General features: G+C 42.9%; 3 protein-coding genes across 3 annotated transcripts; 1 reads left to right on the top strand and 2 right to left on the bottom strand.

The window, feature by feature from the left end:
• Positions 1-46,990: 46,990 nt before the first annotated feature.
• On the bottom strand, positions 46,991-74,855 carry LOC134572188 (uncharacterized). Its single transcript, XM_063430995.1, has 3 exons — positions 73,935-74,855; positions 69,996-70,087; positions 46,991-47,702 (listed from the first exon to the last, which is right to left on the bottom strand). Exons 1-3 carry the CDS (start codon positions 74,632-74,634, stop codon positions 47,604-47,606), a joined length of 891 nt encoding a protein of 296 aa, XP_063287065.1. The 5' UTR covers positions 74,635-74,855; the 3' UTR covers positions 46,991-47,603.
• A 4,620-nt stretch (positions 74,856-79,475) lies between these two features.
• On the top strand, positions 79,476-82,055 carry LOC134572975 (calphotin-like). Its single transcript, XM_063432317.1, has 3 exons — positions 79,476-79,486; positions 79,627-81,970; positions 82,041-82,055. Exons 1-3 carry the CDS (start codon positions 79,476-79,478, stop codon positions 82,053-82,055), a joined length of 2,370 nt encoding a protein of 789 aa, XP_063288387.1.
• Positions 82,056-82,091: 36 nt separating this feature from the next.
• LOC134572974 (spore coat protein SP96-like) lies at positions 82,092-137,061 on the bottom strand. Its single transcript, XM_063432316.1, has 3 exons — positions 136,947-137,061; positions 82,168-83,360; positions 82,092-82,109 (listed from the first exon to the last, which is right to left on the bottom strand). The coding sequence occupies exons 2-3, from the start codon at positions 83,134-83,136 to the stop codon at positions 82,092-82,094; spliced, it is 987 nt and encodes a 328-aa protein (XP_063288386.1). The 5' UTR covers positions 83,137-83,360; positions 136,947-137,061.
• Positions 137,062-144,179: the final 7,118 nt, after the last annotated feature.

Raw genomic sequence — 144,179 nt, 5'->3', positions numbered from 1 at the left:
TGTGGAAGCAACCTGCCGTATATCATTGGCGAGATATATATATCATTGGCTTGGCACCAGACTCGCTGGGCCCAACAAACCCTCATGGCTGGGATCCCGCGGCCACACATGACTTTGTACCCAGAGACAAAGCCCTAACATCTCGAGCTGAGGCCACGACCTGACTCCACAGAGGACCAGACCCGGAGGAGCCAGGCGGACCCCTAACGACACCCGGACTCCCAAGCACCACTGCCCTACTTCCCTATGCTTGGCACAGGTCGACAAGGAACCCTCATGCCGGGACCACAGAGGTTTAAACCTAAAGCCTCTGATATCAGAGACGCTACCCAGGACCACACTGTAGCCTCCTGAAATGGGACTTACTAATAACATGGAACCCTAACGTGAGACTCAAGGCCTGATCGCTTATCTTTGCTTATGGTTTTTTATACACGTTTTTTCTTCTTTATGCCCAGTTTAGTACTCTAGTAACAACCTTCCAATAACTGTTTTAGGCATCACTACATGCTTCAGACAAGCTCATAGTGTCTGTCACCAGCCTGCCTAATAACATAATAGTTTATCTCGCCTGTACTATATCCAAGCCACAAAGGCATATACTACATCTAAGCGCACATGTAGCCGCACATGCCTGAGCACCACACATAGACCACCTACCCATGCACATAATCAAGCAGGATATGCATCAATCAACCCAAGCCTAAGCTAAATCAATAACAACGCACGCAGTTGCCTCAAATTTATACTGATCTTAATCTAACATTTCGTTACGCATTACTACACTATATCACCCTAATATGTCTTTACTACACAACTTCACAAAACAAAAACAAAATGAGGCATCACTATTCAGGAAATGTAAATATTCCAAGTTGACTATGTTTTAACCCTCTACTGTAAAACGCTATTGCATTTCCTCCTCTTTATTCTGTACCCCATCTCAGATGTCTCAATAGAAGAAAGAATTTTACAAAAAAAAAAAATATATATATATAAAATAATGTTAATAGTTTAGCTTAGAACTACTAAGTTCTCAGTGATTACTTTTCTAGCAACCTATTTCATTACCCCTACTTATACCATTTGAGTCACTTTACCCCCCTCCCTTAGCTCATTGAGCATTGAGCAGGGTCTTCAACCCCTCTGTTTCTGTGCGTCCTTTTGTCTGGTTACAATTACACGTCTGTTAGTCCACCCATTGTACAGCACTCAGGAATTTGCTGGCACTATATAAATAATAAAGTAATAATTATAATAAAAAAATAGGAATTAATTTGAAAGTCTTATGCAAAAATATTAAAGTGGGTCCTTAGTGCAGCTGCCTGGAATATCTTTATAAAGGATGTGGTAAAACTATTCTAACAACAGAATTAAACATGCATGGGAATCTGTGTGTGAATGGAAGATATGAATTGCAAAATGTTCTTCTTAACCTGTCTACAGCAATAAAGACAATTGTGTGTGTTTCTTTCTTCATGCTGTGCTCTCTTTTTTCTCTCTTTCTCTCTCAATCGCTCTGTCTCTACCGTCTCTTTCAACGCTTGCAGCCAATTTGTGTCCATGAAAGGCTCATGCTGATTCACATCTCACTGTCACACACTCATATAACTCACATTAATCAAGGCAGGTATTGGCTATTATCCCAGGTTGCATTATTGGATTATACTGCCACTCCCAGGGCTCACGGTATGTATCCTTGATTAGCGCCATAAATGCAATTAGACAATCTGAAAACCAAATGACAAGGCGTATCAAGCTGACAGCTGCGTGACTCATTTGCAAATAGCAATTTTCAGTAGAGTTTTCAGACTTTCTGTAAAATTTGCAATTTAGAGATACATTTCTACTTATAAAGTAAATAATCATAGAATATCTTCATGGTAACAACATGATGAATCAGAGTCTTCAAATTAAATAATTTGTGGTGTTTTGTATTTAAATTTACCGTCTGCCCCTTTATAAATTAATTGAATGAGGGGGCCGGAAGGCTATGTTATTTGATTATGTAGTTTTTTGACAACATTGAGAGGCTCCACCATTGGATGGAAGTGATCTTTCTGTAGGGTTTACCAAAAGGAACCAAAAGACAAGTAAAAATGGCGCTAAAATTAATGTGTACAGTACAATATAAAAATGAAGCAGCACTATATATCGTGAAAAAGCTCCTCTCACATAAAATGCAAAAAACCAAAAATAAAGTGCGCTGTGCCTTTAAGACCAATATTAGTGAGTAATTCACACAAATATTAAATAACAATAATGACTTTTCAAAGGTTATTTAAAGTGCACTGTGCTTAAACACTATAAATCAAATTAAGTGATATGGATATCACATACATATGTGATATCTTAAAAGTGCATTAGTGTCAAAACACATAAGTGCTAATTGAAAAATAAACTCACTTTTAAAAGTTTTGTAGTTGCTTCTGTTGACAATTCAGTGATATACTCAAAGAAAACAGAAAAAAACTCATAGGGCAATATGCATAAAATTTAAAATACTGAAATTATAAATCAAAACACTCACAAGAGTAGAGCAATTTAGTCTGCTCTGAACTGTATAGGCATCTCGGTATATAGAGGCTTGAGGCTGTGATGGTAGTTAAAATCCTTTATTAGACACTCCAATCATTAAAAGTAGTTGTCTGGCTGTATGTCCTTCTCCTCACCGGTGTGATATAGTCCCAAACAATTCCGTCGGTCCTTTTCAGGCTCTCAGGGCTGCTATCTCTCACACTTGTTCCGGGAGGCGGGGCTTACGACCGTTGGACGTAATGACGTCAGAGCGTGATGACGCGTTTCGCCGACGTGCTCGGCTTCATCAGATCCGCCCACTAATCCATCACAGTCTCTTTTTAAAGCTTTTACACAGGGCGTGTTTACCCAAAACAGTCCGAAGATGCTGTCCTTTGATTGGTTACCCTAACCAACTCATTAGCTCTCTAATAATCAAACTTTTTCGTACATACTCAGGGAATTATTCACTAAATGTCTGAAAAATTATTTTACACATATATACCTTATGAATTATAAAAACAATATATATATATATACTCTTATGCTATACTATCTATTTCCACAGTACCTACTTAAATAGAGGAGGAAAGGAATAAAATTAATCCATTATATAATACCATATTCTGAATCACATTTAAAGTGCTAGATTACATGTCTTAAAGTGAAATATACAGCATGCAACATGCAAAAAGTGCAATATTCTCAATACTTAAACTATTATGTATATATATATATTTACCAAAAGGATACTCCAAAAATGAATTGGGAAAGCCCAATTATCATCATCCTCAATCATGGAAGGAATTCAAAGCGACCTGTATTTTAAATAACAGCAGTTCTGTACATTTAGGAAAACGCATTTAAATAGAAAATTAAGGCAGACATCTGTCTGTAAATAAAAATAAGTACAGGATAAGTAAAAAAACAAGGGGAAATTTACATTACAACTAAAGGGATACAAAGGCATCAAGACTGTGGCGGGACCGCTGCATAACCGTGAATTGCCCTTTCATATTTCTGGATGTACTCTCCTGGAATGTGTGTTTCCTCTTTGTGATTTTTCCCCTTTTTGTAATTTTTACACTAAACAATGCTAACTACTTTCAAACGGGGGCGCTCCAGTGCACATTGAGAATGTGTGGTTAGAATATTCATACCTCGCTAACGAAGTGTGAAAACTGCAGACCACAAGGGAAACAAGCAGCGCTTGCTTCCCCTGGCTGGCTGCTGGTTCGTATCACCGAACGCCCACCAGGGGATTGTCCTACCTGCTCCCAATGGAGCTATAATCACTCCCTACCCCTTGGCTCGTAGTTGTCCAGGAGAGCGCTCTCTCAGGTGGATACCATTGTGGGATTCAGGCCGCACATGATAACCGGGACCACCACTGATAGGCAGTGCGGCTGAACGGGCACAAGGTCCAGGGACTCCGAGACACCAGAGCCACTTTACCTCTGGTGCGACCCCAGCTTGTCCCTGAGGAAGAAAAGATGGGGGTACTGTTGCTGTTCAAGGGGCCGGAGGGAACGTCCACTATATACCCATTGCCCATGTCCATCTGGATTGCGGCAATGGAGAGAGTAGAAGTCTCATTGATCGACTACCCGCCAAGGTACTTATCGGCAACGACCTGGAACACATTGCCTCTGCCTTTGTCTCCGCTCATACCCTGTAAGAAGTCTACCAGGTGATGACCCGGCAGCAAGCCTGCACCATCCAAGTCGTCTCAAACTCTGATGCTCAGGAAGGCACACGTGCCTGTTTCCACCCCCAAGGTCCCATAGAAGGCCCCGTAAGCGCCAAATAAGTCCACCCCCTTTGGGTGCCATTCCTGTCCTTACAACAGGGCTGCCCATACCCACTACCTAACCCCAGAGTCCTGGGATCCTTCCCCTAATCGGTGCCCATACCTTGGGATACAATGAGTTTGAGAAGGCGGTAGACTCCGACCCGACCCAACAAGGTTACAGGGACAAAGCAAACACAAGGGCAGTAGGGAATGAGGGGGAGTGGTACACCTGGGAAGGAGGGTGGTTATACCACATAGCAGTGAGGAAGGAACCAGTTACAGCCCCTACTACCACCAAGCAGCTGGTGGCGCCCAAGAAGTATCGTCTGAGCTGCTGAGGCTAGCTCACGATATCCCCTTGGCCTGGCATTTGGGCAGGAGCCGGACAGCATCTCAGCTCACCTAAAGCTTCTTCTGGCCAGGCATCTCTCAGCACCTGAGGCAGTACTGCCAGACCAGAGATGTCTCGCAGAGAGTGGGGATGCGGGGGGATTGGCACAAGGCACCCGTCCATCACCTACCTGTTATCGAAGATCCATTTGGCAGAGTAGCTGTCAACATCATAGGCCCCCTAGCCAAGCCTAGTCCCTATGGGAAGAAGTACATTCTGACCATTGTGGACTACGCAACTTGGCACCCCGAGGCAGTCACCTGAGCAATATTTGGCAGAGACTGTGGCTCAAGCACTGATGCGAGTGTTCTCCCAGATGGGTTTTCCCCAATGGCCTGCGTGGGCGCTTCAATGGTACGTTGAAGAAAATGCTCCGTACCTTTGCTGAAACTAACAAGAATTGGGAGAAATTCCTGCACCATCTCCTGTTCGCTTATCGGGAGGTGCCGCAGGAATCGACTGGGTTCTCCTGATTTAAACTAATGTTTGGGCAGAGAGTGAGGGGAACCCTAGACCTTGTGCGAGAGCACTGAGAGGGAACTTGGGATCCCATATGTGCTGGAGTTTCAGGACCGACTGGAGGAACCCACCCGTCTAGTGCAAGGGAACCCTCCAGGTGGCCCAGAGGCACCAGTGCACATAGTATGATCGGGGAGCCAGTAGCCATTGCTTTCAGGTCAGACAAAAGGGGTTGGTACTGAAGCAAGTAGAACATAGTTACATTACATAGTTATATAGCTGAAAAGAGACTTGCGTCCATCAAGTTCAGCCTTCCTCACATATGTTTTTGCTGTTGATCCAAAAGAAGGCAAAAAAACCTAGTCTGAAGCGCTTCCAATTTTGCAACAAACTAGGAAACAATTCCTTCTTGACCCCAAAATAGCAGTCAGATGTCTCCACTAATTAGAAGTGATATCCCTGTATGTTATGTTTTTGCAAGTATTTATCTAATTGCAGTTTAAACAGCTGTATGGACTCTGACAAAACCACCTCATCAGGCAGAGAATTCCATATCCTTATTGCTCTTACTGTAAAAACAATTTCCTTTGCCTTAGATGAAATCTCCTTTCTTCCAGCCTAAATGTGTGACCTTGTGTCCTACGTATAGCCCTGTTTATGAATAGATTTCCAGATTAAGGTTTGTAGTGGCCCTGAATATATTTGTATAATGTTATCATATCCCTCTCAGGCACCGTTTTTCCAAAATAAGCAGATTTACATTTTTTAACCTTTCTTCGTAACTACAGTAAAATGCTCCATTCCTTTTATCAATTTTGTAGCTCGTCTCTGCACTTTTTTCTAGTGCCATGGTATCTTTCTTTAGAACAGGTGCCCAAAATTGCACAGCATATTTAACCAGCAATTTATAGAAAGGTAAAATTATATTTTCTTCCTGAGAATTTATGCCCCTATTAATACAGAACAAAACCTTAATGGCCTTAGCAACTGCAGATTGACATTGCATTTAGCTGCCTAATTTGTTGTCTATAACAATTCCCAAATCCTTCTTGTGTGTGGTTATCCCTAGTTCACTACCATTTAGGGTGTAAATTGCTTGTGCAGTTGTTATGGTACTTTTTAGCAGTAAACCAAAATGTTTAAATGTCTATCTGTTCCTGTCCAAATCAATAAAATAAATTGCGTATATACGCTGAAGTAATTAAGTCTGACACACAAGGTTCAGGTTAAAATAACTTCGAGAAAATTTATTGGCAAGTGATTAAAAAGCGGACGCGCAGGTCCTTTTAAGAGACATTTTACGTCATCATTGATTATTAGAATATCAGCAAATAAACATCATTAATTGGATTAATTGTTAAGTGTCGGGATTAATGTCCACCTATCAATATTATTAATTGGCTCAAAACTAAGTGGTTAGTCCCGTGTCCACCCACCAAGAGGTGGGATTGTTCTGGACACGGGTGGGGGACAAGGGGTCTTGAGCGTCATTTTACACGGTCGGTGATCTCAGGCTTCGTGGCCAGGTGCAAGGTCTCTTATGAATAGAACATTTCATTACTACTGTGTTCTCATGGCCTTCAAACTATACTATGTTGCAAATCTAAGGAAAAGTCAGCAATTCCTGTGTTAATCATGTCTTTATAGAAAATACAGTCTTTGTTCTATTGTATTAGATGTGCTGGGAAATTCTGTCATGTAAGGTAGTTTTGAAATGAACAAGTTAGGTTATGAGGACAAAATGGAGGATTGAAGAAGTCAGGTTAGGAGGACAAAATGGAGGATTGTCACGGTATAAAGTTAAAATGGAGTTAGTGCAATAATTGAATACAAGTACAATAAGGTTTTTTAAATAATCCCACATCAGTCCCCCCTATGAAATGTTAGATTCTAAGAGATAAAACTTTATTAAGTTAGTACCAGGAAGACGTGTTAACCCAAAGGCACAGAAACCCCGTGGCCGCTAGCTAGGTGTTAATGCAAAGTGCAAGACTGTCCCTAGATCTGACCCTAATAGGCTAACTCATCCGTCAGTATGGCTCTCGAACACTTCACACCCACGGGTATCCCATGGCAGCTAACCCACCACTTCTCCACACGGGGCCTTTACCATTCACTGACAGATGCTGTCCCTGAGCTAGTCCCTTCCTAGAATTCCTGCACTTTATCAACAAAAGGGATTGTTTGCAGCGGCAGACAGGGTGAGTTGATGTCTTGGAAATCTTGGTCATCAACTTCGAGATGGGTGAAAGTGGGTGCCGCTTGGTCAACAGTCTTCATGAGGGATTTTCTCAGACATGGGAGGATACAACAAAAGAGAAGAGCAAAGATAAAAAGAAAAATTAGTATAGCCATACCAATATGCATTAAAGCCTTTTGCCATCCTGTCATCCAACCAAACCATCTTTCCCAGGGATCTTGTATCCCAGAATTCCTTTTCAACTCTATAGACAGGTCATTTAATTTCTCTATGGCTAATGTAACTTTACCATTAGGGCCTGTGTTTTCTGGGATATAGGTACAACATGTCAAGGTGTCGGGCAAAATTTTACAAACCCCTCCTTTTTCGGCTAAGATCATATCTAGGGCCATTCTATTCTGAAAAGCCATTTGGGATGTGGCCTGCAATTGTTCGGCCAATCCCTGGAGGGCGTCTCTGGTATAATTAACAAAACGCTGTTGATTATAATAAATGTAATTTATCCAATTTAAATTCTTGTTTGTGGTAACTATGGCAAAAAGTGATTCAAATCCTGCAGCAACTTCATCTCTTGCTTTAAATTCATTGGGCACCCCCCTAGGCACTCCAATAGCATCAATATAAACATGAGGATCAAAACTTCCTTTCACTGGGGCGTCACGCTTAACCTTAGTGTGCCTGGACTCATGGGTGACGAGGTGTGTGTCAGAGATGATATGTATAGGCATAATAGCTTTAGCCAAAGTACACTCCCCCCACCACTCCTTGTCCATTCTGGATCTCAGCTGTAAATCCCCACACAACCAGTAGATATCCCCTAATGACCTGGTGTGAAACTGCAACAAGTCCATAGAGACACTCCTGTAGGTAGCACAATACCCCTTAGAGAAGTTACCCAAGAATTTACCAATTCCATCATAATTAGCATAACAAGTGTAATTACCTTTATACACGGTAATACCATCTGGGGGTTTGACATCCTTGGTTAGGAGAGGATACTCCTTTGTCCATGCAATACATACGGACCTGTTAAAATCATAGTGATAGGCAAAAAGGCTTAAAACACATTCCTCTATATCTACTGGCAGGATTAGAGGTACAGTACCCAGGTGAGGCCGGGCACCACCACACACATAGCATGCAGTCTTATTATGCTTATTAGCATTATATTTCATCCATTCTAACCATAAATTTACATCATTAAAACCTGTTTCAGCGGCCATGGTATCTTCAAAGGTGGGGTTAGCAATGGCCATCATGTCTTGAAAGGTCTGGATTTGAGGTTTTAATGGGTTAGGGACCATATGGGTGGCCCCTTGCCACTCAGAAGAGTTGCACATATCTTTTAAGAAGAAATGCCCTAATTTACGGTAGGAACCCTTTTTCCAATACATTCCCATCACATACTGGTCTGCATCCGTTGGGCTTGGATGCTCAATGTTAAGGATTAATTTCATTGGTGTACCTCCCCCAGGCTTTCTCAAAGTCATTCTCTGGAGAAGGGATCTACCTTGATCATCTACTTTAGATAAGGCACTTTTTGGTTTGTAACCCCAGGCAGGCCCGGCATTCCATCCCGCCGCCCCCCAATGATTACAATTGTGCCCCCATTGCTTGTCAACTACACAAACATATGGGTCTTTTGAATGAGGGATATCTCTGTAAATACTCTGGATTTGTGATGTGGGGAACGGACATTCTACAATGTCACAATAGTCAAAGGTGTAGGTAGCCACATGGGTGCATGATGAATTGTACCAGAAGGTATACCCACTAATATCTTTGGTGATGGCTACTTGTTGGGCCTTTATAAGGCTGATTAAGGAGAAGGTGTACCAGAGGTACATGCTTGTGCGGTATCAGCTTCCTCGGGGGCTGGAGATTTCTTGCAGTGGGAAGCGTGGATCCAATTTGGCCTGCCGGCCAGTTTGACGGAGGTTGCGGTAATCAGGAGAACTTGGAATGGACCGTCAAATCTTGGTTCCAGGGTATTTTTCCGCACAAACTTCTTGACCAGAACCCAATCTCCGGGAAGCAGGTTATGGGTACCTGTGTCCAAATCGGGATCTGGAATTGAAGAGAAAACTTGGGCATGTATTTTGTTCAAGGCACTTGCAAGTTCAGTTACATAATCTACTAAAACATCTGATTGGAGCTGTAACTGCTGCGGATAATAACAACCTAGTCTGGGTGCTGTCCCAAATAGAATTTCATATGGGGACAGTGAATGCTTCCCTCTAGGTGTGTGCCTAACACTAAATAAAGCTATTGACAGGCTTTCTGGCCAGGGCATCTTTGTTTCTTGTGACATTTTTAACATTCTGGCTTTTAGAGTGCCATTCATGCGCTCTACTTTACCACTACTTTGTGGGTGGTAAGGGGTGTGGAAGGCTAGGGTCACCCCTAGAGCAGTCCAAATTTCTTTAGTCACTGTTGCTGTGAAGGCTGGGCCTTGATCACTTTCAATGACTTCTGGGAGTCCAAACCTACATACTATCTCTGTAAGTAGGCGTCTTGCGGTTGTTTTTGCAGTGATATTGGCCACTGGGTAGGCCTCTGGCCATCCTGAGAACATGTCCACTATGACTAGTGCATATTCATGGGGCCCACTCTTGGGCATTTGGATGTGGTCAATTTGAATTCGCTGGAAGGGGTACATGGGCTTTGCCAGGTGTTTTGCAGGCACCTTGATTGGTCTTCCTGGATTGCATTTTGCACAAATGACACAGGCCTTACAGAAGCTGCTGATCAATGTTGTGATTCCGGGTGCTTCATAATACTTCTGTATGAGGGCGGCCATCAATTCCTTTGACAGGTGTGCAGGCCCATGTGCCCATTGGACAACTGCTGGATATAAATTTTTTGGAAGACAAAATTTGAAGTTGTTGTAATATACTCCGTCCTTTTGGACGGCTCCTTTCTTTTTCCATTTCTGGATTTCTTCAGGAGTGACTGCAGCTTGCTGTTCTCGCAAAATTCGCAAATCAGTAGGAAGAGTTTGCAGAGCAAAAATAGGGACTTCTTCTTCTTCTTCTTGTCCGGACACTTCTTCATCCACTTCCTGCAGATCCCTGGCTGCTAGCTTAGCAGCCTGATCAGCCAAATGGTTGCCCTTTGCTTCATCTGTATCCAATTTCCCATGGGCCTTTACCTTCAAAACGGCCACTTCTTTAGGGAGTAGGAGGGCATCCATTAGCTCCTTGATTGCAGTACTATGCTTGACTGGTGTACCGGCGGTGGTGAGAAATCCTCTTGTCTTCCAAATTAGGCCGAAGTCATGTGCCACGCCCAGAGCATATCTTGAATCTGTATAGATGTTGGCACGTTTTCCTTCGGAAATTTTGCATGCTGAAGTCAGAGCCTGTAATTCAGCTTCTTGCGCAGACATTGCTGGCGGTAAGGATGATGATTTGATAACTTCATCTGTTGTGGTTACGGCATATCCTGTATGATATCTTCCTTCTTCATCAGCATATCTTGAGCCGTCCACAAACAGGGTAAAATCTGGATCTAGTAATGGATTCTCATGCACAGTTGGTAGGTGCACTGTCTCCATTTTCATCTGTTCAAAACAGTCATGAGGTGTCTCGGGGTCATAATCATTCACTATGACCAGATCTTGAAATTCTTTTTCTAGGAAGTGGCGTGGCCATGCTTCCAGAAGGTCAGTTGTTGGGTATTTGACAATACCATTTTCCTGTAGCTGTTCTTCATCCATGGTGGCCCATAACTTTGCCATGGGCCCAAGATCATTCCATGACCTTGTCTTTAATTTGGTAACAGGAATATGTGGGATAGCAGTATCCCAATGGCGGTAGAGGTAGTTAAGTTGTTGAGGTAGTTGGACCAAGACCATGCTATTGCCTTCAGAGTCACAATAGAAATCTTGAGCAGTGAGCTTCACATCAGTCCAGTGGTAAAGCTCATCTTCATAGCAAGGTTCGGGAGTAATGTTTGGTTTGTACCACATGGTACAGAAGGCGTAATCTGGGCCTTCACAGAGAGGCTTCTCATCTTCATAAAATGTCAAATGTGGGTGCATGACTTTCTTGATACATCCACAGAGCAGGTAAATGTAGGTTTCATCCGTGATAAATCCATAATAGATACCCCCCTCAGGGAGTGGAAGAAGAGTGGATGGGTTAAGAACTTGACATCTTTGGATGGAAATGTTGTCAGGTAGAAGAAGATGGCACTGGAGGCGTAGGTGTCTGGCTGGAGACACGTGCTTGAGCTGGACTTGGTTGATGATGGCAGAAATGTCATGAGGGGCCAAAACAACCAGAGGGTGGCCAAGGACCAGGTCTGAGGTTCTTTCTATGAGATCTCTTGCAGCAAAAACAGCCCTGAGACAGGAAGGAGTCCCTCTGGCCACAATGTCCAGTTGACATGAGAAATATCCAATAGGCCTCTGGCGGCCTCTTAAGACATTGGTTTGGGTGAGAACTCCTGTTGCGTGGCCTTGTCTTTCAGAGACAAATAACTTGAAAGGTTTTGAGTAGTCAGGTAGGCCCAAGGCAGGAGCAGAAGCAATGGCACGTTTGAGAGCATTGAAATTGTCCAGAGCTTCATTAGTCAAACAGAAAGGGTCAGACTTAAGTGTGTCATAGAGAGGTTGCATGAGCAGGGAGGCTTCTGGGATCCATGCTCTGCAGTAGGAAATGAGGCCTAGGAAGGCATGGAGAGATTTTGAAGTCCTTGGAGTTGGGATATCCAGTACAGCTCTCACCCGGTCCCGGGTAAGATGTCTGGTACCTTGAGATAGGCAATGACCAAGGAAAATTACTGAGGGTTGGCAGAACTGTAGCTTGATGAGCGAAGCTTTGCATCCTTGTTCTGCCAAATAACAAAGCAGACTAATTGAGCACTTTTCAGTAGTGGGTATGTCATCTCCACAGAGCAGCAAATCATCCACATACTGGAGCAGAACAACTTCTGGGTGCTCAGCTTGCCATGGGTCAAGGATGGTGGCCATGGCCTTTGCAAATTGACTTGGTGAATTTTGTGCCCCTTGGGGCATGACAGTCCAGGTATACTGTTGCATCTCATGAGTGAAAGCAAACAGGTATTGGCAGGATGGGTCCAGTGGGACACTGAAAAAAGCATTTGCTAGGTCAATGACTGTGAAAAATTTTGCAGATGGTGGGACTCCAGAGAGCAGAGTATGGGGATTTGGTACAAGAGGGGTGTCCAGGACGGTAGCTTCATTGACAGCACGGAGATCCTGAACCATCCTGTACTTCTCTGGCTCACCTTTTGGAGTTTTCTTTTTCACAGGGAATAATGGGGTGTTGCATTCAGATTTACATTTCACCAGGGCACCCTTCTCCAAAAGTGCCTTGATGTGGGTAGAAATGGCGGCAGCCTGTGCTGGTTTTAATGGATATTGTGGTTTTCTTGGTAATTTAGCTCCTGGAATAAGCTTTACCACCACAGGGGGAACATTTAGGTGACCTATGTCCTCTGGGCCTGAGGACCATAACTTGGCGGGCACCTGAGTTTTTAATGCCTCTGGGAAATTGGACCTTAATTCTGCTGCCTTCTCACGGGGCTCTTCCAAATGCAGCATCAGAGGCAAGGAGCACAAGGCTGAGGTGTCTGATTCAGATAGGGGTGTAGTCATTTCTATTTGCCCATCTGGGGTGAAGGTGATGGATGCTTGCAGGCGGGAGAGAACATCAGCACCTAATAGGTTAATTGGGCAAGTGGAGGATACCACAAAACGAGCAAGCAGGCTAGAGCCAACTCGTAGTGGAGTTGTTAAAGGGCTGTGTCTTGGCTGGCCATCCACTCCAACACAAGAGACATCAATATTAGACAGGAAAGATGGATCTGGCAGGTCTTGTTCTCTTAGAACACTACGGGCTGCACCTGTGTCAACAAGAAATGTGGTTGGTTGGCCCTCAATGGGTAAAGTCACTGTAGCAAGTGGCCCTCCCTTATCCCCTGTAGACACTACCATAACAGGGGTTAATGACACAGGCTTGCCAATTTCCTAATCATCCGGTTCCTCAATTATCGGAACCTGTTTGGTGGCTTTGGGAGCCGGGGCAGGTTTGGAGGGCTTTCTGGGCTCCCTTGGCTCCTTTTTTGGTTCTGGACAGTCACTTCTAAAGTGCCCCTTGGCTCCACAATTAAAACAATGTCCCCCCTCCTCCGGTCTAGTACCTCTTGGGACTGGGGTGGAGCGGGATACCATGAGAGGAGCTGAAGTGGGTCTTCTTGGGGTCTGAGCGGATTCCAAACCTCTAGCAACTAAAAGTAGGGTATCCAGGGGAACAACCTTATATTCAGGGCGTGCAGCAATGATTCCCTTGCGTATAGAGTCTTTAACACCTTGGACAAACGCACCTGACAGCATTTGTGAATGAATCTTGTCAGTAAGATCAAACCCCAAATCTGTAAACATTTGATACAGTCTTGCATGAAACCTTTCCACTGATTCTCCTTTATCTTGAATAACATCAGTAAGGCCAGCAGCCTGATCTGCTAGTTTGTCCTTAGCCCATTCTCTTAATTGGGTGCAAAAAGTTACTCCTGAGGGGTAATCAACATCACTGCTGAGCAGATCTGTACTGAGGTGTCGGGCCATGCTTGGCCAATATGCATCCCCTGCTTTAATAGCACAAATGCTCAGTAGATCACGCCATGCGGCGGAATAAGTCTTTTGAATTTGAACTATCCCTCGATAGAAGGGCATAGGCTGCTTTTCTGGGTCAGGGAGTGATTTCATTAAAGCACTAGCTTGAGTGGGATTGAAAGCAAGATATTTAGGAGGGGCCCGTTCTCCCCGACCCTTGTGGCCAAAGGGGTCATCGATAGAACGATGAGTTGGGGCTCCCGCAGCAAGCTCCGATGAGACATGGGACACCCTGTCCTCCTCGTCATCATCGAATTCTATGATATTGGCTCTTTTACGCGGTGCAGGGCCCGCGTGAGGTGAAAGGATCGGTGGTTGGGAATGAGCCCCAGATGCAGGGGTGGCTAGCGAGTCATAACCTGGGGACAGGTAGTCACCGGGGATTACCGGCATCAGGGCTGAACTGGGGGCCGCCATATTGGAGGCGGGGAAAGGAGTTGCTTCAGGATTAAGGGAAGAAGCGGCGACCATATTTGATATGGGCACTTCCGGGGCAGACTGGGCCGGACTGGGCATGACCGGAACCTGGGGAGTGGCTTGGGGAAAGGGAGGGTAACCGGGGTAGGGCAGGGCCATGGGATATGGGAAGGGGTAGGGCCAGGCAGGGGAGGGCAAAAGAGTAGGGTGGGCAGGTACGGTTAAGGAGGTAGGATATTGGACTGGGGCGGAGCTGGTTATGGGAGGAGACAGGACGGGATTAGTAGGGATGGATGCAGAAAGAGGAGTCGTAGCATGGGAGGGAGGGGTAGTTAGTTGGGCGGGTGCTGATGGAAGGGGATTAACCATAGAGAGGGATTGCAGGGAGGAGGTGGCAGATGAGATGTTAGGATTAGGCATGGAAGGGAGCGTGGGGATGGCTGAGGATGATGGGACCGTTAGAGAAGGGGAAGGGGTAAAGAAAGATCCATCAGAATTCAGGACCGGGCAGACAGGGGAGGTGATGGGATGGGATTCGGGAGGATTGGGAGCGGGGAACATAGTCAGCTGGCCATCACCTATTGCTGACTGAACCTTGGGGATAGACATCCCCTGGGCGCCATTTTGGGGCGCTGGCTGAGGGAAAACCCCAGCAACACAATTTTTATGATACACAAACAATTTCACACCTTTGTGATTTATCTCTTCTTCAACCCAACCTTCTAACTGAATAGCCTTCGCTACTCTGTACCATGCTTCGGCAGTCTTTAATAAACCATTATCTGTAAGCTTGCCTTTCATTTCTGCTAGTAACTTGCGCCAACTTTCTGGTTGCAATCTCCCACATGTCGGTACAGCAATTTGACATACTTTTGCAATCTTTTCAACACCTTTAACCATCTCTTCACCCTCTCTGTTCTCTACTAAATCACATGCTAACCAGCCCTTGCTGGGCTTATCTAAATCCTGTCCCATAGTCCCTTTACCCCTATACCAGCGTCCTAGATATAGAGAGAGGGAAGGAAAATTGAACAGGAACGTCTACAATGCTCGACTGCCACCCGAGAATCGTGGGACTTTCTCAGGTGCGTCTTCCCAAAACGTAGACTAGTCACTGAATCCGCCTACCCGGGGTGGTAGACACGGATTGGAGCGAGGTGAGAAGTGTGTGACCAATCACTTCTCTTTTAAGAGGAATGGGAGTGGATAGTATAATAATATAGAAAGTGTAGAAAAGATGAAAGGCAAGGAAAAATCCTTAGAGACAGACACAGGAGTACATGAGACTCCTCATTAAACAAACAAGACAACAATACAGTTGAAATACAGTGCATGCATCACAGTTCAAATGAAATCAACAGTAATTCCTTTCCTTTACTCGTGTGCTTACTCCAAAGTCACCTCCCTCAACCCCGTAGTGTCTCCGCTCGGAGAATGACTTGCATAAGTCTCACTACCAGCGGCCACGGAAAACAACTGACACCGGTCCGAGTTCCGTCAGCCTCCCTCTGCACAGCAGTCCACAAGAATGTGGCCACCTCTATCCTCACTCCCGTAGTGCCCCTATAAAACCCACTTATAAGTCTCACTACCACGTGATGCGGAAAACAAGCAATGCCTACTTGAATCCCCCCAGGAAACAGAGTCCCCTGCCACAAGACTAAGTCCCCTACCACAAATAAACAGAAAACTGGAATTCCACCAGCCCCAGCGCTCAGGGCTGTGGTTACCAAAAGAAAACTGGAATCCCCCCCCAGCCGAAGCTGAGGTTTACCAAAACTGGAATCCCCCCAGCCTCGGTACTCGGGACAGTGGTTACCAAACTTGGAATTCCACTAGCCCCAGTACTCGAAACTGTGGGTTACCACGTGCACAATGAGGCTAGCTGGGCTCTCAGAGTGTCACCAGAAGGATCACAGGAAATTATGAGTCTACACAAAATCCACAGTTCCAACAATCCCCTTTTTCCTTACAGCCACAGCCACGAGGCTCCTAAAAGAGGTAAACAGGCAAAGAAGACCCCCAGGAACGCATCCACAGGTCAACCCCCCTTTTTCCCTACAACCACAGCACCGTGGTTCCTAAAAGGAGTAAAACAGGTAACAGAAGACCCCCAGGAACGCATCCACAGGTCCACCCCCCCCTTTATCCCAAAAGGGGTAAAATACAAACAGATAAACAGACAAACCGAAGACCCAGGCAAGTCCCCTCAGGTCCACCCCCCTTTATCCCAAAAAGGGGAAAACAAGCAAGACAGAACCCCAGGCAAATCGCCTGCAGGTCCACCCCCCCTTTATCTCAAAATGGGGAAACAGGCAAACAATTCAAACACAATTCAAACACACCCAGGCAACAGATAGACTAAAATGCAGGTAAACAAATGAGTAACGAGACACCGGGCAAGATATTACCTGTCTTTGATGTCCTCCCGGGAAGCAGTCACAGACACGTGGACGGGTCAATCAAAGGGGCCGGAACATACCGGTGGCTCTGCAGAAGTCTCTACCGTGTACCTGGAGGTGATCAGTCTCCTTTCCTTCCCCCTGGATTCCTCCGTCCACCCTTGTCTTCCTTAGGACGGCTCACCGGCCGGACATAGCCCGATGCCCCACGTTGGGCGCCAAGTTGTTATGGTACTTTTTAGCAGTAAACCAAAATGTTTAAATGTCTATCTGTTCCTGTCCAAATCAATAAAATAAATTGCGTATATACGCTGAAGTAATTAAGTCTGACACACAAGGTTCAGGTTAAAATAACTTCGAGAAAATTTATTGGCAAGTGATTAAAAAGCGGACGCGCAGGTCCTTTTAAGAGACATTTTACGTCATCATTGATTATTAGAATATCAGCAAATAAACATCATTAATTGGATTAATTGTTAAGTGTCGGGATTAATGTCCACCTATCAATATTATTAATTGGCTCAAAACTAAGTGGTTAGTCCCGTGTCCACCCACCAAGAGGTGGGATTGTTCTGGACACGGGTGGGGGACAAGGGGTCTTGAGCGTCATTTTACACGGTCGGTGATCTCAGGCTTCGTGGCCAGGTGCAAGGTCTCTTATGAATAGAACATTTCATTACTACTGTGTTCTCATGGCCTTCAAACTATACTATGTTGCAAATCTAAGGAAAAGTCAGCAATTCCTGTGTTAATCATGTCTTTATAGAAAATACAGTCTTTGTTCTATTGTATTAGATGTGCTGGGAAATTCTGTCATGTAAGGTAGTTTTGAAATGAACAAGTTAGGTTATGAGGACAAAATGGAGGATTGAAGAAGTCAGGTTAGGAGGACAAAATGGAGGATTGTCACGGTATAAAGTTAAAATGGAGTTAGTGCAATAATTGAATACAAGTACAATAAGGTTTTTTAAATAATCCCACATCACATTCTTAACCCGTAGTGCATAACCTTGCATTTCTCTACGTTAAATTGCATCTGCCATTTTAGTGCCCAGTCCCCCAATCTATCCAAATCCCTCTGCAGCAAAGCAATATCCTGCTCACATTGTATTACTTTACAAGGTTTTGTGTCATCTACAAACACTGATACATGGCTTTCAATGCCTATTTCAAGATCATTTATTAATATGTTAAATAGAAGTGGTCCCAAAACAGAACCCTGAGGGACACCACTTACCACTTTTGTCCAGCCTGAAAATTTACCATTAATGACAACTCGTTGTACTCTATCTTTAAGCCAATGTTCTACCCAAGAACAAGAATATTCATCTAGACCAATTTCTTTTAGTGTGAAGACTAACCTATTGTGATTAACCGTATCAAATGCCTTGGCAAAATCCAAGTAGATCACATCCACTGCAACACCCTGATCTATACTTCTACTTACTTCTTCATAGAATGCAATTAGGTTAGTTTGACATGATCTATGTTTCATAAAACCATGCTGATTATTGCTAATAACAAAGTTCTTCCCAATGAATTCCTGTATAGCATTCCTTAATAGCCCTTCAAATATGTTCCCAGTCACAGAAGTTAAGCTCACAGGTCTATAATTTCCAGGCAAGGATTTTGAACCCTTTTTAAATATAGGAACAACATCTGCCATCCTCCAATCCTCCGGTACAATAACTGAAACAAAAGAATCTTGAAAAATTAAATACAGAGGTTTACTTATTTCCCCACTTAGCTCCTTAAGTACTCGAGGGTGAATACCGTCAGGCCCCAGAGCTTTATTTACATAAATTTCTTTAATAGCTGTAGCACCTTGTCTCGAGTTATCCAATCACAAGTTATCTGCAAGTTTTTTGCAGCAATCATTTGCATATCCTTTGCCATAGGATTCTCATTAATATATACTGATGAAAGATATTTATTTAAAATGTCTGCTTTTTCCTGGTCTTCATTAGCTAACAAACCCATATCTGTACCTACACTTTCATTTTTTGTTTTTTTAGAATTAATGTACTTGAAAAAAAATTGGGATTGGTTTTGCATTCTTTGGCTATCAATTTCTCATTTTCTAGTTTAGCCACTTTAATTGCCTTTTTGCAAGCATTATTGGCTTCCTTATATCTTATATAAGATGCCTCTGATTTGTCCGATTTAAATGCTTTAAATGCCCTTTTCTTATTTTGAATCTCTTGTTTTACTTCTCTACTAAGCCACATTGGTTTTAATTTATTTGTTTTATATTTATTACCCAATGGTACATACTGAGAAATGTACCTTTATAATGTTTGTTTGAATAGCTTCCATTTATCCTCAGTGTTTTTATCACTAAGGAGTTTATGCCAGTCGATATGTTGTTCCCTAATCTTATTGAACTTGGCTTTTTTTTACATTTTACGTTTTAGTATACCCCACATGCGTTTTGTGTTTTTTGCGTTTAAAAAAATAAAAATAATTACTATATTGTGATCACTATTTCCCAAATGCTCCCGTACTTGAATGTTGGTTAAAAGATCAACATTATTTGTTATAACGAGATCCAGACAAGCATCCTTTCTAGTTGGTGCTTGTACCAGTTGTGACATAAAGGTGTCATTTAACATGACAGTCTACAGGCTGCCTGGCAGGGCCCATACTGGGTAGTGGAACGGAAAGAGGACACTACCTATGCGATTGGTCCATGCTCAGGTCCGACTTTACATGTGAACATGCTCAAGCCCTACCATGAGCGGACAGAGGATGTCGCTGCCATTTGCACGCCAGCCTCAGAAGATTATGGCAATCTTCCCCTGCCTGTCCTCCTGGAGGATGGGACACAGGCAGGGTCCATAGAAGAGGTTCAGTAAAGGGACAGACAAACCGAAAGGCAAAGCAGATGTTGTTCACCAAGCGAATGACATTCTCCAATCTACCATGGTATACCCCCCTGGCCACCCATAGAGTGGAGACCTCCGACCAACAGCTTCTATGGCAGACTCCATACCGGGTACCAGAGGCTGTGCGGGGGAGCATGCTACAGGAGATCCAATAAATGCTCCAGCTAGGAGTCATCAAACCGTCCATGAGTCCTTGGGCCTCCCCCGTAGTCCTAATCCTGAAGAAAGACTAGGAAGCAGCGATTGGCGGAGGCACGCAGTCGGGTGCAAGGCAGTCCCCCACATTACTCTCCTGAAATGTGTGTTTCCCCTTTGTGATTTTTTTCCCCTTTGTGTAAAGGGCAAAAATTGTTATGGGACTCTAAGGTTCATTTTAAGAAAGTCTAAAATTTCAGCAATTTGAAATGAATAAAACATACATTAAAAAGTTTTTTGTGGAGGAGCTAAGCACTGAAAGAGAACGGACGTGTATGCACATCGCTCCGGGCCACAACGCTCCAAAGCCAGATCACCCAGCGGAATTTAACCCCCAAAAGAAGCAAAACATAGCCCTGACCATCATGGGGAGAAAACTTAAAAAGCAGAAGCCTGACAAACCCAGGCCGGGAATGAATATCGGGGACATGCTTCGCCAAGCGCATGGAGCGCTAAGGCCCAATATGGTGGCCGACATTACAGATTGCTCAGACTACTCAGATGACTTCTCACTGAATCTGAACAACACTACACCGCCAGCCCTGGTGAACCCACAACCAGTCCCACGGAGCGCTGATTCGGCCCCGGTGACAGAGGCAGCCCTGCGGGTGATGCTCACTGACCTGACGAAAACGATCCAGGCGGATGTGGCCTTGCTCCGGGCGGACCTCACAGGCCTCGTGGGCAGGCTGGGGGCTGTGGAAGCCTCGTCTGATATGCACTCCCAGAAGATCGCGGCCCTCGAACAAGAGGTCCAGGCCCTCAAACAGCATCAGGCCAACACAGACCTGCGCTTCACAGATCTTGAAGACAGGAGAAGGAGCAAAAACCTCAAGATACGAGGAATACCCGAGGACATACCAGAGGCCGAAATCCCGCATTTCCTGCGGAGACTAACGGCATCCCTACTCACGTCACGACAGGCCAAAAACATAGCCTTCACCGGAGTGTTCCGCATACCCATGCCACGGAAGGCACCGACCGCAGCACCCAGGGACCTGGTGGTCCAATTTCAAACCATTAAAGAGAAAACAACAGTCCAGGCCGCTGTACGAGGGACTCCCATTTACAAATTTGAGAACCTGGACATATCTTTCTTTGCCGATGTCTCTGGCAACACACTAAAATGGCGAAAATCCCTGCAGCCTTTTACCACCCTCCTACGGGACCATAATATCCGGTACCGGTGGCGCCCTTCGCAGACCCTGCTGATCCTCCACGGGGACAACCCCAGGGCCGGACTGGGAACTAAAAGCAGCCCTGGAAAAAAATTCTAGACCAGCCCAATAATGCGTCGCGCCAGCATAGTGTGCTGATATAGAGGGTGAAAAAATAACCTAAAATTGAAAACTATTACTCCAGCGAAAGAACGCATATAGGGCTTTACGGATTACGTCTCCCCATAGGAAAGCATTGAAAAATCATTTCAATGCTTTCCTATGGGGTTTTGAGCGACGCTGGAGGTCCTCACACAGCGTGAGGACGTCCAGCGACGCTCTAGCACAGTAGACAGCCACTAGAGGTGGAGTTAATCCTGCATGGTAATTATTGCAGTTTATGAAAAACTGCAATAATTACACTTGCAGGGTTAAGAGTAGTGGGAGTTGGCACCCAGACCACTCCAATGAGCAGAAGTGGTCTGGGTGCCTGGAGTGTCCCTTTAAGTTATCTTGCTCATTTTGAAGTCCTATGGGTATGCTCTTCACTTTGAATATGTTATTGTGCATGAGTATGCAACTAGCAACAAGACTGGGCCAATACGTGCTCATTACAAATATGTATATATTAATGACATTTATGTGTGTATTATGCATATATAAATGTATATTAATATATTATAGGCATAATTATATATGTTGCTAATACACACATCAATATACATGCATATATAAATATATATATATATATGTGTGTGTGTATTACTGTCAGGATCACATCAATTACGTCTATTACGTTTACCTCGTTTAGTGTATCGTCTCCAATTGTCTCCTTTTTGTCTCTTACAGCGACCCTTGTGTTTCTTTTACTTCATCCCAGTCCCTGTGTGTTTCTTTTTACCCTTCTCCAGCCTCTGTATGTCTCTTTCCCCCAGCCCCTTTGTCTCTTTCTCCCTTTCCAAATCTCATCTGTGTGTCTCTTTCTAACTCCAGACTCTGTGTGCCTTTTTCTCTTCTCCCAACCACTCTGTGTCCCTTTTTCCCCCAGCCCAGTGTTTCCTCCCACAAATCTTGTGTTACTTTGTTCCCCTTCCCTTCTGTATGTCTTTGTTCCCCCAATAAAAACCTTCTGTGTCTCTTTCTCCCCTCTCCTCCATGTGTCTGTCTTCCCCCTCTCCTCCTTGTGTCTCTCTTCCTCATCTCCACCCGTGTCTCTCTCTCTTACCCCTCTGTCTCTTTGCCCCTTCCCCTGTCTCTATTACCCCTCTGTCTCTTTGTCCCTCCATCCCCTGTGTCTCTCTATTACCCCTCTGTCTCTTTTTACCCCCTTCCCTGGTGTCTCTCTATTACTCCTCTGTCTCTGTGTCCCCCCATCTCATGTGTCTCTCTATTACCCCTCTCTTCCCCCCCCCATATCCTGTGTCTCTCTATTACCCCTCTCTTTGTCCCCCATTCCCCTGTGTCTCTCCATTACCCCTCTCTTTGTCCCCCTTCCCCTGTCTCTCCATTACCCCTCTCTTTGTCCCCCTTCCCCTGTCTCTCCATTACCCCTCTCTTTGTCCCCCTTCCCCTGTCTCTCCATTACCCCTCTCTTTGTCCCCCTTCCCCTGTCTCTCCATTACCCCTCTCTTTGTCCCCCTTCCCCTGTCTCTCCATTACCCCTCTCTTTGTCCCCCTTCCCCTGTCTCTCCATTACCCCTCTCTTTGTCTCCATTACCCCTCTCTTTGTCCCCCTTCCCCTGTCTCTCCATTACCCCTCTCTTTGTCTCCATTACCCCTCTCTTTGTCCCCCTTCCCCTGTCTCTCCATTACCCCTCTCTGTGTCCCCCTTTCCCTGAGTTTTTACTTCTCTGTTTGTGTCCCTGCTGTCTGCCCCTTGTCACAGGAGGACTGAGGGAGGGGGCGGAGCTAACTACCAAGCTCCCTCGCAGTTCCCATAATTCCCAGCACAGCCACATCATAGAGTAATCACTACTCTATGATGTGTAGATGCTGGGAATTATGGGAACCGCGAGGGAGCTTGGTAGTTAGCTCCGCCCCCTCCCTCAGTCCTCCTGTGCTGACAGCTATGATGCTGTCAGTATCAGTGAGTGTGCTGCTGGATCGCTTAGGCGGCCGCCCGGCACACTCACTGATACTGACAGCAGCATAGCTGTCAGCACAGGAGATGGGGCCGCCGGCCGCAAGGTGAGTAATCACCTCAGAGTGTGCCGCCGGACCGGCCACCCGGCGGCACTGACATGCGGCCGGCGGCCGCGATATTCTTAAAAAGGGCTGCAGGGCTCCCTCTCTATAGGGAGTAAGAGCTCTGCAGCCCCCAGGTGCCGCGGCCCACCGGGAAATTTCCCGGTATCCCGGTGGGCCAGTCCGGCCCTGGACAACCCGCACTGCGTCCACACTCTACAGGAGGCTGCTGCACTACTGGGGACCCTGGGCCTCCAACAGACCACCCTGCAGCCACAAACACCTTACCCAGCTAAATCTGCCACACACGCGTGGAACCCTGCAACGGCCACCTCTTTCGTCCCTCGGAAGACCATAATAGGCACGCAAGCAGCTGGCGCAACCTGAGGCCTTTGCCCATGTATCGGGACTCACACCTCAAGACTCCATGTAACAACATGGACCGGGACTGTGTATAGTTTAATTGATTTAGTTTAATTGTTTTATTCCACTGAATATAAATAGCTTAATTTTTATTTTCTCATTTAACAATTTTTCTCTTACGTTAGTTTCCACTAATATTACCCCTATGGCCCGCACATCTCACTACCCCAGGAGAGGGGATGTCCGTAAGGGGACATGACACTAACCACACCACTCACTAGCGGACCAAATCACAGGGTGACATCTACCACTTCCCCCTCTTCTTCTTCCCCCCCCCCCCAGCTCGGGGATACAGAGCACCCCACTCAGCATGCTTGGATAGACAAGTCCTCTAGACACCTCTAACACCTCATACACTCGACTTACCCTTACAGAGTTAAAATGTCAATGTTATATATACTAGTTAAAATCATTGTATATTCTTGTATACCGCAAAAAAAAAAAAATGGGCAAAATATTTGTATTTCCTTTACGCATTTTGAATTGTACGACTGTATACTGCCACTAAAGCAACTGTTTGAACATGTGTCCGCAAAAATAAAGAATTTAAAAAAAAAAAAAAAAAAAAAGTTTTTTGTGAACATTGTTGATTTTGAAATCAAATCGAAATTTCCTAGTTACTTACTAAGTCCAATTTGTCTATTTTTGCTCTAAATGTTCTGTTTAGAACTCTACTAGTATGTGTATGTATATTCAACATTATAGCAGAACAACAGTGACACCTAGTGTACACTGTGCATCTATATACACTATGAAAATCATACATTGATTGTAGTTTGGACTGAAGATTTTGTTTTTACAGGTCTTAACAGAGTGTAATCTCAATGAAGTGAAGGACACAGCACTCTGATGGTCCTCCCTGTGCAAGCAGGCCGAGTTCAGCCAAACCTCACTTGGAGAATACATGATGGTCCAGACAAAGTAAGTTTATTGGAGCAGAAATAAGTTGTTGTTTCTGCTTTTGTTTCTGCCTTTGTTACCACTGTAGTTGCTGATGTTGCTGCAGTTGTTAATCCCATAGTTTGCTCTGATGTTACCCCCGTTGTTGCTGCATTTGATTCCCCTGTAGAACTCTCTGAGTTTATCATTGATTTTGCAACAGTTGTGATGGCTTATTTCTGCTCCAATAATCCTGCTTAGCAGTCAGTTTCCTTCACACGTGTGCGTTTCAGGGCCTGCCAGGGCACAGTGTCACACCAGTGCAACTCATATCTGGTGTAACAGTAGCGTACATTTTTAAAAAAAAACTGTAATAGATTGAATAGCAGTTAGTTGTCTGCAAGCATGTGTGTCAGGCCTACAGCGTCTACTCTGCCAACTTCTGCCAGTGCACAGTGCCACTCATATCTGTTGTCACAGTAGCTTGCACGCATAATACCACTAATTGAAAAAAAAAATGACAGGCAGAGGCAAGCCACCCCGCAGGGGCCGTCGTGGTCGTGGTGCTGTGATTCCCTTTGGCCCTAGAATAATGCCCAATGTTCAGAGGCCACTTACCCTGAACTCGAAAAGTTCTGAGGACATAGTTGACTGGCTAACACAGGACACCCAATCTTCTACAGCTTCCGCTCGGAACCTTGACGCACCATCCTCCTCCAGCTTAGCTTCGGGCACCTCTCAAGTTACCACTCGCCCGCCTGCCGCCACCACCAACACTAGCACCACAGCCGCTTCACTTGATCTGTCAGAGGAGTTATTTACACATCAGTTGGAAGAAATGAGTGATTCGCAACCATTATTGCCAGAGGATGTAGATAACAGGGATATGTCTCAGTCAGGCAGCATTACACACATGGACATACAGTGTGATGATGATGATGTTGTACCCGCTGCTGCTTCCTTTGCTGAGATGTCAGATACAAGTGAAGCGGTTGATAATGACGATGCGTCCGTGGATGTCACGTGGGTGCCCACTAGAAGAGAAGAAGAACAGGGGGAAAGTTCAGATGGGGAGACAGAGAGGAGGAGGAGACGAGTTGGAAGCAGGGAGAGATCGTCACAAGGAGCTAGTGGCACAGTCAGACAGCATGCATCGGCACCCGGGGTCAGCCAGTGTCAGGATCGGGACAGGGATCCAACACGCAGAGTACAAAGAGTGGAAAGGTACGTATACCGGGCCTTAGAATGGCCGGACTAACGTACCGAGAGTAATAGAGAATAGTCAGAGACAAGCCGAGGTCGAGGGAACGAGAAGACAGATAAGCGAGAGACAAGCCGGGTCAAGGGATAACAGAGATAAGCAGGGTAGTACAACAAGCCGAGTCAAAACCAATAGAGCAAACTAGAATACCAGAGCACTGAGTGACTAGACAAGCTAGAACCACGACAGGGCAATGAGCTGAAGTGAGAAGTAAGCTTAAATACCCTGGCTCCGGATGGTAGACACGCCTCTGACAAGTACCGATTGGATATCGGACACTTGAGTGGCAGGTCGCTCGTGATAGCGTCATGACGTCACGTATTGAGCGTCCCGCTAGAAAAGGACGTGGATTCCTCGCGGTCGGTGTTTAAGTGACTGGATGAACCGCGAGGAACGAAGGAAACAGCTCGTTTGGACGGATAAACTACTAAGTCTCTACCTCTTTTAGAGGTAGAGACCTCAGGTACCCTGACAGTACCCCCCCTCTCAGATACGCCCACCGGGCGGAAGGAACCGGGACGAGATGGGAAGCGGAGGTGAAATGCTCTGCGAAGGCGAGAAGCATGAACGTCCTCCTGAGGTACCCAACTTCTCTCCTCAGGACCATATCCCCTCCAGTTGACCAGATATTGCAATTTTCCCCTTGAAATTCTGGAATCAATGATGGAGCTGACCTCGTACTCCTCCCGACCCTCCACCTGAACAGGACGGGGTGAGGAAACCTTAGAGGAGAATTTGTTGCAAATAAGAGGTTTCAACAAGGAGACATGAAAAGAGTTAGGAATGCGTAAGGCAGGTGGCAGAGCAAGGCGATACGCAACCGGGTTGATACGAGTGAGAACCCTGTAAGGACCTATGTAGCGAGGAGCAAATTTCATAGATGGAACTTTTAGGCGAATATTCTTAGTACTCAGCCACACCCTATCCCCAGGAAGAAAAACAGGAGCCGCTCTTCTATGCTTGTCAGCGTGTTTCTTGAACAACGAGGAATTATGTAACAGAATTTGCCGAGTCTGATCCCATAATCTCTTCAGGTTGGCGACATGATCATCAACCGACGGTATCCCCTGAGAAGAGGAAACCGAAGGAAAAATTGAAGGATGAAAGCCATAGTTCATGAAGAAAGGGCTAGAGCGAGTTGAATCACAAACAAGGTTATTGTGTGCGAACTCCGCCCAAGGAATCAAACCGACCCAATCGTCCTGGTGTTCGGAAACAAAGCAACGTAGATACTGCTCGATCTTTTGATTGGTACGTTCAGCAGCTCCGTTAGACTGAGGGTGATAGGCAGAGGAGAAGTTCAATTTGATACCCATTTGAGAACAAAAGGATCTCCAGAAACGTGAGACAAATTGAGAACCTCTATCAGAAACAATCTCCGAAGGGATCCCATGTAGGCGAAAAACTTCTCTCGCAAAAATCTCTGCCAATTCAGGAGAAGTCGGAAGTTTAGGTAATGGCACGAAATGGGCCATCTTAGTAAATCTATCCACCACCGTGAGAATAACAGTCTGTCTCTTGGAAGCAGGCAAATCTACGATAAAGTCTATGGACAAACAGGACCAAGGTTTCTCAGGAATGTCCAAGGGGTGTAACAGGCCACAAGGAGATGTATGAGGTTGTTTAGTCTTGGCACAAGTCTCACAGGCTGCGACGAACTCCTCAATATCTCTTCGTAGTGAAGGCCACCAGAAATCCTTGGATATCAGAGAGTATGTCTTGCGAATACCAGGATGGCCAGCTACTTTACTTTCGTGAAAACATTGTAAGAGCTCCAGTTGGAGTTCAGGAGGGACAAAGTTTCTTCCCTCAGGAGTGTTACCGGGTGCCAGATGTTGTGACTTCAAGATCTGGTCAAGTAGCGGAGAGTGGATTTTGAGACTGGTATTAGCAATAATATTGCATTTGGGTACAATGGAGGACAAAAGTGGTTCAACTGAAGCAGAAGGCTCATATTGGCGAGATAGTGCATCGGCTTTAGAATTTTTTGACCCAGGTCTGTAAGTCAGAACGTAATTGAAATGGGTAAGAAATAACGACCAACGAGCCTGCCTGGAGGACAAACGCTTGGCCTCTCCGATATAAGACAAATTTTTGTGGTCCGTTAGAATGGTAACAGGATGTAATGTACCTTCTAATAAATGTCTCCACTCTTTCAACGCCTTGATAACCGCTAGTAATTCTCTGTCACCAATGTCATATCTGCTCTCTGTACCAGACAATTTTTTAGAGAAAAATCCACATGGATGTAATGGTTTATCAACACCCAACCTTTGAGATAGGACAGCACCTAAACCAGTCTCTGATGCGTCTACCTCAAGTAGAAAAGGCAGGGAAGTGTCGGGGTGAACTAAAATTGGAGCGGAAGCGAAAAGCTCCTTGAGAGTTTTGAACGCAAGAAGAGCTTCAGTAGTCCAATTCTTAGTATCAGCCCCCTGTTTGGTCATATTGGTGATAGGTGCGATAATTGAAGAATAACCCTTAATAAAGCGCCTATAATAATTAGAAAAACCAATAAATCTCTGTACGGCTTTAAGACCTTTGGGTAAAGGCCACTCTAGAATGGACTGGAGCTTATCCGGATCCATCTTAAATCCCTCCCCAGAGATCACATAGCCGAGAAAGGTTACCTGGGTTTGATCAAAGCTACATTTCTCCAACTTGCAGTACAAGCCATGCTGGAGAAGCTTGTGCAAAACCCTCCTGACTTGCTTGTGATGAGTCTCAATCTCACTAGAATGTATGAGTATATCATCTAGGTATACAATGACGCAATCTTGCTGAAATTCCCTAAGAACCTCATTTATCAGATCCTGGAATACAGCTGGTGCATTGCATAACCCAAAAGGCATAACTGTATATTCATAGTGGCCATATCGAGTATTGAATGCCGTCATCCACTCATGTCCCTGCTGGATTCTCACCAAGTTATATGCCCCTCTGAGATCTAACTTGGTGAAAATTGTAGAGCCCTTCAAACGATCGAAGAGTTCAGTGATCAAGGGAATCGGGTAGGCATTTTTAATGGTTATCTTATTTAGGCCTCGATAATCAATACAAGGTCTTAAAGAACCATCCTTCTTTTTAACAAAAAAAAATCCAGCCCCGGCAGGAGAGGAGGACCTCCTAATGAATCCCTTGTCTAAATTTTCGTGAATATACTCCTCTAGAACTGAGTTCTCTTTCGTAGATAACGGGTATACATGACCTCTGGGCGGCATGGTACCAGGGAGTAGGTTAATTTTGCAATCAAAGGACCTGTGTGGGGGTAAGGTATCGGCCTTCTTTTTGTCAAATACTGCCTTTAAATCTAGATACTGAGACGGGATTTGTGTCTCTGTAGGATTGTCAGAGTTAGCCGAGGTGTTGGTTAAGCAGAGAGGTGAGACCTTCCGCAAGCATTTCTCTTGACAATTCTGTCCCCATGAAACTATCTCCCCTGACTCCCAATTAATAATAGGGTTATGTCTCCTCAACCAGGAGTACCCCAGGACTATGGGAATAGACGGAGAAGAAATGAGCAGTAAGGATATGTCCTCTCTATGTAGGATGCCAGCAGTTAAGTTAATCGGTATGGTCTCACGGAAAATAACAGGCTCAAGTAACGGTCTACCATCGATGGCCTCAACAGCCAGTGGTGTCTCTTTTAACTGGGATGGAATAGCATGCTTGGCAGCAAAACCCTGATCTATAAAGCTCTCAGCAGCTCCAGAATCGATTAGTGCCATAGTCTTAACTACTCCCTTTTCCCACTTTAAAGAAACGGGTAACAGAAGCCTGAACTCTTTGTAGTTGTGAATAGAGGACAAAGTAGAAACACCCAAGGCCTGTCCTCTAGAGAAACTTAGGTGCGAGCGTTTCCCGAACGATTAGGACAATTTAGGCGTAAATGACCTCTGACTCCACAATACATACATAAACCCTCCCTTCTTCTGTACTGTCTCTCCCTCTCTGTGAGATGAGTACTGCCTATCTGCATAGGTTCAGAAATACGTAAGTCCTCGAACTCAGAATTTTGAAAAGTAGGCGCTAGTTTAAAGGAGGGTCTACGGGTCCTATCTCGAGTGTTCTGCCTCTCTCTTAGGCGTTCATCAATACGAGATATAAAAGAAATTAAATCCTCCAAATTCTCAGGGAGTTCTCTAGTAGCGACCTCGTCAAGAATTACATCTGATAACCCATTCAGAAACACATCTATATAAGCCTGTTCGTTCCACTTAACTTCTGCCGCCAAGGACCTGAACTCTAGTGCATAATCCACAAGTGTTCGATCGTCCTGTCTAAGGCGCAACAGTAATCTAGCTGCATTGACCTTTCTACCAGGAGGGTCAAAAGTTCTTCTAAACGCAGCTACAAAGGCATTATAATTATAGACTAGTGGATTATCATTCTCCCACAAAGGATTGGCCCATCTCAGAGCTTTCTCAATGAGTAAAGTAATAACAAATCCAACCTTCGCTCTATCTGTAGGATAAGAGCGGGGTTGTAATTCGAAATGGATGCTAATCTGGTTCAGAAAGCCACGACACTTCTCCGGTGCCCCGCCATAACGTACTGGTGGGGTAATACGGGAAGAAGCACCTACAGTGGCTACCTCTAGACCTGAGACTGCAGGAGAAATAGAAGGAGTACGTGTCTCCTCAGGTGGGTTACTAGCACGAGACAAAAGTGCCTGTAGTGCTAGAGCCATCTGATCCATCCTATGCTCCATGGCGTCAAACCTGGGATCAGAAGAACCAAGCTGACTGTTTGTACCTGCAGGATCCATTGGCCCTGTCGTAATGTCAGGATCGGGACAGGGATCCAACACGCAGAGTACAAAGAGTGGAAAGGTACGTATACCGGGCCTTAGAATGGCCGGACTAACGTACCGAGAGTAATAGAGAATAGTCAGAGACAAGCCGAGGTCGAGGGAACGAGAAGACAGATAAGCGAGAGACAAGCCGGGTCAAGGGATAACAGAGATAAGCAGGGTAGTACAACAAGCCGAGTCAAAACCAATAGAGCAAACTAGAATACCAGAGCACTGAGTGACTAGACAAGCTAGAACCACGACAGGGCAATGAGCTGAAGTGAGAAGTAAGCTTAAATACCCTGGCTCCGGATGGTAGACACGCCTCTGACAAGTACCGATTGGATATCGGACACTTGAGTGGCAGGTCGCTCGTGATAGCGTCATGACGTCACGTATTGAGCGTCCCGCTAGAAAAGGACGTGGATTCCTCGCGGTCGGTGTTTAAGTGACTGGATGAACCGCGAGGAACGAAGGAAACAGCTCGTTTGGACGGATAAACTACTAAGTCTCTACCTCTTTTAGAGGTAGAGACCTCAGGTACCCTGACAGCCAGACAGCAGGCCAATCAACGCATTCTGTTGCCACCACCAGAATGCCATCATTGCAGAGCTCAGCAGTGTGGCATTTTTTTTGTGTGTCTGCCTCTGACAACAGCGAGCCATTTGCAATCTGTGCCAAAAGAAACTGAGTCGTGGGAAGTCCAACACCCACCTAGGTACAACTGCTTTGCGAAGGCACATGATCGCACATCACAAACACCTATGGGATCAACACATGAGTACAAGCAGCACACAAACTCAAAGCCGCCATCCTCCTTCTGGTCCAGCATCTTCAGCCACGTCAACCACTGCTGTCCTCCTTGCCCCCTCTCAACCATCCGCCACTCCGTCTCTCACCTTGTGCAGTTCCTGCTCATCTGCCCACAGTCAGGTGTCTGTCAAGGACATGTTTGAGCGTAAGAAGCCAATGTCACAAAGTCACCCCATTGCCCGGCATCTGACAGCTGGCTTGTCTGAACTCTTAGCCCGCCAACTTTTACCATACAAGCTGGTGGAGTCTGAGGCGTTCCAAAAATGTGTAGCTATTGGGACATTGCAGTGGAAGGTACCCGGACAAAATTTCGTTGCACAAAAGTCAATCTCCAACCTGTACTCGATTGTGCAAAAGGAAGTAATGGCATTCCTGGCACACAGTGTTGGGGCAAGGGTCCATACCTGGTCTGCAAAGCATGGTCAGGGCAGGTATATCACCTACACTGCGCATTGGGTAAACCTGCTGACGGCTGCCAAGCATGGAATGCGTGGCTCTGCAGAGGAGTTGGTGACACCGCCACGACTTACCGGCTGGCCTGCTGCCACCTCCTCTACTCCTCCTACTCCATCCTCTTCCATAACCTCCTCGGCTGAGTCCTCTTCTGCTGCTGCGTCTTGCTCCACATCAACGGCACTCCCCCAGCTCCCAGGTACTATTCCACATCCCGGATACGGCAGTGTCACACTGTTGTAGAATTATTAACCCCTTATAACCTATATCCATTATTAGGCCCCTTATAAACTATATAATCCTTACTGGGCCCCTTTTAATACTATATTCTCATATTCAGCTCTCATGCCTCGTAGTTTAAACTTTACAAGATTCCTTTGTTCGTAGAAACAGCATGTCAGCAGAAAATGCTAGAATCTTCTGATTCAAAGAACACACTGTAGCAGATAGTATTGATAGAGTGTATAATTGCCAAAGAGGCCTTGAGAATACTGAGGATACTAACCTTGAAAGACTAAAGGTACCAGCTACTCTTTATGGATAGCTGCCAAAATGCCCCCTCCCATCGAGAGAACTCCTCGTGCTAGCAAGATGGCGCTGAAATCTGGAGGAGAACTTTATGACGTCAGTTATGATGTAAGACGTAACACCCAACAGGGAGGGCATTTAACTAACCACTTCTTCTCTTAGCCAATCGACAATGTTTATTTGCTTATATCTTGATGTTTACAATGATGTAATTCTACCTTTAAAAAGGGCTTGCAAGCCTGCTTTGTTCAGATGCTAATAAATTTCCTGAAGTGCTTTTAACCTGAACTCCGTGTGTCAGTGTGAATTTACTTCTGCGTATACGCAATTTAAACATCTCTAATTTGGACAGGAACAGATAGTCATTCAAACTTCTTTGTTTGCTTAAAAGATTCCCTTATCAGCTGGCGCATCCAATGTGGAGCTTTGGGTTATGCCCTGCTAGGATAGCCGTCCGAGAAAGACGTGGAGCGGATGAATCCTGGGGGACGGAAGGAGATTGATCACCTCTGATTACACGGTTGAGTCTGCAGCTCCTATCCGGTATGTTCCGGCCCCTGTGATTGACCTGCCCCAGAGTCTGTGACTGGCTACCTAGAGGTCATCAAAGTCAGGTAATATCTTGCCCAGAGACCCCACACCTTACTTGTTGATATTTACTTTTACCTGCACATACTGACTATCTGTTGCCTGGGTGTGCTCTTATTGATTTGTCCTTATCTTAGTGCCCGGGTAGTTTTATTTGTTTATTTGCCTGTTTACCCCTTTTAGGTACCACGTGGCTGTGGTAGTAAGGAAAAAGGGGGGGTGGATCTGTGGAAGTTTTCCTGGGGATCTTCTGTTTGCCTGTTTACTCCTTTTAGGAACCACGTGGCTGTGGTTGTAAGGAAAAAGGGGGGGGGGGGGAATCTGTGGAGGGGTGTAGACTCACTGCCTCCTGGGGGTTTCCCATAAGTGTCACTTTGACTGCTAGCCTCATTGGACATCACTTTACTCTGCTTTGTGTGCAGAGAGGTGGAACACTGCAGCCTCGAGCGCTGACGCTGGGTGTTCCAGTTTAACTTTTGTGGCAGGTGGATTCAGGCTGGTATTGCTGTCTCCATTACCACGTGGTAGTGATACTTGCGGGAGGGTCTGCAGGTGTACTACGGGATTGAGTTAGGTGGCTTTTGCCACACGTGTAAGGAAAGGGATTTTTGTTAACCCTGTTTGAACTGTTGACTTATTTGAACTGTGATGCATGCACTGTATTTTACTTGAAATGTCTTAAATTGTCTGTCACACAGATTCCTGTGTTTACTTTTGTCTTACTCTCTGTACTATTTACACTTTCCCCTCCTGTCTCTCTCTCTCTGTCTCTCTCTCTATATATATATATATCTGGGACGCATTATATAGAGGATATGGGACAGAAATTAGGAAAGCCCAGTAAGGGATGATTCGCGTGTGATGTGGTAGAGGATAGAGAAGGGGAAGAGATGGTTAAGAAAGTTGATAAGATTGCTAAAGTATGTGGAATTGCCGTACCTGTGTGCGGAAGATTGCAGCCAGAAAGCTAGGCGTAAGTTATTGACAGAAAAGAAAGGGAAGCTTTTAGATCATGATTTAGTCCGTACAGCAGAAGCCTGGTTATATTATAATTGTCCTTCTGTCTTGTTACTATAACGTAACTGTCCTTCCAGCACTGACATGGTTAAAGAGATTCGTGCTTACAGTCTCTCTCTCTCTCTCCCCCGCCCCTCACTCCTTGCCTTCTGTGAGACGCGAGGGGGGAGAGAGGGGGGGAGGCATGATTTGTTTCTTCAGTGAGAGTTATTCAGAAACTACTGATAAGACTTAGCAATGGAATTTTTGCTAGAAAATATTCTAATTGTGTATTTTGTTATTTTAATAGAAGTTGTGCCATTTATATGACGCCAACAGATTCCGTAGCGCTTTATATATATATATATATATATATTTTGTGTTTTGTGATAAGGCAGTGAGGATCGTGTGGGAGACTAACTCACAAGAATACATTCCACCTTTCTGAGGCTGTACTTCCTTTCGCGGTGCAAAGTATTTTCTCCAAGACTGGTGTATAAGATAGGGAGTCGGGGATGTAGCTCAGTTTTGATTGCGAAGGTTAGGAAAGTGAATCTGATGCAGGAATAGAGAATTATTTGGACGAGTTAAAAATGTAAAGGCAAGTGTGATTTGTTGCAATACTATGCAATGTGGATAGAGGGAATATGCAAAGTTGTTAAGTTAGATTGTGAAGAGGAAAAGTGATTAATGGCTGTAGGTAAATTGTTTGAATTCCGTGAGTCTATTTTTCATCAAGCTATCTTAAAGTACATGTTTCTAGAGAGTCCGTTCATAGTTTAGTATTTCATTTTTGCAGAACAGAATGTTGCTTCTCTGATTTATTTTATTAGCTATGATATAGTGTAAAGTTGAAACACCCTAAAAGAAAGTACGTCAGCCTAGCACAAAAGGAGGTTGGCACAGCCAATCCCGTGACCTCCACCTAATTACCATAATCTACAGTCACGTACGCTCCCAAACTGACGTCACTTCTGCCCTATTCATCCATCTCCCCTGTGCCTCCCGTAGTCACGCAGCCAGCCCCTCTTACACCTGCCCACACTATGCCCACATCCAACATGGCCGCCATTTCCTCACTGAACACAAAACAGTAAGCTTGCAGATTTAGCAGCAGGCCTTAACGACATTATTCAGGAGAAAGGTGAAACTGTAGAAAGATTTCATGCTAGACTTTTCCAAGTGTTCACTGACCTAGGGTTTGAGCTCAGTAATAAAATACACGCTCAGATGCTTTCCGGTGCCTTTGTCCAAGGCATCAAGGACTCTATACGTAAGGGTATTATTGCTGCCTGCCCAGAGTATAGAGTGGTTCCCCTTGATAATCTGCTCCTAGTTGCCAGAGGCTTAGAAGCCGCACAGGTTCCAAGGAGACCCCATCCCACTTCCCTTATGGTATCACGTCCACCCACCCCCAAAGGTACTAAGCCTGCAGATGGGATCTGCTTCAACTGTGGAGAAAAAGGCCATTTTAGGAGTGACTGTCCTGCACCCCTTAAGCCCCAAAGATCAAACAGGCCTAAATCTGTCATAAAGGCCCCAGCACCTCCTTCACCTGATTCAGCCCAGGAAAACTAGGATATTGGCAAGCCTGTATCATTAACCCCTGTTATGGCAGTATCTGCAGGGGAACAAGGGGGGGGGGGGGGCATTAGCCACTGTTACTTTACCCATTGAAGGCCACCCCACCACATTCCTTGTTGATACAGGTGCAGCCCGAAGTGTTCTGCAGTGTTCTGCGAGAACAAGACCTGCCTGATTCCTCATTTCTGTCCAATATTGATGTCTCCTGTGTGGGAGTGGATGGTCTTCCAAGACAAAGCCCATTAACTACTCCTTTGCGGGTTGGCAGCTGCCCTAGTCTGCTTGCCCGTTTTGTGGTGTCATCCACATGTCCCATTAACCTGTTAGGTGCTGATGTACTTTCCCGCCTACAGGCATCAATCACTTTCACACCTGATGGCCAAGTGGAATTATCTTCAGCCCTCTCTGACTCAGATACCTCAGCCTTGTGTTCCTTACCCCTGATGCTTCATCTAGAGACTCCACAGGGCTATGCAGAAGGCATGAGAGACAATTTCCCGAATCTCTAATGAACAGTGTCCCCAAGACTTTGTGGTCCTCAGGACCAGAGGACATAAGCCATCTTAAAGTCCCACCAGTGATGGTCAAGCTTATCCCAGGGGCAAAGCTACCAAGAAAGTCCCAATACCCATTGAAACCCGCCCAAGCAGCAGCCATTACCAAGCAAGTCCAAGCACTGCTGGAGAAAGGGGCTCTTGTTAAATGTGAATCTCCATGTAATACTCCTTTATTTCCTGTGAAAAAGAAGACACCCAAGAGTGTACCGGAGAAATACCGAATGGTCCAGGACCTCAGAGCAGTAAATGAGGCAACAGTCCTGGACACCCCAATTGTGCCAAATCCGCACACACTCCTCTCTGGCGTTCCACCTTCTGCCAAATACTTCAAAGTGATTGACCTAGCCAATGCATTCTTCAGTGTTCCGCTGGAACAAAGCTGTCAATACCTGTTTGCCTTCACACATGAGAAACAACAATATACATGGACTGTTATGCCCCAAGGGGCACAGAATTCCCCAAGCCAGTTTGCAAAAGCAATGAGTATCATCCTTGACCCCTGGCAGTCTGACCATCCAGAGGTTGTCCTACTCCAATATGTAGATGACTTGCTCCTTTGTGGAGATGATGTTCCCACAATAGAAAAATGTTCTCTGGATCTCCTCTGTTATCTTGCAGATCAAGGATGTAAAGGGTCTCTCATCAAACTTCAATTCTGCCAGCCTACTGTGATCTTCCTAGGCCACTGCCTGTCACATGGCACCAGACACCTCACACGTGACCGTGTCAGGGCAGTGTTGGCCATTCCACCTCCAAAGAGCACAAAATCCCTACATGCTTTTCTAGGCCTCATCTCATACTGCAGAGCCTGGATCCCTGGGGCCTCTCTGCTCATGCAACCCTTGTATGACGCTCTCAAATCAGACCCCTTCTGCCTGTCACCAGAGGCACTTGACAACTTCTACACTCTTCAGCGAGCAATTGCCTCTGCCACTGCTCTTGGCCTACCAAATTATGACAAGCCTTTCAAATTGTTTGTGTCTGGAAGACAAGGCAATGCTACAGGCGTCCTCACTCAACCACATGGTCCTGGCGGACGTCAGAGGCCTATTGGATTCTTCTCCTGTCAACTGGATATCGTAGCCAGAGGCACCCCTTCCTGCCTTCGTGCTGTCTTCGCAGCTCAATAACTTATTGACTATACTGGGGACCTAGTTCTTGGTCACCCTCTTACTGTTTTGGCCCCTCATGACATTTCTGCAATAATCAACCAAGTCCAAATCAAACATGTCACAGCTGCCAGACACCTTCGACTCCAGTATCGTCTTCTACTGCCTGACACCGTCACCCTCCAAAGATGCCAGGTTCTAAACCCGTCCACTCTTCTGCCTCTCCCTGAGGGGGGTACCTATTATGGATTCATCATGGATGAAGGATATGTCCTACTCCTTACACACACCCTGGCGAAACTGCTACCCAACTTGCCTCCCTGTGACGGGCCTGAATATGCTTTTTGCACCATGTGGTACAAGCCAACCATCAACCCTGAACCTCGCTATGAGGATGAACTTTTCCAGTTGGTTGAGATAACACTCACCTTACAGGACTTCTACTATGATACTGAAGGTAACAGCATGACCTTAGTCCAACTGCCACATGAACTTAAACATCTGTACCATCATTGGGACACAGCCATTCCACATGTCCCTGTAACCAAGTCAAAGACTAAGTCATGGGGTGATCTTGGGCCCATGGCAAAATTATGGGCCACCATGGATGATTCACAACACCAAGAAATAGGTGTTGCCAAAGTATGCATCAACTGAACGTGAACCTGTAAGAGCATGGCCACGTTACTTTCTGGAAGAAGAATTTGAAGACCTGGTCATACAGCATGACTATGACCCAGAAACCCCCCATGACTGCTTTGAACAGATGAAAGTGGAAACCACACATCTACCAACTGTGCATGAGGATCCACTAACAGACCCTGACATCACCCTGTTTGTGGACGATATGCTCCAGATATGCTAACGAAGAAGGAAAATATCATCCAGGATATGCCGTCACCACAACAGATGAAATTATTGAGTCATCATCACTACCATCAACAAAGTCTGCATAAGAAGCTGAATTACAAGCATGCAAGATTTCTGAAGGAAAGCCCGCCAATATCTACACAGACTCAAGATATGCACTGGGCGTGGCTCATGACTTCGGAGTGATTTGGAAAACAAGAGGATTTCTTACTACTGCCGGTACACCAGTCAAGCACAGTTTTGCGATCAAGGAGCTGATGGATGCCCTCCTACTTCCAGAAGAAGTGGCTGTTTTGAAGATAAAAGCACTTGGGAAGTTGGACTCAGATGAAGCAAAGGGCAACCATCTAGCTGATCAAGCTGCAAAGCAAGCTGCAAGAGGACCACAGGAAGTGGAAAGAAGAGTGTCCGGAAATGAAGAAATTCCAAGAAAAGAAGAAACTCCAAGAAAAGAAGAAATTCCAAGAAAAGAAGAAATTCCAAGAAAAGAAGAAACTCCAAGAAAAGAAGAAATTCCAAGAAAAGAAGAAACTCCAATATTCACTCTGCAGACTCTTCCAACCGACCTAAAGATCTTACGAGAACAACAGGCTACAGTAGCCCCTGAGGAAATACAGAAATGGAAGAAGAAAGGAGCAGTCCTAAAAGATGGAGTGTATTACAACAACCTCAGATTCTGTCTCCATAAAAGTTTGTACCCAACAGTTGTTCAATGGGCACATGGCCCTGCATACTTATCAAAAGATCTGATGAATGCTCTTGTACAAAAGTACTACAAAGCTCCTGGAATTACCACGCTAATCAATAACTACTGCAAAGCGTGTGTCATCTGTGCTAAATGTAATCCTGGGAAAACAGCTAAAGTCCCCTCGAAGCACCTGGCTAAGCCCATGTATCCATTCCAAAGAATCCAGATAGATCATATCTAGATGCCAAAGAGCGGCAATTATGAATATGCACTAGTAATAGTGGACATGTTCTCAGGCTGGCCAGAAGCCTACCCAGTGATTAACATTACCACCAAAACAACAGCACGACGTCTACTTACAGAAATTGTGTGTAGATTCGGATTGCCGGAAGTCATTGAAAGTGACCAAGGTCCGGCCTTCACAGCATCAGTTGCCAAAGAAATTTGGACTGCTCTAGGAGTGACTCTTGCTTTTCACACCCCTTACCACCCACAGAGTAGAGATCCTGATTCTGACACAGGCAACCACAGTCTGCTCCCTGGTGATTGGGTCCTAGTCAAGAAATTTGTGCGAAAACACACTCTGGAACCAAGATTTGAGGGACCATTCCAAGTTCGAAAGCTAAGTATTTAATCCCGTCGTCCCTGATCCACAAACTGTTGGATTAGGGACTTGGAAAGGTGGGTCAGGGTGGTGGTACCAGTTCCACCTAAATGAGGGCTTGGACCCCAAAATTTATATGAAAACTGTAGAGAGATTGTGTAGATTGGATAGCTCCCCCTTTAAAAAAGAAAGAAGGGGGGACGCTCCCAATCAACCTGGTATTGGAAAAGAACTCAATTTTATAGACTTGTACCTTGGATATGTCCTAAAAAGGTATCGCTAAGAAAAAGCATATGGATATTGGAAACACTAGACAGACATGTATCCTAACATGAGCAGTGAGACACTGTAACTTTATTTAATGAACTGTGGAGAGGATACAATGTGTCCGTGTCCAATAAATGCTTGATATCAGAACAGATCCTAAGTGGATATATCTCAATACCCCAATACCAATAAAGGCAAATTATGCCGAAATAAAAATGGATAGTGGTAGAGTAGTCCACAATTCGAAGGAAAAGAAAATATGATACCTTTAAATCTTATATGGAAGTTGGACTGATGTAACAGTTACAGCAGTGTAGTACAATATGAGGGGGGACACAAAGTGTCCGTTTGAGCTATAGCTTTAGAGTTGCCCCGAAGGGTAGGTTAAATGCTAAGGAGTAATAGGGTGAAGTGGTAAATGAAATGGAGGGAGTTCCAAATTCCCTGGTAGTCCACTATCCTAAACTCCTGTAAGCTCCCCCCAACACCTTCGTGGGTGTTCTATTCTTAGTAGAAAGCTATGCTCTGTCCCCTTCTACCGCTGTTACATCCCTTGAAATTTTAAATCTTAATTAGAAGTTGCACAGATGTAACAGCTACAGCTGTGTAGTACAATATGAGGGGGGACACAAAATGTCCGTTTGAACAATAGCTTTTGAATTGCCCAGAGGAGTGGGTTATATGCTAAGGAGTAGTAGGATAAAGTGGTAAATGAAAACAGGGGGTTCAAAATTCCCTGGTAATCCACTATTCTAAACTCCTGTAAGCTCCCCCCAACACCTTCGTGGGTGTTCTATTCTCAGTAGAAAGCTATGCTCTGTCCCTTTCAACTACTGTTACAAGATTAGTCCAGCTTCTAAAGAGAAATAATAGCCATTCTGTTAACGAAAACAAGAAAAGAAAAAATAATAATAAATAAGTGAGTATCAATAATGGATTCCCTCGTGCATCGTGATGTGCTCAGTGGGTGAGGGAAATCCAAGTGGAAACAACCCGACGCGCGTTTCGGAGTACAAGACTCCTTCGTCAGGGGCTAAAAAGCCATTCCAAGTTCTCCTGATCACCGCTACCTCTGTCAAGCTGGCTGGTAGGCCACATTGGATTCACGCCTCTCACTGCAAAAAGACACCTGCTCCAGAAGAAGCTGATTCCGCACAACCATGTACTTCTGGTACCTAATCCCCTTGATTGGCCTTCTTAAAGCCCTGCAGGTGGCCATAACTAAAGATGCTAGTGGGTACACCTTCTGGTATAATTCATCATGTACCCGTGTGGCCACCTTTACCTTTGATTACTGTGATATTGTAGATTGCCCATTCCCTAAATCACAGATTCAAGCCATTTATAAAGACATACCGCAAGCAAAAGACCCCTACATTTGTGTAGTTGATAACCAATGGGGGCATAATTGTGATCATTGGGGGGCGGCGGAATGGAATACCGGGCCTGCCTGGGGTTACAAACCAAAAAAGTGCTTTATCAAAAGTAGATGATCATGGTAGATCCCTCCTCCAAAGAATGACTTTAAGAAAGCCTGGAGGAAGTACACCTATGAAATTAGTATTAAATATTGAACATCCTGGCCCAGAGGATGCTGGCCAATATGTAATGGGAATGTACTGGAGAAGGGGTTCCTACAATAAACTAGGACATTTCTACCTCAATGATATGTGTCACTCTCCAGAGTGGCAAGGGGCTGTACATATGGTCCCAAATCCGCTGAAACCACACATCCAGTCCTTTAGAGACATGATGGCCATTGCTAACCCTACTTTTGAAGATACCATGGCCGCTGAAACTGGATTTAATGACATTAATTTGTGGTTAGAGTGGATGAGATATAATGCCAATAAGCATAATCGAACTGCATGTTATGTATGTGGTGGTGCCCGACCTCACCTTGGCACCGTTCCCCTAATCCTCCCTTTAGAAATAGAAGAGTGTTTCTTGAGTCTTTTCGCCTACCGCTATGATTTTAACAGGTCCCTCTGCGAAGCATGGACAGCAGAGTACCCTATCCTAGTAGGAGGTGTTAAACCCCCAGATGGAATTACAACCTATAAAGGTAATTACACTTGCTACACCATGTATGATGGGATCGGTAAATTTATGGGTAACTTTTCCAAAGGTTATTGTGCCACTTACAGAACTGTTCCTGTGCACCTGCTACAACACCATACTAGGTCACTAGGAGATATTTACTGGTTGTGTGGGGATTTACAATTAAGGTCTAGACTGGAGTCTGAGTGGTGGGGAGAGTGTACCTTGGTCAAAGTCATCATGCCCATCCACATTATTTCTGATAATCATCCTGACACTCATAGTCCGGCACACACATCAGCCAGAGCCAAACGGGAAACCCCAGTAAAAGGCAGTTTTGACCCACATGTTTACATAGATGCCATTGGGGTACCTAGGGGGGAAAACCCCAGTAAAAGGCAGTTTTGACCCACATGTTTACATAGATGCCATTGGGGTACCTAGGGGGGTACCTAATGAATTTAAAGCTAGAGATGAAGTTGCAGTGGGGTTTGAATCACTGTTCACTATAGTCACTGCCAATAAGAACCTTAACTGGATAAATTATATCTATTACAACCAACAGCGCTTTGTTAATTATACCAGGGATGCCCTCCAGGGTTTAGCCGAACAATTACAAGCCACATCCCAAATGACCTTCCAGAACAGACTGGCCTTAGACATGATTTTGGCTGAGAAGGGGGGTGTATGTAAAATACTACCCGACACCATGACTTGTTGCACTTACATTCCAGAAAACACAGGCCCTAATGGTAAGGTCACTTTGGCCATAGAAAAATTAAATAAACTCTCAGAAGAGTTAAAAAATAATTCTGGGGTGACAGATCCCTGGGAAAAATGGTTTGGTTGGATGACTGGTTGGCAAAAAGCTTTAGTTCATATTGGTATGGCTCTACTAATTTTTCTTTTTGTTCTCGCTCTTCTCGTTTGTTGTGTCCTCCCATGCCTCAGAAAATTCCTACAGAAGACTGTAGACCAAACGACACCAACCTTTACTCATCTGGAAATTGGTGATCAAGATCTCACATCGCCCTACATTCCACTACAAACTCTTCCCTATGACGATGAAGTGCAGAAATTCTAGGGAGGGACCAGCTTAGGGACAGCATCCGTCTGTATAGGTTAAGTCTACAGTGTGGAGAAGTGGTGGGCTAGCCACCGTGGGCCACCCATGGGAGTGAAGCGTTCAAGTGCCATACTGATGGATGAGTTAGCCTACTAGGGTCAGATTAGGGACAGAATTGAACTTTGCACTAACACCAAAGTAGCGGACATGGGGTTTTATGTGTCTTTGGGCTAACAAATTTTCTGATACTAACAAATAAAGCTTATCCTTTTTAGCAATTAACACTCTATAGGGGGGACTGTTTTAGAATTATTAACCCCTTATAACCTATATCCATTATTAGGCCCCTTATAAACTATATAATCCTTACTGGGCCCCTTTTAATACTATATTCTCATATTCAGCTCTCATGCCTCGTAGTTTAAACTTTACAAGATTCCTTTGTTCGTAGAAACAGCATGTCAGCAGAAAATGCTAGAATCTTCTGATTCAAAGAACACACTGTAGCAGATAGTATTGATAGAGTGTATAATTGCCAAAGAGGCCTTGAGAATACTGAGGATACTAACCTTGAAAGACTAAAGGTACCAGCTACTCTTTATGGATAGCTGCCAAAATGCCCCCTCCCATCGAGAGAACTCCTTGTGCTAGCAAGATGGCGCTGAAATCTGGAGGAGAACTTTATGACGTCAGTTATGATGTAAGACGTAACACCCAACAGGGAGGGCATTTAACTAACCACTTCTTCTCTTAGCCAATCGACAATGTTTATTTGCTTATATCTTGATTTTTACAATGATGTAATTCTACCTTTAAAAAGGGCTTGCAAGCCTGCTTTGTTCAGATGCTAATAAATTTCCTGAAGTGCTTTTAACCTGAACTCCGTGTGTCAGTGTGAATTTACTTCTGCGTATACGCAATTTAAACATCTCTAATTTGGACAGGAACAGATAGTCATTCAAACTTCTTTGTTTGCTTAAAAGATTCCCTTATCAACGCCATCTTGGGGTTGACTTGCCTGAAAGCAGAGAGTCACACCGGACCAGCACTCCTGTCCGCCCTGAACGCACAGGTGGATCAGTGGCTGACTTCACACCAACTGGAGATCGGCAAAGTGGTTTGTGACAACGGAACAGATTTGTTGGCGGCATTGAATTTGGGCAGAAACAGCCTTATCAGCATCGCTTGCTGGACCTGCGGCAATGCTGGAAGAGGATTGTGAGGAAGAGGAGTCAGAGGAGGAATGTGGCTTTGAGGAGGAGGAGGAAGACCAACCACAACAGGCATCCCAGGGTGCTCGTTGTCACCTATCTGGTGGTGTTGTACGTGGCTGGGGGGAAGAACATACCTTCAGAGAGATCACTGAGGACGAGGAACGGGATATGAGTAGCTCGGCATCCAACCTTGTGCAAATGGGGTCTTTCATGCTGTCGTGCCTGTTGAGGGATCCTCGTATAAAAAGGCTGAAGGAGAACGACCTGTACTGGGTGTCCACACTACTAGACCACCGGTATAAGCAGAAAGTGCCTGAAATGTTACCGCAATGTTACGGCAAGTCGGAAAGGATGCAGCAGTTCCAAAATCAATTAAAAAGTATGCTTTACACAGCGTATAAGGGTGATGTCACAGCACAACGGGAATCTAACAGGGGAGGAGGTGAAAGTAATCCTCCTCCTCCCACGACCACGCCGGCAAGGACGCTTTACAGACGTGTTGTTGATGGAGGACATGCAGAGCTTTTTAAGTCCTACGCATCGCCACAGCCCTTCGTGGTCCACCCTCAGAGAACGACTCGACCGACAGGTAGCAGACTACCTTGCCTTAACTGCAGATATCGTCACTCTGAGGAGCGATGAACCCCTTGACTACGGGGTGTGCAGGCTTGACCTGTGGCCTGAGCTATTCCAATTTGCGATAGAACGTCTTGCCTGCCCCGCTTCAAGTGTCCTGTCAGAAAGGACCTTCAGCGCAGCAGTAGGTATTGTCACTGAGAAGAGAAGTCGGCTAGGTCAAAAAAGTCTAGATTACCTCATCTTTATTAAGATGAATGAGGGATGGATCCTGAAGGGACTGACAGTGGGCGATACATTCGACTAAAAAAGGCCTGATGAGGGGGACGTAACAGGGATTAAACTGATAAGAATAGTACTACTTAACACACCACTCCTATCTGGTGGCACATTAGATTGCACGCGTAGTGCCCCAAATTTGAAGTAGGAGGACCGACCAAGCATCTTTTTCCATCTCCCGCTTCCTAAAATCGATGCCATATACACGTCCCCTGATAGGGTATGTAACAGGGATTAAACTGATAGGAATAGTACTACTTAACACACCTTATAATAATGCAGAGAGAGGCAATGCAGAGAGAGGAGTCTGAAGAAGAGGAGTCAGAGGAGGAAGGTGGCTTTGAGGAGGTGGAAGACCAAACACAGCAGGCGTCCCAGGGGGCTTGTTGTCACCTTTCGGGGACCCTTGGTGTTGTACGTGGCTGGGTGGAGGAAGAGACCTTCAATGACATCAGTGAGGACAAGGAACGGGACATGGCTAGCTTGGTATCCAACCTTGTGCAAATTTGGATACCAAATGGACTGTTTGTGGTTGTTTGCGGTGCGTTAAACGGGGAGTTTGGTCTGTCACTGTGAAGCGGGCGTAACCCTTACACTACCTGATCGATACAACATCATACCTGATGTTTTAAAGCACGTTATTCCAAACAATTTAGGAATGTTAGGTGATTTACACCCTTTATGGATTAAAACCAGACTCTGCATCAGCTATGTAATTTTCCATTGGAGTTTTGCCATGAATCCCCCTCCGGCATGCCACAGTCCAGGTGTTAGTCCCATTGAAACAACTTTTACATCACTATTGTGGCCAGAAAGAGTCCCTGTGGGTTTTAAAATGTGCCTGCCTATTGAAGTCTATGGCGGTTCGCCCAGTTTGCCCGTTCGCGAACATTTTCGGAAATTTGCGTTCGCCATTCGCGAACGGAAATTTTTATGTTCGCGACATCTCTAGTAAGGGGTAGATTGGTGGGGTAGTATAAATAGGTTGCCATCTTACAGGATAGCAGCTATCTTAATTACCAGTTTGTAACAGCTTGGTAATTGCTGGTTGTGGAGCTCGTTATACCTGATTTCCAAGTGCTGTTTGCGGCCAGGATATCAAAGCTGTCCTCTCTGCCCTCAGGGCTGAGGCCTTACAAGATGGGGACTGTACCTGCACCTGGTGGGGGTAGCCTAGGCTTTTCAGGGGCCTGGGATTCCTCAATGGGGTGTCTGAGGGGACTCTTGGATAACTGGGAGCGTAGTTCTGTGGCCCCATCCTTGGATGCACAGGTTAGGGCTGGGTGGGACCCTACTTCGGTTACTTCATCTGGGGCACTGGGGGTGCCCATCCCAGGGCGGTATGTCATTCTTTCTCGGGGGTAGGGTAGGGGGGCGCGGTGGGACACTCTGCTGCGTCGGCCTTGCCCAGATGCACTGGGTGCTGCTGGCAATACAATGAAAGTCAGTGTTAGTGGGGGAGTAGTTGCAAGTTTACGCACGAATGCTCCGGGTTTGGGTGTGCTTACTCAGCCTCCCACCTCCCGCCCTGTCCCTCAGGAAGATTCAGTTGTGACACCTGCAGTAGCTCTACAGTAATCTGCAATTTGCGTGCCGGATTATTCCTGTAGGAAGGGTGTTTAATCTCCCCCATCATTACGTGCGTATTACTCGCCCATTGCGCGATGATCTGGTGGTTTGGCTTTCCTGGAGCTTTTTCCTATTGTGGTTGTGGTGGATATTTGGGGTGATCTCCTCAAGGATTGCTGGGTGGTCTTCCACTGTGACAGAATGGGGGTTGTGCAAGCCATCAACAATTTGTCTGCTTCCTCTCTATCGGTGGTTTGACTTCTACGACGCGTGGTGCTGTGCTGTTTGCTTCTGAATGTGTGTTGTAGGGCTATACATGTGCCTGAGGTTGCTAACCTCAGGTACAGTTATGGATAACGGACGTGCCCACTGAGCCAAAAAATGGCTAGTGTTTAGCATTACATCATGGAAGGCCCAAGAAAAGTCCTTGTACATGTTGGAACGAGGGGGGAGGGGTCAGCTGCCCTAAGTTATGTTTGGTTGGCAAGGTGGTACTCAGTGACATATCTATTTACTGAGTAATCATGTATATAGTGTTTATGTTAAAGTTGACGTTTTAATATTTATATATTTATAATACAGCTGTGGCCTATTTACTCCAAAGCAAGTTTGTTGTGTTTCATTTCAGGAATAAATGGTTGGGTATCAATGGTAAAGGTTTATGCCCATACACAGTTACCCTTTACCTACACACAAGTTAATGTACAGGTTAAGAACTGTGGAAAACCGCTGCACTTTATAAATAAAAACTAATAGTAATATTGATGGTGATAAGCTGTCACTTTGATTCACAGAGAGTCCCTTTAAATGTGTTTGAGTATAATTAACTTTGAATAATCTGAATAAAATATGTCAAGAAACAAAAATGTGGATCTACATAAAAACCAAGGGCACTGTATGTAGCATGGCTATGAGTTAGGCTAAAAAACAAAGAAAAAACAGACACACAAACATATACTCAAAAATACCAATTTAAATTATTACATCTATGTATTTACATATTTAACATCAGCTAAAATTAATTATACATATTTATACATGATGTGGTTATCCTCCTCTGTCTCATCAGAACATTAGATTTTAGAAAATGTAGCAAATTGTAGTAGACAATCCGGGCAGGGAGAGAGTGGTGGCCAACGTAAAACCCAACAGTTGTTGAACTGGTCCCTTGGTTAAACCTCCAGCCATATTGGAAGAAATGTGATAGTTTAACTTATAGGTTGTGTGATCCCTTCATGCTGAGATGACACACTGTGAATTCTGTACAATGGCAAGTCGGAGGATCGCCTCCTCTTTTTCGCTAGCATCTGTAATGGAACAAAGTGAACATAATCATTGGACGTGCAATCGTTAGCAAGAGCATTTATAGAGATGGATGTCATTAAAGCACCAGGTACACTGCTGGCTGAGATAATGGGAGTTATATTCCACATAATCTTGTAGAAAGATTCCCCTTAAGGACAGCGGGCATGCTATGCCATCCTTGGGGACCTGGCTCTAAACGCCGGTGGGTGGCATAGCACATCCTGCCATCCTATTCACTTACCTGTCATCCCAGGGAGTCCCAGTGCTGCCGATCTGGCCCTCCTGGGAAATGTGATTGCGAGGTCCTTGAGAGGACCTCATGATCACATGGACGGAGTAGCCGTCCATAGCAGTGCCAGCAGGGCGAGTGCCTGGAATGACAGGTAGTCCCCCTGCTTCCTTAAATAAATTAAAATCATGTTGAAACACAGTTTAAAATGAAATAATATATACATAGATATAAGTGTATATATATATATATATATATATATATATATATATATATATATATACGGGCGGGCCTGTAAATAAAGAGGCCCACCAAGATATAACTGAATAAAGGGAGTGGTGGGGGTGTTGACCAGCCGACGTCAGCCCAGTATAGAGTTAGGTTTGAGTATATATATATGCTGGATTCATAGGCGTGCGCAGCCCATTGCATTAGGGTGTGCACCCTAAAGCACAAGCACACGCAGCGTGTATATATATACACACACACACACACACACAAAAAGCTGTGTGTGTGCTGTGTGAGGGTGCTGTTAGTGCGATGTGTGTGTGAGGGTGCTGGTAGTGTACTATGTGGGTGAGGGTGTTTGTGTGTGCGTGCTTGTGAGGGTGCTGTGAATGTACTGTGTGTCAGGGTGCTGTTTGTGTGTGTGTGTGCACTTGTGAGGGTGCTGTAAATGTACTGTGTGTGAGGGTGCTGTTTGTGTTTGAGGGTACTGGTAGTGTGCTGTGTGTGTGTTTGTTAGGGTCCTGTTTGTGTTTGTGAGGGTGCTGTTTGTGTAATGAGTGTGAGAGTGCTTTGTGTTTGTGAGGCTGCTGTGTGTGTTGGTGCTGTGTATGTGTGTTGGTGCTGTGTATGTGTGTGGGTGCTGTGTATGTCTGTGGGTGCTGTGTATGTCTGTGGGTGCTGTGTATGTCTGTGGGTGCTGTGTATGTCTGTGGGTGCTGTGTATGTCTGTGGTGCTGTGTATGTCTATGGGTGCTGTGTATGTCTATGGGTGCTGTGTATGTGTGTGTGTGCTATGTATGTCTGTGGGTGCTGTGTATGTGTGTGTGTGCTGTGTATGTCTATGGGTGCTGTGTATGTGTGTGTGTGCTGTATGTGTGTTGGTGCTGTGTATATGTGTGTGTGTGGGTGATTGTGGGGGGTGGAGGTGGGGGTACATTACTTAATATCCCCCCTCCCTTCTTACTTTATGTAGGGAGGGGGGATCTTTCCTTGCTGCTTTCCCTGGTGGTCCAGTGGAGGTGGGGGCAGATCAGTTATCCCCCCTCCCTTCTTACCTTATGCCTGGGAGGGGGGATCCTGCGGCTGCCATCCATCCCTGGTGGTCCAGTGGAGAGTGAACTCTAGCCCCGCAGGGCTAGAGTTCACTCACGCGAGATCTGAGCGTTGCCGCGGCAACGCTCAGATCTCGCGAGAGGAACCCGGCGGAGCTGCTGGCAAGAGCTCCGCCGGTCCTCTCCTGCCTCCCTCCCTGCATGTGAGCCGGGGAGGGGAGGCTGAGAGCAGAGCCGGCGCTATCCGAGCGCCGGCTCTGCATGAGCCGGCAGGAGAGATCCTGAGATCTCCCCTGCCGGTCTCAATACATAGCGCGTGCCGCGGGGATTAGGGTGTGCCCAGGCACACCCGGCACACCCCGTGCGCACGCCTATGGCTGGATTAACCCCTTCCAGAACTCCAGGCTCCGCCATCCCATTTGTGGTCAGGGAAATAAGCTGTATTAATGTTGGACCTTATGATTAACTAAAGTCGGTTGTGCTGTGCCGAAACCGATGTACGGGCGGGCCTGTAAATAAAGAGGGCAAAAAGGATATTTAACCAAGCCACTTTAATACATGACAAATCATTACAATATACATTCAAACGCGATTGTATACTTAAATTAGCTAATTCTAGAAAGGCTTGTCTTAGCTCTTTCTCTGGTTGTAGTATATATCAATTGGGAGCCAATGAATTCCATCGTCCCGGTCTTTTAATAATGTGTGCCGGTACATTTTTGCTTGAGGCAGCCGTTGCTGGTCCTATGCAAAATAAATATCCTGTGGAGGCTGATGGATCGCTCCCTATTTTGTGATTTGGGTTTTTATGTCTGACATGAATTTAGACGTTGTCAGTGGGTTGCCGTGTAAGGGTAGTAGAAGGCAGAAGTTTTTATCACTAAGGAGTTTATGCCAGTCGATATGTTGTAGTTTCATTCAAAAATTACCATATTGTGATCACTATTTCCCAAATGCTCCCCTACTTCTCTTGACCTGTGCGGGTTGACAGTGATAGGTCTAGCAGTTTGACTGGACACCACTTGTTGTCTGTGGGGAATAGCGGTATGTCGACAGGTGGCCCCATTGGTTTGTTTTAGTCGTATGTAGGGTCAAATTGTAATGTTCACCTATTTGTTTAGGTCTTCCATTGTGAGCATATTGGTGGTGTCATTAGTGTTCCTTACGTTAGGCCGTCACACCTGTGAATTTTCAATTGTTTTCAATTTTTAATTCAATTTTATTGGCCCCTGTCATATCCACTCCCCTAAAACATGAGTGTATGGGGAATGTGGAATGACAGGGGCCAATCAAATTTAATACCAGGGTATTTATACTTGCCTTTCCCTTAACTACCTGCCCTATCGTGGCTTCTGATTCAGTTCCCTTTAGCGCTTGTATCGTTCAGTTGTGGTTTTTTCTTGCTTGACCTTGGCTTTGTATTTGACTCCGTTTTTCTCTTTATCCCTGCTTTGTCTTGTTTGCCAGCTTCCTGATTCCTGTATAGCAGACCTTGGCTAGTTCTTGTTTTTGCTGTCTCTCTGTTCCCTTGACCTCGGCTCGTTCCTGACTCTGTCACTTCTCTGTTCTATGTCGAGTCCAGCCATTCTAAGGTCCGTTAAGACATATCTGCTTTATCTTGTCTATTGTTGGACTAAATCTTGCGTGTTGGGGTGCACTACCGTGACATTATGATAGGGCCATGGACCCCGCAGATTTAGGTCAGCAAATGGCTTCTCATGAGGCTAGATTTGTAGAGCAGGATCATCGTATGGATCTGATGGCTCAGGCCATCCAGACACTCTTATCCAGAACGGCTCCGGTACCTGTACTAGCTCCCGAGTTATCACACATGAAACTGAACCGTTGCATATGTCTACAGGGTTGTTACACTCAGAAATCATTCGGTTTCAGATCATCACTTCTCCTTCCTCTCACATCGTGTTAGGGTACCCATGGTTGCGTTCTCACAATCCCATTTTTGACTGGGAGTTAGGACAAATAGTATCTTGGAGCGATGCCTGTCAAGAGTCTTGTATCGTTAAAATCACCCCTTTAAATTCTATTAATGTTCCTACTACTGCTCCTTTGTCTACTGTTATACCTCCTCAGTACATGTCTCTTAAGTCTGTCTTCGATAAAAGGGAGGCTGAAAAGTTACCGCCTCACAGACCCTACGATTGTGCTATTGATTTGTTACCTGGCGCTATACCTCCCAAAGGGAGGGTGTATCCCTTGTCTCCTCAAGAAAACCTTGTCATGGAAGAATATATAAGAGAATCTTTGCCTCCAGCAGGGGCTGGTTTCTACTTTGTGTCGAAGAAGAAGGGAGATTTAAGACCTTGTATCAATTATAGGGGCCTTAATAAAATCACCATAAAAAAATGCTTACCCTATACATTTAATCACGGAATTATTTGACAGGCTTAAGCAAGCTACTGTGTTTACTAAACTGGACCTTAGAGGTGCATACAATCTCATACGTATAAAAAAGGACCATGAATGGAAAACTGCATTCAATACTAGGAGTGGTCATTACGAGTACACTGTGATGCCCTTTGGTCTTTGTAATGCCCCAGCAGTGTTTCAAGAATTTATTAATGATTTCCTACGAGAGTACATTCACACATTTGTAATAGTGTACTTGAACGACATATTAATATATTCAACCTATTTGCATACTTATCACATGCATGTTAAATTAGTTTTGAAAACCCTTCTTGTTAATGGTCTCTATTGTAAACTAGAAAAATGTTTGTTTGATCAATCCGAAGTCCAGTTCTTGGGCTATCTAATTTCTGCTAATGGTTTTTGTATGGATCCCAAGAAGCTTTCTGCTATCATAGAATGTCCTCTACCTCAGGGTTTGAAAGCCATTCAGCGATTTCTTGGGTTCTCTAACTATTATAGACGCTTTATTAAAGGTTTTTCTTCCATTGTAGCAACTTTAACCCGAATGAGTAAAAAGGATGGTAATACTCGTGTCTGGACCCCGGAGGCGCTTGAGGCTTTTGAATTCCTTAAGACTGCGTTCGCCTCTGCTCCTATTTTACAGCATCCTGTCCCTTCTTTGCCTTTTATTCTTGAAGTTGATGCTTCAAATATTGGGGTGGGTGCTGTCTTGTCTCAAAGGGAATCACCTGAAAAACCATTACATCCTTGTGGTTTCTTTTCCAAGCAGATGTTCAAGGCCGAAAATAATTATGACATAATGAAATGACCCTATGGAGTCTGCAGAGTTATACAAATTACTCACCTCCCTGGCTGAGCAAGTCTGCAACCTGTCCCAGAATGTTATGGATTTTCAGAGATGTTCATTGGCATTTAAAGGAGCAGTACATCCAATACCTAGAACCCTATGTCATTATGCCTGACAGGTTCGACGGTTCCCGTTCTGCTTTCCCGATGTTCAAGAAGGATTCTGAGCTACTGTTTGCCCTGAAACCTAGATCCTACGCCACCAACCTTATCAAAGTCCGCTCCGCTATTAACCTGTGTACCGGGCGGATTAAGGCGTAGGCACACCAGAAGTTGCAGGAGAGAAGTACTGTCTTGGACTCCTGGGAGTTGTTTATGTCCTCAATGGATTCTCAGTGTTTTGCATGAAGGAAAGCAACTCCCAAGCCTACGTCAGGTTCTCGCAGAACCCGGCTGCCTAGAGAAGAGGAATTATTTTATGAATACAAAAATCCCATCTTGCTACAGTCTAAACCTACCACCAGGGACCTGCCTTGTCATCATAACGTTACCCATGTGGAACTTGGCACTCTAGAGGACAAGGAGGAACCCATGGAGATCGGCTTCATCCGCACTAGAACAAGACTGCCATCTAGAGAAAGAGACTGAAGGAGGGCTTGTTGTCTCTGTTTCTATTGTGGAGAAGGAGGGCACTTTATCTCCCACTGCCCTATTCACCCAACTCGGCCTAAGCCTCTTCAAGTAGGTACTACTCAGCTTCATCCTGTTATCTCGGCAACACAGCCAGAAAAATGGCAAGGGTACTGTTGGATGTTACCACGTTCAGTGACGCAGAAGAGTACCCAGACTGTGATGGCTACTGATGCCAGTGTCTCTCAAGAACACATAATCAGTGATCATGAGAATTCTCCAACTCTTGTTCCAGAAGAGTCTTCGCTACCACCTGACAAGGCAAAGCTCTTACCTGAACCACAGAAAAATGGAAACTTGGAATTCAGGTCCGCTATAGGTGCTGTGGCTTCCCATACATTCGAAGATGCCGTACCTATGGCATGGATGCTTATGGGAATATCTACCCTCTGCTTGATGACATATTTGATTTTTCACCTGATGATGGTGATGTTGACCTGGTGCACTCTGAGTCTAATGGCACTATAGTATGTAAGCAGGATCTTGAGAGGCTTGACAAAGCATTGCAAGCAGCGAACGCCTCCTCTAAGAAAATCGCTAAAGATAATGTATCCTCTAAGTCTAAGAAAAAGATTAGATAGAGTTCCTATTCACACCCTGTTGGTGACTTTGAGGAGGGGGTAATGTCATGATCTCCATCGTGACATGTGTAATGCCAGCTGGATTTACCTTCCTGGTGGCTTTGGCTGGATTTGAACCCTAGACTCTGGCTTCTTGAATCCTGCTCTTTTGCCACTGAACTATCCAACCATTCATAGCACTGCCTTAATAGGTGTCCTTGCCTTGTTTCCAGCACTGGGAGCTGAACTTACCCGTGGCTGCTCTAGCACACCTGTAACCCATATTGATTGGCTGGATATAAAAGCCTGCCTCACGCTGGGAAGGGTGTCAGTTCATTGACTCTGGTTCCCTTGTTTGGTTCCTGTTTCTCCGTATCAGCGTTCCAGTATTTCCTGTCTGATTCCGGGTTCTGACCTTGGCTTTCCTCCTGGACTACTCTGATCTCTGGCTTCCCCTGACTTTGGCTTTCCTTGACTACTCTTCTGCTAATCCCTGCTGTACTGCTACTTGGAGCACTATTCCTGGAAAGCCCCCGTGCACAGACTCACAGGTCAGGTGGCTTCTTACCTGGTCACCCTGGTCTGTGACTACTTTGCAACGGTGAACGTATAACTCTGCAAGCCGGACTCCCCATCAGGTAAGACTCCTGACAGTAAGCTCATTGAGCAGGGCCCTCAACCCCTCTGATCCTGTGCGTCTATTTGTCTGGTTACAATTGCGCATCTGTTAGTCCACGCATTGTACAGTGCTACGGAATTTTGGGGGCGCTATATAAAAAAAAATAATAATACCGGGCGGCCGTTCAACAGACTTGTGGACTTTGAGGAGGAAATAAAAAGTGGGGATCCTGGGAAAATGTACATATAGAAAATAAAATGTTGTTGTTTTATCAATCACCTCATTTTATCTATGTCATTAACAATTTTTTTTAATTGCCCATTAAAATTTAGATTGGGTTTCTCCGTCAATTTTTTGTATGTTACTTTGTCATTTAATATTCTACATGCTTCTTGTAAGTAAGAATCCACAGGCATCACCACAATTCCTGCTCCCTTGTCCACACCTTTGATTAAGATATCATCCCTTTTCCTTAAATTCTTAAAGTTAAAATGTTTATTTCTAAAATTCAGTTGACTAATATCTTAGTGGTGGTCCGCCAGAATATCACCACCACGGATTATCTTTCCCTTTACTGTAATAACTCCAACAATCCTGCAGACAGGAAAAAACTGGTATTGCCTTTTCCCCCATTCAAAACTGAATGCTGGGAGTGAACTGAACTTTTAATGGGCCACACACAGCCTTTTATGCATAGACCCTTGCAAGGGTTTTCTCATACAATTTTCCAGGGGCTTTTCTCCCAAGATCCTCTGTGCCTGAGAGATAATTGCGTAAGAAAAAAGTTTTAATTCTCTCAGGTACAGAAAAATCAACACATTTTATAACATATAAAAATACCCCCAAAATCCATAAAAAAAACACTATAGTCAAATACCCGTATAGCCCTGATCTGAGTGAACAACGTATCAAAAAATTACTCAGATCGGTTTTGATAGTTTTGAATTGCCATCGCGGGGAAATTTTGACTGGCTTGCCATGAGGTGTTACCCTAAAATAGTTCCATGGAAATCGTTACAAGGGCCGGTCACTGTTCATGGGGTTTTTGTATGAACACCACATAAATGAGACGAATGGTTTTAATTGTCGAATGCTCCCTCCATTTGGTAGTTTGGATCTCCCGAACGCCGTTCGTACAGGTGGTCGGGAACTTGAACGGGTAGCAGTTCTATTTTCACTGGCGTTCGTGGGAGTACCTGGCCGAAATTAGTTCCATCCACTTGATGACCAAGTCCTGCTGCCTGCGTTTGGGAGATAAAATGCCCGCCATCCATTCTATCAACCACGTGCTTTCGGCTGCACAAAATGGTTGCCACACAGGGGAGCATTCTATTATTTGTTTCTGTTGTGGTTTTTGTACTGGATACTCAGTGTTCCATGTTCTAATAAGGCTCCGGGGTGGTCTTCGTTTGGTAACCGAACGAGGGGCATGCGGTTAACGAACAAATACCCAAAAAACAACTATTTTGTCGGACCAAGTGATGGAATCCCTTCACAATCTTTATTCACCATTTTTAAAAATGCCTCTATTTGGCTTCCCTTCTCACTTGGACAAAAGCTGGATTTAGGTTTAAACCTAACTGGGGTTCTTGATGTTATACTAGGTTGATCATTAGCTAAATTTTCCTTTTCCTTATTAATGAAAAGCTTTTAAGGGATAATTTTCGAGCAAATTTATTTGTGTCTATAAAGATTAAAAGGGTTAGCCTTTTGACTAGGGGCATATTTTAGACCCTTTTTCAGAACTTGGATTGCTTCTAGATTTAAACTAGCATTAGAGATCAGGAAAATACCTGCTTCTCTTGCTATTTGTTTATTGTAATCTCTGTTCTTTCCTCGTTTATGATTTTAATCCTTTATATGTGTATATGTAGATTTACATGAATGTTTTTCATCCATATATTATGCTTTTTATATATCTTAAATACTTTTTATATTGTTAGTTTTTAATATTTTTTAATACTTTTTTTTTTTTCATTTATAAGTTTTTATTTTTCTTATGCAGAAAACGTTTACAAATGTTGAACATGTATATGGTACAACGTAGTAAATTAAACAATGAAACAGTATAAATCTGTTTAAACATATTACATGGTGGTGTAGCGGAGCGATTGCATTTAACAAATGTTGAGTAACATAACCTATACATATATAGGTGGAAGAAATTCACAAAATGTTCACGTTAACATTCGTATTTGTGGACTGAGTGAGAAGAAAGATAAAAGTGAGATAAGTGGACCCTTTTCTCAAGACTAAATAAATTTGACATTATAAAAACGGTGAATGAGATCCTAGAGTTTGAACCAGATGAGTTGCCTTTGTGGCCACTTTATTGGAGGGGGGGGGGGGGGTGGGATGTATAGAGTGCGGCCTGGTGGGGATATCTAAATGAGACCCTTCGGTTTTCCCATGAATTGAATCCATGGTTCCCAAATATCTGTGAATTTTTTGAAGTCTTTTGCTATTGCGAATGTAATCAGTTCCATTTGTCTAGTGCTCTCTACTTTATTGATCCATTCTCTCACTGTGGGGGCTTGGGATTGTTTCCATTTAGTGGGGATAAGATGAGCCACTGACATCGTCAGGAGTTTGAACAATGTGCATTGTGTTTTACTCAGAATTAGATTTGGGGGTGGTTCTTGGAAAATAAACTGTAATGGCGCCACTGTGAAGGTAATGCCCATAATTGATTTAATAAGGGTATAAATTCTGCTCCAGTATTTGTTGATAATTGGGCATAGCCACCAAATATGTGAATGATGTGCTGTGGAGGTATTGCATGTCCAGCATAAAGCTTCCTCAGTGTTATACATTTGCTGGAGTTTCTCTGGAGTAAAGTGCCATCTAGCTATACGTTTATAATTACTCTCCTGAGCTATTAAAGAAGTAGAAGTTTTGTGTGCTGACCTGAAAATGGCTTGCCATTGTGTGCGTGGGATTTCGATTTGTAATTCTTGTGACCATTTATTAGTGCACTTCGGGAGGTCTGGGGATTGGAGGTCCCTCATTAGTTGATATAGTGTGGACAGTATCTTCTTTGCTAGTGTATGTTTCACGCATATGTTTTCAAATTCCGTCAAGGGGCGGTTGCCTTCCTGTAGAAGGTTTTGGGATTTAATGAAATGTTTGAGTTGGGTGTATAGAAGTATTTGGTTTCCTGATGGAGAAGTGGAGGGAAGGATTTGTTGCAAGGATTTCAGAGCATTATTTGTTGTCATATCACAAAGCCTCAATGTGGTACCCATGTGGTAACCACTGTATGCCCTCCCTGATTGGCCACCCTGAAAATTTGGATTATTGGTGAGTGGGTATAAAGGGGATGGGTGGGGAGATATCTTGATTGTGTTAACTAGTTTAAACCAGAGCTGCAATGTGGGTTGGATTGTCGGGTGTGATCTGATGAGGGAAGAGGTGTGAGTGGTCTGTTCAGGCAACCACGGGCACACATTCAAAGGTGTGACTGAGAATTCATTTTCAATTAGAACCCAATGATGCGCTGGTGAGGGTCTAGTCCATTCGTATATCCTGCTTAAATGGATTGCTTTGTGGTAAGAGTTAATGTCTGGGAAATTTAACCCTCCCTTGTCCCTGTTTTTGATAAGGGTCTCGTAAGCAATTCTCGGTTGAGAGTTCGACCATGTGAAGCTGGTGAGTGTTTTTCTGATTTTAGAGAAAAAGCTAGCCTGTAGTTGGATTGGGAGGACCTGGAGCATATAGAGCAGGCGTGGTAATATATTCATTTTAATAATGTTAATCCTACAAAACCAACCGAAACATGGTTTGTTCCAATTTTGAAGGTCTTTGGTAATGTTGTCTAGTAACTTGGTGAAGTTAAGGTCGTATAGGAGCTTTAGTGTATGCGGAATTTGGACTCCTAGGTATTTGATAGAGATAGGTTGCCAAGTGAAGTGGAACCTCCTTTTGAGTTGGGTGTTAAGGTATTTTGTGGAGTGTAGAGGCATCAAGTCACATTTGGTTAAGTTTGCTTGGAAATTAGAGAATTTGCCATATAGCTCCATTTCCTTAATGATAGTTGGTATGGTGGCTAGTGGGTTACTTATTGTGAAGAGGAGGTCATCGGCAAACGCCATCACCTTAAACTCTGAGTTGTTCACCCTAAGGCCTCTGATATTCGGGTTGTCTCTAATCCCTTGGAGGAATGGTTCGAGGACTAAAATAAACAAAAGTGGTGAGAGGGGGCAACCTTGCCTCGTCCCATTTGTGATTTGGACTTTGTTTGTGAGTTGACCGTTAATGCGAATACGTGCTGTTGGTTTGGAATAAATCACTGCCAGCCATTCCATCCAGCGCGGGCCAAATCCTAGGGTATGCATTGTGTGTGTGATTAGGGACCAGTTAACCCTATCAAATGCCTTTTCGCCGTCTATGGCTAAAAGTGAGCTGTGAATTTCGTGTGTATGGGCCCAGTGGATCAGGTTGATTATTTTCATTGTGTTGTTTTTTGCCTCCCTACCAGGGACAAATCCCGCCTGGTCTGGGTGGATTAAGTTAGGGAGAAATGATTTAAGTCTATTCGCCATGATCTTTGTCAGGATTTTTAGGTCAATGTTTATTAAAGAAATTGGTCTATAGTTTCCGCACCTGGTTGGGTCTTTGCCTGATTTCGGTATGAGTGTAATTGTGGCTTCTAGGGAGGAGACAGGGATATGGTGTGACAGTTTATGGGTGTTATATGCCTCTGTGAATGGTCGCGCTAAAATCGAGCCGAAAGTTTTATAATATTTCCCTGTGTACCCATCCGGTCCTGGGCTTTTACCTAGAGGTAGTGATCTGACTACATTATGGAATTCCTCTGTCAAGACCGGTTCGTCTAGGAAGGCTGCTTCATTTGGTGGGATCGTGTGTTTGATTCTTGGTCTTAAATATGTGAGGATTTCCTCTGAGGATGGGAGGGTCTTAGAAATGTTATATAGATTAGTATAAAATGTATGGAATTCGTTGAGAATATCTGGCATTTTTTTAGAGGTCTGTCCTGTTTCTAGTTCAATCTCTGAAATGAAGGTAGATTGTTTGTCTGGTTTTAGAGATTGGGCAAGTAGTTTCCCTGCTTTACCGCCTTTTGTGTAGTAAAGGTGATTTGTCAGAGATACTTTGCGTCTAGCTTGTAGTTGTAGAATGGTCATGAGTTCTGATCGTTTTGAGAGGATTAATTTATAGGTGGTAAGGGAGGAACCATGTTCGCAGTGTGTAGTTTCTAACGATTCCAGTTCCTGTGTTAATTGAGTAATTCTTTGTTCTCTGTTGCGCTTAGCAGTGGAAGCAATTCTGATGAGTTACCCCCTTATGACTGCCTTATGGGCTTCCCACAGGAGGGGTGGTGACGTTTCTGGTTGTGAGTTCTCCTTAAAATATGTGTTAATTGCTTCCTCTATCCTTGATTTGTTTGCTGTGTCGTTTAAGAGTTGGTCATTTAGTTTCCATTGTGTGGCAGGGCGGGGTAGTTGTGGAATATTTAATGTCAGTGTCATTGAGGCATGATCCGACCAGGTAATTGGGCCATATGTGGCTGCGGTCACTAGGGATAGATACCTGTGTTGGAGAAAAATTGTGTCAATGCGAGAGTAGGTGCCCGTTGGTGGGGAATAGAATGAAAAATCCTTGCGTGAGGGGTGAATTAACCTCCAGGCATCAAACAGTTGAGCCTCAAGGAGTGTGGTGTTAATCTGTTTTCTGGTTTGTATCGTGTGTGGTTGCAACTTGGCGGTGGAATCTAATTTCCCATCAAGGGAGAAGTTAATATCTCCTCCTAATATCAGAATACCTTCTTGGAAGTCTGATAACTTGGTCAGAATTTTTTTCAAGAATTGGTTTTGTTTTTTATTAGGTGCGTATATGTTGACTAGTGTCACAGGGACTGTACCTAGTGTTCCTTTTACGAATAGAAATCTACCTGAGTCGTCTGTAAGGTGGTTTTGAGCGGTGAAAGGTGTGTGTCTACTAAACAGTATTGCTACTCCTCTTGATTTGGATTCGGAGTAGTGGCCATAGTAGCCATATGGGTAGTCTTTACTACGTATTTTTGTGGATGTCCCTTTGCGCAGGTGGGTTTCTTGAATGAAAATAATATCCGCTTTCTGTCTTCGGAAGTCAGACAGAGCTAGGGATCTTTTTTCTGGAGTATTAAGACCCTTGGCATTTTGCGTTAAAATCGTTAGTGAGGTCATTGTGGGGAGTTCACTTGAAGTTGTGAGGGTATGAAAGTTTGTAGGTGTATTATACGTGAAAGAGGAGGGCTGAGGGGGTCGGAGTCTAAGCTGGGGGTGTACGGTAGAAAAGGTGTGTCTTGAGCTGTTCTGACTCAGAATATTAGCATATGCGTCAACAATTCTCTAAAATTGATATAGAAACATAGAAACATAGAAACATAGAATGTGACGGCAGATAAGAACCATTCGGCCCATCTAGTCTGCCCAGTTTTCTAAATACTTTCATTAGTCCCTGGCCTTATCTTATAGTTAGGATAGCCTTATGCCTATCCCACGCATGCTTAAACTCCTTTACTGTGTTAACCTCTACCACTTCAGCTGGAAGGCTATTCCATGCATCCACTACCCTCTCAGTAAAGTAATACTTCCTGATATTATTTTTAAACCTTTGTCCCTCTAATTTAAGACTATGCCCTCTTGTTGTGGTAGTTTTTCTTCTTTTAAATATAGTCTCCTCCTTTACTGTGTTGATTCCCTTTATGTATTTGAATGTTTCTATCATATCCCCCCTGTCTCGTCTTTCCTCCATGCTATACATGTTAAGATCCTTTAACCTTTCCTGGTAAGTTTTATCCTGCAATCCATGAACCAGTTTAGTAGCCCTTCTTTGAACTCTCTCTAAGGTATCAATATCCTTCTGAAGATAGGGTCTCCAGTACTGTGTACAGTACTCCAAGTGAGGTCTCACCAGTGTTCTGTACAATGGCATGAGCACTTCCCTCTTTCTACTGCTAATACCTCTCCCTATACAACCAAGCATTCTTCTAGCATTTCCTGCTGCTCTATTACATTGTCTGCCTACCTTTAAGTCATCAGAAATAATCACCCCTAAATCCCTTTCCTCAGATGTTGAGGTTAGGACTCTATCAAATATTCTGTACTCTGCCCTTGGGTTTTTACGTCCAAGATGCATTATCTTGCACTTATCCACATTAAATGTCAGTTGCCACAACTCTGACCATTTTTCTAGTCTACCTAAATCATTTTCCATTTGGCTTATCCCTCCTGGAACATCAACCCTGTTACATATCTTAGTATCATCCGCAAAAAGACACACCTTACCATCAAGACCTTCTGCAATATCACTAATAAAAATATTAAAGAGAATGGGTCCAAGTACAGATCCCTGAGGTACCCCACTGGTGACAAGCCCAAGCTTCGAATATACTCCATTGACTACAACCCTCTGTTGCCTGTCACTCAGCCACTGCCTTACCCATTCAACAATATTGGAATCCAAACTCAAAGATTGTAGTTTGTTGATAAGCCTTCTATGTGCAACAGTGTCAAAAGCCTTACTGAAATCGAGGTAAGCAATGTCTACTGCACCACCCTGATCTATAATTTTAGTTACCCAATCAAAAAAATCAATAAGATTAGTTTGGCATGATCTCCCTGAAGTAAACCCATGTTGTCTCTGATCTTGAAATCCATGTGTTTTTAGATGTTCAACAATCCTATCCTTTAACATGGTTTCCATCACTTTCCCCACTACTGAAGTTAGGCTTACTGGCCTATAGTTGCCCGACTCCTCCCTATTACCTTTCTTGTGAATGGGCACAACATTCGCTAACTTCCAATCTTCTGGGACTACTCCTGTTATCAATGATTGGTTAAATAAATCTGTTAATGGTTTTGCTAGTACACCACTAAGCTCTTTTAATAGCTTTGGGTGTATTCCATCAGGTCCCATTGACTTATTTGTCTTTACTTTTGACAGTTGAAATAGAACCTCTTCCTCTGTAAACTCACGTGTAATAAATGACTCATTTATCCTTTTTCTTAACTGAGGTCCCTTTCCTTCATTTTCATCTGTAAATACCGAACAAAAATATTCATTGAGGCAGTCAGCTAGACCTTTATCCTCATCTACATACCTTCCTTCTTTTGTTTTTAATCTAACTAATCCTTGTTTTACTTTTCTTTTCTCATTTATGTATCTAAAAAAGGTTTTGTCCCCCTTTTTTACTGACTGTGCTATTTTCTCTTCTGTGTGTGATTTGGAAGCTCTTATAACTTGCTTAGCCTCTTTCTGCCTAATCTTATAGGTCATTCTGTCTTCCTCACTCTGGGTTTTTTTATAATTACTAAATGCTAACTTTTTGTTTTTTACTATTTTGGCTACATCTGTGGAGTACCACAGTGGTTTCTTGAATTTTTTGCTTTTACTGACAAGCCTAATGCAATTTTCTGTTGCCTTCAGTAGTGCAACTTTTAAATAATCCCATTTCTTTTGGACTCCATTTAAATTGCTCCAGTCTGATAATGACTCCTTTACACATATTCTAATTTTGGAAAAGTCTGTTTTTCTAAAGTCTAAAACTTTTGTTTTTGTGTGGTGTGACTCAGTCACTGTTCTTATATTAAACCACACTGACTGATGATCACTGGATCCTAAACTTTCACCTACAGTAATATCTGATACCAAATCTCCATTTGTTAACACTAAATCTAGTATGGCCTCTTTACGAGTTGGCTCCTCAACGACTTGTTTTAGAGACAATCCCAGTAGGGAGTTTAGAATATGTATGCTCCTGGCACATGTAGCTATTTTTGTTTTCCAATTTATATCAGGAAGATTAAAGTCACCCATGATGATAACTTCCCCCTTCATTGTCATTTTAGCTATTTCTTCAACTAGTAGATTATCTAACTCTTCAATTTGTCCTGGGGGCCTATAAATCACACCTACACGAGTTACTGTGTGATTACCAAATTCTAACGTAACCCAAACTGACTCTATGTTCGCCTCACTAACCTTTATTAGGCTAGATTTTATGCTATTCTTTACATACAGGGCCACCCCTCCCCCTTTCTTGCCTTCCCTGTCTTTTCTATATAAAGAGTACCCTGGTATTGCTATGTCCCAGTCATTTTTCTCATTATACCATGTCTCAGTAACAGCGACTAAATCTACACTATCAGTTGCCATTATTGCCACAAGTTCATGGATCTTATTCCCTAAACTGCGAGCATTTGTAGACATGACTCTAAGCTTATCATTTTTTAACACACTTGCTACAGGCACCTTCTGTCCTTGTTTTGGGGGACAATTGGATTGATGTTTTATCACCCTTTTGCCCCCCCCTCCTAGTTTAAATACATCCTAGCAAAACCTCTGAACTGCTCACTGAGAACATTTGTTCCCTTTTGAGAAAGATGCAAACCATCTTTTTTGTACAGTTTATTTCCATTCCAAACAGAGCTACCATGAGCAATAAAGCCAAATCCTTGCTCCCGACACCATTCACCAAGCCACAAGTTAAAGTCCCTAATACGCATCCGCCTGTCATTCTGAGTGTTATGCACAGGCAGAACTTCAGAGAATGACAATGTGGAAGCAACCTGCCGTATATCATTGGCAAAAACACTAAAAACTTCCTTAACCTCTGAAACCTCATTGCAAGCCAAGTCATTTGTCCCTAAATGGACAAGTACATCCAATTCCCCTTCCTGCTTTGCTTGCTTAACAATATTACCGATACGTCTCCTGTCTCTGTGAGCAGTAGCTCCGGGAAGACACCTCACAAGACCACCATTGTCCATCTCCACACCTCTTATGATGGAATCCCCCACCAACAACTGCTTTCTATTAGGCCTCACCAAGCCTCTCTGCACAACACCACTAGCCTCAGTGCCTCTCTGCACAACACCACTAGCCTCAGTGCCTCTCTTCACAACACCACTAGCCTCAGTGCCTCTCTTCACAACACCACTAGCCTCAGTGCCTCTCTGCACAACACCACTAGCCTCAGTGCCTCTCTGCACAACACCACTAGCCTCAGTGCCTCTCTGCACAACACCACTAGCCTCAGTGCCTCTCTGCACAACACCACTAGCCTCAGTGCCTCTCTGCACAACACCACTAGCCTCAGTGCCTCTCTGCACAACACCACTAGCCTCAGTGCCTCTCTGCACAACACCACTAGCCTCAGTGCCTCTCTGCACAACACCACTAGCCTCAGTGCCTCTCTGCACAACACCACTAGCCTCAGTGCCTCTCTGCACAACACCACTAGCCTCAGTGCCTCTCTGCACAACACCACTAGCCTCAGTGCCTCTCTGCACAACACCACTAGCCTCAGTGCCTCTCTGCACAACACCACTAGCCTCAGTGCCTCTCTCCACGACACCACTAGCCTCTGAAAGTGCAGAAAATGAATTATGTAGAGCAACAGACTGTGCAATATGCCTTTTATCCACAACTCCAAGTCTACCAGATCCTACAGTAATCCATCTGCCATTCCTAGTATGTCTCTGCGGCAGTGGCTTTGCAGCAGTTCCAGCCTGAGTTTGTTTACCAGATAATTTACAAATCTCAGACTTCAAAAATACAATCTCCTGCCGCAAAATAGAGAACTGTCTACAGATTAGACAACAACCAAACCTCCAAAAAGTGGAACGTGAAACAAATGCAAAGCAACTATTACACTGAACTAAGTCTGCCATTCCAATGAGGTGAATAATTTAAATCAAACAAACCTTAACTTTTTATTTATCCTCCTGGATACCTCAGATTACCTCCAGTTTATCTCCAGAATATCTCCAACCACACACACACTTAGAAGCAACACTCTCCAGAATATCTCCAACCACACACACACTTAGAAGCAACACTTAGATGAAGCAACCAAGCTCTATTAGCCAAGCTAATGACAACTACCCTTATATACTCCTAAAATCACCTCCCACTAGGAATGTTTAACACCTGGGTAGGCCTCTGCTTATTAGCAAACAATAGCTAATTTAAATAGCAATCAATAGCAAGTAGCTACCTAATCCAATCAAATGCCTTATAATTACCAACAGGAAATCAAACCTTGTGCAGTCAGTAACCTTTTCCTACAGATGAATCTTACCTGTAACAGTAAAAAAGAACTCTTAGCACAGCTCTTAGACAGTTGAAGCTTCTGTAAAACTCTCCAGAATATCTCCAACCACACACACACTTAGAAGCAACACTTAGATGAAGCAACCAAGCTCTATTAGCCAAGCTAATGACAACTACCCTTATATACTCCTAAAATCACCTCCCACTAGGAATGTTTAACACCTGGGTAGGCCTCTGCTTATTAGCAAACAATAGCTAATTTAAATAGCAATCAATAGCAAGTAGCTACCTAATCCAATCAAATGCCTTATAATTACCAACAGGAAATCAAACCTTGTGCAGTCAGTAACCTTTTCCTACAGATGAATCTTACCTGTAACAGTAAAAAAGAACTCTTAGCACAGCTCTTAGACAGTTGAAGCTTCTGTAAAACTCTCCAGAATATCTCCAACCACACACACACTTAGAAGCAACACTTAGATGAAGCAACCAAGCTCTATTAGCCAAGCTAATGACAACTACCCTTATATACTCCTAAAATCACCTCCCACTAGGAATGTTTAACACCTGGGTAGGCCTCTGCTTATTAGCAAACAATAGCTAATTTAAATAGCAATCAATAGCAAGTAGCTACCTAATCCAATCAAATGCCTTATAATAACCTGTTTTATGGTTACAATCTAGTCACTCTAAAACAGGTTAGTTAACAACATGTAAACAAACATTTAAACAATAAAAGAAGTAAACAGAGTAAAGGTGTAGGTCGTGACGACCACCTAAGCTTGCAACAGTTGGTGGTTATAATAGTCGTAAAGCAGGTCTGTACCGTTTCTACAAAGACACCAGTGCCTGGTGTCCCGTAAGGATTCTGGCGAGACCTGGGCTTGGAGCCCTACACCAGTGACAGGTTGGTGATGGTGTTTGGGCTGGAGCACTGAGGGTCTTAGGAAAGAAGGAGGAAGGGAGATGGTGAGGAGGAAAGGGTATTTAGGAAGGGGAGTGGTAGTAGGAGGAGGGTATGGTAGAAGAGGGGGTGAGGAGGTTGGAGGGTTCAGAGGGTAAAGTATCCTAACCCCTCGATTAGAGGGTTTCTCGCAAGAAGCGAGAGTATAGGTGATCTATCTTGACGCAATTGATAGATACCCTTTAGAGTATAGGAGGAACCTTGTGGCATATCTAAGGGTCCCGGGTGATCCAATTTTAAGGTATACATAAGAAGTCGCTTTGGGAGACATGGAGATAGGCCTGTCGCCAGGTGACTGTACTAAGCGGATGATTGATGGGGGGAGGGTAAGTAGGTGTGGCTGAGACGAGAGAGGGGGGGAAAGGGGAGGGGAGATAGAGTGGAAGGTGGACAACATAGGACTTGAGGTACGAAGGAGTGGGAGGGGAGAGGGAGGGAGTAATAATCATATCCTTTAGCAGATATACAGTAATAAGTAGCATTACATTAAATTAAAGTAAATTTAGTTAGATCAGACTAATTCCAGTTAAATTCCCAGACTATACATTAAACAAAGATTAAACAAAGATTATCCCAAATTAGCCATTGTGTTAATACCAGCTGAGTCCTGATTGAGGTCAAAGTCTGTCTCCCAATAAATCACTTGAAACAACCAATACAACCTGCTTGAGGATTATTCTGGACAGCTAACTTGATGAAGAAGAGTTTTCTCGAGCCGGGTTGAGTTTTCAGATCAAAATTTTAGCCATGTGTCACATTTGGATAGTCGGAGTCCTGCTTGTGAGACAGTCAGCTGGAATAAAATAAGATCTAGGAGATGACGGTTAACTACTGCTGATTGTTCGCTTGGAGTAGGAGTAAAGGGATGTGGGTCGGGGTGGAGGGTTCATCATCTGCTTCTAATTAATGTATGACAAGAGAGTTTCAAATGTCCTCTGGCCGGCCGTTTTACATTTCTAGGGCATGAGTTATGGAGTAAAGGGTTGAGATGGGCTGGGTGGATAATGAGAAAAAGTTCTTTAATTCTGGAGATTGTAGATTCCGGAGGCTTGCAGTATCCGCAGGTAGTCTTGATCTCTGTTGAGGCGAGAAAAACCTCTGATCATTCTTCCTCTTTTTAGCCGGTGTAATCCATCTTTGCCTCTGGGGAAGGCTTAAGTTATCCTGTTGAGGTTGCAGCCCATTCCAGTCTAGTACACTGGTATTTGGTAATTCAAGTGCCTGGAGGAACGGCGGACGTCCAAAATTGAGGATATCGTCAACATAGTGCCTTTGTGGTTAACTATCAGGGCGAAAGGGAATCCCCATTGGTATCTAATATTCCTGTTTCTTAAGAGTTCAGTGATAGGCTTTATGGTTCTGCGGGCCTGTAGTGTGTAACAAGAGAGGTCCGGGTATATCTGTATCGGGTGACCGTGGAAAAGGAGAGGTTGGGTGGTATCCCTGAGCGATTTAATGATATTCTCTTTGATTGAGAAATAGTGGATTCTGCAAATTGTATCTCTGGGGGTGTCAGGCGACAGTCCTCTAGGGCGTAATGAGCGGTGGGCTCTGTCTATTAGAATCGTGTTGTCACTTTGTTCCCCAAGGATGAGGTTAAATAACTCGGATAGTATAGATTCTAAACTCTCACCTTGGGATTCTGGGAGGCCTCTTATCCGCAGGTTGTTCCTCCTCCCTCGATTATCCAAGTCATCCACATGTCTCTGGGTGTCCGCCATGTTGAATGCATGAGATTGTAGAGAAGTTGTAATATTTGTTAGTTGTGCCTGAATTATGTCTCTTTCTTCCTCCAGATCTACGACTCTGAGATTGAGCTGGCGTACTTCCGTGCCTATCGCCTCCATTTTTGTGTGGAACGTGGCTTCCAGTTTGCTCATCGTGATTTGCAGATCCGTTTTCATGCTGTGCAGATCGGTTTTGGAAGGTAAGTTTTTTAGTATGGATTTGATGTCAGAGTCGTTTTTAATATCCGAGGATATTTGAGAGAGATCTGAGGCTGAAGGGCTGCTGGGCTGAGGAGCTGCGTCCGCCATTTCACGAGCTGTAGTCCCGGCCTCCTCCCTTCGGTCTAAGTTTTCTTTGAAATATCGGGTCAAGGCTCCCGATTTAGAGGATGGGATTTTCCCCGGGTGTCCTTGTGCTGAACCCTGCTTTTTATTATTGCCCATGTCGCATTAAAGTCTCCGATTGAGGCGGATTGGAGCCCGGGTCCTCAGGAGCTAAATCAGCATGCGTCCATTCAGCTCCGTGGTCGGCCACGCCCCCCTTTTAATACTTTTTTATATTATTATTTTTATTTAATTTTTTTACTTTTTTCTTGTATCTCCTCCGTTCTTTGTCATGATGTTCTATAAAACGTGTTTGATTTTACAATGGTCTTCTTTTATATCTGTGAATGTTTATGATGGTAAATTTCTTTTTTATATTTTATATGAAAGAATTTTTATGAAGATGGAACCTTTTCATATTAAGAATGGTAATCGATACATTTCCTTTTTTATTCTTTATATATTAATACTATGGGGATTTTGTGGACATTTGAGAAACGAAAGTGGAACGCACGTGAAAAGCAAGTTTCCATACTCTCAAGATGACAGCCGGAAACGGATACACGTCACGGATCCAGGCCAAGGCTTGGAGTCCATGAATCAGGAAATTGACATACAACCTGGGAGAACTCTGTAACTGTGGGCGGATTGGCCGAGAGCGGTTCGTGGGAGGAACCGGTCAGGATATTTAAAGTCTGGCGGGCAAGATGGTTTTATCCAGGATTTGAAATCATAACTGTTACCCCTGAGGAAGTCCATGCACTGGTGGACGAAACGCATAGTTTTTTTTAAATTATGTTTATTAGGTTTATTTATTATATTGTATGCTGGTGTTCATTAGTGTGGTCGCTACACACTGAGCTACCCCAAGGAACTTACTTTGGGAACTATGCTTGGGAAAATTCCAGTGTTGCTGTGGATCTCTCCAGATGTATATCTTGATGTGTTTTTTGGAAATATGTGAGTTCAATATTATTAAAGTTATTGTTTTTAGTATATAACAGCGCCACTTTATTTTCCTATCTCTGTACTACTGAGGAACATGGTGATTCGACACACTGACTGACTCCGGATACACAGAGTTTATATATTTCCTGCCTGCTTAAAACCAACATTTGTGAGTGCAATAGTCCACATTTGTTCCTGCTTTTATGGTGTTTTAACGTTATCATGCTATATATGACATTTCTATTGTAGATCTTTGAGATATAGGAGGAGCTATGAGTATGCCCCTCTCCTGCAGAGTTACAAATACATTAGGAGCTATGAGTCTGTCCCTCCCCTGAAGAGTTACATAGACAGGAGTAGTTATGAGTCTGTCCCTCTCCTGCAGAGTTACAAATACATTAGGAGCTATGAGTCTGTCCCTCCCCTGAAGAGTTACATAGACAGGAGTAGTTATGAGTCTGCCCCTCTCCTGCAGAGTTACAAATACATTAGGAGCTATGAGTCTGTCCCTCCCCTGCAGAGTTGCACAGACAGAAGGAGTTTTGAGTATGCTCCTCTTGAGCAGGGTAACACAGATAGAAGTTGCTATAAGTCTGTCCATCCTGGTGCAGGTAAATATTTGTAACCACTTCTTGCCCCCCAAGGAAAACTTGTATTGGACTTTTAATTTCCAATCAACAATACTTTTTGACATACTATAGAGAAAGAAAGAAACTTACTAGACAGCACAGGAGTAAAAGCAATATCGTCCCAAATATCACTGCCAGGCAGGTCAGAATAATTTCCCAGTTGATAAAGTCTTTCAAAAGTGCTGCAGAACATTAAAAAGGAAAACAGGTGAGCAGTATATGTGAAGATGTTATAGCTATAATAAAAATGTACTATTTCAATGGTTTGACGTTTGAAGTCTTTTACATTCCTTCAAACGTGCTAAAAATACAGATAATCAATGAGCAGACCTAAAATGACATATCATAATCAGATGAAATTTCAACAAATATTAAAAGGGATTTTATCCTTCTCAATAACACATTCACCCATACAAATGCCCACAGAAGACCTAGCATTTTAGGGAGTCTCAGACTGTATACATTTCAGCTATTTTTGTCAACTGACATACATAGTAACATAGAATGTGACGGCAGATAAGAATCATTCGGCCCATCTAGTCTGCCCAATTTTCAAAATACTTTCATTAGTCCCTGGCCTTATCTTAAGTCTAGGATAGTAGGTGTTTAAAATGATTACTGCTAAGGAGTATGTACCAAATGGATAAAAAAAAAATACAGCATTGTTTTTAGTTGAGGATAATACCTTCTACATTACAATTCAATTTACTTTGAACCTGGGGAACATGACAAAGAGCAGTGGCGAATCCAAAGCAGAAGTTGGGCAACTATCCAACGCCGGCCCTGCTATGTGCCTTCACGGACCAGTAGGGAGAACAGAGATCTCCCTCACCAGCCCGCAGGTACATTGATAACAGCCGGCAGGGGACGGAGGAGAGAGAACCCGGGAGCTCTAACCTGCAGCTCCTCCAGGTCCTCCTCTCACAAGCACAGAGTGTTGTTGCAGTTACCATGGCAATGCTCCGAATCTCGCGAGAGTGAAATCTAGCCTTGGGAGCTGCAGGACAGAGTTCACTTCCCACTGGACCACCAGGAATTGCAGAAAATATCCCTTTCTCCCCCTCCCCCCTCAGTAAAGGTAAGAAAGGAGGGGGGGTATAAGGTATTAGTATTATTTTAAAATATAATTTGTTTTAAGCTACACATTCACACACACTGCCCCTCCCCCCAAAACACACAGTGCCCCACACACACATACTGCCCCATACACACACTGCCCGTTCACACACACACACACACACACATACTGCCTCCCCACACACACTGCCCCATGCACATACTGTCCCCATACACCCCATACACACATATGACCCCCTCACACACACACACACACACACGTACGTACTGACATCCACACTGCACCCCTCATACACACACACACACATACTGCCCCATACACAAACTGCTCCCTTCACACACACACACACACACACACACACACATATACTGCCCCCATACACACTGCCCCCCCCCCCCCCCACACACACACTGTATGGGTACCTGGTTACCCCCTTTTAGAGATAGTAGGTCAGACCCATTTCCCCAGTAACTGGATGGGACACAGTTCCAGGGTACAACAGATTTTTTATGCACAGACCCCCTCAGAAGGCCTCCATCCAACAGAACACAATCTCATGCAGGAGGTGGCTGGGGAACAGATAACCATCTCCCACTCTGGGAGATACTAACAGGACACAGGGACACTCATAAGTACACATTGCATACAGGGGGTGAACTTTGGGGCTCATGCCCCGGGATGGGAAGGGAGTACAGGGTTACACTTTATACAGATGAATAGCCCCAGGTCACCCCTAGGATCCCTGCAAAAACCGGCGTGATCAGAAGTACAGAGCTGGAGAAATCAGTGTCAAAGTCTGGGGCTCAAGGCTCTGTACATCCTGAAATTAGTTCAATGGTGTTGCTTGGTTTAGTCCGGCAAATTTAAACTTCGCGCCTAAACCAACCAACAACCAGTTAACCGGTCAGCGCAAACCAAATCGCGCCAATCTGCGTTAGGGGGAGGGAAGAGTTTCGCAGCCCAATCCGAAGAAAGGGCGCAAATCTATGCTGCACCAATCGGTGCTTGGGGAGGAGAGAGGTTTCGCGGCCCAATCAGAAGATAGGGTGCAAAACCTTATGTTACCAATCCGCTGAAAGGCGCAAAACCTATTCGCGCCAATCAGCACCCAGGGACGAGAGGGGCTTTGCCGCCCAGTCAGACGGAAGGGCGTGAAACCCCATTTGAACAAGCGCTCCTCCTCGGATTGGTCGCCTGCTCCCTGCAGCGACCAATCAGCGCTTTACTCACGCCGACCAACCAGGAGAAAGACGCAAACCCAGTTTGAATGGGTGCTCCTTCTCCCATTGGGCGGCACGGACTTCCATGCAGCCAGCGGAAACCCTGTGGCTGTGAGATCGACTCACAGCCCCAGGGATTCCCAGCTGGTGCGTGACCCCCTCTCCGGTAGATACCCACACTCAGGTATCCGCCAAAGAGAGCCTTTCTCCTGGGTAGCCACAAGCCAAGCCTCGTAGCTCCCAGGTTTGAGAGTGGCAAGTGATTATAGCTCTGTTAGAAGCAGGTAGGATGATCCCTGACACAGCAATCAAAGACAGTGCACGCTGGCCGGTTCAGGAGCCAAATGCTCCCTCTGGTGGGCGTTCGGTGATATGGACCGGCGGCCACCCAGGGGAAGCACGCGCCGCTCGTTCCCTTGCGGTTTGCTAGTGAGGTGTGAACATTCTGACTAAACGTTCTACATCGGGTATCGGGGTGGTTCCGGTACAGCCGAGCGCCCCCTGGTGGTCAAAAGGTATATTGCAGGAATTTATGGTCAAAATGACAGAGGAATATTAGAAGGGGGAACACACATTCTAGGAAGGTACATCCACACATATACAACAAGGCAATTCTTAATTAGGCAACGGTCCCGCCACACACACATACTGCCACCTTACGCAATGCCCCCCTAACACACCCTAACATACTGCCCCCATACACACACACTGGCCCCTATACATACACACACATACTGACCCTATACACACACACACTGCCCCCTTTACACACATACACACACTGCACCCCTGACACACACACACACATACTGCCCCCCATACACACACCCTGCCCCCCTATACACACATACTGGCCCCCCATGCACACACTGCCCTCCATACACATCGCCCTCCATACTAACACTGCCCTCCATACTCACACTGCCCCCTCGCGCACACACACACACTGCCCTCCATACTAACACTGCCCGCCATACACACACTGTTCCACTCACACACACACACATACTGCCCCACCCACATAGACACTGCATCCCTCACACAGAGACATTGCAACTCTCATACACACACTGCACCCCTCACACACACACTACACACACTACATACACATTGCACCATTTGCACACACACATTGCACAATTTGCACACACACCCTATCCCCTGCTACAGGCCCTATCCCAGCAGACCCCAGGTAAGTTGTCAAACGGTTCTTAAATGGTTTGACTGCTTACTCTGTGAGGACACCACGGAACTCCTAGAACCATAGCCTCTACAGAGAGCTGAAGTGGTTATTGTGCCTGGATTGTGTCTGTAAATAATCTCCAAGTACCCCTCCCGAGATTCGGTTCTGGATCCGCCCCTGACAAAGGGGCAAGCTAAAAGTTTTGAATGCTCAAATAATTTGTTTTGTTTAAAGCCTATTTGGAATACAGCTGTATATTTATACAGCCATTAAGAGATACACAGGTTGTGTTATATATAGATATAAAACACATTTTGTGCATTTTTATATCAGCAACGTATCACGTAATAGTTAAGGAAATCCCATTTCCGTCCTCGTATCACGTGTGACTTGCAATTAAAAACCAGAGAAACCTGTAGTTATTCCAAAACCTGAGTAGAGTTTATCCTTAACTAGACACATAAAGCATTGTTTGTTAAATGATGGGTTTATTGTATTAATGTGGTAGAAATTGCTACAATATGGCTTATTTGCTTTACGAACCTTACCTGGTATGTTATTTGTTGATATGGTTGTAGTAGAGTTTATCCTTGCAGTGGTTGTTTGGATAGAGGTATTCACTGCATGAACTGGCTCAGTAGACGGATTTATAGCTGTGGAATGCGTTGTCTGGTGTAGTTCTTTGGTTGTGCCTGCAGTTTTACATTGTTGAGTTGTGCAATTTGCAACAGATCCAGTTGGTGTCACTGTCATTGAACTTTCCATTCTAGTCACTATAGATGCTGCTTTGATTTTTGTTGTTAAAAATGCATTTTTTACACGTGTAGTTTTTCCATCCATACCCTCTGTTGTTGTACTATTGGTTACCACTGTTGTCTTTCCTGGTTCTCTTAGTATAGCCTGATTGCTAATCCTGGTAATTTGCCCCAGTGTTTCTCCTGTTATTTGTCCAGTTGTTATCCCTCCTGTTGCTAAAATTGTTACCCTTTTGGTTTCTCCAGCTAATACCCCTGTACTTTGTCTTGATGTTACCCCTGTTGTAGCTGCAGTTGTTACCCCTGTAGGTTGCCTGGATGTTAGACTTGTTGTTGCTGCAGTGGTTACTCCTGTAGTTTCTTTTGAAGATGTTGTGACTACTGACATTTCTCCACTGCTTTGCATTGATACTACCCCTGTTATTGCTATAGTTGTTACCCCTGTATTTTTCCCTGATGTTATTCCTGTTGTTACTGCAGTTGTTACCCCCATAGAGTGCCCTGATGTTACCCCTGTTGTTGATGCTTTTGTTAGCCCCTTTGTTGCTATAGTTGTTACCCCTGTAGTGTCTCCTGATGTTACCCCTGTGGTAGCTGTAGTTGTGATTGCTGTTGTTTCTCCTGATGTTACCCCTGTAGTTTGCACCGATGTTATCCCTGCTGTTGCTGCAGTTGTTACCCCTGTTGTTTTTCCTGATGTTACCCCTATAGATTGCCCTGTTACCTCTGTTGCATCTGCAGTTGTTACTCCTGTTGTTACTTGAGATATTACCCCTGTAGTTTGCCCTAATGTTACCCCTGTTGTTTCAGTACTTGTTATCGCTGTAGTTACTACAGATGCAACCCTTGTTGTTGCTCTGCTTGATATCACAGTATTTTCTTCTGTTGTTAACCCTGTAGTTTGCCCTGATGTTACCCTTGTTGTTCCAGCAGTTGTTACCCCTCTAGTTTCCTCTGAAGCTACTCCTGTTGTTGTTACAGTTGATTTGTCACTTGTTTGCCCTGTTGTTGCTGTAGTTGCTGTAGTTTGACTGTCTACTGAAGCTACCCCTGTAGTTTGCCCTGATGTTTGCCCTGTTGTTGCTGCATTTGTTACCCCTGTAGATTCTTTAGATTTCTGCCCTGTTGTTGCCATATTTGTTTCCCCTGTAGTTTGTCCTGATATCACCACCATAGTAGCTGCACTGGTTTTCTCTGTAGTTAGTTCCAATGTTACCCCTGCAGTGTCTCCTGATGTTATTCCTGCTGTTGCTATAGTTGTTACCCCTGTAGTTTCTTCCGATGTTACCCCTGTTGTTACTGCTGTTGTTACTCCTGTAACGTGCCCTGATGTTACTCCTGTTTTTACTGCTGTTGTTACCCCTGTAACTTGCCCTGATGTTACCCCTGTTGTTGATGCTGTTGCTGATCCTGTTGTTGCTATAGTTGTTACCTCTGTAGTTTGTCCTGATATTATTGCAGTTGTTACCCCTGTAGTTTCATCTGATGTTATTCCTGTTGTTGCTATAGCTGTTACCCCTGTAGATTTTTCTGATGTTACTTCTGTTGTTACCCCTGTAACTTGCCCTGATGTTACCCCTGCCGTTGATGCTGTTGCTAGTCCTGTTGCTGCTTCAGTTGTTACCCCTGTAGTTTTCCCTAATGTTAATCTTGTTGTTACTCCAGTTGTTGCCCCTGTAGTTTGCCCTGATGTTACCCCTGTTGTTGATGCCGTTGTTAGCCCTGTTGTTGCTATAGTTGTTACCCCTGTAGTTTGCCCTGATGTTACCCCTGTTGTTGATGCCGTTGTTAGCCCTGTTGTTGCTATAGTTGTTACCCCTGTAGTTTGCAATGATGTTACCCCTGTCGTTACTGCAGTTGTTACCTCAGTCGTTTGTCCTGATGCTAGCTCTCGTGTTGCTATAGTTGTTATCCCAGAAGTAGGTACTGATATCACCACTATAGTTGCTGTACTTGATAACCCTGTAGGTAATTCTGATGTTACACCAGTTGTTTCTACTGATGTTACCCCTGTTGGTGCTTTACTTGTGACTGTGTTTGTTTCTCCTTTTGTTACCTCAATAGCTTGTCCTGATGTTACCCCTGTTGTTACTACAGTTGTCACCCCTGAAGTTTTCCCTGATGTTATTCCTGCTGCTACTACAGTTAATACCCCTGTAGTTTCTTCAGATTTTCGGACTGTTGTTGCCATAGTTGTTTCCCCTGTAGTTTTTCCTAATGTCACCACCGTAGTAGCTGCACTGGTTTTCCCTGTAGTTACTTCCGATGTTACCCCTCTAGTGTCTCCTGATGTTAGCCCTGTTGTTGCTATAGTTGTTACCTCTGTAGTTTGTCCTGATGTTACTGCAGTTGTTACCCCTGTAGTTTCATCTGATGTTTTTCCTGTTATTGCCGCAGTTGTTACCCCTGTTGTTGATGCTGTTAGCCCTGTTGTTGCTATAGTTGTTACCTCTGTTGTTTGCCCTGCTGTGATTCCTGCTGTTACTGCAGTTGTTACCCCTGTAGTCTCTTCTGATTTTTTCCCTGTTGTTGCCATAGTTGTTTCCCCTGTATTTTTTCCTAATGTCACCACCGTAGTAGCTGCACTAGTTTTCCCTGTAGTTACTTCCGATGTTACCCCTATAGTGTCTCCTGATGTTACCCCCGTTGATGCTTCAGTTGTGACTGCTTTTATTTCTCCTGTTGTTTCCCATAGAGTCTGCTCTGATGTTACACCTGTTGTTGATGTTTTTGCTATATTTGTTGCCCCTGTAGTTTTCCCCGATGTTACCTCTGTTGTTAAAGCTGTTAGACCTGTTGTTGCTATAGTTGTTACCTCTGTAATTTGCCCCGATATTATTCCTGTTGTTACTGCAGTTGTTACCCCTGTAGTTTCTTCTGATGTTACCCCTGTTGTTGCTATAGTTGTTACCCCTGTAGTTTCTTCTGATGTTTCCCCTGTTGTTGCTATAGTTGTTGCCCCTGTAGTTTGCCCTGGTGTTAATCCTGCTGTTTCTATAGTTGTTGCCCCTGTAGTTTGCCCTGATGTTAGCCCGGTTGTTGCTATAGTTGTTACCTTTGTAGTTTGCCCTGATGTTAATCCTGTTGTTGCTATAGTTGTTACCCCTGTAGTTTCTTCTGATGTTACCCCTGTTGTTGCTATAGTTGTTACCCCTGTAGTTTCTTCTGATGTTAGCCATGTTGTTGCTATAGTTTTTACCTCTGTAGTTTGCCCTGATGTTAATCCAGTTGTTGCTGTAGTTGTTACCCCTGTAGTTTCTTCTGATGTTACTCCGGATGTTACCCCTGTAGTTTGTCCTGATGTTACCCGTGTTGTTTCTTCAGTCGTTACCCCTGTAAATTTTTCTAATGTTACCCCTCTTGTTACCCCAGTAGCTTGCCCTGATGTTAATCCTGCTGTTGCTATAGTTGTTACCCCTGTAGTTTTCCCTGATATTAATCCTGTTGTTGCTATAGTTGTTTCCCCTGTAATTTGCCCTGATGTTAATCCAGTTGTTGCTATAGTTGTTACCCCTGTAGTTTCTTCTGATGTTACTCCGGATGTTACCCCTGTAGTTTGTCCTGATGTTACCCCGGTTGTTTCTTCAGTCGTTACCCCTGTAAATGTTTCTAATGTTACCCCTCTTGTTACCCCTGTAGTTTGCCCTGATGTTAATCCTGATGTTGCTCTAGTTGTTAACCCTGTAATTTTCCCTGATATTAATCCTGTTGTTGCTATAGTTGTTTCCCCTGTAATTTGCCCTGATGTTAATCCTGTTGTTGCTATAGTTGTTACCCCTGTAGTTTCTTCTGATGTTAGCCTGGGTGTTACCCCTGTAGTTTGTCCTGATGTTACCCCTGTTGTTTCTTCAGTATTTACCCCTGTAGTTTCTTCTGATGTTACCCCAGTTGTTACCCCTGTAGTTTTCCCTGATATTAATCCTGTTGTTGCTATAGTTGTTACCCCTGTAGTTTCTTCTGATGTTACCCTGGGTGTTACCCCTGTAGTTTGTCCTGATGTTACCCCTGTTGTTTCTTCAGTCTTTACCCCTGTAGTTTCTTCTGATGTTACCCCAGTCGTTACCCCTTTAGTTTGCCATGTTGTTACCCCTGTTGTTACCCCTGTAGCTTGTCCTGATGTTAAAACTGATGTTACTGTAGTTGTTATCCCTGAAGTTTGTCCTGATGTTAGTCCTGTTGTTGCTATAGATGTTACCCCAGTAGCTTGCCCTGATATTAATCCTGTTGTTGCTATAGATGTTACCGCTGCAGTTTCTTCTAAAGGTATCCCTGTTGTTACTGCAGTTGTTACCCCAGTAGTTTGTCCTGATGTTACCCTTGTTGCTGCAGGTGTTATCCCTGTAGTTTCTTCTGGTGATAAACCAGTTGTTGATGGTATTGTTAGCCCTGTTGTTGCTATAGCTGTTACCCTTGTAGTTTGCCCTGATGTTAATCCTGTTGTTGCTATAGTTGTTACCCCTGTACTTTCTTCTGATGTTACCCCTGTTATTACTGCTGTTGTTACCCCTGTAGTTTGCCCTGATGTTGCTATAGCTGTTACCCCTGTAGTTTGCCCTGATGTAAATCCTGTTGTTGCTATAGTTGTTACCCCTGTACTTTCTTCTGATGTTACCCCTGTTGTTACTGCTATTGTTACCCCTGTAGTTTGCCCTGATGCTACCCCTGTTGTTGATGCTGTTGCTAGTCCTGTTGTTGCTATAGTTGTTACCCCTGTAGTTTTCCCTAATGTTAATCCTGTTGTTACTCCAGTTGTTACCCCTGTAGTTTGTTCTGATGTTACTGCAGTTGTTACCCCTGTAGTTTCATCTGATGTTATTCCTGTTATTGCCGCAGTTGTTACCCCTGTTGTTGATGCTGTTAGCCCTGTTGTTGCTATAGTTGTTACACCTGTAGTTTGCCCCAATGTTAGTCCTGTACTTACTGCAGTTGTTACCCCAGTAGTTTGTCCTGATGCTAGCTCTCGTGTTGCTATAGTTGTTATCCCAGAAGTAGGTACTGATATCACCACTATAGTTGCTGTACTTGATAACCCTGTAGGTACTTCTGATGTTGCACCAGTTGTTTCTACTGATGTTACCCCTGTTGCTGCTTTACTTGTGACTGTGTTTGTTTCTCCTTTTGTTACCTCAGTAGATTGTCCTGATGTTACCCCTGTTGTTACTACAGTTGTCACCCCTGCAGTTTGCCCTGATGTTACCCCTGTTGTTCCTATAGTTGTTACCCCTGTAGTTTGCCCTGATGTTATTCCTGCTGTTACTGCAGTAGTTACCCCTGCAGTTTGCCCTGATGTTAGCCCTGTTGTTGCCATAGTGGTTTCCCCTGTAGTTTTTCCTAATGTCACCACCGTAGTAGCTGCATTGGTTTTCCCTGTAGTTACTTCCGATGATACCCCTCTAGTGTCTCCTGATGTTACCCCTGTTGTTACTACAGTTGTCACCCCTGAAGTTTGTTCTGATGTTTCCCCTGTAGTTTGCCCTGATGTTAGCCCTGTTGTTGCTATAGCTGTTACCCCTGTAGTTTGCCCTGATGTTATTCCTGCTGTTGCTATAGTTGTTACCCCTGTAGTTTCTTCCGATGTTACCCCTGTTGTTACTGCTGTTGTTACCCCTGTAACTTGCCCTGATGTTACCCCTGTTGTTGATGCTGTTGCTGGTCCTGTTGTTGCTATAGTTGTTACCTCTGTAGTTTGTCCTGATATTATTGCAGTTGTTACCCCTGTAGTTTCATCTGATGTTATTCCTGTTGTTGCTATAGCTGTTACCCCTGTAGATTTTTCTGATGTTACTGCTGTTGTTACCCCTGTAACTTGCCCTGATGTTACCCCTGCCGTTGATGCTGTTGCTAGTCCTGTTGTTGCTATAGTTGTTACCCCTGTAGTTTGCCCTGATGTTAATCCTGTTGTTGCTATAGCTGTTACCCCTCTAGTTTGCTCCGATGTTATTCCTGTTGTTACTGCTGTTGTTACCCCTGTAATTAGCCCTGATGTTACCCCTGTTGTTGATGCTGTTGCTAGTCCTGTTGCTGCTATAGTTGTTACCCCTGTAGTTTGCCCTGATGTTAATCCTGTTGTTTCTATAGTTGCTACCTGTGTTGTTCGTCCTGGTGTTAATTCTGATGTTACTGCAGTTGTTACCTCTGTAGTTTGTACTGATATTACCCCAGTTGCTGATTCTGTTAATCCTGTTGTTGCTATAGTTGTTACCCCTGTAGTTTCTTCTGATGTTACCCCTGTTGTTATTGCAGTTGTTACCCCTGTAGTTTCTTCTGGTGTTATTCCTGTTATTGCTGCAGTTGTGACCCCTGTAGTTGATGCTCTTGCTAGTCCTGATGTTGCTATAGTTGTTACCTCTGAAGTTTGCCCTAATGTTAATCCTGTTGTTGCTAAAGTTGTTACCCCTGTAGTTTGTCCTGTTGTTACTGCAGTTGTTACCCCTGTAATGTCTTCTGATGTTACCCCTGTTATTACTGCAGTTGTTACCCCTGTAGTTTCCCCTAATGTTACCCCTGTTGTTAATGCTGTTGTTAGCCCTTTTGCTGCTATAGTTGTTACCTCTGTAGTTTGCCCTGATGTTAATCCTGTTGTTGCTATAGCTGTTACCCCTGTAGTTTGCCCTGATGTTAATCCTGTTGTTGCTATAGATGTTACCCCTGTAGTTTGTCCTGATGTTAATCCTGTTGTTGCTATAGTTGTTACTTCTGTAGTTTGCCCTGATGTTAATCCTGTTGTTGCTATAGATGTTACCCCTGTAGTTTGTCCTGATGTTAATCCTGTTGTGGCCATGCTTGTTACCCCTGCAGTTTGCCCTGATGTTAATCCTGTTGTTGCTATAGCTGTTACCCCTGTAGTTTGCCCTGATGTTAATCCTGTTGTTGCTATAGATGTTACCCCTGTAGTTTGTCCTGATGTTAATCCTGTTGTTGCTATAGTTGTTACTTCTGTAGTTTGCCCTGATGTTAATCCTGTTGTTGCTATAGATGTTACCCCTGTAGTTTGTCCTGATGTTAATCCTGTTGTGGCCATGCTTGTTACCCCTGCAGTTTGCCCTGATGTTAATCCTGTTGTTGCTATAGCTGTTACCCCTGTAGTTTGCCCTGATGTTAATCCTGTTGTTGCTATAGATGTTACCCCTGTAGTTTGCCCTGATGTTAATCCTGTTGTTGCTATAGTTGTTACTTCTGTAGTTTGCCCTGATGTTAATCCTGTTATTGCTGTACTTGTTACCCCTGTATTTTGCCCTGATGTTAATCCTGTTGTTGCTATAGTTGTTACCCCAGTAGTTTTCCCTGTTGTTACTGCAGTTGTTACCCCTATTGTTTCTTCTGATGTTACCCCTGTTGTTGATGATGTTGTTAGCCCTGTTGTTGCTATAGTTTTTACCCCGGTAGTCTGCCCTGATGTTAATCCTGTTGTGGCCATAGTTGTTACCCCTGTAGTTTGCCCTAATGTTAATCCTGATGGTACTGTAGTTGTTACCCCTGTAGTTTCTTCTGATGTTATCCCTGTTTTTACTGCAGTTGTTACCCCTGTAGTTTGTCCTGATTTTACCATTGTTGTTATTGCAGTTGTTACACCTGTAGTTTGCCCCGATGTTACCCCTGTTGCTGATGTTGTTGTTGGCCCTGTTGTTGCTATAGTTGTTACCCCTGTAGTTTTCCCTGATGTCATACCTGTTATTGCTACAGATGTTACCCTTGTAGTTTGCCCTGATATTACCCCTGTTGTTGATGCTGTTGTTACCCCTGTAGTTTGTCCCGATGTTATTCCTGTTGTTACTGCAGTTGTTATAGCTGTAGTTTCTTCTGATGTTACCCCAGTTGCTGTAGCTGTTGTTAGCCCTGTTGCTGCTATAGATGTTACCCCTGTAGTTTTCCCTGATGTTATACCTGTTATTGCTACAGATGTTTCCCTTGTAGTTTGCCCTGATATTACCCCTGTTGTTGATGCTGTTGTTACCCCTGTAGTTTGCCCTGATGTTACCCCAGTTATTGATGCAGTTATTACCCCTGTGGTTTGTCCTGATGTTACCCCTGCTGTTGATGCTTTTAGCCCTGCTGTTGCTGTAGTTGTTAACCCTGTAGTTTGCCCTGATATCACTCCTGTTGTGACTGCTGTTGTTTCTCCCGGTGTTTCCCCTGTAGTGTCTCCTGTTGTGACTGCTGTTGTTTCTTCTGATATTATCCCTATTGTTTCCCCTGATGTTACCCCTGTCGATGATGCTGTTGTTACCTTTGTAGTTTCTTCTGATGCTAGCCCTGTTGTTGCTATAGTTGTTACCCCTGTAGTTTCTTCTGATATCAGTACGGAAGTCACAGTCCTTGTTATCCCTGTAGTTGCTTCTGTTGTTACCCCTGTAGCTTGATCTGATGTTACCTCTGTTGTTGATCCTGTTAGCACTGTTGTTGCTTTAGTTGATTTTCCTGTGGTTATGTCTGATGTTAACCTTACTGTTTCTACTGATGTTAACCCCGTAGTTTGTCCTGATGTTACACCTGTTGTTGCTAGAGTTGTGAGTGTTGTTGTTTTTCCTGGTGTAGTTTCTCCTGATGTTACTGCTGTTGTTAATGAACTTGTTAACAATGTAGTTTCTCCTGTTGCTAATCCTATAGCAACCGTAGTTGTTTCAGTTGTAGTTTGCCTTGATATGGCAGTTTCCTCTTTTGTTAACTCGGTGACCCCTGTTGTAGCCTCAGTGTTTTCTAATGAAAGTGTCACCTCAGTGTCCTTCCTTGTAGTATCTTGTATTGTTCCCTCTGTTGTAGTTGGCGCCCCTGTAGTTTCTTTGCTTGATATTGTTATTGTTCCCTCAGTTTCATCTGTAGTCTTCCCCGACATGCCCTCTGAAGTAAATTCTTTTGTTTCTCCCAAAGTTATCACTGTTGTTTCTTTTGTTGTTGACACTGTGCTAGTAGTTGTAGTGCTTATGTCTTGTTTTGATTCAGTAGTACCTACAAATGTAGTGGCTGTTTCTTGTGATTTCATCGTTTCATGTGACATTGTGCTGGTTGTGTCTTGGACTTTTGTGGTTATGTCTGATGGTGTAGGAGTAATTTCCAGTGGTGTCGTAGTAATATCCTGTTGGCTTGTTATTTCTAGTAATGTTGTGGAAGAAACAGTGGATAATAATCTGTCTTGTGATGTGGTAGTATCTCTAGATATGGTTGTTGTGTCTGCCACTGTTGTTATAGTATCCAATAATATGGTTGTTGATATTGTGGTGCCTTTTGATGTTATGGTAGCAATGGAAAAAGAGAAAATATGCTAATTAGCCAGAATGTAAATTCTCATAATATCTTTTGCTGTCATTTTTTAGAACATTTAATTAATATATATATACCTATAGATTGTAAACTAATTCGAGCAAGGTCCTCATCAACCTGTCTGTAAAACTGTATAATAGTTTGTCTCGTTTGTCATTAAATCCCCCTGCTGAATAAGTTGGCATTATATAAACGAGAGATATTTATATTGAAAAAAAAAGATGAATAAGGTGTAAGGAAATTAAGTGGCAAATGTGCCCAACTTTTGTTATATTCCACACGTTATTTTTCCCATGGTGTGAAGGCGATTACTCTAAATAATGCAGCAAGTGTGAATAATAATAATAATAATAATAATAATAATAACAAAGTATTTAACCAGGGAAAGTACATTCAAATTACTCTGGTTTTCAAGTACGTCCTGGGGATGTTACTTTTGCCGCACACCGAGGGTTGTTACTATTACCCAATTTAATGGTACTCATTTTATCTACCTCGGAAGGATGAAGGGCTGAGTTGACCCTGCCGGAATTTGAACCTGTATGCCATGATAAAATGTAAGTCATAGCGAAGATTGTGCAATAACACATGGCTGCTGTCCCTCGCTATTACCAGATATTTAAATTCAGCAATATTAAAAGCTTGTGCTTTTCGGGTGATAGTAACTCTCTGCAAATGAAGATTTCACACTGCTCTATGACTCTGTTGTGGTCTTATTTTGGAATCCTGTGTGGTAATTAGTGACATAGACTGTTATTGGGGAGAAGTTAATGAAAATGAGATAAGGTGGGCACACTCGACTAAACGACAAAATGGCCCCAAAAAAGAGGCTAAACTAAGTAAGTACTGGGTGCTCACCCACGTTAGGCTCTATCCCCTAAAGAGCCCAGAATACACAACAATATGAATAGAGTAAGGAGCACAACCAAATCTTTATATATACAAAAAATCTTTATTAATATGGGTATATACTATAGGAATGTCTCTATAGATATTCTCAACAAGAATACAAAGTCATATTATTGTAAAGTATATAACTGAAAACAATTCTGAACATGTATAAACACGCAATGCGTGGTATGTAGATGAAAGAAATGACAAGCAAACAGACCACTGTAATACTAGTATAAACAAAACCCAAACATATAACAAAATACAAAAAAAGCATACCAAGTTCAGTGAGAAGCAGGGACAGAGTCAATCAAAAAAAAAACAAAGTTTCGGCTAAGAAGCCTTTATCAAGGGAGCATATTGAGAAACTGAGTTCTCCCCTTATATACCCACAGGAAACACCACAATTAAAAAACACATGTTAATAATGGGTGGCCACCCATGGTGATTGAGATCCTTCCAACCATACAACACCTGTTTATGGTTGTCAAGGAAACCAATTTAATAGTATATACACACATATCATACACATATAGCATCATACAAATATATTACAAACCAATATAGTAGTATAAATCAGAACAGCATCATCCATATATGTATGCATCAAAAACTAATATCCTGAACAGGTAATGTGTAACAGAACATCATAGAAGCATGAGTAATATTATTAGATGTGAATCCCATTACAGATTGAAACATTTTCAGGTCAGTTAATCTGACCTGAGAAGAATATCTATAGAGACATTCCTATAGTATATACCCATATTAATAAAGATGTTTTGTATTTATAACGATTTGGTTGTGCTCCTTACTCTATTCATATTGGGGAGAAGTTAGTCAGGTGATTGGGTGGCAATGGCTTAAGGCAAAACAGGTGGGAATTGGGCTTAAAGGAACACTCCACTGCCTAAATCCAAACAAAATAACAATCACTGTTCAGTAGATATACCATCAATGGAAACATGTATGCATTTAATTTTAAATTTTTGGACTAAATCTAAAAACAGCTTGCAGAGCAATTTTCTGCTGTCTTTTAAAGTCAATCCCTTGTAACTCCACCCAGACTTCCTGTGGCTGTCCAATCACAGACTTCCCAACGCAGCTCAATTAGAAGTCTTTGCAAGGCAGGCGCTCTGGGCAATTACTTCCTCTTGAGTCTATCTTGAGCTTATGACCTAATTAAACCAGGAAATAGGAGGACTGGTTGTCTCACGGATCGTAACAAGGTAATTTATAAAAGTGCCAATTTTAATTGAACTCAACAATTTTTGTAAAAGAAACAAAAAAGGACACACTTTTTAAGGGTCTGGATTGTCCCTTTAAATACCGGTAGCCCCATGGAGAAAGTGCATCTTAGGGAATAGGTCCTTGACAGGGCTAGGATTTGGAGGAAGGGGTGAGGGGGTTGCTTAGTTATCATTGGTGGGATAGTCTTTGGGGATGGATGGTATATAGACTTTGCAAACCCTGGCTAAATTGTGAAATTTTGATTTAGAAAATATAACTGATCATGCAAAAAAAAATTATTTTATTGAAGGATAGTGATCATATGAAGTCATTTATCACCACATAGTTCTTTGGCTCCTTTTTAAATCACAATAATAACAGAATTCACCAAAAGGGCACTGATCAAAAGTTTACATACCATTGAATGTTTGGCCTTATTACAGACACACAAAGTCACACACACAGGTCAAAATGGCAATTAAAACTTAATAAATACTACTGTACTTATATGCTTAAATTACTCTCCATATTTCCTATATTCACAATATTTTCCATCTGTGTCCTCCCCTGTCAGGGAGCTGAGGGGTTAACATTCTTCCCCTCTTTTAAGCACTAATTATTTACTTCTCACAAGCCTGTTTTTTCAACCATCTGGCTTGTGCTTAATTTACATGTACTTGCATTTAAATATAAATGCCACTCTATTCATATGCTTGATCAATTTTTCCCCATTATAATATTTCCCACCAGTGCTTTCCCCTGTCTGGGAGCTGAGGGGTTAACATTCTTCCCCTCTTTCAGACGTCACTGAATGGGCGGTCCCATTCCAGTGACGTAAGAATCAGTCATGAATCACATTACACCTATCAGCAACCAATCACAAATCATCTGTTCGTTTTTAAACAGAGTGTTTCGCACCGACCGGTTCCCTTCTGACGAGCCTGGTCGGGTGAAACGCGCGCGTCAAGGGATCTACCATGTGGCTTATCAAACTCAGCTAACTTTCAGTTCCTTCGTTCGCACCCTATTCTTTCCGTATATTATACTGAGGGGGGTTGGATCTAGGTGCCCATGAAGGCACGGGGGGGACTATCTATGGATTAATGTTTAGCTACCTTTGCTTTTTTCGTTATCTTTTTCTGCCCACTTTCTTCTTTTTACCTCTCCCCCTGCCTTCCCATGAACATTCTACACCAGTGTGGATTCTTTTGAACCTAGGGCTCTGGCGACAACTTTCTCAGTCCCACATTGAGGTATACCATGTACTTTGATCATTGATCCAATTCTCCAAGTTTACCAAGAGACTTCCATATCTTGTCACACTGTCCAGCATTACCTCTTACCATATAGGGCAATGTGACAGGCTTCCGTGCCTTCTCTTTATAGTTATCCATTACCGGTCTGCATATATTACAGCATAACCAACAGCACGAATTGATACGGAGTCTCAGCGTATAACTATTGGGAATTGTGACAGCCTCATAGCACTCAGCGGCTTTCTGAGAAAGCACTGCCAGCCTACTCACAGACAGGGCACAATATTAATAACATTGTTTAAACCAACTGTTACATTTGTAATACACTGGCAACATTGTTCAATATGAACTGTTATATTAGCAATATACATACCAATTACTGAACCTTCCGTTTGTAGCACTTGGCATTTTTGCTGTGATTTATTGCCAGTGTGCAGACAGACAGTGCTCAGCATTGGCTATATCCTTTGATGAATTACTATATTCTAACATATCTATTGGGCCTGTGGTTTACTATTTTGGTATCAAGCCCCTTTCTTTATTGTCTGTGGCAATTTCCCTAACTATATCCACTTAGGTTCTGCCAGTCTTCCACACTTTTCTAAGCATTTCATTATTTCCCTTCATTCCCCCCCCCCCCCCCCCCCCCCCAATATTTCCTGTTTATCATACCTTTCTGTAACACAGACGTGTGTTTTACAGATACCAATAGGAGTGCAACCTTGGAACTCCTAAATCTTCAGTTATCAAGCCATTTCTTTTATTTTATTTTATTACTTTATATTTTCTAGGTTCTCACTTTATTTAGTTTGTGTGTGACACTCTGGGTGATTGCCAAGTTTATAGGCAATTTTTAATATATACATTATAGTATTTTTCAATAAATAATTTTTTATTTTTCTCTCAATTGTTTTTTCTGATTGATATCCTCAGCCTGCATTGGTATTAATACTCCAATACCTTCTATATGTTCCCTATACCCCATACTGATAAACTACTCGTCTCCTATTCTTTTCTTAACGAGACAAAAGAGAGAACAAACAAGATAAAAATCCAGACGTATATTTTTCACCCCAAGCTAAGGATGATGAAAGTATTACATCCAGACTCTCATTATCAATTTCTGAGCCTTCTTCTTTGGAAACCACCAAGGATAATGAAGAAGTCACCACTAAAATCCTAAATAATAGCTTCCAAGCTATATTAGAAGAAATAAAGAAGGAAATATTAACAAATTCTACAGAAATGCGACACGAAATTAAAAACAAATTAGCTAAGTTAACAGATAAATTCCAGGCTATGGAAGACCGCCTGTCAACGATGGACTTTCAGATCGTACCTGTAAATGAAGAAGTAAACTCTGACATCTAAAATCTATAATTTAGAAAATAAGCTAGATGATCTTGAAGACAGATCTCGCAGGAATAACCTCAGATTCCGAAACTTCACTGAAACAAATAACCAAGAGAATCTTCAAATAATGTTATATGATTATTTTCAAGCCCTGGGTCTGAATATGGATGGTTCTAGCGAAAAGATTGATAGATGTCATAGGATAAATAAACCATGAAGTATAGCCTCCGAAAGTCCTGCAAACATAATTTCCTGTTTTTACTCCCACGAGTTTAAAGAGAAAGTACTAAAAGCTAGTAAGGGGAAAAACCATTAAAGACGGGCTATATTCAAAGATTATAGTTTTACCCGACTTATATTTCAACACCAGAAGCAAAAGAAGAATGTCCATGCCATAATATTATAGACATAATATTAGCTTCAGATGGGTCTTCCCCACGAAGATGATCATACATATGGACGGCCATTCAGAGTCCTTTGATCACCCAGATAAGCTTAAGGCTTGGAAGAAAATTAAATCTCTGCACTAATCTCCCGTTTAATTTGAGCCCTATCATAAATTTAACATTGAGACGGGCGGGTTTAATGAGGAAAGGTTTAAATAAGAAAAAGATGCATCCCTTTTTTGTTTAATTTTTTATTTATTTTTTACTATAAAGGTCTCATTAGGAGCTTAAGGCTGTTTTGGTATAATTTTAGCATAAGGAAGTTTTTCTTCTTTTAAATATAGTCTCCTCCTTTACTGTGTTGTTTCCCTTTATGTATTTAAATGTTTCTATCATATCCCCCCTGTCTCGTCTTTCCTCCAAGCTATACATGTTAAGATCCTTTAACCTTTCCTGGTTAGTTTTATCCTGCAATCCATGAACCAGTTTAGTAGCCCTTCTTTGAACTCTCTCTAAGGTATCAATATCCTTCAGAAGATATGGTCTCCAGTTCTGTGTACAGTACTCCAAGTGAGGTGTCACCAGTGTTCTGTACAATGGCATGAACACTTCCCTCTTTCTACTGCTAATACCTCTCCCTTTACAACCAAGCATTCTGCTAGCATTTCCTGCTGCTCTATTACATTGTCTGCCTACCTTTAAGTCCTCAGAAATAATCACCCCTAAATCCCTTTCCTCAGATGTTGAGGTTAGGACTCTATCAAATATTCTGTACTCTGCCCTTGAGTTTTTACATCCAAGATGCATTATCTTGCACTTATCCACATTAAATGTCAGTTGCCACAACTCTGACCATTTTTCTAGTTTACCTAAATCATTTGCCATTTGGCTTATCCCTCCTGGAACATCAACCCTGTTACATATCTTAGTATCATCCGCAAAAAGACACACCTTACCATCAAGACCTTCTGCAATATCACTAATAAAAATATTAAAGAGAATGGGTTCAAGTACAGATCCCTGAGGTACACCACTGGTGACAAGCCCAAGCTTTGAATATACTCCATTGACTACAACCCTCTGTTGCCTGTCACTCAGCCACTGCCTTACCCATTCAACAATACTGGAATCCAAACTCAAATATTGCAGTTTATTGATAAGCCTTCTATGTGCAACAGTGTCAAAAGCCTTACTGAAATCTAGGTAAGCAATGTCTACTGCACCACCCTGATCTATAATTTTAGTTACCCAATCAAAAAAAATCAATAAGATTAGTTTGGCATGATCTACCTGAAGTAAACCCATGTTGTCTCTGATCTTGAAATCCATGTGTTTTTAGATGTTCAACAATCCTATCCTTTAACATGGTTTCCATCACTTTCCCCACTACTGAAGTAAGGCTTACTGGCCTATAGTTGCCCGACTCCTCCCTATTACCTTTCTTGTAAATGGGCACAACATTCGCTAACTTCCAATCTTCTGGGACTACTCCTGTTAACAATGATTGGTTAAATAAATCTGTTAATGGTTTTGCTAGTACACCACTAAGCTCTTTTAATAGCTTTGGGTGTATTCCATCAGGTCCCATTGACTTATTTGTCTTTACTTTGGACAGTTGAAATAGAACCTCTTCCTCTGTAAACTCACGTGTAATAAATGACTCATTTATCCTTTTTCTTAACTGAGGTCCCTCTCCTTCATTTTCATCTGTAAATACCGAACAAAAATATTAATTGAGGCAGTCAGCTAGACCTTTATCCTCATCTACATACCTTCCTTCTTTTGTTTTTAATATAACTAATCCTTGTTTTACTTTTCTTTTCTCATTTATGTATCTAAAAAAAGTTTTGTCCCCTATTTTTACTGACTGTGCTATTTTATTTTCCTTTGTGTGATATAGAAGCTCTTATAAATTGCTTAGCCTCCTTCTGTCTAACCTTATAGATCTCTCTGTCTTCCTCACTCTGTTTTTTTTTATAATTACTGAATGCTAGCTTGTAGTTTTTTACTATTTTGGCCACATCTGCCATAGTACCATAGTGGTTTCTTGAATTTTTTACATTTACTGACAAGCCTAATGCAATTTTCTGTTGCCTTCAGTAGTGCAACTTTTAAATAATCCCAATTCTCTTGTACTCCATTTAAATTGCTCCAGTCTGATAATAACTCCTTTACACATATTCTAATTTTAGAAAAGTCTGTTTTTCTAAAGTCTAAAACTTTTGTTTTTGTGTGGTGTGACTCAGTCACTGTTCTTATATTAAACCACACTGACTGATGATCACTGGATCCTAAACTTTCACCTACAGTAATATCGGATACCAATTCTCCATTTGTTAACACTAAATCTAGTATGGCCTCTTTACGAGTTGGCTCCTCAACGACTTGTTTTAGAGACAATCCCAGTAGGGAGTTTAGAATATGTGTGCTCCTGGCACAAGTAGCTATTTTTGTTTTCCAATTCACATCAGGAAGCTTAAAGTCACCCATGATGATAACTTCCCCCTTCATTGTCATTTTAGCTATTTCTTCAACTAGTAGATTATCTAACTCTTCAATTTGTCCTGGGGGCCTATAAATCACACCTACACGAGTTACTGTGTGATTACCAAATTCTTACGTAACCCAAATGGACTCTATGTTCGCCTCACTAACCTTTATTAGGCTAGATTTTATGCTATCCTTCACATACAGGGCCACCCCTCTCCCTTTCTTGCCTTCCCTGTCTTTTCTATATAAAGGGTACCCTGGTATTGCTATGTCCCAGTCATTTTTCTCATTATACCATGTCTCAGTAACAGCTACTAAATCTACACTATCAGTTGCCATTAGTTGCCTGCTGACACCCACGTGGGCGGATACACGGACCAATGACAGACCACACGGAAATTTGGCGCGAAGAGGCATGACACGCTCAGCGCCGGGATTGGTCACTCACACTGCCGGTCTGGGCATTTAAACCCAGCAAGGCACAGGAGCCGGTTCACCTTTGACAAAGGAGCTTAAATAGCGCTGAAACGGACGTTAGGTCGTTACCTTTTCTTTTATTTCACCAGCACGTATTGATGTGATCACTGGGTGAGGGTAGTGGGTCGATGCCTCGCCTAACCGATGTTAGAGCTTTCTAATAGCAGTATTTGACAAGTGAACAGTGTAGAAATCTTTTTCCCTCCACAGCGGACTCACCATAGCTCCTGAGGCAGTAGGGGCAAGCACTGCAGCAAGTTATTCCTGTCAGCCTTCGATAGGATTTGGGCTGTTGTAAGAGGAGTTATCTTTTCTTTCCTGCAGCAGGCTCCTTGAGTCCGCACTATAATTGGAGCAACCACTGCAACTACTCATTCTGCCCTACTGTTGGGCTGTAACATTGTATCTCTAGCAGGACAGGCGGCAACTTTGTGTCCCTCTAGCTATACAGGGATACTATGTTTCCTAGTAGTGGTTACTTGGGATCAAGTTACCTATTTCCTCTTCACAAATAGGTCTCTCTACATTCTGATGCTAAGGGATACAAGTCTCTAGTGCACCACTTAACACTAGCAACTGGATTATCCCTGTTACAGCACCAGGTTCACTGTATATGACTGATTTAGTGTACAGACCCACCCCAGTGTGTTTATAATGGTGGCGGTACATTAAGTTTTATTTGTCCATTTATTTTTCATTTGGGATCATATTTTGAATGATACCCTTGATTAAAATATTTTAGACCATTATTTAAAGCAGTACAACAGCTGCAGAAACTCCCCCTCTTGGCGCTCCCGAAGCTTGTTAAGCTAGGGAATACGCCTATTCTTTCCAGTTGCCATTATTGCCACAAGGATCTTATTCCCTAAACTGTGAGCATTTGTAGACATGACTCTAAGCTTATAATTTTTTAACACACTTGCTACAGGCACCTTCTGTCCTTGTTGGGGGACAATTGGATTGATGTTTTATCACCCTTTTGCCCCCCCCCCCCCTAGTTTAAATACATTCTAGCAAAACCTCTGAACTGCTCGCTGAGAACATTTGTTCCCTTTTGAGAAAGATGCAAACCATCTTTTTTGTACAGTTTATTTCCATTCCAAACAGAGCTACCATGAGAAATAAAGCCAAATCCTTGCTCCCGACACCATTCACCAAGCCACAAGTTAAAGTCCCTAATACGCATCCGACTGTCATTCTCTGAAGTTCTGCCTGTGCATAGCACTCAGAATGACAGTGTGGAAGCAACCTGCCGTATATCATTGGCAAAAACACTAAAAACTTCCATAACCTCTGAAACCTCATTGCAAGCTGTCAGGGTACCTGAGGCCTCTACCTCTAAGGGAGGTAGAGACTTGGTGGTGTATCCGTCCAGGCGAGCTGTTTCCTCCGTTCCTCGCGGTTCATCCAGTCACTTAAACACCGGCCGCGAGGAATCCACGTCCTTTTCTAGCAGGACGCTCAATACGTGACGTCATGACGCTAGCACGAGCAATCTGTCACTCAAGTGTCCGATATCCAATCGGTACTTGTCAGAGGCGTGATTTCCATCCAGAGCCAGGGTATTTAAGCTTACTCCTTTCTTCAGCTCATTGCCCTGTCGTGGTTCTAGCTTGTCTAGTCACTCAGTGCTCTGGTATTCTAGTTTGCTTCATTGGTTTTGACTCGGCTCGTTGTACTACCCTGTTTCTCTGTTATCCCTTGACCCGGCTTGTCTCTCGCTTATCTGTCTTCTCGTTCCCTCGACCTCGGCTTGCCTCTGACTATTCTTTACTCTCGGTACGTTAGTCCGGCCATTCTAAGGCCCGGTATACGTACCTTTCCACTCTTTGTACTCTGCGTGTTGGATCCCTGTCCCGATCCTGACATTACGACAGGGCCAATGGATCCTGCAGGTACAAACAGTCAGCTTGGTTCTTCGGATCCCAGGTTTGACGCCATGGAACATAGGATGGATCAGATGGCGTTGGCACTACAGGCACTTTTGTCCCGTGCTAGTAATCCACCTGAGGAGACACGTACTCCTTCTATCTCTCCTGCAGTCTCAGGTCTAGAGGTAGCCACTGTAGGTGCTTCTTCCCGTATTACCCCACCAGTACGTTATGGCGGGTCACCGGAGAAGTGTCGTGGCTTTCTAAACCAGATTAGCATCCATTTCGAACTACAACCCCGCTCTTATCCTACAGATAGAGCAAAAGTTGGATTTATTATTACTCTGCTCATTGAAAAAGCTTTGAGATGGGCCAATCCTTTATGGGAGAATGATAATCCACTCGTCTATAATTATAATGCCTTTGTAGCTGCGTTTAGAAGAACTTTTGACCCTCCTGGCAGAAAGGTCAATGCAGCTAGATTAATGTTGCGCCTTAAACAGGACAATCGAACACTTGTGGATTATGCACTAGAGTTCAGATCCTTGGCGGCAGAAGTTAAGTGGAACGAACAGGCTTATATAGATGTGTTTCTGAATGGGTTATCAGATGTAATTCTTGACGAGGTCGCTACTAGAGAACTCCCTGAAAATTTGGAGGATTTAATTTCTTTTATATCTCGTATTGATGAACGCTTAAGAGAGAGGCAGAACACTCGAGATAAGACCCGTAGACCCTCCTTTAAACTAGCGCCTACCTTTCAAATCTCTGAGTTCGAGGACTTACGTATTCCTGAACCTATGCAGATAGGCAGTACTCATCTCACTGAAAGGGAGAGACAGTACAGGAGAAGGGAGGGTTTATGTATGTATTGTGGAGTCAGGGGTCATTTACGCCTAAATTGTCCCAATCGTTCGGGAAACGCTCGCACCTAAGTTCCTCTAGAGGACAGGCCTTGGGTGTTTCTACTTTGTCCTCTATTCACAACTACAAGGAGCTCAGGCTTGTGTTACCCGTTTCTTTAAAGTGGGAGAAGGGAGTAGTTAAGGCTATGGCACTAATCGATTCTGGAGCTGCTGAGAGCTTTATAGATCAGGGTTTTGCTGCCAAGCATGCTATTCCATCCCAGTTAAAAGAGACACCTCTGGCTGTTGAGGCCATCGATGGTAGACCGTTACTTGAGCCTGTTATTTTTCATGAGACCATACCGATTAACTTGACTGTTGGCATCCTGCATAAAGAGGATATATCCTTGATGCTCATTTCTTCTCCGTCTATTCCCATAGTTCTGGGGTACTCCTGGCTGAGGAGACACAACCCTATTATTAATTGGGAGTCAGGGGAGATAGTTTCGTGGGGAGAGAATTGTCAAGAAAAATGCTTGCGGAAGGTCTTACCTCTTGGGTTAACTAATACATCGAATACCTCTGACAACCCTACAGAGACACAAATTCCGCCTCAGTATCTAGATTTAAAGGCAGTATTTGACAAAAAGAAAGCCGATACCTTACCCCCACACAGGTCCTTTGATTGCAAAATTAACCTACTCCCTGGTACCATGCCTCCCAGAGGTCATGTATACCCATTATCTATAAAGGAGAACTCAGTCCTAGAGGAATATATTCACGAGAATTTAGACAAGGGATTCATCAGGAGGTCCTCCTCTCCTGCCGGGGCTGGATTTTTTTTTGTTAAAAAGAAAGATGGTTCTTTGAGACCTTGTATTGATTATCGAGGCCTGAATAAGATAACCATTAAAAATGCCTACCCGATTCCCTTGATCACCGAACTCTTCGATCGTTTGAAGGGCTCTACAATTTTCACCAAGTTAGACCTCAGAGGGGCATATAACTTGGTGAGAATCCAGCAGGGACATGAGTGGATGACGGCATTCAATACTCGATATGGCCACTATGAATATACCGTCATGCCTTTTGGGTTATGCAATGCACCAGCAGTATTCCAAGATCTGATTAATGAGGTTCTTAGGGAATTTCAGCAAGAGTGCGTCATTGTATACCTAGATGATATACTCATTCATTCTAGTGACATTGAGATTCATCACAAACAAGTCAGGAGAGTTTTGCACAAGCTTCTCCAGCATGGCTTGTACTGCAAGTTGGAGAAATGTAGCTTTGATCAAACCCAGGTAACCTTTCTCGGCTATGTGATCTCTGGGGAGGGATTTAAGATGGATCCGGATAAGCTCCAATCCATTCTAGAGTGGCCTTTACCCACAGGTCTTAAAGCCATACAGAGATTTATTGGTTTTTCCAATTATTATAGGCGCTTTATTAAGGGCTATTCTTCCATTATTGCACCCATCACTAACATGACCAAACAGGGGGCTGACACTAAGAATTGGACTACTGAAGCTCTCCTTGCGTTCAAGACTCTCAAGGAGCTTTTCGCTTCCGCTCCAATTTTAGTTCACCCTGACACTTCTCTGCCATTTTTGCTCGAGGTAGACGCATCAGAGACTGGTTTAGGTGCTGTTCTATCTCAAAGGTTGGGTGTTGATAAACCATTACATCCATGTGGATTTTTCTCTAAAAAATTGACCGGTACTGAAAGCAGGTATGACATTGGTGACAGAGAATTACTAGCGGTTATCAAGGCTTTGAAAGAATGGAGACATTTATTGGAAGGTACATTACATCCTGTTACCATCCTGACAGACCACAAAAACTTGTCCTATATCGGAGAGGCCAAGCGTCTGTCCTCCAGGCAGGCTCGTTGGTCGTTGTTTCTTACCCATTTCAATTACGTTCTGACTTACAGACCTGGGTCAAAGAATTCTAAAGCCGATGCGCTATCTCGCCAATATGAACCCTCTGCTTCAGTTGAACCACTTTTGTCTTCCATTGTACCCAAATGCAATATTATTGCTAATACCAGTCTCAAGATTCATTCCCCGCTACTTGACCAGATCTTGAAATCGCAACATCTAGCTCCCGGAAACACTCCTGAGGGAAGAAACTTTGTTCCTCCTGAACTTCAACTGGAGCTCTTACAATGTTTTCATGAGAGTAAAATAGCTGGTCATCCTGGTATTCGCAAGACGTACTCTCTGATATCCAAGGATTTCTGGTGGCCTTCACTTCGTAAGGATATTGAGGAGTTCGTTGCAGCTTGTGAGACTTGTGCCAAGACTAAACTATCTCATGCATCCCCATGTGGCCTGTTACACCCCTTGGACATTCCTGAGAAACCTTGGTCCTGTTTGTCCATTGACTTTATCGTTGATTTGCCTGCTTCCAAAAGACAGACTGTTATCCTCACGGTGGTGGATAGATTTACCAAGATGGCCCATTTCGTGCCACTACCCAAACTTCCGACTTCTCCTGAATTGGCGGAGATTTTTGCGAGAGAAGTTTTTCGTCTACATGGGATCCCTTCAGAAATTGTTTCTGATAGAGGCTCTCAATTTGTCTCACGTTTCTGGAGATCCTTTTGTTCTCAAATGGGCATCAAATTGAACTTTTCCTCTGCCTATCACCCTCAGTCTAACGGAGCTGCTGAACGTACTAATCAAAAGATCGAACAGTATCTGCGTTGCTTTGTTTCCGAACACCAGGACGATTGGGTCGGTCTGATTCCTTGGGCGGAGTTCGCACACAATAACCTTGTTTGCGATTCAACTCGCTCTAGCCCTTTCTTCATGAACTATGGCTTTCATCCTTCGATTTTTCCTTCGGTTTCCTCTTCTCAGGGGATACCGTCGGTTGATGATCATGTCGCCAACCTGAAGAAATTATGGGACCAGACTCGACAAATTCTATTACATAGTTCCTCGCTGTTCAAGAAACACGCTGACAAACATAGAAGAGCGGCTCCTGTTTTTGTTCCTGGGGATAGGGTATGGTTGAGTACTAAGAATATTCGCCTAAAAGTTCCGTCCATGAAATTTGCTCCTCGTTACATAGGCCCTTACAGGGTTCTCACTCGTATCAATCCGGTTGCGTATCGCCTTGCTCTGCCACCTGCCTTACGCATTCCTAACTCTTTTCATGTCTCCTTGTTGAAACCCCTCATTTGCAACAAATTCTCTTCTAAGGTCTCCTCGCCTCGTCCTGTTCAGGTGGAGGGTCGGGTAGAGTACGAGGTCAACTCCATCATTGACTCCAGAATTTCAAGGGGAAAATTGCAATATCTGGTCAACTGGAAGGGATATGGTCCTGAGGAGAGGAGTTGGGTACCTCAGGAGGACGTCCATGCTTCTCGCCTTCGCAGAGCATTTCACCTTCGCTTCCCATCTCGCCCCGGTTCATTCCGCCCGGTGGGCGTATCTGAGAGGGGGGGTACTGTCAGGGTACCTGAGGCCTCTACCTCTAAGGGAGGTAGAGACTTGGTGGTGTATCCGTCCAGGCGAGCTGTTTCCTCCGTTCCTCGCGGTTCATCCAGTCACTTAAACACCGGCCGCGAGGAATCCACGTCCTTTTCTAGCAGGACGCTCAATACGTGACGTCATGACGCTAGCACGAGCAATCTGTCACTCAAGTGTCCGATATCCAATCGGTACTTGTCAGAGGCGTGATTTCCATCCAGAGCCAGGGTATTTAAGCTTACTCCTTTCTTCAGCTCATTGCCCTGTCGTGGTTCTAGCTTGTCTAGTCACTCAGTGCTCTGGTATTCTAGTTTGCTTCATTGGTTTTGACTCGGCTCGTTGTACTACCCTGTTTCTCTGTTATCCCTTGACCCGGCTTGTCTCTCGCTTATCTGTCTTCTCGTTCCCTCGACCTCGGCTTGCCTCTGACTATTCTTTACTCTCGGTACGTTAGTCCGGCCATTCTAAGGCCCGGTATACGTACCTTTCCACTCTTTGTACTCTGCGTGTTGGATCCCTGTCCCGATCCTGACACAAGCCAAGTCATTTGTCCCTAAATGGACAAGTACATCCAATTCCCCTTCCTGCTTTGCTTGCTTAACAATATTACAGATACGTCTCCTGTCTCTGTGAGCAGTAGCTCCGGGAAGACACCTCACAACACCACCATTGTCCATCTCCACACCTCTTATGATGGAATCCCCCAACAACAACTGCTTTCTATTAGGCCTCACCATAGTCTTGAAGCCTCTCTGCACAGCACCACTAGCCTCAGTGCCTCTCTGCACAACACCACTAGCCTCAGTGCCTCTCTGCACAACACCACTAGCTTCAGTGCCTCTCTGCACAACACCACTAGCCTCAGTGCCTCTCTGCACAACACCACTAGCCTCAATGCCTCTCTGCACAACATCACTAGCCTCAGTGCCTCTCTGCACAACACCACTAGCCTCAGTGCCTCTCTGCACAACACCACTAGCCTCAGTGCCTCTCTGCACAACACCACTAGCCTCAGTGCCTCTCTGCACAACACCACTAGCCTCAGTGCCTCTCTGCACAACACCACTAGCCTCAATGCCTCTCTGCACAACATCACTAGCCTCAGTGCCTCTCTGCACAACACCACTAGCCTCAGTGCCTCTCTGCACAACACCACTAGCCTCAGTGCCTCTCTGCACAACACCTCTACCCTCAGTGCCTCTCTGCACAACAACACTAGCCTCAGTGCCTCTCTGCACAACAACACTAGCCTCAGTGCCTATTTGCACAACACCACTACCCTCAGTGCCTGTCTCCATGACACCATTGCACTCTGAAAGTGCAGAAAATGAATTATGTAGAGCAACAGACTGTGCAATATGCCTTTTATCCACAACTCAAAGTCTACCAGATCCTACAGTAATCCATCTGCCATTCCTATTATGTCTCTGCGGCAGTGGCTTTGCAGCAGTTCCATCCTGAGGTTGTTTACCAGATAATTTACAAATCTCAGACTTCAAAAATACAATCTCCTGCCGCAAGATAGAGAACTGTCTACAGATTAGACAACAACCAAACCTCCAAAAAGTGGAACGTGAAACAAATGTATAGCAACGATTACACTGAACTAAGTCTGCCATTCCAAGGTGAATTCCGAGGTGAATAATTTAAATCAAAGAATTTTAACTTTTTATTTATCCTCCTGAATACATCAGATTACCTCCAGTTTATCTCCAGAATATCTCCAACCACCCACATTTAGAAGCAACACTCTCCAGAATATCTCTAACCACACACACTTAGAAGCAACACTCTCCAGAATATCTCCAACCACACACACACTTAGAAGCAACACTTAGATGAAGCAACCAAGCTCTATTAGCCAAGCTAATGACAACAACTCTGATATACTCCTAAAATCACCTCCCACTAGGAATGTTTAACACCTGGGTAGGCCTCTGCTTATTTGCAAACAATAGCTAATTTAAACAGCAATCAATAGCAAGTAGCTAACTAATCAAATCAAATGCATTATAATTACCAACAGGAAATCAAACCTTGTGCAATCAGTAACCTTTTCCTACAGATGGATGAAGATAAGAAGCGCAGAGTAGCGATTCTTATTGACTCAAACATAAAACATGACATAAAATGAATAGATATTGACCCTAATGGAAGATTCCTGGTTGTTATATGTACAATTGAGACTAAGACATATACTTTGGTTAATGTCTACTTGCTAAACCTTAATCCAATTGCACTCTTCTCCAAAATTATGAAAAGGTTAAAAAAAATATAACTATAGGTACTTTAATAATTACAGGAGACTTCAATTGTGTTATGGACCCAAATGTCGATAAGAAATCTCAAAACAAGATGAAGTCTGTTGGGCAAGTGTGTAAGCAAGCCAAGACATTAACTAATTTATGTGCGATATTTGGGCTGTATGATACATGGCGAGTGTTTCACCCGGATTTATCCGACTTTACACACTTGTCGAAAGTTCATAACTCATATTCACTAATTGACCTATGTTTAGATAAAGCTACTACTCTTAAAGAAATTGAAATAATCCAAATCAAAGAAAACACATGGTCCGACCATAGTTCTTTGATACTACAAATAGGCAAATTAATATTAAAATCTACTAACGCATGGAGAATAGATGAGTCTCTTTTTAAACGTAGAACTAATCAGGATTCTATAACTGAGTTATCTAAACTCTTTTGGATTGAAAACTCCAAACCTGACATCTCAGACTCTATTCTATGGGCTACGTACAAAGTAGTTATAAGAGGTTATCTCATAAAAATAGAAAAAAAAGCTAAAAATATGATTAATAAAGACCTGTCCGATCTAAACATACAACACTCTAATATCTCTAAACTAAATAAAGACAATCCATCGTCTCAATATGGATCAATGTTAGTGATACTACAAAACCAAATTAATATAAAATGTAACAGATCCCTCCCAACCTCTGATGGATGTGAAACAAACAAGGGAATTGCAACTTACACATCCATTCGTTTCATTCCTCTGTTCGTCTGGTTCCGTGCGAATTTCGCGTGTAATACAGAGGTGGCCGCCATTTCGGGACTTTGCACGTGTTCGCGGCCATCTTGTGTGCGAACAGCGGTGTTTGCCTGTAACCGCATGGAACTGAAAACGGATACGCAAACAGGCGAACACCGCTGAGTCCTCCAGACCTCCATAAGTTCGTACGGAAACTACCGAACGTCCCCTCGTTCGGTAGTTATATGCAATCATCTATGGGGATTCCAGCGAACCCCGCGATTCGCATGGATGGCAAGAATATCATACCTTTTTACCGTGCGAACGGAGACCGACCGCAAGGCCAAAACTCATGGAACTAATTTCGGCTAGTTGGTCTGTGCGGTCGGTCAAAACTTTGGAACGTTGTATCTCCCGAACTATACATCCGAATGGGGTGATTTTTGGATATATTGTCCCCCTGAAGGAGAGCTATCCAGCGCTACCGGATTTAAAGCTGTACCCCCTGTTTTTGGGGTACATCCAGAACTGGTGGAAAAATGTGGACATTTTAATTGGGTTATGTAGTTATCTGAGGGGAGGAGACGTGGGGGTGTTACCATCTGTATTATTGGTTGTTTTCATCCTCCCCCTGGGAGTGTTCTGTGTGTATCTATTCCTAATAAAAAGCAGGCTGGGTGTTCCAGTCCTCAGTTCATCTTGACCCTTCAAAACGTAGCCTCGTCTCGTTCTTGGAAGGGGATTATTTGGGAATATTATTCTGCTCCTGTTTACAGCTGAACCTGCTCCTCACTCTGGATATCGTGGATGGGATTACAGCAGCCTACTTCTCCACAGCAGCTTGCAGGGAAAAAGGACGTCTTCAACGGCAGAAACCCTCTCTCTATCTGGGTAGCCGTTACATTGGTTGGCAGCGGTGGGATGGTTCTTTTTGCCCAAGGAGCAAGTGCTGAATGGAGTCTCAGTATGCCAAGCTGAAAAGACCCACACTGAAAGATCTATTGGAAAATCGTGGTAGGAGTGCCAGTAACAGACCAAGGAGAGAGCTGATAGCTGACCTACTGGAGCTGGACGAAATGGATAGATCCATGGAGGTAACTGAACCTATTGCACCGGTCAGCGAGAACGATGTACTCACTGCTATTGTACAGCGAAGATTAGCATTATATCCAGAAAAGACCACGGAGCTATTAGACAGACTGTTCAAGAACGCAAAAGAGGAGATCGAGACTAAGAGGAGGCAAGACACGGAACATGTATTGGCACAACAAGCTAGTACACATATAGTTCCTACTCCTCCTCCCGTTGCTGCAGGGAAGAAAATACCATTTACTGCATTTAAAGCGTTTGCAGAAAATGAGGAAGAAATTGATGGATATTTGGCAGATTTTGAGCGGCAGTGCTCACTGCACCAGATACCTCCAGACCAATGGGTTACTATTCTGGCTGGAAAACTTTCAGGAAAAGCAAATGAGGCTTTTCGGGCACTCACGGCCGAAGATATCACACAATATCAGCGGGTGAAAGCCGCACTACTCACCCGATACGCAGTCACCCCAGAGGCGTATCGCCGTCGCTTCCGGGAGTCCAAAAAGAAGGCAGCGGACTCCCACATGGAATGGGCAAACAAGCTACAAAGGGTGGCATCACATTGGATGCAAGGGTGCAATGCTAACACCGGAGAAGAAGTGCTACAATTGTTCTTGATGGAACATTTCTTCCAAGATTTGGCGGCGGATACACAGGATTGGGTGAGAGATCGCCGCCCAGCCAACTTAAATGAGGCAGCACGACTAGCGGACGAATATGTGGAAACGAGAAAAGTGAGCCAAGGTACTACACGGCCAGCACCTAGAACAGAGGCCCGCACCCCAACCTACGCTGCACGCACAGAATTCCGGGCCCCGGTACCCCCAGGACCTCCACGTCCTCAAGGGTCTAACAACCAGCCCCGGGAATCCTACAAAGTGACGTGTCATCGCTGCGGCAACCTGGGACATATTGCCCGTGTTTGCCCGTTGGGATCAGCCAATAATAACTGGAGGCGCACATCTAACACCGAAAGCCCATCTTCACGCCCCGCTGCTGCTCACTGCCTGGAAATTGAAGGGAGTCCTGAGGAATGCCTGGGAATATTATATGAGGCCAACCCCATCCAAGCGGCTTCCCCAGATAATCGCCAGCACCACCGTCAGGAGGTGCGTGTAAATGGACAGATAGCACAAGGCCTAAGGGACACTGGCGCTACCATCACTTTAATACAAAAGCATCTGGTGAAACCAGAACTTGTGTCTAACCGTACTGTTGCTGTTCGGGTCGCAGGGGGGGCTGTCTTTCGCTTACCCACCGCCCGGGTACACTTGGATTGGGGAGTCGGGTCAGGAAAGACCACGGTGGGCATTATGGACAACCTACCCGCTGAGGTCGTGTTGGGCAATGATATTGGCCCTCTAGCCTCGGCCTTTTTACCCACTACTGCTGCGGCTTGCCCCGTGACCACCTGCTCACAGACCCGTATCGAGGACGATCTGCCAACAGGTCGGGAGACCCAGGTAAGCCACCGACAGACACCTAGCAATGACACTACCGAGAGACCGCTAGCTTGGGACACCCCAGAGGAGTTTGGGAGGGAAACTAGACAGGACCCCACCCTCCGAAAGTACCGAGAGCTAGCTGACAATAGAGGGGATGAGCGGGAACGGTTTATATGGGAGGGGGACCGATTATACAGATTAACCGAAGGCAGGAAGAGAGGCTGTGCTCCTTCGCAGAAGCGCCAATTAGTGGTACCTAGAAAGTACCGATTGGAGCTTCTCCGAATTGGCCACGACATTCCGTTAGCAGGACATCTAGGGGGTAACCGCACAACCTACAGAATCACTCAGACCTTCTTTTGGCCAGGAATCTCGAAGGACGTGCGCCGTTACTGTAGCACGTGTGATGTATGCCAGAGGGTGGGGAAGAGAGGGGATCATCCGAAAGCTCGACTGTCCCCTATGCCTGTGATCGAGGAACCATTTAGCAGGGTGGCAGTCGATCTAGTAGGACCCCTACCTAACCCCAGTCCCTCTGGTAAGAAATACATTCTTACCGTGGTGGACTATGCCACCCGCTACCCAGAAGCCGTCGCTCTGACGAATATCCAGGCTGACACTGTCGCCAGTGCGCTAGTCGGGATATTCACCAGAGAAGGATTTCCCCAGGAAATCTTGTCGGACAGAGGGACCCAGTTTACCGCAGACTTAACCCAGCAGTTGTGGAAGGTCTGTGGTATTAAGCCCCTGCTTAGTTCACCGTACCACCCCCAGACTAACGGTCTCTGTGAACGCTTTAATGGTACCCTAAAGCAATTGCTACGGACCTTTACGGCGGAATACAGAGACTGGGAGCGATTTTTGCCACACCTCCTGTTTGCTTACCGGGAGGTGCCGCAGGAGTCCACTGGGTTCTCTCCCTTTGAACTGCTCTATGGACGGAGGGTGCGAGGCCCCCTCGACCTCATCCGAGAGCACTGGGAGGGAGAGACGGAACACGAAGGTGTCCCCATCGTACCATATGTGCTAGAAATGCGGGACCGTATGGAACAGTTAGCCCGGATGGCCCGGGATCATCTCCATGCGGCCCAGGGTCGGCAGAAACATTGGTACGATCGGAACGCTAGGCTGAGAACATTCCAGGTAGGACAGAAAGTTCTAGTACTTAAACCCGTTCGAGGAAATAAATTGCAGACCTCCTGGCAAGGCCCCTACAAAGTAGTAGCCCAGGTCTGTGACACCACCTATATCATTGCCAGTAGCAAGGACGAAAAGATACAGAAGTCCTTTCATATAAACCTATTAAAGGAATACCAAGAACGGCCCGAAGACATAGCCGCCATATGCATCCCCGCCACTGAGGACCCTGACAGTCTCCCCATCCCTGATCTATTAGCCAACCCCGAGTCCAAAACTCTGCTTAATACGGTACAGCTAGGGGAGCGATTAACTCCCACAGAACGAGAGCAACTCCAACAACTACTAGTTGAAAAGAGGTTAACCTTTTCCCAGGAGCCAGGTTACACACCTGTAGCGACCCATTACGTAGAAACCCCAGGACAAGCCCCGCTCCGACAACATCCCTATAGAATTCCCGAGGCTGTAAAAGAAGAGATGAGGAAGGAGATTCAGGAGATGTTAAAACTAGGGGTTATAGAGCCATCCGACAGTCCCTGGGCATCTCCCGTCGTCCTAGTCCCCAAAAAGGATGGGACGACCCGGTTCTGTGTCGATTATCGACGCCTCAACGACCGAACTGTGACAGACGCATACCCCATGCCCCGAGTAGACGAGCTATTGGATCGCATTGCCAGGGGACGCTATCTGACCACCATTGACTTGTGCAAGGGGTACTGGCAGATTCCCCTGGCCAAGGACGCTATCCCTAAGTCGGCGTTTGTCACCCCGTTTGGCCTGTACCAGTTTAAGGTCATGCCCTTCGGGATGAAAAACGCCCCAGCTACCTTTCAGCGCTTAGTGGACCGCCTCCTTGATGGCTTCCAGGACTTCGCTTGCGCATACCTGGATGACATTGCGATCTATAGCGAGACTTGGGGGGAACACCTACAGCACATAGAGACTGTGTTGGATCAGATTAGGGCCGCCGGCCTAACTCTGAAGCCGGAGAAGTGTAACTTTGGCATGGCTGAAGTCCAGTATTTGGGACACAGGGTGGGGTGTGGGAAACAACGACCAGAACCCGCTAAAGTAGAGGCCGTAGCCAATTGGCCCACACCCCACACTAAGACACAAGTGTTAGCATTTTTAGGGACAGCAGGGTACTACAGGAGATTTGTCCCTGACTACAGCGCCATCGCCAAACCCTTGACAGATCTAACAAAGAAAAATTTACCTAGGGTAGTCCTGTGGTCTCCCGCCTGTGAAACAGCATTTCAAACCTTGAAACAAGCCTTAATCAATGCACCTGTTTTGTCTGCCCCCGTCCCTAACAAAAGATTTGTCGTCCACACAGATGCGTCCATGTACGGACTGGGGGCAGTGCTAAGCCAGGTCGGCGAAGACGGGGGCGAACACCCTGTCGCGTATCTCAGCAGAAAACTGTTACCTAGAGAAGTGAGTTACGCGGCAGTGGAAAAAGAGTGCTTAGCCCTGGTCTGGGCACTAAAGAAATTGACCCCATATCTGTATGGTCAAGAATTCACCTTAATTACTGATCATAACCCCCTTGTATGGCTGAACAGAGTAGCTGGAGATAATGGACGCTTACTGAGATGGAGTCTCGCACTACAGCCATACAATTTCTCCATCCAATATCGCCCTGGCAAGTTTAATGGGAACGCGGACGGTCTGTCCAGACAAACAGAACTATTGCCCTAACAAAGGACCGGACAGCCCCAAGTTGACCCGAAAAGGATCAATCCGGGTCTGCCGGAGTGTTCCACAAAAGGGGAGCAGTGTAACAGATCCCTCCCAACCTCTGATGGATGTGAAACAAACAAGGGAATTGCAACTTACACATCCATTCGTTTCATTCCTCTGTTCGTCTGGTTCCGTGCGAATTTCGCGTGTAATACAGAGGTGGCCGCCATTTCGGGACTTTGCACGTGTTCGCGGCCATCTTGTGTGCGAACAGCGGTGTTTGCCTGTAACCGCATGGAACTGAAAACGGATACGCAAACAGGCGAACACCGCTGAGTCCTCCAGACCTCCATAAGTTCGTACGGAAACTACCGAACGTCCCCTCGTTCGGTAGTTATATGCAATCATCTATGGGGATTCCAGCGAACCCCGCGATTCGCATGGATGGCAAGAATATCATACCTTTTTACCGTGCGAACGGAGACCGACCGCAAGGCCAAAACTCATGGAACTAATTTCGGCTAGTTGGTCTGTGCGGTCGGTCAAAACTTTGGAACGTTGTATCTCCCGAACTATACATCCGAATGGGGTGATTTTTGGATATATTGTCCCCCTGAAGGAGAGCTATCCAGCGCTACCGGATTTAAAGCTGTACCCCCTGTTTTTGGGGTACATCCAGAACTGGTGGAAAAATGTGGACATTTTAATTGGGTTATGTAGTTATCTGAGGGGAGGAGACGTGGGGGTGTTACCATCTGTATTATTGGTTGTTTTCATCCTCCCCCTGGGAGTGTTCTGTGTGTATCTATTCCTAATAAAAAGCAGGCTGGGTGTTCCAGTCCTCAGTTCATCTTGACCCTTCAAAACGTAGCCTCGTCTCGTTCTTGGAAGGGGATTATTTGGGAATATTATTCTGCTCCTGTTTACAGCTGAACCTGCTCCTCACTCTGGATATCGTGGATGGGATTACAGCAGCCTACTTCTCCACAGCAGCTTGCAGGGAAAAAGGACGTCTTCAACGGCAGAAACCCTCTCTCTATCTGGGTAGCCGTTACATAAAAGTAGAGGAAAAAATAAAGAAAACAATAAATAAACTGAGAATAAATACCTATTACCAAGGTAACAGAGCCAACAAGAAACTAACTAGGAGATTAAAGAAACATGATGCAACTAATAGGGTTAACAAATTAATTGACAAACAAATAACTTATTCCTCCCCAGAAAAAAATGGTCATTTATTTAATGAATTTTATAGTAATTTGTACAACCTGGATGCCCCCTCAAATAATACAGAAATAAAACAATACTTAGCAGACACATCAATCCCAAGAATTACTAGTCCGGATCTGGACCAACTTAACTGCAAGTTCACGATAACTGAAGTAGAAAGGGAAATAGATAGACTTGAACTATCAAAGACCCCTGGTCCGGATGGATTTAGTAACTCTATTTATAAAATTATGAAAAAAGAAATCAGTCTGCCTCGTACGGCCCTATTTAATGAATTGGCTACAAAAGTAAAAACAGCAAGAGAATTATTACAAGCTAATATTCTCCCAATTTTAAAACCCAACAAAGACCCAACACGTAAAAAATTATAGACCAATTTCATTAATAAATATAAGAAAATATATGCAGAAATTCTATCACATAGGCTTAAGCCATATGTGGAAAGAGTTGTCCATTCGGACCAGGTGGGGTTTATTCAAGGCAAATCTTCTGAGTCTTGTACCAGAAGAATTATAGATATATTGGACGGTGCAGGACGGAAGGGGGTTCCATTGCTGACCCTGTCACTGGACGTGGAGAAGGCCTTTGACAGGGTCAGCTGGGGATTCCTTGATGAGACCCTGACCTCTTTTGGCTTTGTGGGATGGATCGATGATGCTATTATGGCCCTTTATACGGAATCCACAGCAAGAACTGTCGGGGTGAATATCCTATCAAGTTAGTTTACCCTGAAAAATGATACAAGTCAGGGTTGTCCCCTATCTCCTCCTCTTTATATCCTCACCTTGGAACCATTAGAAATTAATATTAGATCTAATACAAACATAAAGGGTTTTCCAACCCAAAATTTAGAGGCAAAAATATTACTGTACGCTAACGGTATATTATTAACACTCACGTCCCCAGAAATTTCCCTACACCATGTTATGTTTCAAATACATGGATACTCGAAAGTATCTAATTATAAGTTAAATGTATCAAAATCTACGGCTATAATTAATAACGTTGATAATTATAGCCCGGGAGACTTAAGAGACCGTTTATATGGCCTGAAAATACTTTCACCTATTTAGGTGTATCAATATCAACACAGGCTGACAAAATTATGGAAATACATCTTCTGAATCTTCTAAAATACACAAATAAAAAGTTAAAAAAATGGCGTATGCTTGATTCCTCCTGGTCTGGTAGGATAAACATAATCAACTCATACATAATTCATAAATGGTCAAACCTATTTAGGATGATCCCCTTGCAAATTCCGAACCACTGGCTACCATGGTACAATCTAGTTTCCAATCTTATGTTTGGCAATTCAAAAAACCTAGAATCAGTAGAAAAATCATATCTAAAAAATACCACATGGGTGGCCTTAAATACCCTGATATAAGAATCTGCTACTCTGCTAATATTATAGGTCACATTTACAAACTTCAGGTCGATTCATTCAAAAAAGAAGTATGGTACTCGATCGAATCGGAGGCCACTGATAGAGACAGACTAGAATTTTTTCTGTGGCTTAGTAGTAATAAAAAAGCCACAGAAGAACAAAGCAACAAATCCTTAATTCTATCACAAATTATAAGGGCTTGGGATATTCTAAAGAAACGGTTGAAAATCTCAAATAAAATAATGGGAAAATGTCATTTGGCTGTATAGGAGGATAATATGCAGGATATATCACTACAAAATTGACCCAGCTCCCAATGGTCCTGTAAAGAGATTTTTCATAATGATTTAATCTTACCTTTCCTTGATATTCAAGCCAAATTTCACCTCCCTAATAGAGAGCTTTTTTCATATTTTAAGATTAAGAACTTCCTAAATATGTCGTTATTGAAGTCTACTTCTAAGAGTAATTCTCTTCTTCAGGACATTTTTAATTATATGACGGTTAAAATAATTATCTCAAAGGCCACCAATCTGATTCACACTTCAGATCAACATCCTCTAAATATTGTCAATAAATGGAAAAAAGAACTAGACATCGATATTTCTGAATGGTGCTCTACCTTTAAAGACATTCGGAAACGTATCCATTGTTTGAATTTAATAGAGTGTCAATATAAGATTATGTACAGATGGTATTTAACATCAGATAGATTAAGTAAGATGTATCCTGCTCAACTCCCTCATTGCTGGCGATGTGGATGTTTGGACGGGTCCCTTATTCATATTTGGTGGTACTGTAAATTAGTAAAATGCCTATGGAGATGGCCCTTTGAAATTCTAAAATCCTTGTTAAATATTTCAATTAATCAAGGCCCTGATACGGCCTTACTACATCTGAACTGGAAGTTATCCCTCCCCCCATCCAAATATCTTGTAGCCCATTGTTTTTTAGCTGCCAAGATTGTGATAGCAAGAGAGTGGAAATCGTGAATCAAAAGAGACATTTTACTGACCAATTATTATTTCAGCTTCGCATAGAGAAAGATCTCCCTGCCTCTTTTACATCATATACATTTACATCTAAATAAACAACAGCAATACATTAAATGGATTGAGACTTTAGAAAATAACTGAATTAGTTTAATATAAATGAAATCACTCCGACAGATCCTAATCCTATAACTACATTAGGTCAGTTAATTAGATGGTACATATGTAAGACTGATTCTGATTTTGGGTCACAACCATGGCAGCTTTTTATTTTTATAAATAATTAACAATCTCTCTGTTGTCTCAGAGCAGTTGGGTTTGTTCTGTATAATGAAAATGTATTTTCCTTTTCTCTTTTTTTTTTCTTTTTTTTTGTAACTGTATGTAATATAAAAATATTAATACAAATTATAAAAAAAAAAAAACTTGTATTGATCATACACTTGTTCTCATAGTTAAAGGAACTCTCCAGGTACCATGGCCACTACAGCTGTTGTAGTGGTTGAGGTGTCCTAGGTTCTGCTGGCTGCCAACACTCCTCTGTTGCAAAAAGCTCCGGCAAGGCTTCCAGTTGGCTCCACTGAGCTAAGCTGCTGTGGTGGTTGTAGTGTGGTGGGTTATACTTGCTGCCAACACACCTCTGCTGCAAAAAGCTCATGAAATGCTTCCAGTTAGATCCACTGAGCTAAGCTCCACCGTTCAGGGTTGCACTCGTTAGCTGGGTGGATCAGCTAAGTGGTCTAAGTCAATGTGTGCAGCCACGCAAAGCAGGATCCAAGTAAGCTGCTGAAATTAAGTGGCTTGTGTACTTCCTGTGGGATGCACTTCTGGCACCATAACCACTATCATGCGCCATAGGGGTTATGGTGCTTGGGGTGTTCCTTTCATTGTCATTTAAGGATTATGTTCTGTTTTTATTGTAAAATTTATGTTTTCTAAAACCAGTGTATGGGTGAAGAGCTATATAAATGGGTAACCCAAGTGTAAAATACCAGGTGATATAAACCAGAAAGATCAAAATATACCTTCTGTGTTATCTATTCACAATAACTCTTAACAGGGGTTCCTAAAAACATAAACAGACAAATCCAAACATAGTGCAAACTGTAGTGCTGAAAAGTATGATATAAAATTTCCACAAATTGCCCACTCACACTTTTAGGAGCTAGAGGGGTATAGCTCAATAGAAGCACTTTCAGAGTCTGTAGAGGCGACTCTTATCCCTTCTTTTATCGCTTCCTTTCTTGTATTCTGGAAAGTATAAGGGAGAATACCTCTGGTGCAATAACGTAAGTACACTATATATATGTATAAAGGGAAAAAGGGTACTTACAAACCCAGAGCCATCCGTATCGGCTCTGATCCAATAGCATATGTGGATTAAGGACCACACTCCTTCTTTAAGAATAAGTTGGCATAGCTGGGGGCAAACCTGGTCCCCATGGCCGTCCCATTAATTTGAAGGTAAAACTCTTCATCATACCAGAAGTAGTTATTCCTAAGAATTATTTCTATAGCCTCTAAAATGTACTCAATTTTCGTACCAGATAAATTAGAAAAGCCATTTAAAAAATATTTAGCTGCATTGCATCCATAGTCATGCGGGATGTTACTATACAGAGCTGAAACGACACTAGTGACTAAAAAACAGTTAAGATTCCAAGTGCAATTTTTTAAAAGATTTAAAACCATAATTGTGTCTTTAATATATGAGGTAGTATTTTTAACTAAAGGCTGTAGATGAATATCCACGTAGTGGGAAAGTCTGCTTGATATAGAGTCTATGCCAGCTACTATAGGCCTACCTGGAGGATTTTTTGTATCTTTATGGACCTTCGGAAGAAAGTAAAACACGGGAATTTGGGGGTATTTTATATTTAGGAAATTAAATTCTTTTTCATTGAGAATTTCCAGATCTAAACCTTTATTAAGAAAATTAGAAAATACTTGATTCGTATCGGTTCCAGGGTTATGGTTAAGCTTTTTGTATGTCTGTTCATCCGTTAAAATAATTTCGGCCTCTTTACAATAGAACTCTTTAGACATTAAAACTATCCCCCCCCCCCCCCCTTTATCCGCTGATTTAATAATTATGCTGGTATCTGTTTTAAGTTCTTTAAGTGATTTCTTTTCTTGTATAGTGATTTCTTTTCTTGTATATGATTAAAATTCTCTTTCTTATCTAATTTTTTGATTTCCGTCATAACCATGGTCTCGAACGTTACCATTTTTTCAGAGACCATTTGTTTGGGATAAAACTGGGATTTTTCTTTTAGTTTGGTATGTTTAGTTTCTTCTTCTTGATTTAGTTGAGGTTTTTTGCAAAATATTTCTTTAAGCAGATATTTCTTTTAAATTTATTAAGATCTATGTAAAAATCAAATTGGTTTAAGGGTTTATTGGGGGCAAATTTTAGGCCTTGCCTTAGTACTTTTTTGTGATATTCCGTTAAATCTTTTTGGCTTAAATTATAAATTCCTTTCATCGATGTTATACTCTCTGTGTCCTCTCTCGTCTTTCTTTTTTGACATGTTTTCCTCCTCTTGTTCCTCTATACTCAAATGTCTTTGTCTTTTGTAAGGTGTCATAGTGTTTATAATTTCTTCTCTTTTGTGTCTCTCCTTTCCTTTGCTCCTCCAAAAATCCTGATCTTCAAATTGACTTGGAACCTGTTTCTCATTTCTAGTGGTTCATCTTTGTTGTAATATGTAGATCTATGTTGTGTAGGTCTATCCTTTGTTTCTGTTCTGTAATTGTTCCTTTCCGATCGTTCCGATCGTTCCTCTTTTCTATGATAAGTAGGTTTGTATGTAGTGTTTTCTTTTCTATAATTTGTTCTTTCTTTAGATCTATTCCCTGTATGTATGGGTCTCCTATTTCTGTTTATTTTTTTCCACATTAAACCTGTACCTAGAAACCAAATTAGGTTTATTTGTAAGCTGTTGTGCACAACACTCATTTATTGTAACATGTAATAAAATAAATGTTGCCCTTTGTTTGAATTAGAAAAAGAAAAGAAGAAAGAAGATATCTCCACTTATTAAGAAATTGAAAAATTGAGGATCTCTTGATACCAAGCCAAGGTCAGGTAGACCAAGAAAGATTTCTGCCACAACTGCCAGAAGAATAGTTTTGAGATACAAAGAAAAACCCACAGGTAACTTCAGGAGACATACAGGCTGCTCTGGAAAAAGATGGTGTGGTTGTTTCAAGGAGCACAATACGACAATACTTGAAGAAAAATTAGCTGCATGGTCGAGTTGCCAGAAAGAAGCCTTTAATGTGCCAATGCCACAAAAAAGCCTGGTTACAATCTGGCCGACAACACCTTGACATGCCACACAGCTTCTGACAAGACCAAAATAGAGCTTTATGGTCATAACCATAAGTGCTGTGTTTGGAGAGGGGTCAACAAGGCCTATAGCGAAAAGAATACCATCTCCACTGAGAAGCATGGTGGTGGCTCACTGATGTTTTAGAGGGTGTGAGGTCTAAAACCACAGGGAATCTTGTGATAATTAAAGGCAAGATAAATGCAGCATGTTATCAGAAAATTGTGGCAGACAATTTGCATTCTTCTGCACGAAGACTGTACGTGGGACGCTATTGGACTTTCCAGCATGACAATAACCCTAAGCACAAGGCCAAGTTGACATTCCAGTGGTTAAAGCAAAAAAAAAAAAAGGTGACGGTTCTGGAGTGGCCATCACAGTCTCCTGACTTTTATATCATCAAGCCACTCTGGGGGAGATCTCAAATGTGCGGTTAATGCAAGATGACTACAGACTTTGCAGGATCAGGAGGCATTTTCCCAAGACGAATGGGCAGCTATACCACCTGCAAGAATTAGGGGCAATCTAGACAACTATTACAAAAGACTGCACGCTGTCATTGAAGCTAAAGGGGACAATACACAGTATTAGGAACTAAGGGTATGCTTGACTTTTGAACAGGGGTCATTTCCTTTATCTTTGTTGCCATGTTTTGTTTCATGAGTGTGCCATTCTGTTATAACCTACAGTTGAATATGAATCCCATAAAAAATAAAAGAAAATAAAAGTGTTTTGCCTGCTCACTAGTGTTTTCTTTAAAATGGTTCATATATTACCAATTCTCCTAAATTTTGAGTACAACTGTATAGGTCAGGCATTTTAAAACACTAATAATTGCCTTTCCAGGCAGAGTTGGTCCCTTCCTCCCTCCCTCTTTGGGTTGCCTCTCAGTGGTTGTAGGTTGTCCCTGTTTGGTCACCACGGCGGGGTCTTGTGTAAGGAAGGTTATGGGGAAAACGAACTTGCCTTTTTAGTTAATATAAGAGCAAGGGTATAATAAAAACAGTGTATGTGTAATAATACTAATAGACATGCAAAAAGAAGATACAAAAAATATATAGAATTTTATTGTGTCTATGAGAGCCTTTCGAGTCCTCATTGCTGGACACAAGAGTGGAGATACCTGACAGAAGGAATTTTCACATCAAACGTTTAAGTCCGAGTCAGCTTTTGACAGCATTATGTGAGTGCATTTTACACAGTTTATTTATTATTTATTTTACCTTGATATACTAAACCATATATTTTAATTTGTATTTTGCAGATACAGTTTTATATGGTATAAGTATATATATATTTCGGTATCATCTTTTTGCATGTCTGTTAGTATTATTACGCATACATTGTTTTTATTATTATTAACTGTATGTTTGGGGGATTTTGGGACACCCAAGTGTGTGCTATTAACTGCACAGAATTAACACTTTCCACTGCTGCACTTTGTTGTTTATATATTTATAAGAGTAAGTGTAGTTAGTTGGTCGGTTCAAATGGTATACTGTTGGTATAATGTTGGTAGGTTTCGATCCCGATTCTGGCTCAGAACCTCGGTGGTGTAGGGGTATCTGGGTATATCCCTTCCAGGATTAACCCGTTAACGCCGTTACGGCGTTCTATGCCGTCGCGGCTTTAAAGGGCTTTAAAGCCGTTGCGGCGGCATAGAACACCGTAACGGCTTAAGCCCCCAGAAGATCGCAGCTACTTACCTCCGCCGCGATCCTCTTCTGGGGGGCTGCCTGACAGCCCAGGCAGCCCCCCTCCGGCAAATGAGGCCCCCGGGGGCCATGTGATCGCTCTCAATGAGTGATCACATGCCCCCCTATAGCTGGCTATGGATCTGCCAGCAGGGGGACTGTCTAAAATATTAGACAGTCCCCCTGCTGGTAGGAAGAGTAAAAAAAATGTATTAAACATGTGTAAAATTAAATTAAAAGTATTTATATATATATATATATATATATATATATATATATATATATATATATATATATATATATATAATATGTATATATATTATATATATAATATATATACATATTATATATATGTAACGTCATACAAAGTGTATTTTAATATTAATATTAGTATATATATTAATATTAAAATACACTTAGAATGACGTTACATATATATAATATGTATATATATTATATATATAATAGATATATACACATATATTATATATAAATACGTCTAATTACAATAATAAATAAATAAAATAATAAAATAAATAAATAAAATATTGAAACTAAATTTAAAATAAATTATATATACATATGTAATTTCATTCTAACTGTATTTTGCTATTAATATATATATATATATATATATATATATATATATATATATATATATATATATATATTGGTAACATAATACACTTAGAATGACATTCTATATATATCTATCTATATATAAAATACAAATAACCGCAAATATATATATAGAGATAAATACATATAATTACATAAAAGATTACATTAGTATGCACGTAGAATTTAAATACCTATAAATGCATATATATTAAAATTCTACGTATATATTTAAGTCATTTTTTAACGTAATTATGTCATTTGATTAATTAAAATTTGATTGACATGCCTGACAACACAGGGAGAAAGTGCAGCAAATTTAATTCGCAAGCACTATATTTGACCCTGTAACTCTCCAAGACACCATAAAACCTGTACATAGGGGGTACTGTTTTACTCGGGAGACTTCGCTGAACTCAAATATTAGTGTTTAAAACTGGTACATTTTATTAAAACAATGATATTTTAAGTAAAAGTGAAGTTTTTTGCATTTTTTTTTCAAACAAACTGCACTTTTATGGACTATATTATTGTTGTAATATGTTTTACTGTTTTAAAACACTAATATTTGTGTTTAGTGAAGTCTCCCGAGAATAACAGTACCCCTCATGTACAGGTTTTATGGTGTTTTGGAAAGTTAGAGAGTCACATATAAGGCTTGCATTTCATTTTTTTGACATTGAAATTTGCCAGATTAGTTATGTTGCCTTTGAGATCGTATTGTAGCCCAGGAATAAGAATTACCCCCATGATGGCATACCATTTGCAAAAGTAGACAACCCAAGGTATTGCAAATGGGGTATGTCCAGTCATTTTTAGTAGCCACTTAGTCACAAACACCGGCCAAATATTAGTTTTTTGCTTTTTTCACACAAAAACAAATATGAACGCTAACTTTGGCCAGTGTTTGTGACTAAGTGGCTACTAAAAAAAGACTAAACATACCCCACGCTCAATACCTTGGGTTGTCTACTTTTTAAAATGGTATGCCATTATGGGGGTAATTCTCATTCCTGGGCTACCACACTGTCTCAAATGTAACATTACTAATCTGGCAAATTTCAATTTGAAAATGGAACGTTCTATATTTGACCCTGTAACTTTCCAAAACACCATAAAACCTGTTAATAGGGGGTACTGTTGTACTCGTGAGACATCGCTGATTACAAATATGTGCTTTTTGTTGCAGTAAAACCTAACAGTATTATGACATGTACAGCTAAAATGTGAGGCGGAACTACAAATTAAAAAAAAGAAAAAAAAAAAATTCTCACAGTTTTTTAAATTGTATTCATAATAAATTATGTTTCATATATAAATATTTGATATAAAATGAAAGCCCTGTTTCTCCTGAACAAAATGATATATAATAAGTGTGGGTGCATATAATATGAAAGAGGGGAACTACGGGTGAACAGACATATAGCGCAAATTCCAGTTTTTGTTTACGTTTTGTTTTGATCAGAACGTGTACTATTGACTCCGTCCTGAAGGGGTTAACCCCTTAAGGACTGAGCCAAATGTACACGTTGTGAACAAAACAAAACGTAAACAAAACCTGGCATTTGCGCTATATGTCTGTCCAACCGTAATTTACCTCTTTCATATTAAATGCACCCGCCCTTATTATATATAATTTTATTCAGGGGAAACAGGGCTTTCATTTAATATCAAATATTTAGCTATGAAACATAATTTAATATGAAAAAAATGGGAGAAAATAAGAATTGTATTTTTTTAGTTCTACATGACATTTTAACTGTCAATGTCAAAATACTGTTTGCTTTTACTGCAATAAAATACACATATTTGCATTCAGCAAAGTCTCACGTGTAAAACAGTACCCTCTATGTACAGGTTTTATGGTGTTTTGGGAAGTTACAGGGTCAAATATAGCACATTACATTTGAAATTGAAATTCGCCAGATTGGTTACGTTGCCTTTGAGACTGTATAGTAGCCCAGGAATTAAATTTACACCAAAAATGGCATACCATTTGCAATAGTAGACAACCCAAGGTATTGCAAATGGGGTATGTCCAGTCTTTTTTAGTAGCCATTTGGTCACAAACACTGGCCAAAGTTAGCGTTAGTATTTGTTTGTGTGTGAAAAATGCAAACAACGCCAATTTTGGCCAGTGTTTGTGACTAAGTGGCTACTAAAAAAGACTGGACATACCCCATTTTCAATACCTTGGGTTGTCTACTGTTGCAAATGGCATGCCATCATAGGGGTAATTTTCATTCTTGGGCTACCATAGGGTCAGAAAGGCAACGTAAGCAATCTGGCAAATTTGAATGTGAAAAGGATTAAACACAAGCCTTATATTTGACGCTGTAATTTTTGAAAACACCATAAAACCTGTACATGAGGGGTCCTGCTGTACTCGGGAGACTTCGCTGAACACAAATATTTGTGTTTCAAAACAGTAAAAAGTATCACAGCAATAATATCGTCCGTGTAAGTGCTGTTTGTGCGTGAAAAATGCAAAAAACGTCAGTTTTACTGGCAATATCATCGTTGTAATACTTTTTTACTGTTTTGAAACACTAATATTTGTGTTCAGCGAAGTCTCCCGAGTAAAACAGTACCCCCCATGTACAGGTTTTATGGTGTCTTGGAAAGTTATAGGGTTAAATATAGTGCTAGCAAATTAAATTCCCTTTACTTTCGGCATGGGTTGTCAGGCAGGTCCCGCTAATTGTAATTAATTAAGATACCTAATTATGTAAAATTATTACATAAATATATGTGTAGAATTAATATATGTATATTTATACGTATGTGTATATATATATGTGTATATATATATATATATATATATACACCAATGAAGAGGAGCACTCAGAAGGACTTTACAATCGTGAATTTATTATTCAAATAGTTTTACATCAGCATGTAAATCCTATGATTCAACGTTTCGACCCCTCAGGGTCTTTTTCGACCCCTCAGGGTCTTGTTCTTGAAAAAGACCCTGAGGGGTCGAAACGTTGAATCATAGGATTTACATGCTGATGTAAAACTATTTGAATAATAAATTCACGATTGTAAAGTCCTTCTGAGTGCTCCTCTTCATTGGTGGATATATATACGACGCTGGAAGCACCGGAGGCAAGCTTTATTTATACACCATTCAGGGGTGAGTGCCTAAAGGATTATTTCGTTTATATATATATATATATATATATATACATAGACAAAAAACACTTGCACTCCAACTCTATAATCTTGTACCAGGTGCTCAGTTCCAAATTTATAAAAGTATAAAAAAATTACCGGCACTCGTGGGTTTCTTTTTCAATTTATTGTAAGTAGGTACTGCTCAGTCAACGTTTCAGCTCCCGGTCGGAGCTTTCATCAGGACACCAAAGGCATTAAATATGATAAAAAACAAACATATATAGGACATCTAAAACAAGATAACCAATAGACACTCACCTGTTCAGCTGAATTCTGTTCGTCCTGATTCTCGGCGTGCACTCTGCGCAACTGCGCATGTCTATGTCCGGCATGTACTTCCGCGTCATGTGATCGGGAGGAGGCTCACCGATCGGGTGCGTCACAGTTTCCAGGCAACCGCTGATACATTCAGCTAAGGTTGCCACTGTGTTACCAGCCGCTCTCGCAAGAGCTTTTCCCCTCTACAGTGAAGCCATCCTCTCGATGACATCGGATTATCTTGCTCTAATAACTTGTGCTGGCCGAAAATCCAGATAATCAGAACAGCTGACTCTGTAATGTAAATACTAGTATTTATAAACATCTCTTGTCTACATAGTATAGAGCAGCTGTCTTGCCTAATAGACTATAGGGCAAATGTTGACAGAAGCATAAAAGCAAATTAATAAAGTGTAAAGTTACGTGAGAACAAAATTCCTATATACAAATGTGTGACTTGGTGTAAAAAATAAGTTTATATGATGTCTAGGGGGATTGCCACTCCCTATACACAATTCTCTAAGCGGCAATGTTATCTAGTGAAACTCTATTAATGTCTATTACATGTTATAAAAAGTGTCCAATATTTACATATGAGGTATTAAAGGGATATAGCCTAAGTGAACAAGTAGTAATATAAATAGGGTGTGCTAACTCTTATATGAGTGAATGTGCATAATTTGCATGCCCATTTATTATTAATTTTCTGCTCTTGGTAGACAGATAGAAAAGAGAATCACAAAGAATTTAATTGAGGAATCCAAACTTTTTTATAATAGTATTTTAGATAGGACTAGGTGAGTGTCTACATTATAGTTATCACCATTTTATATACATATCATCATAATGGGGACAAAAATTATCCAAACATTACATAAGAATACATCCCAAGGTCACACCCGAGGGCGACCATCAGGAGTATTCCTATTCCCCATACGCTGTAAAGGAGAGGATGTATACATTCACCAACGAGGGTGGTATAAATCAAGACTTGAAAATTATTTACAGAAAAGAAATGAAGGAACATTTTCCATTTAAACCTCTAGGGGAAATAGTATCTAATTCTACTATCCAGTATGTTTCTCTTTGTAACAGAAGTTTCGCTCTATCTCCACCTCTAGCTGCCACCGGCACATGGTCAAATGCCACACAGCGTAAAGCAGAGAGTGGATGTTGTTTTTCCAAAAAATGTCGGGCCACAGGCTTGTCCGATCTGCCATCACGATAGGCAAGTCGGATACTCGATCTGTGGCCCCTAATTCTCTCGCACAAAGCTGTTTCTGTCTTGCCAATATAACTCAGTCCACAAGGGCATGTGAGTTTATATATAACGAACTCTGTGCGACAATGTATCCTGTGGGTGATTTTGTATGTTTTGCCTGTATGAGGATGTGACAGTGTCTTAGACGGAATAATGTGCCCACAGGTTACACAACCTAGGCATCTGACACAGCCATTATTTGCTTTCCCTGTTACAGAGGGGTTGTAACAGTGGATAGGATCTGTTTTTACCAATAGGTCTCTTAGATTCTTATTCCTCTTATAACAAAACATGGGCTTATTCGTCAGTTCCTTTGGAAGTGTAGGGTCTTGTCGCAAGATGTTCCAGTTACGAGTGACAGATTCAGTAATTTCTTTACTTGCGGAGTGTAGTTTCATTGGAAAGACTATCCGGTTGGTTAGTTCTTTCGAGGAGTTATTTCCCTTTTGATATTGTTCTCTAGCTTGGCTCAGTGCTTTTTCCAGTACCGGTCGTCTGTATCCCCTCTTCATAAATTTTAAGTACATCGTCCTTAGTTGTTCCTCCCGTTGATCCTCCTGGGAATTATTTCTGTGTACTCTTAAGAACTGAGAGAGGGGCAGAGATTTCTTAAGATGCTGCGGGTGGAAACTATCGAAATGTAGGATAGTGTTGCGGTCAGTCGGTTTGGTGTAGAGTTTGAACTCCAGCTTATGGTTGATGACCGATAGATCTAAATCCAAGAATTGGACATTTTTGTGGTCAATACATGAGGTCACTTTTATTGGTGTGGGCAACTTATTGATATATTCAACGAATGTATTTGCTTCCTCAAATGTGCCCTTCCATAGGATTAGAATATCGTCAATATAGCGATAATAAAGAACTATTTGCTCCTGGTACTGTGTAAGTATGTACTTTTGTTCGAAATCGAACATATATGTATTGGCGTACATGGATGTGCCAGAAACCTGTAAGTACCATTGTGTCTCGAATCTGAAATAATTGTTATATAATGCCAGTGATAATAGTTCCATAGTATACTCGATAGGCGGGCCATGGTACTGTGTAGAGGCAGACAGTAATTGCCTCATCGCTTCAATGCCCTCCTCGTGTGGAATTGCCGTGTACAGGCTGCTGACGTCCATAGTTATCAGTAACCCATCAAATTCTTGTATTTGTTTGAGATCTTTAATCAAGCTATTGGTGTCCTTAATGCAAGTGGGTATGGCGGTGACCGGTAGTTTAAATAAATGATCAAGATACTTTGCTAACGGTTCCAATATGCCATCTATTGCAGACACGATAGGCCTGCCCGGAGGGGCAATCGGGTTCTTATGGATTTTAGGCAGCGTGTACATCCCGATCACATGACGCGGAAGTACATGCCGGACATAGACATGCGCAGTTGCGCAGAGTGCACGCCGAGAATCAGGACGAACAGAATTCAGCTGAACAGGTGAGTGTCTATTGGTTATCTTGTTTTAGATGTCCTATATATGTTTGTTTTTTATCATATCTAATGCCTTTGGTGTCCTGATGAAAGCTCCGACCGGGAGCTGAAACGTTGACTGAGCAGTACCTACTTACAATAAATTGGAAAAGAAACCCACGAGTGCCGGTAATTTTTTGATACTTTTATATAAATATATATATATAATTTTTAAAAAATATTTTTATTTATATATAGGTATATATATAGTGATATATACGTATATTTCTGTATATAGATATATATATATATTTCGTTCTAAGTGTATTTTGATATAAATATATATATATATATTAATATCACAATACAGTTAGAATGAAATAACACACATCTATATATTTTTAATTATTTATTTGTAATTATTTTTTTAATTTTGTTTTTTAACGTATTTACATATTTTTTATATTATATATAAATAAATATATAACAATAAATATAAATATATTTAATCAGTATCAGTCTACGTGTAATTTGATATTAATATATATATATATATATATATATATATATATATATATATATATATATATATATATAATTATATATATATATATATTAATAGTAAAATAAACCTAGACGGTGTATGTGTGTGTATGTATATGTGTATATATATACTTAGATCATATATATCTAATATATATAGATGATCTAAGTATATAATTATTTTTTTTTACACTTATTTTAATTATAATTTATTTGAATTCAGCCAGCAGGGGGACTAACTGTCATTACAGTTAGTCCCCCTGCTGGCAATGCCTGAGCCAGCTAACCCGGCCATGTGATTGTGAGGTCCTCGCAAGGACCTCACTCTCACATGGCCGGGGGGGGCCCCCAGGATGTCGGACGTGCCGCGGGGGGCTCCTTGGGAGTCCCCCCAACTGCGATCGCAGGCGTGGAATCGCAGGCGTGGAATCGCCGGCGACTGGGTAAATAACAAAAAACCAGAGGGCGTACTATTACGCCCGGCGGCGTTTAGAGCCGCTTAAAATAGGGCGTAATAATACGCCCTCCGGTCTTAAAGGGTTAAGCAAAGAAAATGTTGGCACTTTACATGTTTCTATTTATATGGTTGTTATATTGTCATGTAATGTTGATTACATTGGTCATTGTCTATTTTGACATGGGGAGATGTTATATTTTTGTATGGTTGGGCTGGGCAATGACTTCAGTATGTTTGGGTTTGCTATAGGTTATTATTAAAGCTGTGGACATATTGACCCATACCTAAGAGTGTGGGGGGCGGATTAATGTGCAAGATATCCCCACCTGCACATATGGCGACTATGCAGCTACCATGCAGAGAGCAGGCTGTGGACCTCTGCTTGAATGAATGTGAACCAGTAACTGAGCTTGCAAACCCCTGCTCTATTTCTTCTTTATTTGTTGTACAATTGTGAAGTCATCTTTGGAATGACATTAATATGGGATGGATTTCATTGAAAGACTGTCAGTTTAACTGATCACTGACTGGCTACAAAGTCAAGTTAAGAAAGTTAATTTAAAGCTTGACATTTTGAATACGGATGTTCTAAAGTCATGTTAACCCCTTAAGGACACATGACTTGCCTGACATGTCATGATTCCCTTGTATTCCAGAAGTTTGGTCATTAAGGGGTTAAAGTAATGTTTGTTTCTTAATGTCCCTCAATATGTTTAATAAATATCTCGTCCTTAGTCCATAAATTAAACAAATCTTTCCTGTCATTTTTGTGCAATCTCTATATTTATTTTTCCGGTCTTATTTGTTAAAGGGAGAAGTGGTGCTGTTAAGTAGATAATGCTATGATTACAGGGTAAAAGGCACCTATTTTGAGCTACTCAAACCTTTCAAAAAGTGAAAAGCTAGAAAAAATGAAATGAAATGGATGAAAATGATTGAGCAGTTTGCATCGGGACTGGAAACAGGCTTAAAGAAAGGAAGAGATGGATTTACAAAATAAAGGAATTTGTGACGTACACATTTCAGGAGTTACTACGTTGATTAAATGGCTCCTAAAAACTTTGCCCAAAAATGATCATTCTAATTGTGAGCCCATTCTATGACAGGATCATAGTTTTCCTGCAATATTTTGTTTTGTGAAATCTTTGACCACGTCAGTGCTAAGGGCAGATGCTAACAGAGCTATTTGAAGTGTGTGAGTTTCAGTAATTTAAGTAGTTGTGGGGGTTTGATATATCTTTTCAAATAGAGTCTGAACAAATGCTGCTTCAATTATAAAGTAGCAACAGAATGAGACAATTAAAGCAATTCTATTGAGCGTACACTTTTCCCAGAGTATCTTTGCATGCAACAAAAAAATACCCTTATATCTACCAAAATGTGTTTAATTATATACCTTATATAACATCAGCATAAACGCTACACATTTTACATAATCAAAAACATGTCTGACACTTAATCACTAGTGATGTACCGAACTGTTCGCTGGCGAATAGTTCCCGGCGAACATAGCATGTTCGCGTCCGCCACCGCGGGCGAACACATGCGGTGTTCGGTCCGCCCCCTATTCGTCATCATTGAGTAAACTTTGACCCTGTACCTCACAGTCAGCAGACACATTCCAGCCAATCAGCAGCACACCCTCCCTAGCAGACCCTCCCACCTACTGGACAGCATCCATTTTAGATTAATTCGGAAGCTGCAACCATTTTTTATTTTTTTTTCAATTTATTATTATTTTTTTTTTAGTGCATATAAATGTTACAAGTAGATACTACCCCCAGACACTCTGTGTTACTGCAGATACTCCCTCCAGACACCCTGTGTTACTGCAGATACTCCCCCCAGACACTCTGTGTTACTGCAGATACTCCCTCCAGACACTGACACAGAGCAGAATAGGGACTGTTCCCCCTACATAGGGTCACTTGGCAGATATGGATTGACACCTATCCTAAGGATCCCTGATAAACACTGACAGGGAGCCCTCCATGGGTGAAGATGGATTAATTTTTTTTTGTGCTCGGGTTTTTTATTTTATTTTTAAGTTCGACGGGTATGATGGCTTTTTATTTGGCCTTTTTTGGGGCTAAAAAAATGAAGATTTTAGAAGAAGAAGACGTTGAATAGTAAGTTGAATTTTACTTTACAGGGTAGTAATTTTATTCCCCCTTCACTATTTTTTAGGGTGAGGGGGGTAGGTAGGGGCTTTTTTATTTGGTTGTGTGACTAGGGGCTTGGGGACACACACTGCATACACACTATACACACACTGCACACACTATACACACACTACACACAATATACACACACTATACACACACTGTACACACTATACACACACTGTACACACTATGCACACACACACACACTACACACACTGCATACACACACTACACACACTGCATACACACTGCACACACTATACACACTGCACACACTATACACACACTGCACACACTATACACACTATACACACACTACACACACACTGTACACACTATGCACACACTGCATACACTATGCACACACTATACACACACACACTACACACACTGCATACACACACTATAAACACTCTATACACACACTGCACACACTATACACACTATACACACACACTATACACACTCACTATACACACAATATACACACACTGTACACACTATACACACTCACTATACACACAATATACACACACTTTACACACTATACACACACTGCATAAACATACATTTAAAAAACAATTGCAGCTGTTTTTTACATTTCAAAGTTGGGGAGGGGGGTGCCAAATAAAGGATCCGCCCCGGGTGCCAAATGCTCCAGGTACGCCCCTGTATAGAGGGGAGCCATGTTACTCTGTATATAGAGGGGAGCCATGTTACTCTGTATATAGAGAGGAGCCATGTTTACACTGTATATAGAGGGGAGCCATGTTACTCTGTATATAGAGGGGAGCCATGTTACTCTGTATATAGAGAGGAGCCATGTTTACACTGTATATAGAGGGGAGCCATGTTACTCTGTATATAGAGGGGAGCCATGTTACACTGTATATAGAGGGAGCCATGTTACTCTGTATATAGAGGGAGCCATGTTTACACTGTATGTAGAGGGGAGCCATGTTTACACAGTATACAGAGGGAGCCATGTTACTCTGTATATAGAGGGAGCCATGTTTACTCTGTATATAGAGGACTGTTTGCAGTGCGTTAAACAGGGAGTTTGGTCTGTCACTGTAAAGCGGGCGTAACTCTTACACTACCTGATCGATACAACATCATACCTGATGTTTTAAAGCACGTTATTCCAAACAATTTAGGAATGTTAGGTGATTTCTGCCCTTTATGGATTAAAACCAGACTCTGCATCAACTATGTAATTTTCCATGGGAGTTTTGCCATGGATCCCCCTCCGGCATGCCACAGTCCAGGTGTTAGTCCCCTTGAAACAACTTTTCCATCACTATTGTGGCCAGAAAGAGTCCCTGTGGGTTTTAAAATTTGCCTGTCCATTGAAGTCTATGGCGGTTCGCACGGTTCGCCCGTTCGCGAACATTTGCGGAAGTTCGCGTTCGCCGTTCGCGAACCGAAAATTTCGGGTTCGCGACAACACTATTAATCACACCACATATCTGTACCATAGTACAAAATATATACAGGGTGATTCACTAAACACCAGATTTTGTCCAAATGGAAAAATAACCAATCGGTGGTGTGAGGGATATTTATGTGGCAGTTGTCCAACAAAAGCTAGCCAGAAGTCACATTTAAAAGGTTTTTAAAACAAAATGAAATAAAAATCCTTACTATATATAATTACTATAATGGTTGTGATTTGTCTCCTTATACACTCACCTGTCATACGGGCCCTAATATTAATAATAAATGGGGGGCCTACTGCACCCATGGCCCACACCCATGGACGCTGGGTGGTGGCCCTAAAATAATAATAATATCCCTTCGCTCCTATAGGAATTTTGTTTATTTATTATCCAATACTCTATCCTGCCCTCCATAGCCCACAGCTTTTAATGTATTCCAACCATAGTGTATTGTACTTACATTACCTTTTACACTAACTCAGAGTCTATCCAATACTCTATCCTGCCCTCAACAGCCCACGGCTTTTAATGTATTCCAACCATTGTGTATTGTACTTACATTACCTTTTACAGTAACTCAGAGTCTATCCAATACTCTATCCTGCCCTCCATAGCCCACGGCTTTTAATGTATTCCAACCATTGTGCATTGTACTTACATTACCTTTTACACTAACTCAGAGTCTATCCAATACTCTATCCTGCCCTCCACAGCCCACGGCTTTTAATGTATTCCAACCATTGTGTATTGTACTTACATTACCTTTTACAGTAAATGGGAGTCTATCCAATACTCTATCCTGCCCTCCACAGCCCATGGCTTTTAATGTATTCCAACCATTGTGCATTGTACTTACATTACCTTTTACATTAACTCAGAGTCTATCCAATACTCTATCCTGCCCTCCACAGCCCACGGCTTTTAATGTATTCCAACCATTGTGCATTGTACTTACATTACCTTTTACAGTAACTCAGAGTCTATCCAATACTCTATCCTGCCCTCCACAGCCCATGGCTTTTAATGTATTCCAACCACTGTGTATTGTACTTACATTACCTTTTACAGTAACTCAGAGCCTATCCAATACTCTATCCTGCCATCCACAGCCCATGGCTTTTAATGTATTCCAACCATTGTGTATTGTACATACATTACCTTTTACAGTAACTCAGAGTCTATCCAATGCTCTATCCTGCCCTCCATAGCCCATGGGTTTTAATGTATTCCAACCATTGTGTATTGTACTTACATTACCTTTTACAGTAACTCAGAGTCTATCCAATACTCTATCCTGCCCTCCATAGCCCACAGCTTTTAATGTATTCCAACCATTGTGTATTGTACTTACATTACCTTTTACACTAACTCAGAGTCTATCCAATACTCTATCCTGCCCTCCATAGCCCACGGCTTTTAATGTATTCCAACCATTGTGCATTGTACTTACATTACCTTTTACAGTAACTGAGAGTCTATCCAATACTCTATCCTGCCCTCCACAGCCCACGGCTTTTAATGTATTCCAACCATTGTGCATTGTACTTGTGGCGAAACCAGCTTCGCCACTGTGAACTGGAGAGGCCTGGCTGCTAGCCTCCTGCCCGCTGACTATGGCCCCTGGACATATTGCACTTTAAAGACTATATTTGGGCATGTACTAATTTGTATTGCTGCTACTGGCCCTTTAAAATCAGCAATGGACATTTTGGGACTACTGTCCCTTTAAGACTGTGGAGCGTAGTACAGTAATCCTGCCTTTAATACTTTCATGTCATGCATGTATTTTTGTATGCAGTTACCTGGGTTATATATATGTACAGCATTCATCTGATTGTTCGGTAGAATCACTCCATTCATTGTATTGAGGAAACTACCGAACAACCAGACCACCCAGGACTAAGTGTGCCTCCAATTACCGTTTGCAACAATGTTGCAAACGGGTAATTGGCAATCATGTAATGTGTTCTGTGTCCTCTGGGTGGCCGCCATTCAGGAAACAACCACGTGGCGGCGGCCATCTTAAACTACCGAACAGCGGTGTTTTGCCGTCGAGTGTCTGGAACTAAAATCGGACACTTGACTAGGCAAACACCGCTGAGACCTCCATACTTCCAGAAATTCGTATGGAAACTACCGAATGACCCGCCGTTCGGTAGAAAGAACCCCACAAACAAGGGAATTCATTCTAACCCTCTCCAGGCTCTATAACACAGGCAATTCGCCTGTTTTCATTCCCTTGTTTGTGACCGACCGCAGGGCCAAAATGCATGGAACTGATTTCGGATACTTTACCCATGCGGTCGGTCAATACTTTAAAGTTCCATAACTCCTGAACCATTTATCCGAATGGGCTGATTCTTGCATATGTTGTCCCCCTGAATAAGGGCTATCAGGGGATACCTGTTTTGGAGGTGTAGCATATGTATTTGGGGTACATCCAGGAATTGGGGAAAAAGGTGTACAGTATAATTGTGTTAAGTGTTAATCTAAGGGGAGGAAATGTGTGGGAGGTACATCCATGTGATTGGTTAATTTCATCCTCCCCCTGGGAGTGTCCTGTATGTACTTGTTGGTAATAAAAGCCAGACTGGGTGTCCCAGTCTTGAGTTCCTGCTTAACCCTCAAAATGAAGTGTCGTCTCGTTCTTGGGGGGGATTGGATTGTAAGCTGACTGCCAAGAGTGTAAGCCGATTGTATGCTTTTCTTGTTCAGCTGTTCCAGTTCGGAGTGTTATTTCGTATCCAGCTCGTGAGTTCTGATGTTCTGCAGTAGCTGTGCCTGTCTATGGAAAAGGGGATTATCGCCTAAACGCATTTTTCCCCTTGTATGCTGAAACGGTCCGTTACAATTGGTGGCAAGCGGCGGGATCGTTCCTACAACCAGAGGGACAGCTACAGACAACACCATTTTTTGGATTACAAATTGAGGGCAACGCTAGTATCCGTACAGCGACCCTATCTACAAAGGAACTCAGAAAATGGAGGAGAAGTTTCAAGTTAGATTGGACGATTACGTCCTGGAGTCTGGAGCAGTCTCAGAGGAGAACATGTTGATGTACAGAGAGACTGTCAGAGCCAAATTGTGGGACGAAGCCCTAGAGGAAGTACAGTATTCACGAGGGGATCAGCGCCGCAGCAGAAGGCAGCGAATTCTGGCTAGAATGGCAGAGCGGATGCCCCTCCTGAGAAAACAGACCACAGAAAAGTGGGTGACTAGACTCGAGATTCTAGTATACGCAGAACTGGTGCTCGACGACGCATACCAGGCGCTACAGTGGTACGCGGCTCAGTGTGTCCCCAGGATGGCAGAGTATGAGTTCCCAGAAGGCGGAGATTACACTGGCCCCGGTCGATTTTGGAATAATAGTGGTGACGAGGACTTTGGGGAAGATACCGACTATCGTTTTTGGGACCTGTACGGCATCCGAGAGAACATGCTGGGTCTCTTTGGCGCTATTGACCTCGAGGCAGACCTACGATATTTGGTTAACCAGGAATGGAACCTGGAGGGGGATTACCTGCGACTCATCAATGAGGCCTGGGAAGAGACAACCGGTCCTCCCGCCCAACAGCAACCAGCAGTACCCGAGGTAGCAGAGGTATCCAGCGACTTGGAGCAGACAAGTATGGAAGGCTCTGACGCTGAAGATGATTTTATGGCCAAGGTGAGGCAGCAAGTGGCCCAGTATGGGGGTTATATATCCATGGACACATTCCAGGGGATCTGGAACCAGGTCATGGCTGAGCAAAACTCAAAGATGGACGAAGAGTATGATGAGCAGGAAGAGTGGTACAGCAGCAGAGTAGAGGCTGCATCCGAGGAGGTTAGCCGCCCCCCCCTGAGGCGGCAGGAAGAACCCGAAGTAGGGGTCCTCATAGACTGGTCCTGTGAGCAACCCCAGGGAGATGAAGGTGTCGTCCTTCCTCCCCAGCGGCAGTGTGTACCCCAGGGAGGTGAAGGTGTCGTCCTTCCTCCCCAGCGGCAGATTGTACCTCAGGGAGCTGAAGGTGCCGTCCTTCCTCCCCAGCGGCAGTGTGTGTCCCAGGGAGATGAAGGTGTCGTCCTTCCTCCCCAGCAGCAGGCTGAGTTACAGGGGGCAGAGGTTGTTGTTCCTGCCCCCCAGCAGAAGAGTGATATGCCAGGAAGGCAGTGTGAAGTAAAGGGAGAGGAGAGCAGCGTCCTCCCTCCCCAGCGGCAGTGTGTGTCTCCGGGAGCTGATGGTGTCGTCCATCCTCCCCAGCGGCAGGCTGAGTTACAGGGGGCAGAGGTTGTTGTTCCTGCCCCCCAGCAACAAAGTGATGTGCCAGGAAGGCAGTGTGAGGTGAAGGGAGAGGAGAGCAGCGTCCTTCCTCCCCAGCGGCAGTGTGTACCTCAGGGAGCAGAAGGTGCCATCCTTTCTCCCCAGCGGCAGTTTGCCATCCAGAGAGAGGAACTTGTTACACCCTCTCTCCCACGGCAACCTAATCCACCAAGGGGAGATGTTAAGCCCCACAACTGTGCAGATGGGACCGTAGTCTCTGCACTTACAGCACAAGGGATAGGGACGGTCGGTCCTGTTCCCCAGCCTCAGTGTGATGGATCCAAAGGGGAGACAGTCGGTCTCCCCCTCCGGCAGTCGAGCTGTGCACCTAAAGGGGAGACAGCCAGTCTCCAGCAACCAGGCGCCCACCAGACTACTCCCGTGGTAGGGCTGGCAACAGGACAGAGTACCGCTGGTCTCTGCCCCCTCAGCAACCCACCAAGGCAGCCTACCCGTCTCCCACCCAGCAGTGGTGAAACACCAGAACTTGGACAAAATCCTTCCTCACCCAGATGTAGTAACCGGTTAGTGTGGGTGGGCTGCTCTGTTATTTCTGTTTCGTTGGTGGGTTGCTGGACTAACCAGGGCACTGACCGGCAGAAAGTCAGGTACCCTGTTAGTCTAATTGACAAAGGGGAGAAATGTGGCGAAACCAGCTTCGCCACTGTGAACTGGAGAGGCCTGGCTGCTAGCCTCCTGCCCGCTGACTATGGCCCCTGGACATATTGCACTTTAAAGACTATATTTGGGCATGTACTAATTTGTATTGCTGCTACTGGCCCTTTAAAATCAGCAATGGACATTTTGGGACTACTGTCCCTTTAAGACTGTGGAGCGTAGTACAGTAATCCTGCCTTTAATACTTTCATGTCATGCATGTATTTTTGTATGCAGTTACCTGGGTTATATATATGTACAGCATTCATCTGATTGTTCGGTAGAATCACTCCATTCATTGTATTGAGGAAACTACCGAACAACCAGACCACCCAGGACTAAGTGTGCCTCCAATTACCGTTTGCAACAATGTTGCAAACGGGTAATTGGCAATCATGTAATGTGTTCTGTGTCCTCTGGGTGGCCGCCATTCAGGAAACAACCACGTGGCGGCGGCCATCTTAAACTACCGAACAGCGGTGTTTTGCCGTCGAGTGTCTGGAACTAAAATCGGACACTTGACTAGGCAAACACCGCTGAGACCTCCATACTTCCAGAAATTCGTATGGAAACTACCGAATGACCCGCCGTTCGGTAGAAAGAACCCCACAAACAAGGGAATTCATTCTAACCCTCTCCAGGCTCTATAACACAGGCAATTCGCCTGTTTTCATTCCCTTGTTTGTGACCGACCGCAGGGCCAAAATGCATGGAACTGATTTCGGATACTTTACCCATGCGGTCGGTCAATACTTTAAAGTTCCATAACTCCTGAACCATTTATCCGAATGGGCTGATTCTTGCATATGTTGTCCCCCTGAATAAGGGCTATCAGGGGATACCTGTTTTGGAGGTGTAGCATATGTATTTGGGGTACATCCAGGAATTGGGGAAAAAGGTGTACAGTATAATTGTGTTAAGTGTTAATCTAAGGGGAGGAAATGTGTGGGAGGTACATCCATGTGATTGGTTAATTTCATCCTCCCCCTGGGAGTGTCCTGTATGTACTTGTTGGTAATAAAAGCCAGACTGGGTGTCCCAGTCTTGAGTTCCTGCTTAACCCTCAAAATGAAGTGTCGTCTCGTTCTTGGGGGGGATTGGATTGTAAGCTGACTGCCAAGAGTGTAAGCCGATTGTATGCTTTTCTTGTTCAGCTGTTCCAGTTCGGAGTGTTATTTCGTATCCAGCTCGTGAGTTCTGATGTTCTGCAGTAGCTGTGCCTGTCTATGGAAAAGGGGATTATCGCCTAAACGCATTTTTCCCCTTGTATGCTGAAACGGTCCGTTACAGTACTTACAATACCTTTTACACTAACTCAGAGTCTATCCAATACTCTATCATGCCCACCACAGCCCATGACTTTTAATGTATTCCAACCATTGTGTATTGTACTTACATTACCTTTAACATTAACTCAGAGTCTATCCAATACTCTATCCTGCCCTCCACAGCCCATGGGTTTTAATGTATTCCAACCATTGTGCATTGTACTTACATTACCTTTTACAGTAACTCAGAGTCTATCCAATACTCTATCCTGCCCTCCACAGCCCACGGCTTTTAATGTATTCCAACCATTGTGTATTGTACTTACATTACCTTTTACACTAACTCAGAGTCTATCCAATACTCTATCCTGCCCTCCACAGCCCATGGCTTTTAATGTATTCCAACCATTGTGTATTGTACTTACATTACCTTTTACAGTAACTCAGAGTCTATCCAATACTCTATCCTGCCCACCACAGCCCACGGCTTTTAATGTATTCCAACCATTGTGCATTGTACTTACATTACCTTTTACACTAACTCAGAGTCTATCCAATACTCTATCCTGCCCTCCAAAGCCCACGGCTTTTAATGTATTCCAACCATTGTGTATTGTACTTACATTACCTTTTACAGTAACTGGGAGTCTATCCAATACTCTATCCTGCCCTCCACAGCCCATGGCTTTTAATGTATTCCAACCATTGTGCATTGTACTTACATTACCTTTTACAGTAACTCAGAGTCTATCCAATACTCTATCCTGCCCTCCACAGCCCACGGCTTTTAATGTATTCCAACCATTGTGTATTGTACTTACATTACCTTTTACAGTAACTCAGAGTCTATCCAATGCTCTATCCTGCCTTCCACAGCCCATGGCTTTTAATGTATTCCAATCATTGTGTATTGTACTTACATTACCTTTTACAGTAACTCAGAGTCTATCCAATGCTCTATCCTGCCCTCCATAGCCCATGGGTTTTAATGTATTCCAACCATTGTGTATTGTACTTACATTACCTTTTACAGTAACTCAGAGTCTATCCAATACTCTATCCTGCCCTCCATAGCCCATGGCTTTTAATGTATTCCAACCATTGTGCATTGTACTTACATTACCTTTTACAGTAACTCAGAGTCTCTCCAATGCTCTATCCTGCCCTCCACAGCCCATGGCTTTTAATGTATTCCAACCATTGTGCATTGTACTTACATTACCTTTTACATTAACTCAGAGTCTATCCAATACTCTATCCTGCCCTCCACAGCCCACGGCTTTTAATGTATTCCAACCATTGTGTATTGTACTTACATTACCTTTTACAGTAACTCAGAGTCTATCCAATGCTCTATCCTGCCTTCCACAGCCCATGGCTTTTAATGTATTCCAACCATTGTGTATTGTACTTACATTACCTTTTACAGTAACTCAGAGTCTATCCAATGCTCTATCCTGCCCTCCACAGCCCATGGCTTTTAATGTATTCCAACCATTGTGCATTGTACTTACATTACCTTTTACACTAACTGAGAGTCTATCCAATACTCTATCCTCCCCTCCACAGCATACGATTTTTACCAGCTTCATTATACTTACTGTACTGGTCAGCTATGATTGTTTATAGGACCACTATAGGCACACAGACCACTTCAGCTCAATGAAGTGGTCTAGGTGCCAGGTCCATCTAGGGTTAACCCTAGAGAAGATGCTTGCGTCCATAGGAAAGCATTGAGAATGCTTTCCTATGGACCGACTGCGCATGTGGCTCTTGCCGCGCATGCGCATTCGTCGGATGAGGGAGGAGAGTCCCCAGCGCCGAGGGAGCCTGGAGAAAATTAAGTGTTTAACCCCAGGAGGGGGACCATGAGGGTAGGGGGGACCTTTTAATACAAAACTAGTTTGTATTCCTGGCACTGTAGGTGTCCTTTAAACACCTCATCACAAATATGTTTGGTTTCTACAAATGATTGTTTCAAGTTTGCTCCATCAAAAGTGTCTATTTTTAGGTAAAATTAGTTAATTGAATATCATTACATATTTGTTCAGGGTGCTCATATTAAATTCTATTCTGTTTGTGTTTGTCTTGTGATCCTATCTTTAACCTCCGCAGAAGAATGATTTTTGTTTATATCCCATTCAATCATCGAGAACCTCTTAGAATTTTAGATCAAATATAGAGAATCTACTGTGATTGTGGGAAAAGCAATGTTTCATAGAGCAGTGCATTCTGAGATCTCATATTACATCATCGATATATGAACCTTCCACCAACAACCTGATGACTTTCATCACAATAATTGGTATGATTTATTTATTTCTAAAAAGTGTGGATTCATTTTAGTTTACAACCTATTTCTTATTTGTGTAAAGTATCTTTATGTTTATAGATTAATGATATTTGTTTATCTATATTTAGTGTTACAGAGTTTTGAATACATTCATATTCTGCTTTATCAATACTTGTTTGAACTCAATACATAATGTAAATGTATTTTTTCTTAACATTAACTTTGCAACAATATGTAATTGTCAATCTCTTTTTATTGAAATGTTTGTTTTTATTGCATCAATGCAAGATAGGTTACAGAAACAAAGTAAAAGATAAGCACATACGATTGTGAGCATGTTTGTGCATTTGTCTCTAGATAGGTATTTAATCGCATGAAGTGCAACCCAACATTGATACGTTAGCAGGGGTGTGTGAAGTGCTTAGGGAGAACGGCCGTATGGAGCAAGAGATTTTAAATGTAACCCAAAGGGTTGTGATAATGTGCCCTTCTTCTACTTGTGCCCCTAACCAAGGAGGTATCGGGTGGGGGAGAACAGAGATTGTGGGGGGGGAGGGCGGGGGGAACTGTCAGTTGTGTGTCATAGCACATTATACCATGAGGGCAAGGCCCCAAGTTCCTGGGTGCTGGGTCATATAATTGCGGGCAAGTAGGCTCTGTGATGTAGGAAAATAATTAAAGTTATAGTAAATCAAACATTATCTAAACAAAACATGAATATTTGAGCTGCAGATATTTAAGTTGGCTCTCAATGTAGTTGAGTTTCTGGTTGCAGAATCAGGCGGTCTGAGGATGTAGATGGAGCTGCCTGCCCGGGAACACAGTCACATGTATTGGATCATTGGCTGACAGCCTGTTTGGGAACAGATAAGCCCAGAGCCTTAAAAAAGGTTGGTATTTGTGTACAGTCCCATTGTGTGTGACCACCAGGAACTTGGGAGATATCCACTGTTATTCCACTCCCACTGCTCTCAGGTGGCTGGTGACGGGATTCAGGGATCTTCGCCACTGTAGTGTGGATCTGGTGAGATCCTCATAGATAGAGAGACTAAAACTTCGAACATTAGTGGCGTCTTGCCTCGGAGTGCTGTTATCAGGAGTCTTTTTTCCTGTGAGGTAGAACAAGGCACGATCACATCTTGTATCATAGTAGAGGCTGCACTGCCTGATGATTGTAGATGGTAGATTCCATCTAAGGTAAATTTCTTAGCGTGATTCGGTGCAATATTGAGGCTACGTGTCGCCTCATATAGTGAGGGAGCTTATCAGGTGTGATAGTGTCAGGTGATTTTGTTGTGACCTCTCATCCAGAGCTCTGTAGTGGAGTGAGAGAGCTTGTTGTTGGGTTTGCATGGCCAGTACAGAGTCCTTTAGGGATCACAGTCCCTGCTTGATGTCTGATATGTCGTCCTCCGAGGCCTTCACCCTGTCAATGACTGCTTGCACGCCAGCTTTAATGGCCGCCACATAGGCTGCCAGGAGGCTCTTGATCTCTGTTACCAGATTGCTAAAGTCCCGCTGTGTAACTGGAGCTGACCCATCTGAGTCCCCCTTGTTTGTACCTGCTCTGGTGGTGAGTCAGGCTGCATGGGGTCTTCTGGTACCTTGGTACATTCATGTTCAACCGTTCCCGGCATTTAATTATGTTATTATTATATTATATATTTTAGGAAGTGGTTGTCGCTGCAGCAGTGCCCCTATGTCTCTGAACCCCGAGGGTGATTCCAGAGTTGGATTTTGGGACCGTCGACCCATTGATCCTAGGACAGGTAAGCAAGCGGCAGTGTGGTCTTCTGCCTCCAGGTCCCCGTGAGGTTCAAATCCGCTCAGCAGTGCTGGTCAATCTAGGCTTGCAGTGTGTCTGTAGGTCCCACACCTTCGTTTTTGCCGTTTCACCTTAGCGGGGTGTATAGACAGCATAAGGTACTCCTGTGATGCATATTTCATGTATTGCTTGCTAATTGTAGTGTGTTTGAGGATTTGAAACCTTAAAAATCAGGCTTTTGATCAGCTTTTGGTGTAGAGCGATGCAGAATGGAGTCTGCTCCGGCTCATGGTTAAGCCCCGCCTCTACACCTTGTTCTTTTATCTATATACGTTAAGCTGCACAATTATTTGTCCTATAGCTACAGGTTTTCCTGCTATTCTTTTCATACACTTATTACCCTCATATCGTTGATAGATCAGACAGGCAGATAATAATACTGCTTTATAAGATGTGGTTATGGCCTTTGGCTTTAGATCAATTAACTGATGGGTATGGCATGTTTGGATATAAGGACATGGCTGTTGTACTCCCTGAACCCAACACTATGACCACTTTTAGGAATGATCTGCATAATAAACCATAACAAACCACAACACGTGATCATAATGTAACCTAATACGCAGACGGTTTAGTAGTTTTAATATAAAACACAATCTTACTTGGACATGGAGCGCAGTTCGGCGATCTGAAGCAGTAGCCAAGATAAATTACTGCACATGGACACTGGCAGAGTCTGGCATCAGGGGTGGTTGTTTTGATGGATGATGCAGTGCCTGGAACAGAAAAAAAAGGAAAATCTGATTTAGGAATGAGTTACTGGAGAGATATCACGTTATTTGGGAATGATTTGTGTATTGAATGCAGCAATAATGAGACAGCAAATAATTCTGGGGAAAAGTGAACCAGACAACAATCAATATTTTACAGAATGCGTGTGACATGTACAATAAATGTATCGCATGCTTTAATGTTATAATTAATCATATCTTACTTTCTAAAAATTAATAAGTACTTTTACTGAGAGGACTCAAACGTTGACACATTTTCTTGTGTATGATTGCACAATAAAACTTCAAGATTTATTTAGTCCTGTGAGTGCACCTTCCTTGAAACTTATATTTTGGCATAAGTCATTTTCACCCAGGCAAGGACAAGACCCGGAGAGTGAGTGCTGAATCCATGTGCATAAATATATATATTTTTTGTGTAGGGGGTCAACTGATGAGGCATACAATAAGTATTAAGTTGTACCAGTAGTAGCAAGTCGTTTGTAGTGTGCCGAACCCGGCAAACCGGGTAGGCCTGAAAAAGAGGATTCACCTATTGAAAGAGTATAAAAAAAGAGATGTGGGTCAGTTTCCAAAAAACACAGGCTTAAAAGTCAGGAGGAAGAAGGGAGGACGTAGTAGATATAAGCCTCCCATAACTCCAGGCATCCTGCCTTACATATACAGTATCTCACAAAAGTGAGTACACCCCTCACACTTTGTAAATATTTTATTATATTTTTTCATGTGACAACACTGAAGAAATGACACTCTGCTACAATGTAAAGTAGTAAGTGAACAGCCTGGGTAACAGTGTAAATTTGCTGTCCCCTCAAAATAACTCAACACACAGCCATTGATGTCTTATCCATTGGCAACAAAAGTGAGTGCACCCCTAAGTGGAATACGCTGAATGGGCCCCTGATGGAGTCATAGGTGCTCTTCTCTTCAAGGCTGCTTTAATATGTCAACAGAGGAGACCCATAGTCCAATAATACAGAGTATTACATACAGTGTAATGAATACAAGATAGAAAGATGGAAGATTATATTAACATTTACATTTTTAAAGATTTTTTTACTGGAATTATAAAGAGTATTAACGCACTAATTACCCACACACTATAACAATGCTGAGTTAAAAAACTTGCCAGAAAAGGTTAAAGGATCTTAACATGTATAGCTTGGAGGAAAGACGAGACAGGGGGATATGATAGAAACATTTAAATACATAAAGGGAATCAACACAGTAAAGGAGGAGACTATATTTAAAAGAAGAAAAACTACCACAACAAGAGCACATAGTCTTAAATTAGAGGGGCAAAGGTTTAAAAATAATATCAGGAAGTATTACTTTACTGAGAGGGTAGTGGATGCATGGAATAACCTTCCAGCTGAAGTGGTAGAGGTTAACACAGTAAAGGAGTTTAAGCATGCGTGGGATAGACATAAGGCTATCCTAACTATAAGATAAGGCCAGGGACTAATGAAAGTATTTAGAAAACTGTGGTTGAAAGCAAGAAGAGAAGAGACTGCCTATAATGTATAATCTAAAATATAACTTTCATAGTGAACGAAATACAAAGAGATCATTTCACACATTTACTCTTAATACGTCTAGACATACGCATAGAAAGCATACAGAGATAATAAGGGGGATTACAACCTGAGAAAGCACCTTCTTTTAGGGTAGTTAATTATATATAACCCCAGTATAGATATAGAAAGAAGAAATAAAGATAAAACTGTGCCTTCAAGGGCACCTGCCAGGTGAAGGAGCTGACTACAAGTAGTAGAGAGAGGGAAAAGAGAAAAAATGTATCCTCAGAATACAACTGTGCCTCCAAGGGCACCTCTCTTATTCAAACTAACTCGCTAGCATCTAAGTATCTGTAATGTGTTATTGCGTGCGAGAAAAACTCGTGTCTGTGCGCTGAGAGCACTGAAAGTGTTATAGCTTCCAATGGTGTATGCGGCTAAAACCTAAAACCTGCACTTGCATTGATCTCTTTTGGACATCACTATTTTGACTAACAGTTATCTAGGATTTGGGTATGCCGGGAGGGGATTTAACGATTTAGCCGCATAGATCATCTGAGGCTAAAACACTCTTAGCGCTCTCAGCGCACAGACACGAGTTTACTCGTACGAGATAAACACATTACAGATACTTAGATGCTAGCGAGTTAGTTTGAATAAGAGAGGTGCCCTTGGAAGCACAGTTGTATTCTGAGGATTATCAAGGTTTTAGCCGCATACACCATTGGAGGCTATAACACTTTCAGTGCTCTCAGCGCACAGACACAAGTTTACTCGTACGAGACAAACACATTACAGATACTTAGATGCTAGCGAGTTAGTTTGAATAAGAGAGGTGCCCTTGGAGGCACAGTTGTATTCTGAGGATACATTTTTTCTCTTTTCCCTCTCTCTACTAGGCACAGTTATGGCACAGTTATATCTTTATTTCTTCTTTCTATATCTATACTGGGGTTATATATAATTAACTACCCTAAAAGAAGGTGCTTTCTCAGGTTGTAATCCCCCTTATATTACAATCTGCACAACTCTCATTGTTAGTCTGACAATTCCTAATAATTCCTAGACTGCAGCTTGTATCTGATAACAACACTAGACCGTATCTTTTGCTACATGTTTTCGATGTCAAACTTTCATGTAGTATCGTTTGTAACAGAATACTCCTTATGAACTGCAGCCGCAGATAATCTCTATTTTAGAGCCTGACAAAATTTAACAGAGTACTCTGGATACACTGTAACAGCAGACATTTCAAACACCATCTCCGTTTTTAGATGCTGTTTGTCTGTTTTAAATCTTCCATTTCTGCATATTATCTCTTTATGCCTTTCTATGCGTATGTCTAGACGTATTAAGAGTAAATGTGTGAAATGATCACTTTGTATTTCGTTCACTATGAAAGTTATATTTTAGAGTATACATTATAGGCAGTCTCTTCTCTTCTTGCTTTCAACCACAATTCGTTTAGGGTTAACCCCTTCACTGCCTTTACACGTTATCTGTACACCAGGCTTCCACCTGTTTAGAAAATTATGCAGACTAGATGGGCCGAATGGTTCTTATCTGCCGTCACATTCTATGTTTCTATGAGTAGCTTTACTCAATACACTGCTCTGTATAATGATACTGAATATTTTCACACCGATAATTAACACATTGCCATGTATGATGATAACGAGTATCTACACACTGATAAGGAACACGTCGCTCTGTATAATAATACTGAGTATCTATACACTGATAATGAACACAACGCTCTGTATAATAATACTGAGTATCTATACACTGATAATGAACAAACCGCTCTGTATAATGATTCTGAGTAGCTACAATTTGCTAATGAACATGGTGCACTGCATAAGCAAATAATAATAAAAATGTAAAATAACATGCAAAAACATTGTTACTAACCTAGGTAATTAATACAATGCTATTATTAAATGTGTGGTTATAAGACCATTCTCTGTGAATAATTTCCTTACCTGTGTAATGCATGAGAAAATACAGAAAGGATAGAACCATCATCTGAAAGAAACGTTGCATTATGCCCAGGTCCATTGCGCGGGATAAATAAAATGTCCTTAGAATTAAAGGGATACAATGTATGAAATGTTTACATCTAAGTGTCCAAATGAACAAATGTCCTTTAATTCCTTCATAGCCCTTTTTAAAGGAGGAGGGCGGGCAGATGGCTATATTCTGAGTGATTTATATTTGAAGTTAGGTGTCAGTGAATGTTATACTATATAATGTGTGGAATGAGCAGAAATGCTTAAGGCTTTCACAGTTAGGGCACTTAACGGCACGGGACATGTCCAAACACTCAGATCTGTTTTCATTACCTGTTAACGTGCACAGCTATCGGCTTTCAGTCTATCACTTATTAGAAAAATAGACATTTTGCAATGATGCGTAAGCATATGCTTTATAGATTGCAAGTCGCGCTGGATTGAAAATTGCCCAATATGAAATTTGTACCAGTATAGACGATGGGACTCCAGAAGCAATAAACTTAAAGGGTTTTATTGCAGAAAAAAATAAATTCATTTTATAACTTTCTGGAGTCCTATCGTCTATACTGGTACAAAGGCCAAGAATCCACTATATGTGTTTGGTTATATTTGCTGTTGTCAGAAGATATTCTGGGATATCCTTAAAGGAACCTGTATATTATAAAATAAGTCTACCATTCTTTTACCCCACTTATCACTAAATTGGTGAGGGTATGTGTGTAACAAAGAGCATGGAGCATCTGGCCAGGCTTAGCTTAGTGACAGAGCTTCCGGCAGCAGAGGAGGCAGTGGTGGGATTCCATCATACCCCAAATTCAGGGCTGTCTTTAATGTGGGACAAACGGGGTATTTGTGTATGTGTCAGTTTGTGTATATGTGTGTCAATGTGTGTGTATGCATCAAGATGTGTGTATGTGTCCAGGTGTGTGCATGTGTCAGTGCGTTTATCTGTGTGTATCTGTGTATTAATGTGTATGTAGATCTGTGTAAGTACAGTTGCAAGAAAAAGTATGTGAACCCTTTGGAATGATATGGATTTCTGCACAAATTGATCATAAAATGTGATCTGATCATCATCTAAGTCACAACAATAGACAATCACAGTCTGCTTAAACTAATAACACACAAAGAATGAAATGTTGCCATGTATTGATTGAACACACCATGTAAACATTCACAGTGCAGGTGGAAAAAGTATGTGAACCCCTAGACTAATGACATCTCCAAGAGCTAATTGGAGTGAGATGTCAGCCAACTGGAGTCCAATCAATGAGATGAGATTGGAGGTGTTGGTTACAGCCGCCCTATAAAAAACACACACCAGTTCTGGGTTTGTTTTTCACAAGAAGCATTGCCTGATGTGAATGATGCCTCGCACAAAAGAGCTCTCAGAAGACCTACGATTAAGAATTGTTGACTTGCATAAAGCTGGAAAGGATTATAAAAGTATCTCCAAAAGCCTTGCTGTTCATCAGTCCACGGTAAGACAAATTGTCTATAAATGGAGAAAGTTCAGCACTGCTGCTACTCTCCCTAGGAGTGGCCGTCCTGTAAAGATGACTGCAAGAGCACAGCGCAGACTGCTCAATGAAGTGAAGAAGAATCCTAGAATGTCAGATAAAGACTTACAAAAGTCACTTGCAAATGCTAACATCCCTGTTAGGGAATCTACAATACGTAAATCACTAAACAAGAATGGATTTCATGGGAGGATACCACAGAGGAAGCCACTGCTGTCCAAACAAAACATTGCTGCATGTTTACAGTTTGCACAAGAGCACCTGGATGTTACACAGCAGTACTGGCAAAATATTCTGTGGACAGATGAAACCAAAGTTGAGTTTTTTTGGAAGAAACACACAACACTATGTGTGGCAAAAAAGAGGCACAGCACACCAACATCAAAACCTCATCCCAACTGTGAAGTATGGTGGTGGGGGCATCATGGTTTGGGGCTGGTTTGCTGTGTTAGGGCCTGGACGGATTGCTATCATCGAAGGAAAAATGAATTCCCAAGTTTATGAAGACATTTTGCAGGAGAACTTAAGGCCATCTGTCTACCAGCTGAAGCTCAACAGAAGATGGATGTTGCAACAGGACAATGACCCAAAGCATAGAAGTAAATCAACAACAGAATGGCTTAAACAGAAGAAAATACGCCTTCTGAAGTGGCCCAGTCAGAGTCCTGACCTCAACCCGATTGAGATGCTGTGGCATGACCTCAAGAAAGCGATTCACGCCAGACATCCCAAGAATATTGCTGAACTGAAACAGTTCTGTAAAGAGGAATCGTCAAGAATTACTCCTGACCGTTGTGCACGTCTGATCTGCAACTACAGGAAATGTTTGGTTGAAGTTATTGCTGCCAAAGGAGGTTCAACCAATGATTAAATCCAAGGGTTCACATACTTTTTCCACCTGCACTGTGAATGTTTACATGGTGTGTTCAATAAAAACATGGCAACGTTTCATTCTTTGTGTGTTATTAGTTTAAGCAGACTGTGATTGTCTATTGTTGTGACTTAGATGATGATCAGATCACATTTTATGACCAATTTGTGCAGAAATCCATATCATTCCAAAGGGTTCACATACTTTTTGTTGCAACTTTTTGTTATAAATGATCTTGAAGACAGCATTGAATGTCATGTTTCAGTGTTTGCAGATGACACAAAACTTTGTCAAATAATACAATGTGAGCAAGATATTACTTTGCTGCAGAAGGATTTAGATAGACTGGAGGACTGGGCACTCAAATGGCAGATGAAATTTAATGTTGAAAAATGCAAAGTTATGCACTTCGGCGTAAAAAATACACAAGCAGCGTATACCCTTAATGGAAGTGAATTAGGGATAACAACACACGAAAAGGACTTGGGAATTGTTATAGACAAAAAACTATGCAACAATGTGCAATGTCAATCAGCAGTGGCCAAGGCCAGTAAGGTATTGTCATGCATGAAAAAGGGCATTCATTCTCGGGACGAGAATATCATTTTACTTTCTATAAATCACTGGTAAGACCACATATTGAATATGCTGTGCAATTTTGGGCACCTGTTCTAAAGAAGGATATCATGGCACTAGAAAAAGTGCAGAGGCGGGCTACAAAATTAATAAAAGGAATGGAACATATCAGCTATGAAGAAAGGTTAACAAATTTAAACCTATTTCGTTTAGAAAAACGTTGCCTGAGAGTGGATATGATAACATTATACAAATATATTCGGGGCCAATACAAACCATTGTGTGGAAATCTATTCACAAACCGGACTTTACATAGGACACGAGGCCATGCGTTTAGACTGGAAGAAAGAAGATTTCGTCTAAGGCAAAGGAAAGGTTTTTTTTTACTGTAAGAACAATCAGGATGTGGAATTCTCTGCCTGAAGAAGTGGTTTTATCAGAGTCCATACAGATGTTCAAACAGCTACTAGATGCATATTTGCAAAGACAGAATATTCAAGGATATAATCTTTCAATGTAGGGTAATAACTGATTGATTCAAGGATAAATCTGACTGCCATTCTGGGGTCAAGTAGGATTTTTTTGTCCTAGCTTGTTGCAAAATTGTG

This window comes from Pelobates fuscus, chromosome 9 (genome assembly GCF_036172605.1).
Source record: "Pelobates fuscus isolate aPelFus1 chromosome 9, aPelFus1.pri, whole genome shotgun sequence".
NCBI classification, from domain to species: domain Eukaryota; kingdom Metazoa; phylum Chordata; class Amphibia; order Anura; family Pelobatidae; genus Pelobates; species Pelobates fuscus.
Note: the sequence above shows the minus strand (reverse complement) of the source record. Positions and strands in the feature narration are given on the sequence as shown.

Excerpts from the sequence above, each read along its gene's own strand:
- LOC134572188 (XM_063430995.1), bottom strand. The coding sequence starts at position 74,634 with ATGGGGGTAACAACTGCAGTAACAACAGGAATAACATCAGGGAAAAAT. Across the intron at positions 70,088-73,934 it reads ATCAACAAATAACATACCAG|CACTTTTGAAAGACTTTATC; the intron begins GTAAGGTTCGTA and ends AATGTTCTGCAG. Across the intron at positions 47,703-69,995 it reads TTTTACTCCTGTGCTGTCTA|ATGCTAGCGAAAAAGAGGAG; the intron begins GTAAGTTTCTTT and ends GTTCCATTACAG.
- LOC134572974 (XM_063432316.1), bottom strand. The coding sequence starts at position 83,136 with ATGTCACATGAAACGATGAAATCACAAGAAACAGCCACTACATTTGTA.